This window comes from Eschscholzia californica, unplaced genomic scaffold (genome assembly GCF_041429995.1).
Source record: "Eschscholzia californica isolate CP2 unplaced genomic scaffold, dmEscCali1.0.p SCAF_4, whole genome shotgun sequence".
NCBI classification, from domain to species: Eukaryota; Viridiplantae; Streptophyta; class Magnoliopsida; order Ranunculales; family Papaveraceae; genus Eschscholzia; species Eschscholzia californica.
The window spans coordinates 7,102,622-7,240,627 of NW_028238461.1; the positions used below are offsets into that span (position 1 = coordinate 7,102,622).

At 36.8% G+C, this 138,006-nt stretch overlaps 18 protein-coding genes, 2 long non-coding RNA genes and 1 pseudogene across 36 annotated transcripts; 13 read left to right on the forward strand and 8 right to left on the reverse strand.

Annotated features, from left to right (window-relative positions):
- The first annotated feature begins 5,453 nt into the window (after positions 1-5,453).
- On the forward strand, positions 5,454-7,808 carry LOC147542142 (putative O-methyltransferase 3 pseudogene; annotated as a pseudogene). Its single transcript, XR_015223518.1, has 3 exons — positions 5,454-5,473; positions 6,767-6,906; positions 7,187-7,808. The product of XR_015223518.1 is annotated as a putative O-methyltransferase 3 pseudogene (transcript).
- Positions 7,809-9,253: 1,445 nt separating this feature from the next.
- Positions 9,254-10,840, forward strand: LOC147542143 (uncharacterized). The gene is made up of 3 exons (XM_086635286.1): positions 9,254-9,600; positions 9,744-10,767; positions 10,823-10,840. The coding sequence occupies exons 1-3, from the start codon at positions 9,254-9,256 to the stop codon at positions 10,838-10,840; spliced, it is 1,389 nt and encodes a 462-aa protein (XP_086491412.1).
- Positions 10,841-17,358: 6,518 nt separating this feature from the next.
- On the forward strand, positions 17,359-18,780 carry LOC147542144 (putative O-methyltransferase 3). Its single transcript, XM_086638586.1, has 2 exons — positions 17,359-17,921; positions 18,211-18,780. The coding sequence occupies exons 1-2, from the start codon at positions 17,412-17,414 to the stop codon at positions 18,253-18,255; spliced, it is 555 nt and encodes a 184-aa protein (XP_086494712.1). The 5' UTR covers positions 17,359-17,411; the 3' UTR covers positions 18,256-18,780.
- Positions 18,781-22,118: 3,338 nt separating this feature from the next.
- On the reverse strand, positions 22,119-24,770 carry LOC147542145 (uncharacterized). 6 transcript variants are annotated; one of them, XR_015224375.1, is made up of 6 exons: positions 24,629-24,770; positions 24,204-24,321; positions 23,580-24,115; positions 23,255-23,522; positions 22,665-22,835; positions 22,119-22,565 (listed from the first exon to the last, which is right to left on the reverse strand). It is a non-coding gene; the product is annotated as an uncharacterized LOC147542145 (long non-coding RNA). The 6 variants fall into 6 exon arrangements; XR_015224373.1 differs by lacking the exon at positions 23,255-23,522 and having other exon boundaries at positions 24,021-24,115; XR_015224371.1 differs by having other exon boundaries at positions 22,665-23,522.
- An 11,917-nt stretch (positions 24,771-36,687) lies between these two features.
- LOC147542146 (trans-resveratrol di-O-methyltransferase-like) lies at positions 36,688-38,421 on the forward strand. The gene is made up of 2 exons (XM_086638585.1): positions 36,688-37,625; positions 37,976-38,421. Exons 1-2 carry the CDS (start codon positions 36,810-36,812, stop codon positions 38,291-38,293), a joined length of 1,134 nt encoding a protein of 377 aa, XP_086494711.1. The 5' UTR covers positions 36,688-36,809; the 3' UTR covers positions 38,294-38,421.
- A 3,565-nt stretch (positions 38,422-41,986) lies between these two features.
- On the reverse strand, positions 41,987-43,902 carry LOC147542147 (uncharacterized). Its single transcript, XM_086637363.1, has 2 exons — positions 42,759-43,902; positions 41,987-42,602 (listed from the first exon to the last, which is right to left on the reverse strand). Exons 1-2 carry the CDS (start codon positions 43,542-43,544, stop codon positions 42,135-42,137), a joined length of 1,254 nt encoding a protein of 417 aa, XP_086493489.1. The 5' UTR covers positions 43,545-43,902; the 3' UTR covers positions 41,987-42,134.
- Positions 43,903-48,294: 4,392 nt separating this feature from the next.
- On the reverse strand, positions 48,295-49,257 carry LOC147542148 (uncharacterized). Its single transcript, XR_015223577.1, has 2 exons — positions 49,199-49,257; positions 48,295-48,458 (listed from the first exon to the last, which is right to left on the reverse strand). It is a non-coding gene; the product is annotated as an uncharacterized LOC147542148 (long non-coding RNA).
- A 73-nt stretch (positions 49,258-49,330) lies between these two features.
- HPY2 (RING/U-box superfamily protein) lies at positions 49,331-56,472 on the reverse strand. Its single transcript, XM_086635960.1, has 7 exons — positions 54,064-56,472; positions 53,916-53,987; positions 53,730-53,840; positions 53,523-53,636; positions 51,690-51,829; positions 49,879-49,964; positions 49,331-49,735 (listed from the first exon to the last, which is right to left on the reverse strand). The coding sequence occupies exons 1-7, from the start codon at positions 54,157-54,159 to the stop codon at positions 49,593-49,595; spliced, it is 762 nt and encodes a 253-aa protein (XP_086492086.1). The 5' UTR covers positions 54,160-56,472; the 3' UTR covers positions 49,331-49,592.
- A 1,271-nt stretch (positions 56,473-57,743) lies between these two features.
- Positions 57,744-61,217, forward strand: LOC147542150 (prohibitin-1, mitochondrial-like). Its single transcript, XM_086635961.1, has 5 exons — positions 57,744-58,225; positions 58,567-58,683; positions 59,476-59,646; positions 60,115-60,327; positions 60,757-61,217. The coding sequence occupies exons 1-5, from the start codon at positions 58,058-58,060 to the stop codon at positions 60,952-60,954; spliced, it is 867 nt and encodes a 288-aa protein (XP_086492087.1). The 5' UTR covers positions 57,744-58,057; the 3' UTR covers positions 60,955-61,217.
- Positions 61,218-62,334: 1,117 nt separating this feature from the next.
- Positions 62,335-65,067, forward strand: LOC147542151 (uncharacterized protein At4g28440-like). Its single transcript, XM_086633504.1, has 2 exons — positions 62,335-62,969; positions 64,588-65,067. The coding sequence occupies exons 1-2, from the start codon at positions 62,723-62,725 to the stop codon at positions 64,776-64,778; spliced, it is 438 nt and encodes a 145-aa protein (XP_086489630.1). The 5' UTR covers positions 62,335-62,722; the 3' UTR covers positions 64,779-65,067.
- A 1,471-nt stretch (positions 65,068-66,538) lies between these two features.
- Positions 66,539-69,356, reverse strand: LOC147542152 (protein NUCLEAR FUSION DEFECTIVE 6, mitochondrial-like). 4 transcript variants are annotated; one of them, XM_086633506.1, is made up of 4 exons: positions 69,125-69,356; positions 68,895-69,013; positions 67,924-67,956; positions 66,539-66,876 (listed from the first exon to the last, which is right to left on the reverse strand). In XM_086633506.1, the coding sequence occupies exons 1-3, from the start codon at positions 69,268-69,270 to the stop codon at positions 67,937-67,939; spliced, it is 285 nt and encodes a 94-aa protein (XP_086489632.1). In that variant the 5' UTR covers positions 69,271-69,356; the 3' UTR covers positions 66,539-66,876; positions 67,924-67,936. The 4 variants fall into 4 exon arrangements, with proteins under 4 accessions (XP_086489632.1, XP_086489634.1, XP_086489631.1 ...); XM_086633507.1 differs by lacking the exon at positions 66,539-66,876 and adding an exon at positions 67,109-67,469 and having other exon boundaries at positions 69,125-69,355; XM_086633508.1 differs by lacking the exon at positions 67,924-67,956 and having other exon boundaries at positions 69,125-69,355.
- A 133-nt stretch (positions 69,357-69,489) lies between these two features.
- Positions 69,490-72,827, forward strand: CBP20 (CAP-binding protein 20). Its single transcript, XM_086633523.1, has 8 exons — positions 69,490-69,658; positions 70,198-70,421; positions 70,546-70,684; positions 70,762-70,795; positions 71,186-71,296; positions 71,995-72,075; positions 72,355-72,461; positions 72,545-72,827. The coding sequence occupies exons 1-8, from the start codon at positions 69,641-69,643 to the stop codon at positions 72,617-72,619; spliced, it is 789 nt and encodes a 262-aa protein (XP_086489649.1). The 5' UTR covers positions 69,490-69,640; the 3' UTR covers positions 72,620-72,827.
- A 263-nt stretch (positions 72,828-73,090) lies between these two features.
- LOC147542154 (nicotianamine aminotransferase 1-like) lies at positions 73,091-76,611 on the reverse strand. The gene is made up of 7 exons (XM_086633521.1): positions 76,190-76,611; positions 75,330-75,669; positions 75,025-75,243; positions 74,877-74,936; positions 74,389-74,544; positions 73,925-74,018; positions 73,091-73,333 (listed from the first exon to the last, which is right to left on the reverse strand). The coding sequence occupies exons 1-7, from the start codon at positions 76,462-76,464 to the stop codon at positions 73,221-73,223; spliced, it is 1,257 nt and encodes a 418-aa protein (XP_086489647.1). The 5' UTR covers positions 76,465-76,611; the 3' UTR covers positions 73,091-73,220.
- Positions 76,612-78,399: 1,788 nt separating this feature from the next.
- LOC147542155 (putative aminotransferase TAT2) lies at positions 78,400-82,471 on the reverse strand. Its single transcript, XM_086637286.1, has 7 exons — positions 82,010-82,471; positions 80,942-81,281; positions 80,607-80,825; positions 80,447-80,506; positions 79,707-79,862; positions 79,531-79,624; positions 78,400-78,699 (listed from the first exon to the last, which is right to left on the reverse strand). The coding sequence occupies exons 1-7, from the start codon at positions 82,279-82,281 to the stop codon at positions 78,578-78,580; spliced, it is 1,263 nt and encodes a 420-aa protein (XP_086493412.1). The 5' UTR covers positions 82,282-82,471; the 3' UTR covers positions 78,400-78,577.
- A 693-nt stretch (positions 82,472-83,164) lies between these two features.
- On the forward strand, positions 83,165-87,187 carry LOC147542156 (Yippee family putative zinc-binding protein). Its single transcript, XM_086673365.1, has 5 exons — positions 83,165-83,609; positions 85,822-85,865; positions 86,301-86,409; positions 86,674-86,729; positions 86,844-87,187. The coding sequence occupies exons 1-5, from the start codon at positions 83,514-83,516 to the stop codon at positions 86,920-86,922; spliced, it is 384 nt and encodes a 127-aa protein (XP_086529491.1). The 5' UTR covers positions 83,165-83,513; the 3' UTR covers positions 86,923-87,187.
- Positions 87,188-88,586: 1,399 nt separating this feature from the next.
- LOC147542157 (serine/threonine-protein kinase sid1-like) lies at positions 88,587-99,560 on the reverse strand. The gene is made up of 21 exons (XM_086673364.1): positions 99,116-99,560; positions 98,478-98,746; positions 96,154-96,210; positions 95,304-95,331; positions 95,100-95,222; positions 94,649-94,760; positions 94,487-94,524; positions 94,294-94,347; positions 93,225-93,293; positions 93,019-93,135; positions 92,830-92,898; positions 92,312-92,391; positions 92,080-92,205; positions 91,721-92,003; positions 91,525-91,608; positions 91,236-91,403; positions 91,057-91,151; positions 90,800-90,938; positions 89,260-89,387; positions 88,971-89,150; positions 88,587-88,871 (listed from the first exon to the last, which is right to left on the reverse strand). The coding sequence occupies exons 2-21, from the start codon at positions 98,570-98,572 to the stop codon at positions 88,832-88,834; spliced, it is 2,085 nt and encodes a 694-aa protein (XP_086529490.1). The 5' UTR covers positions 98,573-98,746; positions 99,116-99,560; the 3' UTR covers positions 88,587-88,831.
- Positions 99,561-102,659: 3,099 nt separating this feature from the next.
- Positions 102,660-114,375, forward strand: LOC147542158 (protein FRIGIDA-ESSENTIAL 1-like). Of its 8 annotated transcripts, none has more exons than XR_015239722.1 (8): positions 102,660-103,256; positions 107,497-107,649; positions 107,755-107,995; positions 108,144-108,370; positions 108,447-108,889; positions 108,971-109,546; positions 109,643-109,736; positions 113,817-114,375. XR_015239722.1 is itself a non-coding variant. In XM_086673221.1 (7 exons), the coding sequence occupies exons 1-7, from the start codon at positions 103,103-103,105 to the stop codon at positions 109,679-109,681; spliced, it is 1,833 nt and encodes a 610-aa protein (XP_086529347.1). In that variant the 5' UTR covers positions 102,660-103,102; the 3' UTR covers positions 109,682-110,350. The 8 variants fall into 8 exon arrangements, 4 of the variants coding, with proteins under 4 accessions (XP_086529347.1, XP_086529346.1, XP_086529348.1 ...); XR_015239724.1 differs by having other exon boundaries at positions 102,759-103,256; positions 107,593-107,649; XR_015239721.1 differs by having other exon boundaries at positions 108,447-109,546.
- Positions 114,376-114,883: 508 nt separating this feature from the next.
- On the forward strand, positions 114,884-115,908 carry LOC147542159 (uncharacterized). The gene is made up of 3 exons (XM_086673225.1): positions 114,884-115,185; positions 115,429-115,517; positions 115,632-115,908. The coding sequence occupies exons 1-3, from the start codon at positions 115,062-115,064 to the stop codon at positions 115,887-115,889; spliced, it is 471 nt and encodes a 156-aa protein (XP_086529351.1). The 5' UTR covers positions 114,884-115,061; the 3' UTR covers positions 115,890-115,908.
- Positions 115,909-115,913: 5 nt separating this feature from the next.
- Positions 115,914-120,036, forward strand: LOC147542160 (protein TPX2-like). The gene is made up of 18 exons (XM_086673224.1): positions 115,914-115,980; positions 116,084-116,142; positions 116,249-116,477; positions 116,583-116,679; positions 116,777-116,983; positions 117,093-117,269; positions 117,351-117,413; positions 117,492-117,575; positions 117,670-117,746; positions 117,841-117,919; positions 118,006-118,137; positions 118,242-118,325; positions 118,656-118,778; positions 118,860-119,026; positions 119,112-119,220; positions 119,328-119,387; positions 119,502-119,596; positions 119,701-120,036. Exons 3-18 carry the CDS (start codon positions 116,437-116,439, stop codon positions 119,816-119,818), a joined length of 1,713 nt encoding a protein of 570 aa, XP_086529350.1. The 5' UTR covers positions 115,914-115,980; positions 116,084-116,142; positions 116,249-116,436; the 3' UTR covers positions 119,819-120,036.
- A 4,162-nt stretch (positions 120,037-124,198) lies between these two features.
- DYL1 (dormancy-associated protein-like 1) lies at positions 124,199-125,974 on the forward strand. Its single transcript, XM_086673366.1, has 3 exons — positions 124,199-124,509; positions 124,593-124,809; positions 125,593-125,974. Exons 1-3 carry the CDS (start codon positions 124,413-124,415, stop codon positions 125,630-125,632), a joined length of 354 nt encoding a protein of 117 aa, XP_086529492.1. The 5' UTR covers positions 124,199-124,412; the 3' UTR covers positions 125,633-125,974.
- Positions 125,975-128,320: 2,346 nt separating this feature from the next.
- On the forward strand, positions 128,321-133,085 carry LOC147542162 (uncharacterized). The gene is made up of 7 exons (XM_086637567.1): positions 128,321-128,840; positions 128,947-129,001; positions 130,050-130,108; positions 131,814-131,895; positions 131,996-132,116; positions 132,208-132,249; positions 132,347-133,085. Exons 1-7 carry the CDS (start codon positions 128,666-128,668, stop codon positions 132,839-132,841), a joined length of 1,029 nt encoding a protein of 342 aa, XP_086493693.1. The 5' UTR covers positions 128,321-128,665; the 3' UTR covers positions 132,842-133,085.
- The last annotated feature ends 4,921 nt before the right edge of the window (positions 133,086-138,006 follow it).

Consider the following 138,006-nt stretch of genomic DNA (forward strand, 5'->3'; position numbering starts at 1 on the left):
GCGAAGGGGGCAAAGGTATCAGTGTAGTCAAGACCTTCGACCTGAATATAGCCTTTGGCAACGAGTCGTGCTTTGTAACGTTCGATTGAACCATTAGCGTTGAATTTGATTTTGTAAATCCATTTGCACCCAATGGGTTTCTTTCCAGCTGGAAGAGGAGTCAAGGTCCAAGTATTGTTAGATTCAAAGGCCTTGATTTCTGCGGACATGGCCTCCCTCCAATGAGGGGAAGTCATAGCCTCTTTGAAGGAAGTGGGTTCTTCATGTGAAAGGACCGATGTGAGGAAAATCCTGTGGTCTTTAGAAAAGGGTGCGACTGAGAGATAATCCGTGAGGGGATAAGGGGTATTCGACCGAGAATTAGAATATGGCAGGGAGATATTGTTACAATCGTAATCTGCCAGATGAGGTGGAGGCCGTCGATCACGTGTCGGACGCCGATTAGGAGGAGGGGCGCCCATAGAGATCGATGAGGACACTTCTGTCGAAGGAGGCGGGACGGTTTCGGGCTGCTGGTCGGTGAGATCAGCACCCTGTGGAAGATCACCCGAAGAGGGGGGTGCCGATAGAGACTGGAGACGGGCCTGTGTAGGCGTGCCCGTAGAGAGGTGTGCCAGAAGTGGCCGAGAAGATCCCTGACCAAGCGTACCAGGGGGTGCCTGCAGAGGGCGAACCGAAGTGTGGTCAGGGGTTGTGGTAGGCGAACCCGAGGACGGGGGTGCCTGTATAGTAGGAGCAACAAGTTGACTAGAAGTTGGAGTCAATGAGTCAGACCTGGTTGCCGATAGAGAGGGAGTCGGCTGAAGCCGATTGTTGGGATCGTTTAGGCCCGTGTTCGGCTTAACAGTGGGTGCCTATAAGTCATAGACGGCGGAAGGCGGAAAGGTGAATGTCCCGTCATCCAATATGGATAAAAACGGTCGTGATGGCCGAGAGGGTTGTTGATCAAGCTTCTCGAATGGAAATCGATTTTCTTGAAAAGTAACATGACGAGATGTGTAAATCTTATGAGAATTGAGGTCATAGATTCTATAACCTTTTTGAGCGTAAGGATAACCAATGAATATGCCGGGAGAAGCGCGGGCATCCATTTTCTGACGTATGTTGGTATTGTGAGCGTAACATAGATAACCAAAGACCTGAAGGTTGTCAAGAGAAGGGGGGGGGAGCCCATGAGTATCTCATGAGGTGATTGCCCTTGAAGGACGGGTGTTGGAATTTTATTGATTAAGTATACCGCTGTCAGAACACATTCTCCCCAAAATTTGAGTGGAAGATTGGCTTGAAAGCGGAGTGCCCTAGCCACATCAAGGATGTGACGGTGTTTTCGTTCTACCACCCCGTTTTGTTGAGGGGTGTAGATACAACTTCTTTGATGAATAATACCCTTATTATTAAGAAAATTTTGAATTTCATTGGAAAGAAATTCGGAGCCGTTATCGGATCGTAACGTTTGTAAAGACGGAAATAAGAGATTGTTATTACCGGAACGCATGTTTGTAATGTTAGATTGGAATTGAGTAATGGTGTAATTCACAAATTTAGAAAGAAGTTTGAAAGTTTCTGATTTGGAATGCATAAGATAAAGCCAAGTACACCGTGAAAAGTCGTCTACTAATGTGAGAAAATAGCGACAACCGGATGTTAATGGTATATTGAATGGTCCCCATATATCGACGTGTATTAATTTTAAAATACGAGAAGATTTAGATGCACTAGAAGGAAAAGAAAGACGTGGTTGTTTAGAGAGAGGACATATATCACACGGAACTTTATTGATTAAACCATTCTTAATACATGGATATTTAGAAGAAATAAAAGACAAACGTTCTAAAGACGGGTGGCCAAGTCGCCAATGCCATAAATCAAAACTACTAGAACTACTAGAAAGAAAAGATGAAAAAATCCTAGGTTCCGTGCGAAAGTGATAGAGACCGTCATGAAGATCACCAAGTCCAATCGTCCTTGTCGTTGTTGGGTCCTGAAAGACACAAGATGATTTGTTAAAATAAACACCACAATCAAGATATTTAGTGGTTTCAGAAACCGAAATAAGATTAAACTTAAAAGTCGGTATATGTAAGACATTAAGAAGATGAAAATCTTTAGAAAATGGAACGGAACCAATGTGAATAACTTGTGAACGTGAACCATCCGGTAAACGGACGTAATAATTTGATGGTGCCTTTGTATAAGACGAAAAAGATGAAAGGGAGGCGCATATATCTTCGCGGCTCCCGAATCGATTATCCATGGAAGAATATAAGAAGACTTACCCGTGAAGTTGACCGTTGGATTGGTGCCTATATGGAGGGTGCTTGCAGTAGCTTGGTTATTCTCAAATAACCGAACCAAGTGATGGTATTGGTCTTGAGTCATTGTGGTGGCTGAAGGCACCCCCAGCTGTGTCGGGTCAGAGACCGAACCAGTCAAGACAGAGCCGGCGGGCTGGGTCTGTCGGGCACGTGGAGGATAGCCATGCAATTTGTAGCATGTATCCTTCACGTGCCCATGTTGGTGGCAATGTTCACAATAGGGCCGAGCCCGTTTCGGTCGTTGACGGTCTTGCCGGTCGGTCCTATCAAGACGTCCTCCCGACGGTTGTCCGGCGGCTAAGGCGGCGGCGTCGGTGGTGACCATATCCGAGTGGGTGAGATTTTGTTGGATCTCCTCCTGTTTAACCATACTGTGAATTTTAAGAACAGACGGGAAGGGATCCATAAGAAGTATCTGACTTCGGATATGAGCGAAGCGATCATGGAGTCCTTGAAGAAACTCCATGGCCCGATCCTGATTAGATCGATCAATTAAAGCTTTACCGTGACCACATTGACATGGTTCGATAGCAAGAAGAGATTGGAGCTCATCTTGGTGAGACTTAAGATTAGTGAAGTAAGTAGAGACGTCTAATCCGTCTTGTTTCATTGAAGAGATTGCACGTTTGAGTTGAAAAAATTTTGGTGCATTCGTTTGATGGAATCTATCATAAAGATTTGTCCAAATTTCAGCAGCAGATTCATCATATAAGATGGATTGACGAAGATCAGGAGAAACTGGTTGACTAACCAACTGGATACGAGATCATTACATCTCTCCCATGCATGTAAATCAACTGGGGTTGTCGGTTTAGAGATTGAACCATCGACAAACCCGAACTTATCTTTGGCTCTTAAAGCCATCTTCATCCCTCTTGCCCAGGAGGCATAGTTATCTCCGGAAAGAAAAGGCGTAATCAGTATAGTAGTAGGAGAGTCACTATGATGAATATCATAGGTTGCAGAAGAATGTGGAGGAGTGGTTGGATTGTAATCGGAACCGGATTCAGTAGGTGCAGACATGATGATTAAAGAGAAAGATCGAAATCGTAAAAAAAAAACGAGAGGCTCTTATACCATGTGAGAATTATCGTTCAGATAATTCAAGTATTAGTCGAATGATAGAAATATATTTCACAATAGTAAAGAAGAGAGAGAGGTAGAGATTAATATTTCTCTTGTGTATTGACAACAATGAGGGTTACAGGTATTTATAGACTAATGAAATACAATTAGGGTAAATCTAGGATAAAGATTACAAGTATATGATGTTTATCTAAATATAATACGGAGTCTTCTGGAACATAGAGACCGGTGGGACCGGTCTCTCTCTTGGCCGACCGGGTTATATGGATCGGGTGGCCGATCCATATACATAACCCTAATAAATACCTCATTATAATGATTTGAACATAACTTAAGTGAAGATGATAACATCAAAATCATAAACTAGCATTAACTATTGGATTAGAAGACAACAATGCACATGTAGAGAGAGAAAGTGTCATATCAGGTTTGAAGATGAAAAGAATGATGAGGCATCATCATCATCATCATCTTTAGAACAACAAGTTGTGGTTCCCTTTGATCTCATAGTTTCTCTACCAAAAATTAAAAGTAAATAAATCTTTAAGGTGGAGAATCATATGTCAAACCTCTTAGAATTGGTAGAAAAATAGGTGAAGTCCTTCAAATGCCCAAAGTTTTAATGAGAGAGACTGAAGGAGGCACTTTTATTAGATTCATAAACTAGAGAGAGAAGTCATGTTCCTGTTTGGGAAATCTGGGTATGAGTATATTTCCATATGATCTGGACCGTTGGAATCTTCAACGGTCCATATCATATTTTAGATGAAGGACCTGAAGCAAAACACGGTATACTTGAAGACTCAACTGTCAATTCTCTATAATTTCAGAACATCACGTGAATTCAAGTCCTCCGGCCACGTGTCGCACTCCGATTGGGTCTCTTTTGACCTCGCTTTTCAGAGTCCCTCCATACAGCATTTCTCTATACAAAAACATCGATCTAGGATTTTTGGTATTTCTTCGGAGAAAATAGACCAAGAAAGGGTGGAGATCAGTTTCTTTTTACACAGACTTAACCTATCACGGTTGAGAACAACCCCACCAGAGGCAACCCACGAGAAGGTGTGCACCATTTATTTTAACTAAAAAGTGGATCCCACCACTTATTGCTAGTCCCAATTCTTTCCTTCTTTAATTTGCACAGGGATGCGTGAACCCTTGATTTGTGTGTTTGGAAGCAAGTTGGAAAAAAGAAAAAAGGGAAATGCTAAATGTACGAAAAAGATTCTTGACAAAATGTCATTTGAACGGTCCCGATTAAAGTCAAACTTTGAAAAGCTTTGATCAATTTTTGTCTTTTAGTGAAAAAGAGTCATTAAGTCACAAATTTTGTAAAGGATCTTGTATATGTAGCACTCCCGAAGAAAAAAATATGGAGAATTTTTTTCTCAAAACTTATACCCTTTTAACTCTAAAAAGAAAAAAAAACTTTTACCCTGAAAATCATTTACTAGAATATTTTATGTATTTTTTTCTATTTAATTCGTTAAGAAAAAATATCTTATTTTTATGTGTTTCTACTTTCCAATGTTTATTAGTATTAGAGAAAAATATTTGTCTTCACAACTTGTCACACTACTTTCTTTTTACACTACTTTTTTTTTTTTTTTTTTGGTCTAACACAAAAAAAAAAAACAAAAAAAAAACAAATCAAATTATTCATAATTTTTATCTATAAAAGTATCCTAAAATAATATATCTTAAAACATCACATCGTGGAATATTTTTGAAGAATAAAATATCACATCGTGAAAGATTTTTGTTTAAGACACAACAAAGGCCTTGAGAATAAAGAATAAACAGGGAATAAATTCTCTAGGAAATCCATGCTTTTTTTTATTTATATATTCTCGAGAATATATTCTATTTTAGTCCAAAAATTCACTTGATCAAACATTACTCCCTAATCTTCATTCCCTTTATCACCTTCACCACAACTTCCCACCACCACCATTCCGGTTGAGGGAATAGTTTTTTTTATTCCCCAAAGTCGTGGCCAGAAAAAATAGCATTCAGATTCTAGCACTACCCTGTAATCCCTATACAACAATGCCACCACAACAAAATCGGTATGCCTATCTTCATACCCTCCAACTACATATCATGCTTGAGTAAAGCTTCACTAAGAGGTGGACCATTAATAATTATGAACGTGAAAAAAAAAACGCCAGTAAAACATTTACTACTGGCTCACGAGAAACGGTTGAATTAAAAACAAAATAGTTGAGAGAGAGAGAGTGTAAGGAATTTGATAAAGAGCACCAAATAATAGCAAACTATATTGAAGCATTAATGACTACCTAATAAACTACTTGCCTTTAATACGAAAAAGAAAGGGAATTAAGAGATGGGAAGAAAAGATCAACTTGTAACTGTAGTATGAAATTTTAGAGAGAGAGAGAGAATGGGATTGTCAGGACTGAGGACGAGATTTAGATGTTGCAAAAAATAGAGATGCATCGGTTGGAAGAGAAAGAGATAAAGACTCTACATAAAAAAAAGTAGAGAAAAACTAGAGATATGTCCTAAGGGAGTAAAAGAAAATAGAACTTTCACCTTTAGAAGAAACTCTTTTCCTAGTGGGAGGTGGGTAAGATATTCCCACTTTTTGAGGAAAAAAGGGAAAAAGAAATCACGTAATTGCTTATTTCCTTTTCCATAAATTACTGACCAAACACTTGAAAAAATTTCATTATAGAGAAAAATTTTCTACTTTCACCGAACAAAAAGTATACTCAACCCGCTTCTTGAGATTCCCACTTGAACCGCATGTGAGAGAAACTAGGGTTTCTCTCTCCTTTCACATGTTCAGTCACATGGAGAGAAACTTATTTATCTGAAATGCGGTTCAAGTGGAAGTCCCAAGAGGCGAGTTGTCTAGCCTTGTTGTTTCCCCGAGAAAAAACGTGTATCAAACACAAGTTGATGGAGGCCATCATCATGGGCCTCACGACCGAGTCCATTAGGGTTAGATTTGAGAGTTTCAGGTTTAGAAGTTTCTATGTTTGAGTATCTTTGATATTTAAGAATCCTAGTTTGAGTCTGTCTAGAAGTTTCTCAGTTCCTATAAAAGGAAGTCAGGTATGTCCTTGTTATTCAGATCATATAATATTATGAATCAAGTTTATTGTTAATCCATAAAACCATGCCCCTAAAACTTTAGTATTTTGAAGAGTTTCCTCCACATTGAATCTCAAATGAGTGGAATATAGCAATTAATCCATACATTAAGTATACTAGGGAGACGTATTTCTTTTTTCAAAACTGAATTTGAAATATAAATTAGTTTGTATAATTTTAGTTGTTAGGCTCTCTATATCTACATATGAAGCTTGACTCTTGGAACTTACTCTCACTTGCAGTTACACAAGTGAACAACAAAGAGCTCATACTCATATATGGAAGTATGTTTTCAGTTCTGTACATTCAGAGACACTCAGATGTGCTGTTTTATTAGGCATACCAGACATAATTCACAGCCATGGAAAACCCATGCCTCTCTCTAGCTGAAGGAAAGTAAGATTCAACTCATTCACTTTCATTAACAAACGATTTACAAGACTTCTTAGTTATATAGCTAACCATTCTAGAGAGAGAGAGAGAGTGAGAGTAATAGTTCGTTATCACTAATTACAATATTAACTAACACTAACAATATTAACTAACTTCATAACAGCCATTATAGTAGGCGCACGAGTGAAGTACACGAGTGATGGAGGGAGTGCCTTTAGCATTCGTTCTTTCTTCCTTCTGAATCTTCTTCTTCCTTGCATCCTCTTACACTAGCCTTGTTGCTGCACTCTCTCTACCACCAGCAAAGACTGATTACGTCCATCGTCTAATGCGCTTCTTGATTCACGGTGGCTTCTTTCTTACGCAAAAACTTGACGAAAATCAAAAACAAGAAGAAGGGTTTGTGCTGACATCATCTTCAAGGCTCTTGCTTAAAGACAATACTACCAACATGTCATCTGTTGTTCTAACCGTCGTGGATCCTATATTTATGACGGCTTTGCATTTCTTAAATACTTGCTATGAAGAGAAGAGTACCGGATCCTCGGCATTCATGGCTGCTTATGGTATGCATCTCTGGGAGTTCTTGGAGCAGAAGAAACCTGAACTTGGTAAGGCATTTAATGAAGCCATGGCTAATGACTCTTCCTTGGTTGATGTTGGAGGAGGCATAGGCTCTGCTGCTAAGGCTATTTCTGCAGCATTTCCACACATAAAATGCTCTGTTCTTGACCTCCCAAATGTGATTGCTGATTTGCCAAAGGACAACAACAACATAGAATTCATTGGGGGTGACATGTTTGTGTCCATCTCTTGCGCCAATTCCGTTTTCATGAAGGTATGTCAACATCTGCATACACATATAACCTAGCTAGGTATTATCACTTCCCCTGCAGGAATAGCCTTAGTTCTTGCATGGAGAACTGGATTAGATGCTAAACACTTAGCACCCATATTATCACAGAAAATAGTCATAGGTTTTGTGACTTCAACATGGAGTTCCTTCAGCAGATAAGAGACCCACAGCAACTCAGAAATAGCCAAGGAGAGAGCCTTATACTCAGCCTCTGTAGAAGACTTTGAAACCACACTCTGCTTCTTAGAGGACCATCAAATGAGTGTAGACCCTAGAAAGAGACAGTAACCACTAGTAGATCTCCTAGAGTCAGGACAACTCCCCCAATCAGAGTCTGAAAAACCAGATAAGAATGAAGTATCTCCTGAAACAATTGAGATGCCAGCACCAAGAGTTCCTTTTAGATATCTAAGTACCTTCTTGAGTAGTATAAGATGAGTGGTGGTAGGCTCCTGCATGAATTGAGCTAGGTAATTCACAGCAAAGGTAATATCAGGCCTTGTCATAGTCACATATTGAAGGCCCCCAACCATACTGATGCAGGGGCACCCGGCGTGGAGGCTTTTTCCATGACTAAACCGGGCCATGGGCCATCCGACCATGGAGAGTAGCTTTAGGAAGTCCCAATTTTAGTATGATTATTAGAGAATTTAGGTTTAGGAAATTATGTTATTTTAGTATTTCAAATAATTGGAAAGGTCCAGATTTGAGTCTAGTTATTTAGGAAGTTGCAGTATTTTATTTATTTAGGAAAGTCTAATTCAAGTCTATCTAGGTTAGTCCAGAATCATGTAAAAGGATATCTAGTTTGTCCATTATTCCCATGTTGAAGAGAAAACCCAATCAAGTTTAATCGAGTTTACAGTTATTTAGAGTTATTTAATCGTTATTTTATCGTTCTTCGTATTAGTTTGTTTTATTCTTAAATTCCGCTGCGTTCTACATCATGTGGTATTCAGAGCCACCAAAGTTTTTGGCTAATGATTCTGGAATTTTTTTTCCAGACCAGTTACATCAGTATCAATCGTATTATATTCGTCAAGATGATTATATTCAATCAAATTATACTCATCAAGAGATAACGAATCAATGCTCATGTTCTTCATGTTTATATGTGAATAACGACCCGTACAATTATCATTGGAATCCGGGAGAAATCGAACGAGAAACCCCTCCACAACCGTATTCATCATCACCGTCACCACCCCCACCATTGTCTTATACAGCTTCACATCCATATTCTTCTTCTACACCACCTCTACCTTCATACACTTATTATTCACCACAATCACCACCACCACCGCAACCTTCGTACTCTTATTTTACATCGGCACCGTATTCACCACCTCTTATACAACCGTATTCACCTCCACCACCAACACAATCATCTTCTCTTTCCTATTCACCACCACAACAACCACAACCGACTTCTTTCGAAACGGTTCACTCGCTAATATCTGATTTAGCTAAGATTAAACATATGTGTGATGACCTCAGAAAAATAATACGTCAACCATCTTCCTCGCATACTTTGCCGTTCCATCAGGAAAAAGAAAAAGAAGAGTATGAAGACGCTGAAGAAGATGCTCACGACGACGGTAAAGTTGAAGCAGAAGAAGAACAAGAAGAAAAAGAAGCATACGAAGAATTTATGATTAGTGATTTGATTGATACGACTACTAGGGCGGACGATATGAATCGATGTGCTAATCTATTAACTAAAGTAGAGGAAAAGGATGAGTTCAACGGTATGAATGTTGATAAATCAGATTCAGATAACATCAAAGAAGAACGTGAAAAAATTTACGTAATGACGGAGGAAAAAAAGTAAGTAATCAAGACCCTAGCTTCTTCCATACAATTGTTGGGTGTGAAAACCTAATTCGACCACCATTGCCATCTATCCAAACCAGTTACATTACTCTAACAGTTTCCAATTTAAAAAAAATTGGTGTTGAAATTAAAGGTAGTACAAAGAATGAGTCTTCCACTTATCATTCTACCGGAAAACCATTGGTTGATTTTTTCTTCCATATTGTTTTTGATTCATGGCCGAAGAGTATGATGCAATGGCAAAAATTGGTGTGGCATCATAAACCATTACCTTCTCTGAAGTGCATTTGTCCGTTGAGTGGAAATACCGGCAAATCGGATAAAGAAGGGATTTATGCTGCTTCTTTAGGACTTTACCAAAACCACCCTAAAACCCTAGCTTTCCATGTCAAAACTTTTGCTAAAGGTTATTTCCAAGACTTGCCTCAGATTCTGTACAACATTCTTGAAGGTCTGCCAGTTCGAAAAATTGATAAAGATGACGGATTAAACAGGGAAAAACGTGGAAGATATCAAATTTATCTTGATAGTGTGAAACGAAAAGAGAAGAAACTTGTTGCTGGAGCAACATTACTACACCAAAGTATGGCATCATTATACAAACATGATGATTTCAGAGGAGGTTGTGAAGTCGTCGAACTTCCATGGCGCATAAGGTTCGATGATTTATTCAAAGACGGCAAATTGCAGGAGTACATCGCAGGTTATGATGTGTCAGGGATTCTCTCAGAAACTCCAATGGATGTTTGTGTCGCTTTCGGGTTACTACTACCTGATATGAATAAAGTTCCATGTAAAGGGAAGGTTATCACATTTTATAGTAACCCTCCACTACACCTAATCGATGGCAACAATTTTTGTTCGAGGACGAATTTCAGGAGATATATAGACTGGGGGTGTTCAACAGATCTTGAAATGGTTTTAAATTGGATTTTGGATATTGTTGTTAAGAGACCACATCAGGTTGTACGGATGATAAGGGCGATAATTGTGTTTCACGATATGAATGAAGCTTTGAGGAATGATTTGGAAACCTACTATCAAGTCATCGAGCAGAAATATCGAAAGAGGGGTTCCATTTATGTGCCGAAAATAATTTTCTGGAACCTTAGGGACTCTAGAGAATCTCCATTACGGAGTAACGCAGCAACCATTGCACTAGTTAGTGGTTTTTCAAAGAATCTATCGCGATTGTTTTTGCGGGGTGATATACAAGATGACGGGAGAGGCTTAAGTCTATTAGAAGTGGTATATTTCCCACAATTAACGTTGCGAGCCTCATTACAGTACGAGAATGAGAATGAGGTTGGCACTTTCTCGCAAATTGGTCTCCTCCACATTCCGTGCAAAATTCGTTCGAAGTGGGAGTTACGAATCGCCATGGCAAGGTTTATCGTATACGAGTACATCACATGGTTTTCTTCATCAAACGGTTCGGGACGAACCTCTTGGGAGAAGGGGATGCTGATGCAGGGGCACCCGGCGTGGAGGCTTTTTCCATGACTAAACCGGGCCATGGCCATCCGGCCATGGAGAGTAGCTTTAGGAAGTCCCAATTTTAGTATGATTATTAGAGAATTTAGGTTTAGGAAATTATGTTATTTTAGTATTTCAAATAATTGGAAAGGTCCAGATTTGAGTCTAGTTATTTAGGAAGTTGCAGTATTTTATTTATTTAGGAAAGTCTAATTCAAGTCTATCTAGGAAAGTCCAGAATCCTGTAAAAGGATATCTAGTTTGTCCATTATTCCCATGTTGAAGAGAAAACCCAATCAAGTTTAATCGAGTTTACAGTTATTTAGAGTTATTTAATCGTTATTTTATCGTTCTTCGTATTAGTTTGTTTTATTCTTAAATTCCGCTGCGTTCTACATCATGATGTAGATTGTTGCGGAAGCATAAAAGTAATGGAATCCACCATTGTTAATAAACTAAACTAACGAAATAAAACTGATAAAATAACGATAAACAATAAACTTGATTAATAATAAACTTGGTTGATAATATTCTCTGATCTGAATAACAAGGACAGACTTGACTTCCTTTTATAGGAACTTAGAAACTTCTAGATAGACTCAAATTAGGATTCCTAAATATCAAAGATACTCAAATATAGAAACTTCTAAACCTAGACTTAATAGGAAATACTAAAACATGGAAACTCCTAAACTCTAACCGTAATGGACTCGGCCACGAGGCCCTCTAACTAGTTCGGTCGTGAGGCCCATCTTGATGGTCTCCATCATACTCCCCGACCGAGAACGAACTTGCCCTCAAGTGAGACTCAACAATGCAATCCTTAATTCCCACTTCGAGCGAACGGTGCATTGGGGTCGAAGGACACCCACTTGGACGAAATCACTAGCTTCAATCTCATAGTGCAAAGAATCTTGCAAAAATAAATATAGGAAAGAAACTTCTAACAAATTGCAACATCTCCCGTCATCTTTTAATTTGATGAAGAAGACCACAAACACCACATAATATTTTATGGAAAAATCAACCTTGAATTTCTTCACTTGAACGATCTTCCCACGTTCATCTTCGTGTTGCTTATAAACCAAACTCGAATATGGCTTAATCAAATCTAAACTAGAATGAGCTGACCTTTTCAAGCTAAAAGAGGATAATTCACTTTGTTCTTCTTGTTCCTCCGTCATTGAGAAAATTTTATTTTTTTTTGTCAAGAACTTCTTCAATACCATCGAACACGGTGACCGAAGTAACATTCGAGAACTGTCTACTGGATTCAATCTTTGTCTCCACATATGAAAAATATTCATCTAAAGGAAGAAAAACATACCTAAAGATGCTTTTCAATGTAGTCCAATCGTCGACGAATTTTTTTCCTTGATCAATGAGTCTCCATTGCATCTCGTTGAATTTTTCATAGACTCTTTTAGACAAGTGTTGTTCGATGACAAAAACCTTATCTTCGTCATGGACTTCTTGGTTTATAAACCAATCTTCCATCTGTTGAATCCAAAAATCTATATGATATTAATAAACAAACATAGGAATTTTGGAATCGACATTAATTTTGTTTTGATCTTTTCGATCAACATAGAGTTGTTGTGCATCTCTTAAAGGATCCCAACCTAAACGCGGAAGATTATTCCAACATTCAAGATGAGAAGTATTTAACAAAAATTATCTGTTCCCAGATTCTTAAAGCTCTGAATACCAGCTGATGTAGATTGTTGCGGAAGCGTAAAAGTAATGGAATCCACCATTGTTAATAAACTAAACTAACGAAATAAAACTGATAAAATAACGATAAACAATAAACTTGATTAATAATAAACTTGGTTGATAATATTCTCTGATCTGAATAACAAGGACAGACTTGACTTCCTTTTATAGGAACTTAGAAACTTCTAGATAGACTCAAATTAGGATTCCTAAATATCAAAGATACTCAAATATAGAAACTTCTAAACCTAGACTTAGTAGGAAATACTAAAACATGGGAACTCCTAAACTCTAACCCTAATGGACTCGGCCACGAGGCCCTCTAACTAGTTCGGTCGTGAGGCCCATCTTGATGGTCTCCATCACATACTCCTATAGAAAAGAGGGTTATCAATCTGTTCTCCATCAAATTTAGAAACTCTTTTGCCATGAGACACTGGAATTAAGCTTGGCTTACTGTCCAGTAACTCAGACTTATGAAGAAGCTCAGTAATGTACTTTGTTTGAGTCAATTCCAGAGAGGAGCCTTGATACTTAACCTCTATACCCAAAAAGTAATGAAGCACACCTAGTTGTTTCATAGCAAACTCATGTCCTAAATCAGTGACCAATTTCTTCATCAAAGACTCACTTGAACCAGTGAGAATAATATCATCAACATAGAGAAGGAAAATAAGAATTTGGCCATCCAAGTAGAACACAAACATAGATGTGTCTGAGGTGCTTCTCTTGAAACCCCATTGTTGTAAATAGGTTGCTATTCTTGTAAACCAGGCTCTTGGAGCCTGTTTAAGTCCATATAGAGACTTATGAAGAAGACAGACATAATCAGGAAATTGAGAATTCTCAAAACCAGCAGGTTGTTTCATATAGACAGCTTCACTCAAGTCCCCATGGAGGAAGGCATTGGACACATCAAGTTGTTGGATAGACCATTGACGGGTCACTGCCAATGTAAGAGCTACTCTAATGGTCTGTATCTTCACCACAGGACTAAATGTTTCTTGGTAATCTATACCTTCTTGCTGGGAGTACCCTTGAGCAACTAATCTTGCCTTGTACCTTTCAAGAGAACCATCAGAGTTGTACTTGACTTTAAAAACCCACTTGCACCCAAGGACATTCATAGATGGTAATCTGGGTGTCAATGTCCATGTTTTATTCTGAATTAGAGCTTTATATTCAGATTTCATTGCTTGAACCCAATTTGGGTCTTGAGCAGCTACCTTATAAGATTTTGGTTCAGGTACAGAAGAGATGGCAGCAATATATGGTGAATGAATAGCATGAGGAACAGTGAAATGTGAAACATGATCAGGAATACCTTTGGGCTTAACTATCCCACTTTTCAATCCAGTTTGCATAGGGTGTTGATTAGTGAGAATAGGAGGAGTAACTTCTGGTGGAATAGGTTCTAAATTGGAATGTGGTGAGATAGAAGGAGTGGGTAATGAGGTTGAGGAAGACTCTATTTGTGAATGTGGTGAGATAGGGAGCATAGATGATGAGGTTGAGGGAGGCATATTGATGGACAGCTCCTGATCAGATTGTGGATAGCTAGTATGATATGAGGGTATGGAAGTTAATGGACTTTGAGTCAGTATAGGTAACTGTAAAATTTGATATGGGGTAGGCTGTTCATGGCTATGTGAAGGAATGTGTGTGCTGGTTTCAGCAAAAGGGAAGCAAGACTCATCAAAAATAACATGCCTAGATACATATTCTTTATGAGAGGACATATCTAAGCATTTATACCCCTTGTGAGTTGTACTATAACCTATGAACACACACCTAACAGACCTAGGTGATAGTTTATCATTTTTCACATCTCCCAAATATGGATAACATAGTGATCCAAAAACTTTAAGCATTGAGTAATCTGGACATTTATTAAACATAACTTCATAAGGTGTTAGATAAGAAAGTACCTTAGTGGGAGTTCTGTTTATGATATAGGTGGCTGTGTCATAGGCATGAAACCAGAAATCCTTAGGCATTGAGGCCTGAAAGAGCAATGAGTTACCCACTGGTGTAATTTATCTATTCTTTCTCTCTGCAGCCCCATTTTGCTCAGGTGTATAGGGGCAGGAGCTTCTAAATAGTATCCCACATTTGTTTAAGTGAGCTCTGAAGTCTCCTTTTGACAGTTCAGGAGCCCCATCACTTTGAAAAACCTTAATGGATGTTGAGATGAGCTTTTCATAGTGCCTCTGGAAGGTTTGAAAATAGCTCAAACTTTCTGACCTTAGCTTAAGAGGGTAAATCCAGAAAAACTTGCTAAAGTCATCCATGAATAGTATATAGTATCTTATCCCTGATTTTGTTGTTACAGGGGATGGTCCCCATATATCACAGTATACCAATTGAAGAGGACCAGAAGATATACTTGATGAAGAGGCAAAAGGTAACTTATGACTCTTGCTTAGTTGACAAGAGTTGCATAGAGATATGAAATCCCTAGAGCTTAGTTTGATCCTGTTTTCTTTTTCTAAGTTCAAAATGATGTCTTTAGAAGGATGTCCTAGCCTATTGTGCCAAGTTTGAGCAGATGCTTTTACAGAATAAGCTTCCTCAGTATCATCTAGAGATTTTTCATATGGATTGAGTGTAAGATCAATGCTATATAGATTATTCACCATGGGTCCATCAGCAAGAACCTCTTTGGACCATAAGTCTCTGACCATAAAGCCCCATGGTAGAAACTCAACACTACAAAAATTCTCTTTTGTGAATTTAGAAATGGAGAGCAAGTTTCTTTGAATAGTTGGTACATGGAGTACCTTTTTGAGCTGAAAAGTAGCTGAGCCAGAGCTAACAGTTGCCTCTCCTGTGCTAGATATAGGTAAAGACTTACCATCACCTATCAAAACCCCATTTGTGCCTTTATATGGTTCACTAACAGTGAGATTTCCTTTTGTATAGGTCATGTGGCTGCTAGCCCCTGTGTCAGCAATCCATTTCCTATCTTTCTCATTTTGACAAGATAAATGTGCTTCATGTGAGACCTCTTGATTTTCATCATAATGAACAAAATGTGCTTGCTCTTCTCCTTCATCTTGTTGTTCAAAAGACCCATCTTCATCCTCATCTTCTTCTTCTTCTATTTCTTGCAAATGTAAGTTTGCAAAATTTCTTTGAGGTACTTTGTTTGAGGATGTTGATTCAGGAAAATCTCTAAATCTCATTCTACACTGCCTAGCTGTATGACCCCATTTGTAACAAATACCACAAGGTATGGTAGTATAATCAAAGAATGTGTTTCTTGATTGAGATGGTATTTGTCTTTGATTTTGTCTAAATTGATTTCTCTGTTGAGACCCTTCTGAATTTTGGGTCTGGTTTGGGAATCTAGTGTTAAAGAAAGGTTTTATTTGATTCTTTGATTGGTATTTTTTCACAAAATAAGATTCATTTTCTTCATTTGATTCTTGTTCTTTCAGCCAAACTTCATGATGAGTCAATCTACTTCTAAGTTCTCCAAAACTCAAAACTACATCTCTATTCTGAATTGTAATAACAAATTGGGAGTATTCTTTACCCAATCCTTGTAAAGCTATTCTAGTTAATTCAACATCACTAACTCGATCATTTACTGCTACAAGGGAATCAGCCAAAGTTTTAATCATACTCAAATATTCAGAAATAGAAGATGTACCTTTCTTGATAGTTTGTAGTTTATGCCTTAGTGATGACTTCTTAGCTTCGAATTCCTGAAGATAAATTTGTTCAAGATATCTCCATATATCTCTTGTTGTTTTTAACCCTAGAATGTCTGATGCTATAGATTGGTTAATTGTAGCTTTGATGCAGGCTTTAACAAAACTGTCATTCTTCCTCCATTGAATATAGGCAGGATTTACAGTATCTCTTCCTTCGATTTGAATCAATTGTGGAGGTTCTTCATAGGATCCATCAATATAGCACATGAGATCATTGCCAATTAGGGCATTCTCGATTTGATCTTTCCAACTGAGAAAATTGGAGCCATCTAATCTTGTAGAAATTAGATTGGTTATGTTAGCATTGTAAGATATCTGACCTGAATTAGGGTTCATAGTATGAATTGGGGGATTATTGATAATTTCTGGATTTTCCATGAGATGAGATTATTTCTCTGATTCGATGATGCAGAAGAAGATCTCGTAGTTGTGTTTTAGAAGATTGAATACTCTGATTCTTTGATGACGGAAGTTTCAACTCCTTTTGATCTATTTAGGTCTCGTCCCAATTAGGTTTTCTTGGATCGATTTTGATCTAAACCATTAGGGCTCTGGTACCATGAAGGAAAGTAAGATTCAACTCATTCACTTTCATTAACAAACGATTTACAAGACTTCTCAGTTATATAGCTAACCATTCTAGAGAGAGAGAGAGAGTGAGAGTAATAGTTCGTTATCACTAATTACAATATTAACTAACACTAACAATATTAACTAACTTCATAACAGCCATTATAGTAGGCGCACGAGTGAAGTACACGAGTGATGGAGGGAGTGCCTTTAGCATTCGTTCTTTCTTCCTTCTGAATCTTCTTCTTCCTTGCATCCTCTTACACTAGCCTTGTTGCTGCACTCTCTCTACCACCAGCAAAGACTGATTACGTCTATCGTCTAATGCGCTTCTTGATTCACGGTGGCTTCTTTCTTACGCAAAAACTTGACGAAAATCAAAAACAAGAAGAAGGGTTTGTGCTGACATCATCTTCAAGGCTCTTGCTTAAAGACAATACTACCAACATGTCATCTGTTGTTCTAACCGTCGTGGATCCTATATTTATGACGGCTTTGCATTTCTTAAATACTTGCTATGAAGAGAAGAGTACCGGATCCTCGGCATTCATGGCTGCTTATGGTATGCATCTCTGGGAGTTCTTGGAGCAGAAGAAACCTGAACTTGGCAAGGCATTTAATGAAGCCATGGCTAATGACTCTTCCTTGGTTGATGTTGGAGGAGGCATAGGCTCTGCTGCTAAGGCTATTTCTGCAGCATTTCCACACATAAAATGCTCTGTTCTTGACCTCCCAAATGTGATTGCTGATTTGCCAAAGGACAACAACAACATAGAATTCATTGGGGGTGACATGTTTGTGTCCATCTCTTGCGCCAATTCCGTTTTCATGAAGGTATGTCAACATCTGCATACACATATAACCTAGCTAGGTATTACCACTTCCCCTGCAGGCTGGGACAATCCTGTAGGGATGATAATAATAACAACCCCATGCTCAAAATGGATCTCCTAAAATTAATTGACAATGAGGGAGGAGGTCTTATCTAGTAGTATTATTTTCCACTTTTCGAGAGACTTTTGTTTTGTCTATGTGGGACTATATTATGCTTACCTATATATATATATATATATATATATATATATATATATATATATATATATGTGTGACTACAAATATGCAGTTCATTATGCATGAGTGCATGACTGGAGTGATGAAAACTGTGTAAAGATACTGAAGAACTGCAGAGAAGCCATTCCATCTAGAGAAGAGGGAGGAAAGTTGATAATAGTAGATGCTGTGATGGAGCCTGAGAAGAAAAAAGAAAATGTCCATGAAACTGAAACTGAAACCCAACTGCTCTTTGACATGATGATGCTGACTCTAGTTGATGGCAAAGAAAGAACAGAGAAAGAATGGAAGAAGCTCTTTTCTGAATCTGGCTTTAGTGACTATAAAATTACTCCTCTTTTAGGGTTTCGTTCCTTGATCGAGGTTTATCCTTAGCCGTCTGTGCCAACATCAGTGTGTTTGTGTGTTCATTTGATTATGATTTTGTGCTCTTTGGGTTTTGGTTTGTCCAGTGACAAAAAATTGGCTAATAAACTACAATTGTTTTTAACAAATGTGGTATTTTGTCCTGAAGTTCTATTGTTGACTGTTGTGTTTTGTGATTTCTGTTGTGTACACAAGATAAATAATGTTATATCCATTAACTATTTTTAACATCTTATTAATTCTTAATGTTTGCAAACATTCATTAACTGCTTTGTTTAAGTTGTGCTTATATTAAAAAAATAATGTATGACGTGTAACGACCTAACCTCCTTCTTTGTTTGCAAACGAGAACCCTTTATCATGAGATCCTCCTTTCATTTCGAAGTTCTTTGAGATTTTTGGGTTTTACTGATTCTGCATGAGGCAGTTGCCACATTACTCGTCATTGTACCACAGACTACTTCACAATGCTTGGTGCGTGTCCGTTGTCTTGGAAATCCAAGAAACATCCAACCGTTGTCGATCTTCTGCTGAACCAGAATATTATGCTCCTGCATTTCTAACAACCGAGCTCCAATGGTTGAAACACCTTTTGCTAGACCTTCGATTTCAATTATAAAACTTTTCAGGTTTTCTGCGACCATAAATAAGCGACTGTGCTCTTTAAATAGGCTTGTTCTGCTGAACCAGAATAGCATGCATTTATAATGTTTGGTTAGATGCCTCTCTCCCCAACAATTGTATTATCCCGATAAGTAATTCAGGCTTTCTAACGCCTTCTTTGATTTCCTCGAGTCCTCTTAAAATAGGCTTGTTTGCCCTTTTGTTTTGCCATGGCGATCATCTTCTCCTTGTTTGAGTCTCCTGGTTTTTAAGAATTCTGCTTTTTCTGACTCTTATTTTCATACTTTTGGAGCACTTTGGATCATTTTTTTTATTATAATGTCGAGTGAATCAGTCTTCTTCAAGAAGGAGAGAGACCAAAAAAAAGGATGGAAATCAGTTATACAAAAACATCGATCTAGGATTTTTGGTCTTTCTCCGGAGAAAATAGACCTGGAAAGGGTGGAGATCAGTTTCTTTTTACACGGACTTAACCTATCACGGTTGGGAACAACCCCACCACCGGCAACCCACGTCAAGGTGTGCACCATTTATTTGAACTAAAAAGTGGGTCCCACCACTTATTGCTAGTCCCCATTTTTTCCTACTTTAATTTGCACTGGGATGAGTGAGTCCTTGATTTGTGTGTTTGGTAGCAAGTTGGAAAAAAGAAAAAAGGGAAATGCTAAATGTACGTAAAAGATTCTTGACAAAATGCCAATTGAACGGTCCCGATCAAAGTCAAATTTTGAAAAGCTTAGATCAATTTTTGTCTTTTGGTGAAAAAGGGTCATTAAGTCACAAATTTTGTCAAGGATCTTGTACATGTAGCACTCCCGAAGAAAAAATATGGAGAAATTTTATCTCAAAACTTGTACCCTTTTAACTCTAAAAAGAAAAAAAACTTTTACCCTGAAAAACATTTACTAGAATATTTTATGTATTATTTTTTATTTAATTTGTTAAGAAAAAATATCTTATTTTTATGTGTCTCTACTTTCCAATGTTTATTAGTATCAGAGAAAAATATTTGTCTTCACAATTTGTCACACTACTTTCTTTTTACACTACTTTCCTTTTTTTTTTGTTCTCACACAAAAAAAAAAACAAATCATGTTATTCATAATTTTTATCTGTAAAAGTATCCTAAAACAATATATCTTAAAACATCACATCGTGGAATATTTTTGAAGGATAAAATATCACATCGTGAAAGATCTTTGTTTAAGAAATAACAAAGGCCTTGAGAATAAAGAATAATCAGGGAATAAATTCACTAGGGAATCCATGTTTTTTTTTATATATTCTCAAGAATATATTCTATTTTAGTCCAAAAATTCAGTTGATCAAACATTACTCCTTAATCTTCATTCTCTTTATCACCTTCACCACAACTTCCCACCACCACCATTCCGGTTGAGGGAATAAATTTTTTATTCTCCAAAACCGTGGCCACAGAAAATAGCATTCAGATTCTAGCACTACCCTGCAATCCCTATACGACCATGCTACCACAGCAAAATCGGTATGTCTAACTTCTTACCATCTAACTACATATCATGCTTGAATAGAGCTTCACTAAGAGGTGGACCATTAATAATTATGAACGTGAAAAAAAAACACCAGTGAAACATTTACTATTGGCTCACGAGAAATGGTTGAATTAAAAACAAAATAGTTGAGAGAGAGAGAGGGAGTGAGGAATTTGATAAGAGAAGAGCACCAGATGCAAACTATATTGAAGCATTAATGACTACCTAATAAACTACTTGCCTCTAATACGAGAAAGAAAGGGAATTAAGAGATGGGACGAAAAGATCAACTTGTAACTTTAATATGAAATTTGAGAGAGAGAGAGAGAATGGGATTGTCAGGACTAAGGAGGAGATTTAGATGTTGCAAAAAAGAGAGATGCATCGGTTGGAAGAGAGAGACATAGAGACTCTACATAAAAAAAAAAAGTAGAGAAAAACTATAGATATGTCCCGAGGGAGTAAAAGAAAATAGAACTTTCACCTTTAGAAGAAACTCTTTCCCTAGTGGGAGGTGGGTAAGATATTCCCACTTTTTGAGTAAAAAAGGGAAAAAGAAGTCACGTAATTGCTTATTTCCTTTTCCATAAATTACCGACCAAACACTTGAAAAAATTTCATTATAGAGAAATTAAAATTTTCTACTTTCCCCGAACAAAAAGTATACTCAACCCGCCTCTTGAGATTCCCACTTGAACCGCATGTGAGAGAAACTAGGGTTTCTCTCTCCTCTCACATGTTCAGACACATGGAGAGAGAAACTTATTTATCTGAAATGCGGTTCAAGTGGAAGTCCCAAGAGGCGAGTTGTCTAGCCTTGTTGTTTCCCGGAGAGAAACGTGTATCAAACACAAGTGGAAGTGAAATCCATGATTATTGAATTTGAGTTATTAAAAGTATAAATAATAATTAGGTTTTGACTAAAAGGGGTAATTTTTAGAAAGGTCAAAATAAAATTGAAAATGAGTATAAAAACACAAAACCTTTGAAAACTATTATTAAGGTCAAAAAATGTGCAAATACTAAAATACTCCTTTTTGTCATTTTGTGTAACTAAATTCTTTTATTTTTCTTTAAATTTTAAATCGATATAACTTTTGTTTGAGAGGTCGGATTTTTATAAAAATTATATATTTAGAAATTATTTTTCATTAGCTTTCTAACAAGATCCACTTTCAATACTTTTTTTTCAAAAAAAAAACCCCCCAACAAAACGACATTTTTTTCTTTTACATGTTTTCGCAAACGTATTTGCAACAGTCTGTTATGCAGACGTGTTTGCAACAGTCTGTTCTACAAAATGTGTTAATTTAGACAGACGAGTTTGATTCGGCGTCTAACTTAAGAACATAACAAACACTAACTTGGATTTGCTTCTCTCACTTAACAGAGAGCCTCTATGATAAGAAAAAAACATTAAAAAAACACAGCAAGAATAAGGCAGTAACTCAAACAAAAATGAGAAATTTCACTTGGTAATTTGATAGAAACTATTTTATACAAAGTTAAAACGGATAAGCGTCGGTCCATAATGTAAACAAAAAGAGAACTTCAGTCTAACCCGAACACTAAAGGCTTTCCATATGGTGAAATTTTTTGTACATTCATGTTCATGCTATTTACCATTCTTCCTGTCTTATATTCCTTTACCTGTTCACGAAACCTTTGTGGAAACTTGTACAATCACTTGTCCAGTTCATTCGGGAATCAGGTTCATATTCATTATATGAGCTTCCGCTTTTGCATCATTCTAGCTATATGCTATATTTACTTCTTCTAACAAAAAATGTACAGTTTTTTCCAAACATAACTGTGCAAGCATCAAAATCAGCTTCAGTTAGTTGTACAAGGACTTTCTACAGCAGCTAAGATGACAGATAGGAAGACTGAAGAACAATCCTTCTTTCTGCAAGCAACAAAAATTTCAATTGAAATCAAAATTCCTGAAGATGAAAGGAGAGCGACATGAAAAATTAAGGTAAAAGAAAAACGAAACAACACCCACAGCTTGAACAAGCTTCTCTTCACAGGCAACTATATGTTTGCCGTAAGTGTACTTCTTCAGCACGTCCAAGTGCACTTTTATTCGAGATAGGATCCTTTCACGTTGTTCATCATCACAGGTCTCCAATACCTTCTGTACTACGTAGTTCCCAAACCAATCCTTCATCATGGCCTGGTCCGATCCACACAATATAGGTATCGAACAACAATTAGTAAATCTCTTTAACAAGAGCTAAGAGAAGGCAAGCAACCACTAAACTCAACCCTATACCTAAACCACTCCAAGATTTCATCTTTGTCTTCAAATCAACATTCACTAACTACATAAAAGTAAACCCAAAGTCTACTTGATGAACTACTCTGAAAGAACACCTAAAACACTTATTATCTTTGTCAAAATCAAATGTAATCTCCTATTTGCTTGAAAAATGATGAAATCCAAGAGCAACCCAGTGTCGTAAACAACCCAATTAACTCAACTTTTGGTCTAAAAAGTCAGTTTCTAAAACAAAGAGTTTCGAGTTTATCGGGTTTTAGAGGACTTAACTTACTATTTGCAGAGATTAGCTAGTGGAAGAAGGAGTTACTTACATTTTACCACACTAAAAATGAAGTCCTGCTGTGGAAGAGTCTTCACAAAATCTAATTGTTCATTAGATGCATACCGACCTAACCAAGTTCTTAAACAACTTCAAGATCATGCAGATGTTTTGAGTTTTTTTATTGGTTGAAACACAGGTCTGGGTTTAAGCATGATGGCCATACTTAGACCACAATGGTAAGGCATTCTCGAGCGTGCAAGTTTCTAAAATGATTAAACCACAACCTTTTCATTAAACATCAAAATCTTCTAAATAGCCTCCATTTTTCTCATTTTTCAAGAATAAACTAAAGTTTGCTCGAATCTGAGGAAAACCCAGTTCTATAATTCAATTCATAACTACTTAGATAGATCTCTTTCGAAACTAACTCATTGCTTTGACAAGGAATTTTGGTTTATTCTGAAATATGTGATCCAATCTTTGGCTCGGCAAGTCCTAAACTGAAATATGGGACGTAGGAACGCTATAGGATACAAATTCGGCTTCGTCAATATTTTAATTAGGGCCCAGATGAGTCAGCCAAATTCGAAAGTCTTAACTCACCAAAACCAGTGACGGCTTTCCCTCGTAAGACTTAATAATATTCAAACCATTCTTCGGGCTTGACAATTGTGTATTATCATCTGGCTTTATATATGAAAAGTAGCATGTGAGGTAAACATCACAGATCTCACAACAAAAAGATACCCAAACTTCATCATATATTCTATGTTGGTAATGATATTCAGAACACAGATAAATGTTAGGGATGTTACCCATCAGCACAAAAACTACAAATCCAACCCGACGACTTCATCAAATTTCAGCTGATCATAATCTGCTACCCACCAGTTAGGGTTGCTGTTTTTCACTGTAGTTCATTAAAGAAACAAGTCAGACAATTTAAGTTATGTAAGTCTCTAATCAGATAAACAACAGATAGGAATATATTGGCTTACCCTGGGAAAATAGATGAATCAGCTCAAATCTGAACAAGCCAGCAACGATTTCTTTGGCGAAAAATGAAACAACACACTCAAAACTTGTTATAACACCGAGTTCTACAAACTCTTGCAGCTACAAAACCATGAACATATAAATATTTCCACAAGAAAGTCAGTTATAGTTTTATTCTACAAATATTGGCTTAATTAGGTTAGATAAGATTAAACTACTGATTCACAAACTACATGATCCAGATTTCCAATTAATCAGTCCAATTTTAATTTCATTAATACAGAAATTTTTTTGGACGTAGACGAGATCGTCAATTTCATATCTAGGTTTCCTAAACATGATGATTGACCTAAATTACAGAAAAAAAAATCAGGGAAAAAAAACAAGGAGATAGATCGAGGAAAACGACGATCGGAATAAGAAGTACCTTGAGAATCGATTGATGATGATTTGGATCTGATATAATTAGTTTCAGTGTTTCAAGATCATCTACCATTTCCTTCAATTCGAGCTCCGTCGCCATTCGTTCTCTCTCTAAAACCCTTTCTCTCTCTCTTCGATGATGAAATCTTTTGGCGGAAAGAGAGTAGTATATAAGGGTATTTTGGGAACAAAGAAAAATAAAAAATGACCTGATTGATAAATACTCATATTATTTTAAACTCTATGCATCTCTACCAATAGTATTTTGACAACTCTTAGTTATAAATAAAAAGTGCAGACTTTTATAGTTATTAAGATAAGTTTTTCTACCTAAATAGTCATTTTTCCTATATTGTATTTCCTTGCTATACATAAATGTTGTTGTGTATTCAATCTCATTGTTTCTTTCTCTCTCTATACATCTCGACCAACTTTCTCTCTTCTCTTCATCCAGAACTACTAGGTTCTGGATATTCACAAAACCTGAACTGAATTTGTAATTTTTGTGTGAATAAGAATAAAAAACCATATCGAAAAGGAGAAGAAGTGTACCAATTTTGGGAGATATCTCGAGAAAGTTTTGGTAATTTTGCGTGGAGAGAAAAGTAGAGAGTGAAAATCCGCGAGGTAGTAGTTGTTATAGGGAGATCGTAATTAACCGATTTTGGTATAATTATTGACACCAATAGTACCCTTCTATTTTGAGTCGATTTACATAAAGAAAATTTTATATAAATCGTTGATGTAATCTTTATCAAACTCCCGATAAGAAAAACGACCAGACTAAATTTTCAATAATCGTCTAAGTTGTTTTACACCGTATTATATAAGATTGTTTCCAATAAAGAATATGATTAACAATCATGTATATTGAATATGGCTATAAATTTGCAGTTTGTTATACATGATTGGAAGGACGATGACTGCATAAAGATATTGAAAAACTGCAGAAAAGCCATCCCATCTAGAGAAGAGGGCGGAAAGGTGATTATAGTAGACGTTGTGATGGAACATGAGAAGAAAAAAGAGAATGCGAAAGAAACTGAAATTGAAACCCAACTTCTTTTTGACATAATGATGATGGCTATGGTTAATGGTAAAGAAAGAACTGAGAAAGAATGGAAGGAGCTCTTCTCTGAATCGGGTTTTAGTGACTACAAGATAACTCCACTTTCAGGGTTTCGTTCCCTAATTGAGGTATATCCGTAATAATTAATGTGTGTCTCTATTAATATGTATGTGTAATGTTATACCTAAAAGTTTATGTGTTCTTGTGGTTTTGGTTTTCCCTGGTGCTAAAACATTGGCTAGATGATCTGGTATGCCGTTTTCTAATTTATGTCACATAGAATAGGGAAATTTGGTAAAAACTCCATAATTTTTTTTTATTTTGGTTAAAAATGATCACTTAATTTTTCCTAATTCTCAGTTGTGGAAACTAGGGTTTCCTAGGGTTTCCTGGTAAGAGAATAAAGAGGAGATTAGGGCAACACTTGAGTTTATATTTGGTCAACATGAATTGGTCATATGTCAACAGGTATTGACCAAGCTCAGTCAACAGGACCGGCCCAAAGTGACTTCTCCAAGACTTGTCTAAAGGCAGCTTCTATTCCTGTCTAAAGGCCACCATCACCTGAAATAGAAACAAGAAAGATTGTTAACAAACTTTATTGTTTCAATTCAGTTTTCTGTTATTAGTTTTTGTTAGTTGTATAACTGTTTTTCACCCTTTCTTCTCTAATCCTTTTCTATATAAAGAGAATTGTAAAGACAAGACAATTATTGAATAAAATAGAGTTGAGAGCTTCTTCTTACATGGTATCAGATAGGTTTTAAAGATCCATAGCTAGGTTTTCTGCTCATCAACTCAAGAACAATCAGTCCACAATCTCGCAAAACAAACAACAAAGATCAAAATTCAGTTAAAATGGATCAATACTCAAAGATTATATCAAGTTTATACAACAAAGATCAAAATTAGATAATAAAGATCAAATTCAAGCTACAAACTAAGTGATTGGAATCACTTACTCCTTTTTCAGACTCATCTTCCAGCTTTCTCCTGGTTCTTTGATCATCTCTTCATTTTTCTTATCATGGCAGCTACTATTCAAGGTAATCTTCCACCTATATCTTCTGTAACTAGCTTTATCACAGAAAAGCTAGATGATAGTAACTTTTTAATGTGGAAAGACCAAGTTGAAACATTACTTGGAACATATGAATTGATAGGGTTTGTTAATGGTACCATAGAAGAACCCCCACAGCTTAAGATCATTCATGGTGTAGAACAAGTAAACCCAGATTTTTTAATTTGGAGAACAAAAGAAAGTTTTGTAAGATCATACATCAAAAGCACTTTGTCAAAATCTGTATACTTTGACACTTATGGATTAAAGACTGCAAAAGAGATATGGGATTACTTAGATCTTACAAATAATGAGGGTCTAGAATCAAAAAAAGATCAACTTAGAAGGAAAATACAGAATATTAAGAAGGGTAATGCTTCTATTTCTGAATATCTTAGAGAATTAAAACTTCTTGCTGATTCTCTAACAGCAGTTCATGATAAAATCAGTGAGTCTGAACTTGTAAGGATAGCATTACATGGGTTAAGTTCTGAATATGATCAGTTTATCATAGCTATTAGGGCAAATAATGAGCAACTAACATTAGCCCATTTAAAGTCAAGGTTGATTCAACATGAGCAGTGGCTAATTCAAAAAGAAACTGACCAAGAAGCTTACTATGTTAAGAGATATAATTCAAGACAACCCACAAGACAGCAAAATAAACCTTCTCCATCTTATTATAAAAATCAAGCTTATGCTAAAAGAGAGGGTTCTCCTCCTAAGGGAAATTCTTCCATGAATAATCAATTAAAAGGTCAAAAGGCTGAGGATTTTGATTTCTCCTCAGTCCCTTGTGGTCTCTGTAAAAGATGGGGACATACACCAAATGTGTGCTATTTCAGGTATAAGCCAAACAGAAACTACCCAAGTTATCATACTGAAGCATACAATCCTCAAGAAGATATAGTTGAATGCAATAATGATGAAAATGCAGAAATGAAATCTTATCCTTATGAAGAAGAGGGTATGCTGGAGTGTAATAATGCTGTTATCACACATTATAGCAGTGATGGTGATGATTTTCAGGAATGCTATACAGCTATTATGACAACAGATTTACATGATGAAATATTTTATGATTGTGAAACACATGATGAAGAATGCTATGTTTCTACAGACTCCTCAATCAAGGATAAATCTTGGTTGGCTGACACAGGAGCCAGCAGTCATATGACTCACAGTGAAGATAATCTTACTCTTATTCATCCCTATACTGGGTCAGATGCAGTTATGGTGGGCAGTGGCAAATTTTTGCCTATCTCTAGCACTGGTATGTCAAAATTGTCTACTTCTACTCATGATTTTGACCTAAATAAGGTTTTATGTGTTCCTCACCTAAAAAGAAATCTGTTGTCTATATCAAAGTTTACCAAAGACAATTCCTGCTCAGTTGAGTTTCTACCATGGGGCTATACTATTAAAGATATTCACTCTAAACAAATTCTAGCAGAGGGACCAGTCAAAAACAATTTATATCCAATAGAAGTTCACAATGTGGTGTTACAACATAGAGTAAATTCAGCCCTTTTATCTCAGACAGCATCACAGTATCATATATGGCATGCTAGATTAGGACATGCTCACAGTGGTGTTATAAAACAACTTCAAGAAGAACACAAAATTGAGTTATCTACTAAAATTGATAAGACTTTTTGTAAGTCTTGTGAACTAGGTAAAAGCAAGTGTTTGCCTTTTGAAAATTCTTCTACCACTACAAATACACCATTATATTTGGTCCATTGTGATATTTGGGGACCAGCCCCTGTTAACACTCCAAATGGTGCAAGATATTATATACTTTTTCTTGATGACTTCAGCAAATATAGTTGGATTTATGCAATGAAACTCAGGTCTGACAGCATAAAATGCTTCAGTCACTTCAAAGCCACAAATGAAAACCTTCTCAAGGAAAAGATTGTATATTTCCAGTCAGATGGGGCACCAGAACTCAAGAATGGTGAATTCAGAAAATTCTTGGACAAATGTGGTATTCTTTTCAGGTGTTCATGTCCTTATACTCCACAACAAAATGGAAAGGCTGAGAGGAAACATAGACATATCACAGAACTAGGTAATACTCTCTCCTTTCATTGCTCTTTACCAAAGCAATTATGGTTTGATGCCTTTTCTACTGCAGTCTATATCATAAATAGACTTCCCACAAAAACTCTACAAGGCAATACTCCATATGAGACACTTTTTCATCATTCTCCTAAGTATTCATCTCTGAAAATATTTGGATGTGCCTGTTATCCACATCTAGGAGAACTTAGAAAGGACAAACTTAGTCCAAAAAGTGTTCAATGTGTGTTTCTAGGTTATAGCAATGAACACAAGGGTTATAGATGCTATGACCCTTTAACAAAAAGACTTTATATGTCTAGACATGTTACCTTTGAAGAAGACAATTTTCCTTATGTCAACCTCAACAACAATATGTCTAGTGGTGATCAGATAATAAAGCCACACATTTCATTACCACTGCCTCCTATTGATAAACCTTTACCTAGGGCTACTGAATTAGGGACACCTAATATATCTATTAGTTCACCAGCTAATTCAGTCTCTAGATGTCTGGCTTCACATGATGAGGGCATTACTAGTACATCAACTAGCACACCAGCAGCATCAATAGTACCATTACACTCTACACAGCCTAATCAGGTTACAACAAGAGGCAGGAATGGAATTATCAAAAGTAAACAGCTACCTACTGATTTTGTGGCTCATTATACATCCCCTCACACATTAGATGTTGCTTATTTGTTTATTTTACAATTACCCTCTGAACCATCAAGTTATAAGGAAGCAGCTAAGCATACTGCATTGGTTCAAGCCATGAATGAGGAGTATCAAGCTCTCATTGATAATCAAACATGGTCTTTAGTTCCTTATCAACATAATATGAATGTACTTGGGTGCAAGTGGGTATTCAAAATAAAGCAAAAGAGTGATGGAACTATTGAGAGATACAAAGCAAGACTTGTAGCAAAGGGGTTTCATCAACAAGAGGGGGTTGACTATGATGAAACTTTCAGTCCAGTGGTCAAAGCAAATACTATCAGGCTGATTCTTACTATAGCTATCACAAAAGATTGGCAAATAAAACAACTTGATGTCTCTAATGCTTTCTTGCATGGAGTTTTAGATGAAGATGTATTCATGATTCAACCACCTGGTTTTGTTAAACCAGGAACAGAGAAGCTTGTCTGTCATCTCCATAAGGCTCTATATGACCTAAAACAGGCCCCAAGAGCATGGTTCAACAAATTTGCATCTTTTCTTCTGACTTATGGGTTTCAAAAGAGTAAGTCAGATCATTCAATGTTTACATATCATCAGGCATCAACAACAATGATATTACTACTTTATGTTGATGATATCATTTTGACTGGAAGCTCAATCTCTCATATTACTACTCTTATCAGTGACTTAAGCAAGAACTTCAAAATGAAGGATTTGGGGCCATTGTCTTATTTTTTGGGGATTGAAGTATCTACTGATGCAACCAAAGGGAAATTACTTCTAACACAGAATAAGTATACCCTACAACTTCTTCAGAAATCAAATTTACTTGATTCAAAGCCATCAAAATTACCAGTTTCTAGTGGAAAAAGAGTTTCACTTACAGAGGGTGATGAGCTCTCAAACCCCACTGAATACAGAAGCCTTGTGGGAGCCTTGCAATATCTTACTCTCACCCGACCAGATGTGTCTTTTGCAGTAAATTACACGGCTCAGTTCATGCACAAACCCACAACAGTACATTTAGTAGTAGTTAAAAAGATCCTAAGATACTTAAAAGGTTCAATGGGGTCTGGAATTACTTTATCCAGAGGAGATCTTACTACATTTACTGCCTATTCAGATTCAGACTGGGCTGGATGCCCTGACTCGAGAAAATCAACAGGGGGATATTGTATTTTCTTAGGGTCGAGTCTTATTTCATGGAGTTCGAAAAAGCAAGCAACAGTGGCGAAATCATCTACAGAGGCCGAATACAAATCTTTATCTAACACAGCTACAGAGGTGGTGTGGTTATCATACCTTATGGATGAGCTTCGACTTCCTCTAAATCGACCTTTCCATCTGTTTTGTGACAACATCAGCGCAAAATACCTTGCTTCAAACCCTATTTTCCATGCCCGAACGAAGCACATTGAAGTCGACTTTCATTATGTTAGGGATTTAGTTGCAAATGGATCGGTATTGGTTAATCACATCCCAACAAAAGATCAGCTTGCAGATATCTTTACGAAAGGATTATCATAAGATTTATTTCAAAAGTTTCGAGACAAACTGATGGTGTTTCGTCTCTCCTCACCGTCGGTTTGAGGGGGGCTGTGGAAACTAGGGTTTCCTAGGGTTTCCTGGTAAGAGAATAAAGAGGAGATTAGGGCAACACTTGAGTTTATATTTGGTCAACATGAATTGGTCATATGTCAACAGGTATTGACCAAGCTCAGTCAACAGGACCGGCCCAAAGTGACTTCTCCAAGACTTGTCTAAAGGCAGCTTCTATTCCTGTCTAAAGGCCACCATCACCTGAAATAGAAACAAGAAAGATTGTTAACAAACTTTATTGTTTCAATTCAGTTTTCTGTTATTAGTTTTTGTTAGTTGTATAACTGTTTTTCACCCTTTCTTCTCTAATCCTTTTCTATATAAAGAGAATTGTAAAGACAAGACAATTATTGAATAAAATAGAGTTGAGAGCTTCTTCTTACATCAGTTCTCTAAGTATTTTCGTAATTTACAACTGTTTACAAGAGGGTTACAATGGTTTGCAAGAGGTTTACAACTGCTTGCAAGAAGTCTGGCTCAGGCGCACTCAAGGTTCCTACATGTGCCACCCAAGTAAATCGGTTGACGTCTTGATTGGTCAAGCCGGCTGACCAATATTAGGCTCAGCAAGACGAAGTAACGCCTTCACTGCCAGATCCGATCAGCTGGGCAAGCGAGAAGGCGACAATGCCTTGGAACTCCATGTCACTATCCACTCTCTTCTTTGCTTCTTGTAACTCCATGATTAGCTAAATCTGACCTCTGGATTTATGCAATGCGTAGGAACATCCACGGTACGAGTCGAGACTAGATTTGGATCGATTGATTCGATCGAACCATTCGTAGTCATAGGTTTTCCATAATCGTTCTCACCCAATCCTCACTGGACACTTCTCCAAGCCCTTAGTTTAGCTTAGTTGTTCTTTATTTGTTTCCTTTAAAGCTTAGGCTTCTAGGTTTAGTTCTTTAATTTGATTTAATGGATAAATAACATCTAATCTCTAAACAAAGCAAGTTATTGTTGTGATGGACCTTGGTCTTGTCGAGTACTACTTGATTTCTTCGCTTGGACTTAGAGTATTTGTTAGAGTGTCCCATTGGAGATGCTCTTACCAGGCTCAAGTGCGTAATAGAGTGTTCAAGTCTTTTGTCATCTCGCCTTCTTTTTTAGCTATCATTGAATTCAAGATTTCAATAGTTTCACTCTTCATATTTTAATTTCTTTCTTCCTAAGCGTTGACGACAATCATTTAGGAGGAGCTGACCTTTCTATTTGAATGTAAGACGATGATCAACTAACTGAACGTTCTCTAGGTTACTCACGTTCTTCATATTCTATCTCTAGCTAGACGCCTTTTAAAATCTCATGTCTTTCTCTTTCTTTAGAACATATCGGAACAAAACCTATTGCCACATACGTAAACCAATCATGACCATCTCAATCAACCTATCCATGAGAATCTTTCTCTGATCCAGAGAAAAGATGGAAGACGAGAGGAAAACCGTTGAAGATATTTTGGTGAAAGACACTTCAAAATATTAAATGACAGTTCTTCTCAATTTAGAAACCGTTGCCAAGTAGCTTTGTGGAGTGCACAGGATCGATCACGGTACTCCTTCTGTTTGCCTAATCCTGACAATTTTGTGAACACATGTTGACAAGATTTTGCAAACATGACTTTGCAAAAACGAAAATAATTTTAGGTGTTCGCAAACATTTGTTTATTACTTTCACAGAAACGTGACTCTGCAAAAAACAAGAATAATTTTACAAATTCTTGCAAACATTCGTTCGTATGATTTGCAAATGGTGAATGTAAAACTTGCCAACGCAAGTTTGCAAAAATCCGAAAAATATGATTTTATAAAAAAATAATTAATTTTCAATTCTCTTGGAAACATTTGTTTTTAAGATTCGCTAATACTGTTTGATTAGAAAAGGAAATATATTTCTCAATGTTCTTGCAAACTTCTTTTCTACAATTTGGAAATAGTATTTGTAAAGTTTGCAAACACCAGTTTTGAGATATATTAAAAAAATAATGACAAGAAAAGAGTGCTAATGTATGTTATATCTAAGAAATTTAAAAGAAAAGAATGATATATGGTATATGTACAAACTAATATATAAATGGTATATGTACAAACTAATATATAAATGGTATATGTACAGATCTTTATTTTTTCCAAAATTGATGAGGCAAAATTGTCAAACTTTCTAGCAAAAGTTCAAATTTCTCAACAAAAATCAAGTTAAAAATCTTCATTATGACAAGAAAATGGTGATATATGGTGTATGTACAAACTAAGATATATTAAAAATGACTTTTTTGGTAGATTCGAACTGTTTGAGCCAGACAAAGCTGAACTCGCCTAACTCAGACCGAACATGGGTGATATATTTATTACGTTTAGGAAGCTTGACCAACAGTTTTGTCGGGCACTTTCTTGACGTGATATTATACCGTTTTTGCATAACCAAAAGAAAAATGCGGAGCCAACAACTGGTAGCCCAGTTGTTAAGTGCATATACTCCGCAATGTGGAGGTCCCAAGTTCGATTTAATGGAAATGCAAATCCAGAAATATTAAACTTCGGTACTAATAAAGTGGTTTTATGGGCTTTAGGCCATTTAATTTCGTCAGGTTTAGGCCATTTCGTTTCGTCGGACTTTAGGCCAGTAGTATTTGGCCGTTATCGTGCTTATCACATCGTATCGATGTATATATGCCTTTATAATGACCATTGTAGTGAATATTCAAAAAGAAAAAGAGAAAAAAGGGGAACAAATTCAATATCAGATGTTGCACTTGATCCATATATATGCAGTGGTGATGCTATAAAAACTTAGTTTGTAAGTTTAACAATAGTTTTTCGGTTTCGTAATAAGAAATTCAAATTCCAAATAATTTAACTTTGGGCACGTCTACACAACACATTTTGTTTTGAATTTGTTACATATATCAAATTATTATAGTTTCTCGATGCATAGGAACAAGTTACCATTGAACTGTATTTCTTTCATAAACCAATTATGATATGTTCATATCCAAAAAACTCGTATTGTTGTTGCTGATGACAAAAAATGGTCTTCCTTATATCAGTATGAAACCAGGACTTGATGCATGACAGCGTCCGTTATGATCGAATATTTTGTTATGTTGAATGAGATTCCTGCTTCCTGCTCCTTGCTCCTGCCTGCTCCTCAGGCCGGGTACGCCCGGCTCGGATTTCGGGCACTAACGGTCCAGGCGGATTGGGTCGGATCTCGGATTCCCGGACCGTTTTCCCACCCCTAGTGGCATGTGCCCCCATAGGCCTCAATGTGCCCTAAGCACGAGGAGGGATTTTTTAGCATATAACATTTTTTTTAGGTGGCCAATATACGGACAACCAATTTTGTTATATGGACAACTATTTTATGTGGACAATTATAAAATTTAAAATATTTACATGGACAACTATGTTTAAGGGGACATCACCGTATTATCTTACGCTCAAGTCCTCAAAGAATTAGAACTTTTATTCTAACTCATCTTTTTCATAAACCCTAGACTTTAGTCTTCTTGTTCTACTACTTCTTCATCACCTACAAATTTGTGCATCGAGAAATTTTAGAAAGACATTTTTGATCATTACACCAAAAAAAATCAAAGAAATTGTTGAAGAATTTTTCTCACACATGAGTTGTTAGACAAAGCTAATCCAATCTGTGACAGATTGGGTCTTCTTCATTAACCTTAAAACTCTTTGAAATCAAAAAATGTCTAAAGATTCGATTTTTGGCATTAAATAACAATCGTCAGGCTAAGACATATGAGGCTATGAACAGTAGCAATCACAACTACAGTTCGTGGTTTTTTTTTTATGAAACACTAGATTGATCTGCTCATTGGGAGGTTTTTCCGAAACAGTAGTAGTTAACTGCTACTATTTCGGGTGTTTTCCTCGAAACAGGGGTACAAAAGATCACTACCTGCACGTCATGGGGGTACTGGATAGAGGCAAAGTCCCATTTCGGTTTGCTTGAGAAGACATTCCTTCATCAGTAAGGGTAGGTGTAACTGTTTTACCTAGAGTAATAATGTGAATTTCATCACTTAAAGTAATAATGTCTTCACAATACTTAGTCTGACACAACCAAGGGAACAGATGTTCCATCAAGTGGGGTTCAATTCCTTCTTCTCCATCTAGTTTTGTCCTCTCTCTCCACTTTTTACATTATTCTCCACATCCCGCTTCATTTGTGAACTAAGATGTAAACTTCAAAAACTGAAAAAAAAAAAAAAAAAAAAAAAAAAAAAAAAAAAAAGATGAAAAAGATTTGTCCTTTACCAAAGAAGAAGATGAATGATAATTATGTTTTTTAATTTTAATTATTGTTTTTCTTAATGGTCCTTTGAATAATTAATGTTAATATTTAAGACAGCATGGAGTTGTCCCCTTAATGAATCCAAGTCAATTAAGTCAAACATAATTGACTTGCGTCTGGGCCCAAAAATAGTTGTCCATATATAAAAATTGGTTGTCCATATATTGGCCACCTTTTTTTATTGGCTAAGATTACATCTCCTAAACTTATTTCCAATGGTTTAGATTATATTTTTCAAATTTGTCTTCAAACTCTTTTCACCTACTAAGATTACAACTCTCAAACTTATCTCCAATGGTTGAGATTCTACGTCTCAAATTATCTTCATCTTCAATGGCTAAGATTACACCTCCCAAACTTATGACTAAGGGTTGAGATTATGCATTTGATAGAACTGTCTTTCTCTGGCAAGCACGTGTTATAGCCTCGTGAATCTATTAAGGAAGGAGGGCATCTTTTTGTGAATATACTCTCTTCGTCAATGGTTGATCACACCTTCTAAACTTATCTCGAAAGATTGAGACTACAACTCCCAGACGTACTCCAAGAGTTGAGATTATACCTCTCAAACTTATCTGTAGGGGTTGAAACTATAGAACTATTTGTGCCCTCCGGACACAAATTATACCTTTGTGTGTGTGTCTACATACTGTATAGGTATCTTTTTTGGAGCATACCCTTCCCTTCAATTACTAAGACTACACCTCCCAAATTTATCTCTAATCATCTTCCAAATTTATCTCTGAATAGTGAGATTATACCTCCCGAACTTATCTTCAATAGCTAAGATTACACCAACTAAACTTATATATTATACAAAACCACAAAAGACTAGACACATAACATGTGCATGAGCTACCTAAAGTCATTTTAGTACCCATAATGATAGACAGTTTCTTTGTAAAGTCGTTTTAGTTCCCTTAATGAGAAGATGGTTTCTTTGTAAAGTCATTTTAGTTCCCGTAGTGATAAGATGGTTTCTTTAGTTCCCCTAATGATAAGATGGTTTCTTTGTAAAGTCATTTTAGTTCCCCTAATGATAAGATGGTTTCTCTATAAAGTCCTTTGTGTTCTCGATAAGATGGTTTCTTTATAAAGTCATTTTTGTTCCCGAGAAGATGGTTTCTGTCTCTCTCACATTCTTGGTTTTTATATCAAGAAAGAGTTGGGTAAAATTATTTGGCGATTGACCTCCTAAAGTGTGACCTCCTAAAGTTGGGTAAAATTGTTTGTTGGACGACTATATACTATTGTTCTTTTAGAAGATTGTATATAATAAAATAATTACTAATTTCTTGAACCATTGTATATGTGTGTGTGTGTGTGTGTATACGTTTATGCAACTTACACAAATACACTCGTACATCAAGTGACAACAGAGAAAAAATAATCTTGAAATGGATTCTGCTAAAAATCGTATTGAAGAAGTGATTGAGGATAATCATGATCAGTTAATGCAAGCTCATACTCATATATGGAAGTATGTTTTCAGTTCTGTACATTCAGGGACCCTCAGGTGTGCTGTTCTGTTAGGCATACCAGACATAATTCATAGCCATGGAAAGCCCATGCCTCTCTCTAGCCTTGTTGCTGCTCTGTCTCTACCACCAAAGAAGACTGATTACGTCCATCGTCTAATGCGCTTCTTGATTCACGCTGGCTTCTTTCTTACGCAAAAACTTGACGAAAATCAAAAACAAGAAGAAGAAGAAGGGTTTGTGCTGACACCATCTTCAAGGCTCTTGCTTAAAGACAATATTGCCAGCATGTCATCTGCTGTGCTCGCTTGTGCAGATCCTTTCTTCGTGAAACCTTTGCATTTCTTAACCGCTGTCTTTGATGAGAGGAGCGTTGGACCCTCAGCCTTCATAGCTGCTCATGGTATGCACCAGTGGGAGTGCTTGGAGAAGGAGCAGCCTCAACTTAGGAAGATATTCGATCAAGCCATGGCTAATGACTCTTACTTGGTGATGGATGTAATATTCGAAGAGGGTAAGGCAGTTTTTGATGATTTGAAATCTTTGGTTGATGTTGGAGGTGGTGTAGGCTCTGCAGCTAAGGCAATCTCTGAAACATTTCCACACGTAAAATGCTCTGTTCTTGACCTCCCAAATGTGGTTTCTAATTTGCCCAAGGACAACAACAACAACATAGAATTCATTGGTGGTGACATGTTTGTGTCCATCCCTTGCGCCAATTCAGTTTTCATGAAGGTATATTTGCATACATGGGCGCAAAAACACACCACATACACACACACACATATATATATGGCATATATTTCTCCTGGTGTTTTTCCTCATACGGTTTCACGTGTCTTTTTCTCGGTGACATTGAGAACATGCGGGTTGCCGCCTGGTGTCACGGCCTAGCTAAGCTGCCTAATTAGGTCTGTGATGACAGGTGTCCAACTCAAAACCATTTGACAATTTGACTGGAAATGCCCTAGATATTAGTCGTTGCATGACTATCGGGTCTTATTGTCCCTCTGGAACTTTTTCCACATGTGTTGTTGTCTTGAATAAAGAATAAGATTAACTTCATCTTCCCTATAAATTTGCAGTTTATTATGCACAATTGGAGTGATTCTGATTGTGTAAAGATACTAAAGAACTGCCGAGACGCTATTCCACGTAGAGAAGAGGGAGGAAAAGTCATAATAGTTGACGTTGTGATTATAGAACAAGAGAAGGCAAACGAACAGGAGAATGAAACTGTAACTGAAACCCAACTAATTCTTGACATAATGATGATGACTCTACTTGATGGTAAAGAAAGAACTGAGAAGGAATGGAAGAAGCTTTTCTCTCAATCGGGTTATAGTGACTATAAAATAACTCCTCTTTCGGGGTTTCGCTCTTTGATTGAGGTTTATCCTTAGTTGTATGTGCCCATAATTGTGTGTATTTGTGTTTCTATACCTATGCTTTTATGTGGTTTTATTTGTCAAAGTACATATATTGGCTAATAATTTATTTTTCTCTATAAATAAATGTTGTATGTCATCAAGTTCTATTTTTAAGTGTTGCTTCTGTTAAGTGTCTGGTCATCCAACTCAAAATCAATTGGCAATGAGTGGAGATTACCTGGACATCATATTCTTGGTTGCTAGATCGGTTTTCTCCCATGTGGAACTATTCTCACATGCTCCCTCACGTGTGGCGTTCTACAGCCTAAGACGTGTTTTTAGGTGACGTGGAACACGTGTGGCTTTTAAACCTACCACATGTCGGCTTAGCTCTAATATCATGTTAAGTTTGTGGTCATCCAACTCAAAATCAATTGACAATGAGTCGGGAGGACTTAGACATCATATTCCTGGTTGCTAGATCGTCTTTCCCCATATGAGACTAGTGTCACAACTTATACTTCCTGTCATAATCAACTTATGTTTCTTAAACACATCTTACGAACTCTTACTCTTTAGTATTTCACATAACTTGTTTGAGAAAATATCAAATTTGTTTCTTCGTTGAGTTCTTTATTGAGTAGGAATAGCTCGTTCCTCTTTTACAAAATAATGAGTTTTGATATTGAACTCAAATTATATCCACCCATTACGAGTAAGTTCGATTTAACTCCAAATCCTGTTTTAGGCAAAAGAAACTATTGCTCAGCCTAATTTTGAAATTCTACATTAAAAGTTTATATTTGGCTCAGAATTTTCAATATATATCGAGTTATACTTATACATCTTCATTATGACCACAAGAGAGTAATATATGTGTCGAGCCAAATAATGGTAAACTTTGACCAATTCAAGCAGTCAACAGAACGACCAAGAAGCAAATAGGCCGGCCCCGATTCGAGTCATTGTGGAGGTGAATCTGAAAGAGTTTTGCCACGTAATCCTAGAACTAGGAGGTCGATATGAGTTTCCGAGGCGTCTTAAGCTTGCCTTAATTTAACTAAACCAGGTTAAGCCTAGTAAAAGCTCTGCTCTGGATCTTTAAAATAGTAAAGGATGTCTGAGGGAGAGGGCTGACACTTCAAACTCCCGTCTTGCCGAACAACCTGGGAAGATGGAAGCGTGCCTAGATGTCTCAACCTAAGCCCTTACCTAAATTGAGGTTTGGGGCAGAGAAATCAACTAAACAAGCACGGTTTACCCGATCTTCAAGCAAAGCCTAAACAGAGCTAAGGGACGTGGAAGGCCAATGCATGCCAAAAGTCTATTTTCTATACACGGTTTGCGAATCAACAGAGGATCTGTTAGTGTACGAAGATAATCAATCATGAAAAATTATCATCCTAACACTCCCATCAACACGTTACATCTCACCACCTCCTAGAGCAGTTAGATACCTGAAAAGAGTTCAAAAGACTTGTTGAATATTGTCTAGGACGAGGGAAACATTGAAAAGTTCAGGGACGAGATGGTTTGAATCCCTCGCCAGAACGTATAACTCGCTCAGAGAGAGAGGGAGAAAAGGGAAAGTTTGCTAATCAAAGAAAGAGAAAAATATTCAAATAAGAATTAGAAAATAAATAAAACAAAACAATTCACAGAAATATCACAAGGGAAAAATTAGTATATTTGACAGAAATTTGAGGGGCAAAATAATAGCCGCACACTTATGCGGGCAAAACAAACTTTTGGACATATTTGAGGGCCAAAATGGCCAATTTGTCACAAGACTGAGGATCCGAACGAGATTAACATTTTTTGTTGGAACTTGAATTTTGATTGCAGTGTCGTCTCTCAGATAAAACTGTTCCTGAATAATAAGTAGGTTCTAAAGAATGCCTCCAAATTTTTTACCACAATAATTATGGTAAGTGTGTAAGATTTAAGCACATTGTTGTAATATCTTCAAGTAAATAAAGCCTGTTATACTTTTACTGTGGCTTTTGAGAAGAACATCCGCTTTGGACTAAATTAAGCCTATTATACTTCAGTAGTGGTCCATTAACAGGGAAGTTCGAATTTCGGAGGTTTAGAAGAGAAGAGTTGTTGATTGGCCAGACTCAAGAGACAGGGTAACTGCTATATCTTACCAACCAGATGGATAGATACTAATCTTATTGATGAAGTCTGTCATCTACCTAAATTATCATCTTTTCTCAAATTTTCCTAGTCCGTCTTGGTCGTGTCTCAATGGTGTTTATGTGGTAGTGGTACTCACTTCCTCTGTCTGGGTTCAGCAGAGTAATAGTAGTAAAGGTGCGTCTACACGACACCCTGCCTTTTTACCCAGGCACCTTCTCTCTTGGCTCTCCCACAGACCAGGCAAGTTGGAGGGCACTTGGACTGAGCCCAATCCTTGCTGGGCTTGAACAACACGGATTCAGGCCAGTCTGAGGTCCACGAAGAGTGCCAAGAGTGAAGGCGGGCCTGAGCATCAAGGCGAGTCGCCGTTAGGGGCACCCTAGGATCCCCAGAGTCATGGTTAACATCAGGCGATTCCTGAAGTCCGAATTCTTGATTGGATGAATGTCATTCGTAAATACTAAGGTAGGACATTCTCTTTTTTTTTTTCTTTATGTGATATTTCCATCATTATCGTGTAGAAGTTTATCATTAAGACAACTATCAAAGTCATTCACTCTAAACAAGAGACATGGCGTCTTAATAGGAGAGGAGTCTCGTGTTTAGGTGCTTGTGAGCATGTGTTCTTCGAATCTGTTGCAATACCATGGTCAGGAACTTCTTTTATCGCCTGAGCCCATTACAGAAAGTGATGATCATTATCAGAACCAACAACAACAACTCAAGGAACACCAATATGAGTAAAATACACAAGATGTTTTGTATAATTATCCATGCCCAACTGAATTGTATCTACTATATTTAAATCTTCACAACATGTGTCGTCCCTAATAGATGGGTGAAACGCGTTTGGGATCCTAAAATCTCAAGCACGGCACAAAACGTCATATAGTCCGATGGCCAAGATTCCCTAGCTTATTTGATTGAAAATTAAGCGGCAGCAGCTGTTTCCCAAACCGCAACTCCAAGCCCTCTTGACTTGGTACATTGAGCCCAACCGACTTTTTTAATTTCTTTTTTGATTAGGCTTCTCAAGTCGTCATTTCTTTCGACCAAGTAAATTGCCTGCAATTCCTAAACATACCACGGTCTGTTGGACCTTGAAATTCAATGTATTAAGTCCCACTCGGCTTCTACATTGTATATACCGAAAGAGAAATTCTTTAGGCACTCCCATTTTCACTCTACTCTCGTCGGATGTTTACAAGTGACATCGGGCCCAGGATCGCCAATGTACAACCCCATTTCTTATCATATATATCCATGACATTATTAAACTTATGAAAGTACAAGAACAAAAACAAAGTTAGAAGTTTTTTGCCTCAAAATCGAAAAATAAAAGAGATGACTTTAGAGCCAAGAATTTGTTCGTTTAATATCTTTTGTTTTGTGAATCCGTTCACTCTAGCCCTGCACAGAGCTGACTTTAGGTTCATGAAAACACTATTTAACAATGGAGTAATACATATGATGACAGGCATATAGACAAGTTTACCTTATACGTTCTCATTATCCCAATGGCAAGATCCGATCTTAATAAACTTCGATAATGACAATATCATGTATTTGGTAAAACGAAAAGAATTCAAACAAGCCATTCATTATTTCATCCATTAATAAATTCTTGTACAGAGAGCCCAAAATTTTATGTACACAAAATTAAACTTTTTCTTATCGACCAAATTTTGATCAAAATTATTTTGTTAAAGGCATGGATAAAATTCTCTTGATTTCAACACTCGGTTCTTACGTTAGATGCAACAGCTCTAGCCCAAAACTTCAACTGTGTTTTCATGTCTCCTCCTGATCTTTTTTCTACCCAATGTGGGACTATGGGTGCTGCTGGTTGTACTAGCCATGCCTCTGATAGATAAGGTCCTCTTGATCTGTTTTCATCTTCATTGTCTATCAATGTTGCCTTCTTTTCTTGTAATCCAGGAATTATACTAGCCAAACTTTTGTTAATTTCTTCTTTATCGAATACGAATCCTAAATCTTTGAAACCTTGAACTTCTTCTACTTCGAGATCGATTTTAGTTGAAGTACTCTTCTTGTAACTTAGACTTCTTCTAATTACTTCTTTACTTGGGCAGGGTAGTATTGTTTTTACATCTTTGATCGAGTTTTCTTGTTTTGTTTCTTTTCTTGTTCGTTGTCTCGGTATTCTTGGATTTCTTGTTGGTGTTTGTAGTCCTTCAACCTAAATAAGAGAACATAGATAACATTAAAGATTAGATCTCATTCAATGAATCAAGAATGTTTAAATGGGTAAAAACTCTGTTAGAACTACGATCTAATGCATTCAATATTTTAGAACAACTTAAAAAAGATGATGAATTTAGTCAAAATTTGGTACCTTATTGGGAGTATCTGATGGAGGCAAGAGGTCTGAGGAGCTAAGAGAGGCTTGACGGGTAAGTTTGCTTGTTATTCGAAGATATTCTTTCTCTTCTCTTGATGGTGGTAATGAGGGAGTTCGAAGCAAATTATGAGGCAAGACGGACGAGTTCACCTTCGGAAAATCAATGGGATTTGAACAAGTCTTCGATGTATCATGGTATGACATATCGGATGAGCGTTTATAAGCATGATATGGCACCTCAAGAACGCGATGTTGAGGTACAATTTTGGAAGACTTGAGTGAATGTTGCCGTGCTAATTTGCTCGATGATTTTCTCTCAAGGACTTCATCATTTTGAACCATTTTTCGCCTCTCTATAAATGGTGGCAAGGACGGAGCTCGAAGCAAATTATGACTAATAAAGCAAGACTCCATTGAAGAACTCTTAGGCTTGGAAGAAGTAGTATCTTTAGCACCCTCCATTTCTTGAATAATATTCGATGAGCTAAGTGACCCTTGAAGGCAAACTTTGCTCGTCGATTTCCGAACTAATTTCTTCTCATCTTGAACAACATTCTCAATTCCTATCAATGGTGGTAGTAAAGAAGATTTATTTGGATCTTGATTATTGATATTCATCTTTTGAATCTTATTCCATAGATCTGTTGTAGATAAGTATACCTTTGGTTCTTTAGAAAACAAGTTCTTAAAGAACCAAAACTCATCCAAAAGTTCATCTAAAGCTTCTTGTTGAAAAGTAAAAGATGACTTATTAGAAACAAAACCAGAAGAAAACTCCATAACTATTGATCTCTTCAATCATCCATACTATAAGCAAAAGACATAAAGGGTTTTATTCTAGTGTGGGTCTACTTGAAAGAAGCCATGTGAATACTGGTTGGTGAAGCTTGATTACAACAGCTCTGTATATACAAATAGATGGAGAGAGAGACTGAGAGAGAGAGAGAGAGAGAGAGAGAGAGAAGGTATTTTTATAAAAAACAGCTAAGGAATAAGAAGGTGATATGGTTGTAAGTGTGAAATATATTGGTCATGACAGCAAAGAAACCATGTGCTTGTTTTTTTGTTTATGAAGCAAAATGAAAGAGGAGAAGAGGGGATGAAACAGCTATACTTGGATGTATTAACAATTGTGAATAATAACAAAATAATGGTTTTGTCAGGGTTAGTTCCACCTTAAATTGCCATTGAAATCCTATCCAATTATATAAGTTAGATTATTTAATGTTTAGATTCTATTATTATTACTTATTTTATTTATTTACTTATCAAGGATGGAGCAACCTAGATCTACCATCTAAAGGATTCCCCATCTTGGAATTTTGAATTGGTGCAGATTACCCCCATCAATGGAGAATAATAACCATATGATTACCATATTTACTCTAGAAAGGAAAAGATATTATTATTATTACCTTTGTTTCCCACCAAATCTAAATTTACAAAGTAATTTTAAGTTTGTCTAATTCTTGATTTGGATTCTATATTTGAGATTGGGGAGTGATTCTTTTTTTTTTGAATTTTTAAGTTCATAGTCCAAAAATCACCACCTAAACCCACATTTAGTCCACTCTGACATTAATATAGGATTTTAAGCCAAAATAATATTTATAAAGGAAATCTGGTCCGAATTGACTTATCTCCATAGAAAACACCAATCTCTAGGATTTATATTTTATCATAATACCCTCTATACCTTTATATAAGATAAAATCCTATATTAATACCAATCCAAAAAATTCTCTTTCCATTTTTATTTGATTTTCTCTCTCGAATCTTCTCTTCCCACAACAGAAACTCTCTTACTTTCTCTCTCTAAAGTTAGAAACTCTATTCCATAACCCTAACCGAAAATCATCTTCATCTTGTTCTTCTTCATCTTCATCAAAAAAAACTCAGCATCTTGTATCTTCTTTCAACGAACCCTAACCGAGTAGAGAAGACGATCGTGCCACCATCTTCACCGTTTTTCTTCCTCATCTTCATCATAAATTAATTTTTCCATCTTTCCCTCTCTAAACAGGAAACCATCTATAAACCGTTTTATATGTTTGAAGGTCTCCGGCAGGAAAATTTTCTGGTCAGCGACCTTGGTCGGAGAAGAGAGAGGTGAGGTGGTGAGAGAGAGAGATTTTTTTTTAGTATGAATGTCGCCGGAATTTTTGGTCGGTCAGCGATCTATCAGAGAAGATGGTTATGTGGCGTGATAGATGACGTGGCAGAGAGAGGTTATGAGATGGAGTAGAGAGAGTAACGGACATTTAACAGTAACGAAAAAAATGGGGCCTTCTCGGTATTTTCGATAAAGTAGGGGGCTTCGCGGGAAGCTAGTCACAAAGTAGGGGGCCTCTAGGGAAATAACCCTAAATTTTAATTTCTTTTGTGACACTCCCACAATAATGAGCATTACTCTTTTAATTGTTGTTTTCCTCTCTAAATACTTTCTTGCTTACCATCAATTAACAAAATAATTAGCCACTTTAATTCTTCACAAATTCAGACAGATCAACAATCACAATCATCATTTGTCCTTGCCCAACAAAAGAACCTTGTGAAAAAGTAAACATGGAAAAGTATATCCACACGGACAACTGGAGACATTTTATACCAATTAAAATTCGACAACAGTCTTTAATTCTTTATGATAAATACCCCTAACCCTCACTCTATTACAAGCATTTACTTACTAATTTCACAAAAGACATGGATCTATTTTCAGGTTGAAATTCTAACAATAGATGTTAAATTTGTAACAAAAAAAAACAATTTACTTTAAATAAGTTATTACACTCATGAAATTGTTTAAATATTTATTCATTATTGTTCATCCATGTATGATGTATCTAACAATAATATTCGGATCAATCCCAATAGAAATTTGGCTATCCTTTTAACTTGATTTTGTGGATATGATCATACGAATAGCTTAAAAAAATAGGAATCTAACATGTCCCAGCTAGTGAATGAATAATTAAAGAAGAAAAAGATTGTCACCCCACAAAATCTAATGCGGGTGAATTAATTATTTTTTGAAGGGGTGAAATATATCATAAAGTTCCAAAGGCGCCTATACAATTTCTTTTGGCACACAATTACAAATAAAGACCATTTTAGGGTGCCAACGGCAATAACTGTGGGCGCCTATATATCCATGCTAAGTTCAATTGATTTGTTGAAAGGTAGGTCTGTCAGATAGTCAGAGAAAGAAACTATGTGAGGAGGAAGATAAAACAATCCCCATGAATCATATCTTCATCCTTGTAACTTGGATTGACCTAACTATCAAAATGCATGGAATTGGAGAAGTGTAAGTTTGAAATGTTGTATGATTTTGATGGGTAGGGTCTGATGTGGATGATTGGTCTTGGTAGAATGCCAACCCTTTTATGCTGGGATTTTTTCTCCTAATCATGGCCATACAGCTTCATGTTATAAAGTAGTGACATGTTTCTTTCAAAAAAAAAAAAATGTAGTGACATGTACCAATTGGGTGTGTACAAGTTTCCACCTTTTGACCTCTGCATTGTGAGGTGATTGAGTTTGTCCTGAGTTACGTAATTACCCAAAATTTAGTTTTTTTTTATGAAAGACCCAATATTTAGTTGAAGACTAGATTTTAAACTTTTTTAACTGAAAAGTCAGATTAAATTTTTATTCGATTAAAAATTCAAAATTTGTAATTTCTAGTTAAAATTTTAAATATTCTTATTTTGTTTGGTTAAAAATTAATATTTTTTGTAAAGTTGTTTTAACGTGTTGTAAAGCACAACAAAGAATTACGAAGTTGTCGCAAGACGTTACAAAACTATTGCACCCAATTAAAAAAGTACATGAAGAGCTGAAGACTAAAAAGATTGACTCGCCCTTTTTCACTGGAACCAAAAATTTATAGGGAATTTTGACCAACAATGTTTGTGCTTTAGAGAATAAAAAAATCTTTTGGGTACACAATTTTATAGGGTGGAAGAGCCAAAATTTTCTAAACACATCCTTCTTCTTTCTTATGTGGCCGACAAACGATTGTCGACCAACTCTATGCCTGCGACAATCGGTGAACTCTTCTCATCTTCATCTCTTTTTCTCACTCGCCTCTTTCTCTTTTTCCCTCTAAATTCCAGCGAAGGGGAAGGCTCGTTCGCCAGACAAGGTAGGGTTCCTTCGTATGGATACAGGAAGAAAGTTGTCTGGATCTGGGACATCCAAATCCAAATGCAGCAACCTCGTCTGGTTTTCCAATTGGTTTTCGAGACGAGGTTCCGCGCGGAGGGTCCTTCCCCTTCGCTGGAGCTTAGAGGAGAGAAGAAATAGAAGCAAAGAGACGGAAAAGGGAAAAGAAAGAAGAAAGAAAGAGAAACTCCTAAGGAATCCGTGCTGACCTCCAATATCAGTGCTCAGGTGGCAGGTTCCGTCAGATCCGCCACCTGGGAACTAGGATACAGGTCGGCCCATCTATCTCGGTCCATCTATTGACTTTTTGACTTGATAGAGGTGTGGTAGAATTCCATGCAGAATCACTTATTCTTTGTGAAGTAGCCAATTTTGGAATATATCGGCAATATATCACATATTCTTGCATATAAGCTAGAGACGGATAAACAATAACCATATCGATGACATATTGCAAGATTGACCACATAACTACTCCAAAATTGTAAGCTAAATAGAACATGAGACAAAAAATAAAGCATGGGGACCCATATCTTCTCACTGTCTTTATCCTCAAGAACTTATCCAAGTATTTCTTATCACATGGAAGGAGAATTGGATAAGTATATATATCTTCAATTCAAGGAACCTAAAAGGTTATGGAAGTAGACACTGAACTACCAACTAGACATGACTCATCACCAAGCATATACAATCAAAACTTATGTCTTCATCTCTCCATTTAAAGAGGGATAAGGTTGAAATTCATGTTATTTTCTTCATGGTTATGTGTAACAATATTGGTAGTCACCAAAATAAAAACGAGGAGTTCTACTGAACTCGTTAACTTCTTTCGGTACCACGTGAAATGTCAGTGTATTTGTACTTATGCTAGCTTTTGAGATACATGTGGTACCAAAAGAAGCTAAGGAGTTTTGCTGACACTGCTCAAGTAAAATTCAGTAATGCAGGAGGACAAAGCTTGTCGAATGGAATTTGTAACAGAGTGGTGATGCTGCTAAGAACTCCCGTAAAAGTTCTTACGATTCATATAAAACTTACCTCTAAAAAAGTCTTACTGTCGAAATGTTTTCAAACTTCATAAGACAATGCGCATGATTCGCAAAAAGATGCTCTTGAAAGACCTATCGAAATGTTAAAACATGCTTACTGTATTCAGTACCTACAAACAAACATTATGGATAATGGACTTCTAATATCTAAACATATCTATACATAATCATGGCAGTAATATTTTGACAAGCAGCATTCAGTATAATGCTGCTTTATTCCCCTTCAGCAAAGTTTTAAAAGTCGATTTTTGGTGAATATATTTTGGTTAGGTTTGAGATGGAAATATTTTGTGGAGATATTTCGCTCAGACTGCAAAAAGTTACATATTCATATATATGATAGAAGTTTCTTTTGACATGATTATTAAACAATACATAAGCAGAAAAACATCTTACCTTACTTAAGATAGAGGATCAACTACATAGTTTCTTTTCGAACAAGAACCCAATAAACTGATATTGCCTTGCGATGTTTCTGCAATTTCAGTCTATTGCTTAGAGAATAGAGATAGTTCGTTGTTTTGGTCTTCAGGTTAGAAATATATACAAACGAAAAATGCAAGTGAAATTTCAATTTGGGTGATAGGAAATAGAAATACTTAGATTATTTTGGTAGAAATATTTTGAAATTCAGTACCTCAGTAAGAGTATTTATAACTCAGTGTTCCTGAAAGGTGTCATCACTCATCAGATCTATCAATTTGACAAGATTTGAGGTTTACTCAAAAATATTAGAACTCTGCTTGGCCTCATGTAAGCTTTTGAGGGTATTCACATCCACAGTTCATCGTTCGGGTGTCTAATTTAAGTGTTTGCAGATGCACCATTTCACGTGAACTTGAAAAAATAGGGTGTGCCTCTTGGCAAACATGCCGCGCATCTTGGCAAACATGCCGCGACATACCTATATATACTCACACACCAATTTCAACTAACTCGTTATATTCGAACTACAAATAAACTCAAATGTCTGGACTTGAATGACGACAAGAGAGCGTGACTATGATTGGAAGTGTTTGTAATATTTCATGATATATATACCAAGCGGAGCCTAAATGTCAACAGGGGGAGCTCATACTTGGTCGGTAATCAAACGTCACTCTTAATTGTTCTTCATATGAAAAGGAATTGAATCATTTGGATCATTAGGGGAATCCAGTTCGTAAAATAGATGTATCCATCAAAAAGAAGCAGTGGAGCCAACAGATCACTTACTCCTTCATTGTAAGATTGCTTCAGGCTTATGACAGCACTTTATTAGACCAGGTAAGGTCAGCTGGCGTCAACCTTCATCCCTCGAAGACGCAGTCGAGCAATGGCCGATAGCTAGGAGAGAAGGTAAAGAAATTTGGAAAGATGCAATTCATTATAACTAAAATTACTGAACAGAAATTACACAACTAGACCCATAACCACATCAAGAACCTTCTGCAACATGAAAGAAAGCAAATATAAACAAACCCAAACAGCAAATATCCATAACAAAACTGCAACTATCTCTTCTGCTGACATTCATACAGACTGTTCCACAGTATTGGTGAGAGAGAAGCAGGGTATTTTGTCCGAGTATGAGCCAGGATTATCAAAAAATATTTTCAGATTCGGCAGTTTAATTGTCTTCGTCAAGCGCTGTGAAATCTTCAACCACAGAAGGTCTTGCAGTTTTGTTATTCATTGAGCGCATTTCATCAATTTCAATAGGTAATAAGGGGTCACATATCACTCTTCCAGCCTGCAGTACCTTGGGGCAACCTATATAGGATACAGACAAAAGATCAATGAAAAAGACCGGGAATGACTAACTGGAGTATTCTGATCAGTCCACATAATACATGATTAAGATCAACAACGAAAAAGGAAGCGTTGGAACTGCAAAGGAAACCCGGATTGATTACCTGCTACAGGACATTTGGAGGCAGAAGTTTTGGATTGCATGTAATGTTTCACAGCCTGCATGTCATATATATGCCTGCAGTCCATACTGCACCAGAAGAAATGACAGGTGGTTAAAACATGAATTTCTATATGTACATTGTGTTCGTTCTTGCTCACAATTGTCTGAGGATCATAAAAATATGACTCTAGGTCGACATCTTCTGTGTATATAGTAATATAAGTTGACTCTAGGACCAATACCTCATAGAATGTCATTAATTTGACACTTTAGCAGAAAAAGTATCATGGTCACAAACTAGGTTTTTAGGATCCATAAGTCCCAAAGGCCAGTTACCCTACCGACATCAGAAGTCCCTAAGCAAGCTAAGTCTCTAACTAGAGAAAGGACGAAACACTGAAGAACAGACGATTCAAAAAATGTCAATGCTGATAAGAAGCCATACTAGACAATTCGGCAGTGACCTGTTACACCAGTGAACAAAAAGGACAGAAATAGCAAGCATGGCTAACTGAACTGCTATTTAAACCCTTGTAATTATTAATGAAAGATTGTTAACAAGAGTCGTGTACGACCATAAACTACACTTCAGGTTTACAAATTTTGTGAATAATATGAATCCCGTGATGAACTTAGAAGATAAGACAATGAGAAGCATATAATAGTTCAACAGAAAACACATACAAATGTATCCCAATTTATTTATTTATTTAGGTTGACATGTCCGCTATTTTTACAATATTTCTGATATCAAAATATGCACACAGCCGTCCCTTTCTAGATGCGCGTCGATCTAGAACATGCTTCTCCTTCATCCATTAAAAAGACACCAACAGAAGACCTAAGCTCGAAAAACATAAAGGGTGACTAGGCGGCCAACTGGGAACCAGCGAATAGGCAGGATGTCATTGGGACCAGAGAATAGTATATACATACATAAACATATTTCATGCATTAATACACACAAAATTTCTATTTATATGTCAAATTAGTTCATTAAGAGCTAAAATCAATCCATAAATTCTGTATAAACTACATATTAGCAATTATATACATCATAGATTCATTCTTTAACTCCTACCCAAAAAAATAAGAACTTCGAGTTTTTAAGGAACACAGAAATTTGAAGAAAAGAAGAACAAAATGTGAAGAAGAAAAACCAAGAGAGAGGGTCAGACTAGAAAAAAACGAGTTCGAGTTAAAGAGAGTGTGGAAAAACAAGTTAAAGAGAGATTAGTGGGAGAAACTTCCTAACAATGGAGGTTAAAACTCAAATGGAGAAGAAAAGCTTGAAGTCTTGAAGAAAATAAGTGAAGAAGGAGAAGAAGAAAGCTTGAATTCGTCTGAAGCAAATAGGAAGTTGTCTTCTTTAGATTGAGTCCAAATAAAAACACCGCAGCTTACCCGAGCCGACTAAGTCGGCGCCTAGCAGACTCGGGACTAGGCGGTTGTAGGGTGCCGATTTAGCCGGTATTCAAAAATGCGTAGCTCTTGACTCACTAGGCGACCGGCTGCTTCACGCCTAACAATTTTTTGGTGCCTAGGCGATTTGTAAAGCTTAGTAGGAGATCGTTTTGCTAATTTAGCTAATGAGGAAGCAACTATTTTTGTACCCTAAAATATAATACCCTGGTGAATAGTGGTGAACGAACCCAATTTAGTTCTTGTGTCCTTATGAACTAATATACCCAATGCGGAAATCGTCAATGCAGCCAAAGCACCAGTTAAGAGATGCTATATTTAAGCAGGTACTGATATCTACACATACTCAGATCAATTCAGAAATTTTAAAAAACAAAATACATATGATACCTTCGTACTGGCTCTTCTAGTTCAAAAACTGGTTTTCCACTTAATGGACAAGTGAGGTTCAAAAGGAGGTTTTGAGTGCTCGTCATTACGATGTCCTCTTCCTCATCACCTGGCATTGGTTGACCTGCATGGTGAACATTCTGTAGGAAAGTTTGAGAATCCTAGCATATACTTACCTTAGGAAAGAGAAATAGCTAAGAGACGAAAATAAACAAGAGAAGTTGCTTCAGTAAGTGAACATAAAAGATGTCTTTGCATAACGTAGTTTATTTTATTTTAACCTTTTCCCAGGTTATTCCTTCATTCCAAGCATCTGACAGACTTAACCCCTAAAGAACAATTATTTGGCAAATCAAGGTATGCATACGGGTTTATGTTATTGTTCAGAACCGATTAACAAACTTACATTGCCTACTGACATCTATTTTCTGTGTTCTTCATCCATATACATTTCATTTGTTTTTATATTAATCCTTTTATATGAATGCAAAATCTGAGTCAAGCATCTTATATAAGTAAATTACAGGTTTTAAACTCTCTGTCCAGCATCTTGATGCTTTACGGGTTCCACCCAAAGAACACAAGATCATCAGAGCAAAAGAATTCGGTTATTAATTACCACACACAATGGAAACCAAGCAAGTGGGTGCACTCATTTTGTGTATCAATAAGATGCATAACAAGAGAGAAGACAAACATTTCGCCGTGATTGTACACGCATTTTCTGAAGCAATGATTTGGTGTTGCAAAGCAACTTATCAAGAAGGAAAACTTCAAACAGTGGAAGAATCTCGAAAAGAAGAGATTTTTTCATAACAAACAAATGGTAGGAATTCAGAGTTCTAGTTTCTACCAGTCTTTTTGCAAGCAATGCAATTTCTGCAAATTATCAGGGGACTTGTCCCATGATGAATACTACATCGTTTAAGATGCCAATGTTTATAATTGGACTAGTGTATCATATATAATCTAAATATTTGAGTATGGATCCCCACTTGCATTTAATGGCCTCAAACAAAACTAACCACTCATTGGTACCGAGTTCAATTTGGGACATTTACATGATAATATTAATAACATACAAAAATCCATGAATTATTATGAGAAAAATCATAGACTATTAAAGAAAAGAATGTTAAAACATAATTCTGTAAATGCTTTGTGGATGAGGCACCTTCATCAACAAAAGTTACAAAACCGATTGGAAGCAAAGATATCTGAATTTATTTGTATACTTCATTAAATCAATATAAATTCAAAAATTAAAACTTGTCTAATGTTTTTCTTAATCCAACTCAAAACCAATTAGCAATGAGTGGAGAGGACCAAGAAATTATGGTCTTGGTTATAAACTTATAAGAGTACCCTTTGTCCAAATTGTACCCGCACGTGTTGCATTTTTTGAGCCTAGCATGTGTCTCTGGCGTGGAGCAAGTGTAAGCATGGGGCCTATCGCATGTAGGGTTGTGGGTATATTTCAAAAAAAATGTAGGGTTGTGGGTCTACCGTTGGTACCATATTAAGTTTTGGGACATCCAACTCAAAACAAATTGGCAATAAGTAAAGAGGACCTAGATATCATGCTCTTGGTTCATTTGTCCATGTGGATTATTCTCACAGGAACTCTAATGTGGATGCACTTGCGGCACATCACAACCCAAACCCTGGATTCACATTTCTTAGATCCTATTCTCTAGAAAACAAAAAATAAGAGTTCCAAACTTAAGCATTACTGAATTTTCTTTTTTACAAGAGCTGAAATGTAATGACAATGGCTCCCGCTGGCCAACTAGAAATCAAAACTTCAGTTCAAAACCAAGGTTAAGAGATTACCCAAACAGCTTCCTTGAATTGCCTCAGCAATGGATTCTTTTGTGGAACAGAAGGTGGTACAGAAGCCTTCATCTTTGTAACCTCCTTCTCAAACAACTTCTTAAAATCTGTTAGCTATTTCACATAACCAAATGGGGGTAGGGAAAAGATTGTTAGAACAAAAGAAGAAGAAGATATATAGAGAGAGAAAGATATAGAGAGAGAGACCCCATCTGTAGGCTGATATGTATCTCCAACAGATTGAAGTGCAGATGAAAAATGTGTGCAGTCATCATACGTCGCCAATAACTCAATAGCTGCGTCTTCAAGTTCCTTAACCTAAAATATCACCAAAATGCGTAAGAATTCAGCAAAAACTATCTCAAACAAACAGAATTTGATTAGTATGATTACCAATTCGGGTCGGTTTTCTTTCTCCAAATCAACCCCTACTCCCTTCATCATAGACAAAGTTTTTCGAATCTCCTATAAGAAACAGGTCAACAACCTTTAGAACATAATTAGGGCAAAATTAGGGTTTTTAGGTGCGAAAGGAACTTACACTGATGAGTGATTGATTATCAGAGTAGAGTGTTGTAGCAGCGGTTTTGATTCTCGAAACACCACCTTCGCCATGACGAGAAGAAGTTGATGCCATTAGGGTTTTGAGTTCTTCCCCGTCTTCGTTAGGGCGAGAATGTTGTCAAGTCTAAGCAGATGATAGGATTCGAAGGATTTTCTCCCGCGGAAATGGACTGATCAAGAAATATTCCAATACTAGTGGGATTGGCCCGTTGGATGCAGCCAGAGACCAGAAGAGTGCCTGACAAGGGAACTATCAAACATTGTACTGTATTCCAATTCGTGCTCAAGCCTTGTTGCCCAATTGATTGATAGTATGGACATAAACACCAAAATTCTAGAGGTCTCAAATCTGATTCTCAGAAGAGGTGGAATCCATAGTTAAATGTATAAGTAATAGTAATAAAAAATTGTCGGGTTTTAGGTTTTGTGTTGTTGGGCTTTAGGCCTCTTTAATTATTAGTTTCACTTAGACGGTTATCGTGTTCATCACTACTTGATGATGTATCAATGTTTCTAATGACTAACGTAGAGCATAGTCGATTTGTTAAAAAAAATCATGCTCAAGCCAAATGTCAAATTACGGAAATGCAATTGCCACAAATAACATTCCGGAAATGACACGTTTCATAATGCATTTCGTCTTGCGCATGAACACATTGTTTTCGTCGTTTGAGTAAGGCGTACCAACCCGAAAGCCTTGGGTGTCTGATATGCTTTGTGGACGAGGGGCGCGAGGCATAATTGTAAAATTTTATGTTTATAAGATACTTTGTCTTTCGTTATTTTAAGAAGTCTTTCGTGGATACGTTTGGGAAAAGAACACGAATACCCGTTACCCGAATGGGTTCGTATGAGTGTGTGAGGTATCATGGATACCCGCTACCCATCCATTCGTAGCTCGTCAGACATGTTTGATTTTCCAGACGAAGGTTTCGGCGAAGGGACCATTCTCTTCACCAGAATTTAGAGAGAGAAAGGAGAGGAGTGAGAGAGAAACATAAGAGAGAGAGAGAGAGAGAGAGAGAGAGAGAGAGAGAGATAAAGGGAGAAAGGGATGAAGAGAAAGAGGGGATGAGAGTCGGCCGGAATTAGAGTCGCCGACGTTAATGGTGGATGTCGTCGGAGTTCTAGTTGAGGTAGAGGAGAAGAAGAAAGAATAAAACATTAAAAGGGTGATGTTTGGAGGAAACAAAAAAAGTTTGTTTCCACCCCAAAACTTATTGCCCCGGAAACTTTGTTTATTTCCCCAAAATACTAACCTAGCGAAACTAAGAAAATCGGAGTCAACTATTGTTGAAAACCTTTACAAAGAGAGGTAATTTTTAATCAAACTGAAAACTTCAATTCGATAGGTTTTTTGAATCCTTCAAACTTGTTAGATTGTAGTTGAATTGGTCTTAAAAATAGTAGTCTGACAAACCATCATCCTTATCCGGCAAACTTCATGGTTGATCCATCCACTTATTAACCTCATTTTTCACTAATAATTTTTGAGTTAATTTCTATATGGCCCCTACTTTGTGACCAGCTTCCTTTATGGCCCCCTATTTTTTGTAAATTCAAATATGACCCACTTTTTTGATGTAAGTGTCCTAACTACTTCCTTTAAATATTTTTTCAAAATAGAATTAAAAATAAAACAAGAATTCCACCTCATTTTCCTCTCCCACCACACATCCCAAGGGACTTACGGTCACGTGGGTTTTTTCTCTTTTGTCACAGATTAAGTCCAAAGACGTCGTCGGTGCCCGTAAAAATATACTTCGATCAATTTTGATGATGTTGTTTTACTTTGATTTAAGAGATTTTCAGCAAAATTGAAGTGTTTAGATTAGTTGATAATAGGAGAGAGAAAAGAAAGGAAGAAGAGAGAGACTTTTTTTTTATGTTTGAAGGTCGCCGACCAGAAAATTGGTCGGCGGGCGACCTTCGTCGGTGAATACGATGAGGTGGCGGAAGGATGAGGTGGCAGAAATAGGTGATGAGATGGAGGAGAGAGATGTGATGACTAGTTAACGGAGAATTAACGGTAATTGAAAAAAGGGGTCATCTGGGTATTTATGATAAAGTAGGGGAATAGGAAAGAAGTTGGTCATAAAGTTGGGCGAAAACATGAAATTGGGTTGGAGGCCCAATTTTCTCTTTTTTTAGTCAAAAAGACAAATTATTTTTTTCTTCTTCTAGGCACCATGAAAACTTTAGAATTAGGCTTCAAGGGCAATTTTAGAAGCCCCCTCATTTTTTATACCTTAGATAACTTTTATATCTAGGGAAATTATCAAGAACCCTAAGATTTAGAATTCTCCAAACTTTCTGTAGAAAAAAAAAAGAGTGAAAGTGGGAGCTAGTCGATATTTGTATTTAGGGTTTCTATCGATTTTTTTTTCTATCAAATCATCAATTTAGTTTAGGTTTAGCTTTTTGAATCTCTATATTTGGTGTTTGAAGTTGATTTTATGGTTTTCAATTAGTTTATGGGAATGAATTCTAGAGACAAAAAGTACAAATTTATCAATCATGGGACGATTTTGCTACGGTTTATAAATTGTTTTCTTCGTCATTGGACTTATAGACAATAATGGAAGGAGAATTTGTTGTTATTTCGATGAATAATCTTACGTCTTAGTAACTATTTTTCTAGGGTTTATGTGAGTTTGCGAAGCTTTGCAATCTGGTTTGCAGAACTTTCCCGTTTGCATTACTTTATAATCTCGTTGCCTTGGAATGACTTTGCAAAGTTTTGCACACACTTTGCAATCTGGTTTGCAGAGCTTTGCAAACTGGTTTGCACTACTTTGCAATCTAGCTTGCAGAGCTTTGTAATCTGATTTGCACTGCTTTGCAATAAGGTTAGTTTTGTCTTTTCCCTATATTAGATAATTTACAAAAATGTCACAGGGAGCATAAGCCTCTAAAAAATTGATGAATCATTTTTAACCAAAAGTCAAACTTTTTAGAGAATTTTGACCAAATTCCCAAAATAACCTATATTTTTAAATCTAATGTATGTGTGATTTATTATTATAAGGTTAATTGTTGTTGGAATATTTGAGTCCTTATTATTGTTTACCTTATTAAATAGAGAAAGCTGTTCTTGCAGCGGTTTGTAGGGGACGAAGTGGGTAATTCATAATGGCTATGACCTTAGTTACTTGGGCGTCATCACCATTGGAAGCTGAGGCAAAAGCGGCGAAGTTGGCGGTAATATTGGCGTCTTCTATTCCTGAATACGACTGTATACTGGAGGGAGATGCTTTATCAATTGCCAAAGCATGCTTAGAAAACCCGGATGATGATCCTTGGAGAGTTAGATCAATATTGGCAGAGATCAAAAGGAAAGCTCAAATCCTTAGAAATTGTTCGTCTTTATTTTGTCTGAGGACGGCGAACCAGGTTGCTCACTTGTTAACGAAACATGTTTTTAATTTGAACTTATTTAAAAATGAGGAGATCATTACAACTCCTAACTGCATTATAAGCCAGTTGGCGGCAGATTTAACCAATATTCTTTTGAGCTCGAATAGCGAATAAATATAGGCAATTACCTACGTTCATCAAAAAAAAAAAAAAAAAAAAAACTATGTTTAATTGCATCCAGTCCGACAGTCCCATAAATTTTGTTTATATATTGTGTGGGGTGTGGTGTCTATTGTGTTTGTGTATATAGTGGCCACCTCGTTATTTTAGTCCAACTAAACGGTGAAAAAAAAAATAATTTCTCGCGGGAAACTGCCAAACAATGGAAATTTTCCATTGTAAGTGGAGATGCTTTCTTGCATTGTAAGTCAATTTGGGGAAGATTGTAGCCCAAGCAAACAGTGGCAAAAGGGTTCTCCTGGTAAAAATTGATTTTCTCCCCTCACCGAAACCCTTAATAAGTACTCCCCTAGACCCGCGTCTTCTTAAACCCCCCCTACCTGCGTCTTCTTAAACCCTGCGTTTATCTTTCTCTCTTAATCTCGAATTGAAAGATGAATTTCAAGAATGTTAAAATACCAAAAGTACCTGGAGGTAGTCCTCTGGTGAAGTTAGGAGTTTTGAGTGGAATCTGTCTTTATGGAGCTTTTAACAGTCTCTACACTGTTGAAGGAGGTCATCGTGCCATCGTTTTCAACCGTGTTGTTGGTGTTAAAGACAAGGTTACTCTTTCATTCTCCTCTCTCTCTCTCTAATTTTCTTCAACTTCCATAATTTCTAGTTGAAATTACTACATCAATAAATTTGTGGGTATCTTGTACTTGTGATATTATTTAGTGAACATTCTTCAAGAAAATTTAGGTTTACAATAGTCCATACTTTATGGGGTTCTTTTGGATGTTGGTATTATGGCAGTTTAACTTAACTTTCATGCCTCTGTTAATATATTTTTTTTATGTATTTTGTATGTAATATACTTAATCAATAGTGTGAAACTATATCTCTTTCTCTAGTCTCCCCTTTTGCATTATTACCTAGTAAAATAGTTTATGGTCATTTTCAGGTTTATCCCGAAGGAACGCATCTAATGTTGCCATGGTTTGAGAGACCAATCATCTATGATGTTCGTGCACGACCCGAGAAATTTGTTAGCTCTTCAGGAAGCCGGGATCTTCAAACGGTAAAGTGTACACTGACTTTCTCTAAGTGCTTATGTATTACAAGTAGACAAAGATTATGTTTGAACTTGCGTCCAATAAATATTATATTACTGCTAATTATCTTAGGTTAATATGCAATTAGGATTTAAAGTTTCTATAAAAGAAGTCCAAAAAATTTAAAGTTGTTGTTACGTTGAGTCAAGTCGGTCTGGATCGGCCGAGGTAGATGAGTAACTCGGCCAAACCCTAACTCGGTGTTTCGGCCGAGTCTTGTCTCGGGAGAGGTCCGAGCCGAGACACGAGATTCTCGCCATCTCGGCCGAGACAGACTACACATAGTATATCCACCAACTCGGGAAGATCTTGGCTTCGTCCATCTGCGATAAAACTTTAGCACAACTGACATTGTCAATAAAACAAGTAAATTAACACTATTATTCTCCGGTCAATTGTGTGAATAAATAAGGTCAGCCACTGTTGTATAATTTTAATTATTTGCGTCAGTTTCCTAACAACTGTAACTCACTAGGACTCTATAAATCTATTGATAGATGTGAAAACAATATTAAAAAATTATGTTTAGAAAATTATATCTTACAATTTACGATTGATTTTTGAAAATGGAGATCGATTACGATATGATTTACGATTTGACAACATTGAAGAAAAAGCTTTTGGACAGTGCCTACTTAGTTAAAGAGCATATTTAATAGGCTTTTAGGTACAAGTTTAGTATTTGTCTTGCTTTAATGTGCTTTTTTGGTTTTACTTTCTGCTTTCTTATTGCTGATGCAAGAGTACCTACTAAACAGGTCGATATTGGGCTTCGAGTTCTCACGCGGCCTGTGGCAGATCAATTACCTAGTATATATCGAACTCTTGGTGAGGACTATAACGACAGAGTTCTGCCTTCTATTGTCCAAGAAACTTTAAAAGCTGTTGTAGCCCAATACAACGCAAGCCAGCTTATAACTCAGAGAGAGGTACGCACTATGCATTTCTAGTTTCTTCACAATCCAAAATCGTGAATATATATATATATATATATATATGCAGTTTCAACTTTCCATAGTAACCGTGTACGATCATGAACTCATACTTTTTTGCTCGATGAGTGGGTTAGAATTTCTTATTTTTCTCCATCTTTTGAAGTTCTTCCTGCATAAGCATCTCCCCGTCAAAATTGTTGTCTTTGTTCAAAAATAGTCTCTACATCTAGAGTGATTGGAGGCTTTTGAGTCGTCGAAGCAGTGTGAATTTCTCATTTTGTGTAAAAAGAAGTATAACTTTTTTTGTTGAGAAATCGACTACGATACGATCTACGTTAGTCGTTACAAGTATAACTTTTAGAAGTTGAATATTTTGTCAGAGAAGTAAATTAACGTCAAAGTAAATGGTCTTGTAATCTGAAGTGTGAGTCGACTTACTATCTATCTTCATTATTCTTGTAGGCTGTGAGCAGGGAAATCCGGAAGATATTGACAGAAAGAGCGGCAAATTTCAATCTTGCCCTGGATGATGTATCAATCACAAGCCTGAGTTTTGGCAGAGAATTTACAGTTGCTATTGAAGCAAAGCAGATTGCAGCGCAAGAGGCCGAAAGGGCTAAGTTTGTTGTTGAGAAAGCAGAGCAAGACAAGAAAAGCGCTGTTATCAGAGCACAGGTAAGCAGTTGGCCGATATTCATATTTCACACCTTGGGTTGTGATATGCGTTTTAGCGTTCAACTCTTATAGCAAAGCCAACACTTCTCTTTTGTTTTATAACCCAAAGTACCCATAACGGAAACCTAGTAAATAAGTTGGTTCCTGTTCTGGTTCCATTTGTGATCTAAGTTGCCAAAACCTGAACCAGTTATAAATTTATATTGATATTGCCTGGTTCATGTTATCCCGTATTCGGACTCCCTGCTGCCTGACTTGGTTTGCGATCACCTCGAGAGAGAGAGACAGAGAAAGGGTTATCTTCTTTCTCTCTTTCTCTATCTAAACCTCCTACCCTAGTTGGTTTTCATTCGTACCTAATTGTACTTCCACTTACCGGTGTTTTATATGCAACTCAGAACTCACCCATTGTCTGTCTTGGATTGACAGGGAGAAGCAAAGAGTGCACAGTTAATCGGTGAGGCTATTGCAAATAATCCAGCCTTCATAACATTAAGAAAGATCGAAGCTGCAAGGGAGATAGCTACTACCATCTCGCGTTCTGCCAACAAAGTATACTTGAGTTCTGATGACTTATTGCTGAATCTTCAAAAGATGAATTTGGATCCAGCCAAAGGAAATAAATGACCTCAAAGTAAGAGACCTTTTCATACTGCAAGAGATGATTTTGAAGGGTGAAATTTTTCGATAAAACCTTTTGGTTGGAGGAGTGATAAGAGTGATTTTAGTAGAAGCACTATTAGACACCTTTTACTTTTTTTCTATCATATTTGTTATTTCACACTAACATATTTAGGGACACTTTGAAATGTCTTTGTGAATATGAAATCGGAAAAAATGATTCTAAATTATAATTTATTTTATATTTAAATAGATTGACATTTTGAAAATGATCTGAGTTTGTTTTGTGGATATAGTAGTAGTTACTCACATTATAAACTTAACAAAAAAAAAGTTACTCACATTATAGTTTAACTCTCCAATATTTGGTTAAATAGAAATCCTCCAATTTTTGTTTTCGCTAATGGAAATCTTTAAAGATGTTTTGTTTATTTATGTGGTACGATAATTTGCAAAGAATCTTAATTTTGAAGATCAATAAAAACTTGATTTGTATTGGTTCTAAATTTGCAAAGAAATGAAGTGGCTTCTTGACAAATCTCTATTTAACTCCTGCCACATAATCTTTGAGATCCAAATGGAGTTTTTTTTTGTTCTCTATGCTGCGATACTTTCTTTTTAAGCTTTGAACTATTAGTTCTGCAATGTCAGTTTGACCCTCTTAACGAAGACGTGTGCCTCGACTAAAGGCTAAATGTTAACTAAAACACTACTCCTTATTCTTATAACCTTACCCTTAAAACTCGAAGATGAAAGATCTGATTTGACCCTTGATCTCTGACCTTGAAACTTTGAATTAAGAATCTCTATTATAGCCTGTCGAAGTTGTTATGCTTTGCTAGTTGACCAACCTGCACAACTAAATTCTATGATAAAAAGATATTAAAAGTTAGTGGAGATTGGCTCAACTTTCTTTTTTTTTGATTTGCTGGTACACGTGTAGATAAGATAAAATATTGTTTTGTCTACAAAACAATTTTTTTTTTTTTTTTTATATATTCATAATATCATTGGGTTGGACACTTGCTAAACTAACATGATTTTTCTCGATGTCTAGTTATCGCTTCAGCAATTCACTTCTTAAGTTATCAGGTCTTTTTGGGTAGTCTGGTTATGACCTTATAGTTCCGTCGCCAGACTAGTAGGCTTTTGGTGCCCTGATTATGGGCGTGACACTTCCACCATCAGACTAGTAGAGTTTTTCTCGTCCAATATTTGTATAGATGAAAACAAATCTAGCAGGGCTTTTTTTTTTGTACCTTGATTATGACATGACAATTCCATCATCGGATTATCATGTCTTTTCTCGTTTAATCTCTAGATAGTTGAACAAATATGTACTGACAACATCGTTAATCTGAATGTTGCATGGGATAATTTTTTTTTGTTATAAACTCCAAGTAATCTATCCATTTGAATTTTTCCATTTTAAGTGTTGCTTTGGAGATGCTCCAAAACTCCCATCAGAAGAAATATTAAATCTACACGTTTTTCGGTTGCGCCAATTAATTATGGTATTTAACGGTGTAGCCCACAAAGCGGAGTATACGAGGTCAATAATAGATAGTTGCGGCAATAAACCATTTCTTCTCCCCAAAACCCGCAGTCGAAGGGAGGGAGGATTCAACCTGGGGAGGAGGAGACGAGCGAGATAGGTAATTAGAAATCTAAAACCAAACTAGATCGTCCGTCCTCTTTCACTTTCGAAGGGTTTTAGGGTTAGGGTTTTTTTTTTTGAGAAAAAGAAGCTAAACTACTATACTACTATTCAGTAATGGCGGATCAAACAGTATCAAAACCAGAAATGAGGAAGCCCGTGTTTAAGAAAGTTGAGCAGTTAAAACCAGGATCAAATGGTCATAATATCATTGTTAAGGTAGTTAGTGCTACTTTGGTGTTGCAGAAGGCTCGTCCTTCTTCTTCTTCCCAAAATCAGCATCAGTCTCGTCCAACTACCATTGCTGAATGTCTTATTGGTGATGAAACTGGTACCATTCTCTTTACTGCTCGCAATGAACAAGGTATAATCAATCTCCCTCTCTCTCTCTCATTTGAAAACCCTAAAATGAATAAAAAACCCCCAATAATGATATGATATTGCTTTTATAGAAAACCCTAATTTTGGTTACTAGGCTTTTCACATTTGTCTGGTTAAAGCTAATATCACACCTGTTATCGTCGTAAATCTTCATCACCATTTTGTACAAAACTGTAGTTCTAAACTCTTCTATTCTAATGATATTCCATATGTTTATTTGAGAAAAATCGAGATCCAAACTTGGTCTCTAAACCCTCTGTTCTCTGTTTGATATGTAATCTTCATCATTTTGACCTAAAAAGCAAGATACATTGAGTTTTAGGTCATTGAGTTAAATTTTATTGTTCGGAATATACGGGTAAACTATTTGGTGTATTCATTTTTAACATAGCTGCCGTCGGTATTTCGATAATCCGATGAATGCCATGTATGCTTTAAAAAAAATTCTTTCTGGAAAGGGTTTCTTAGACATGGCAAGGTGTAGCCTCGAGACAATTAGGTCACCTAATATCAACTTCAGAGAAACTAAGATGAAAACTATGTACAGTAACTACTATAACACTAAAATAGGCGTAAAACATAAGCAAGTGAAGTGAGATATCAAGAAAAATAAGTTGGTAGCCAGCAAGCAAAAACCAGGTACCAAGTGTTTAGACTATATATCATAGGAAATACATTAAAAACTTAAATCAAAAGATACAAAGCAAATTTTTGGTATTTACATGTGCAAATGTTTATGTCTTACTCGCCTTAAGGTGTACATTACTATATTGTGTTTCATACTCCTTGATCTCCGTCAAATAGGCGTGTCCTTTAAGGTGTAGAAGCACTCTTCCGCCTTGAAGTGTATGCTTCAAGGTGTGCCTTGACCACCTATGAAAGTTTAGCAGCTCGCCTTACATTATGTCATTTCGAAGTCATCCAATGACAAGCACACAAGGAGGTCCGATTAGAACAAAGAACAGTCATACTCTTGAACTGCCGTAAGCTCTTTCCACGTGACTATCAAGAGTTCAAATAGTTTAATTGAAGTAACACCCTTCTTACCAGCCATATTGTCTTTGATTTGGGCACTACCCAGTTCCACTAGCCTAATTTCTCGTGCTACAAGACTTCAAGGTTTTTCCTTAGCATGTGCCTGCCCTAGACCACCCCAGTCTTCTCTACTTCAATAATGTAGGTGCCAAACCCACCCAAAATGCCTAGCCAATGTCTTATTTGATAACCCAGGTCTGGAAGGTTTTTCCTAAGGAATGTTGGACCAAGTGCCTTGCGCACAGAACTTCCGTCTCACATCAATAATGAAAATGTTGTTTTGACCCCCAATAATAAACAGAAAGCAGTCCTAGGAAGGTTAAACAACGAAGACTCTACACGATCGAATTCATATCTTGGTGTATTATAAGCTTAAATCAATGCTTGTTTCACTTTTATAGAATTGTTTGTTTAACGTGTAAAGGTTAACGCTGTTCATCAAATGTTATACTTTTCCTTTTATAGTTACTCAATGTTGTTCTGAAGGTCATCCTCCACCAATAAAAGGTCCTTTTTTTCATGTATTAGTTGTTTGATCTTGTTGTCACATGATTGTCTTTTGGCAGTTGAGTTGATGAAGCCAGATACAACAGTGATTATACGGAATGCAAAGATAGATATGTTCAAGGGATCCATGAGGCTTGCAGTTGATAAATGGGGCCGTGTTGAAGTTACTGAACCTGCTGAATTTGCAGTGAAAGAAGATAACAACCTCTCTCTCATCGAATATGAACTGGTAAATGTCGCAGCGGAGTAATGCCATCACCTCTTGCCTGACCTAGGAAAAAAGAAACAGGACTTTACAATCTTAACTTGCTAATGGCTTAGTTTATTTATTGCTTACTTGTTATAGGGTTTTGGTGTCGGTATACTAATATTGTTGAAGCTACTGATGTTTTTTTCCTCCAAATGTGATGAACTAGGGTTAGTTTTAGTAACATATTATGTTGTTGGTTGGATGTGAAAATGATCATCGATGGTGATTCTACATTTTGCTCCTAATTTATTGACCCAACTTCAGAAAGTAATAACATCTAATTACCACATCCTGTTCTTCCAATTATGTCAATCCTGTACATATAGATTCTTCTTCATTTCCTGCACATTTTTGCAAATTCTTATGCTACGTTTGATTATCGATAACTAGGTGCTAAGATTACCTGAACAGAGCTATAGGTTTTTCTCTTCACCCTTCCCTATAGCAAGTCCGCGACCAAAGTATCCGTTGCTTAATTCTGATTTTGGGGCTAGACACGCCCATGCCATTGATAGACCAGATGATACATTGTCCCGGCACACCATACCTCATGCAGCTGCTAGACCAGATGATACATTGTCCCAGCACACCAGACCTCATGCAGCTGCGCTGTGTGGAATCACTATTCTGGGGGAGTCTTCGAAAATGACCAGGTCTGATTTCGGGATTTCTATAGATGGATTTGAGCTAGAGGGCAGAGTACAGTTTTAAGGGGGAAGAGGTTAGAATAAAGGGAATTCTATCAATATTAGCTGGAGTAGGCAGCACCCAATGCTTCTTATCGTTTCGTATGGCGAAACCGTGAAAATCAACTTCTGATCTAGTTCAAAGCCAATTTGAAGTCCAAATGAGAATATACAAAGGGACTAATTTACGAAAACAAATCAATAACCAATTTATAGAGATTTGGCCCCGTAGACACGAGTTTTTGGCTGTGTTTTTCCATTGTATGAATCTAAATTGTCTTAGATCCAAATAGGTCTTAAATCAAAGGAGTCCAGAAAAACAAACAGTCTGTAATCAATATAAGTCAGCCATTTCAGATCCATTGAGAGCCAATTCTGAATTGAAAAAAAAAGGTGGGTGTTTTGGGGAAGAAAGAGAAGTTTATGGGGAAAATGGTTGGAAACCCAAAAAACACTCCCCTCAAGTCGCCGGCATGAAACTGCCGGTCGGAAATGACCGGCGACGTGTTTTTCTCTCCTCTCTATCTGACTCTCTCTCATCTATCTGCCTCTGTCATCTATCTGCCTCTCTCTCTCTCTCTATCTCTCTTCTTTCCCTCTCCCCTCTTTTCTTCTCTTTCTTTGTTACGATTCCGGCGAAGGGAAACCCTTCACCGGACTCTTTTGTCTTGATCTAGAAGAACCAGACCCAAACTAGTATTTAGCGAAGGGAGATCCCCTTAGCCAGAATTTTCATGAGATAATGAGAGAGAGAGGATAAGAGGAGAGAGAGAAGAAAGAAGAGAGAAGAAAAGAGAGAGAAGAAAGGAGAGAAGAAAAGAGAGAAAATAAAGGAGAGAGAAGAAAAGAGAGAGAAGAAAGAAGAGAACTCTGGTGATAGTGATCGCCCGCATTAATGGTGGAAGTCACCGAAATACGATGGAGGTGAGTTCTATTTGCGGTGAGAGGAAAAGAAAGAATAAAAAAAAATTTGGTTCCACTTAAAATTTATTACCTCGGAAACTTTTCTTATCTCCCCAAAACACTGCCCAAAAACAAAGACCACCTTCAACAAAAGCAATCAGGAAAGAACTATGAAGAAAACAAGGGCAAGGAAATTGCATTAATGCTTACGAAGTATATTTAGTTATTCTAAAATAAGCCTTTATAAGTGATCTCAGGTGGAGGAAATAAGTTCAGATTACGCACCAAAAATTCTGCACAAACTAGGCCATAGATAACTTTTCTCGGATAATATGGAATAGGAATGAACTCATTCTCAAATGTTCCGAAAATCTTTCAACTCTTAGTGTCCAACAAATAAATAAAAGAAGTATGCCGTCTGCAGGAGCTCACTCAATAAGCCTTTTGGAATGCAAGAAACAACCACCAAATCATTGATCCTACTCAAAGAAACTCGGAAAATCATCCATCTACAATACAAGTATGAAAAAAAGGTAGAAGTATATTAATAACTCTCAAAGAAGACAATAGCATTTTCCTGCTGCAAATCAAATGGAAATGGAAGTGAAAGTAAGGTAACAATTGAAACAATGAAAAGAAGAAACTATCTCGCCCCTAAACTAACAAAAAGACCAGATATTTTTGCTCGAATAGACAGGGCATTCATCGTAATTCACAAATAATCATATTACGCTGGTTAAATACCATAAATAATCACTATTTTAATCAATACAAAAGCAATGGCAAACGAGTACAGACTATTGTGTTCAATTGCAATAAAACATTAGTAATACAAAATTTCCATCTAATGTATATTAATCGTATCTGTCGCTTTAATACCAAAAACAAAAACAACTGGAAACATAGAAGTGAAATTCGAAATGCTGATAACTAAGAAAACTATCTTTATCGGTGTCTGGATCTGGCGGAAAACAAACTTAGCTGCATCTAACTTATCCAATACTTCTAAATTATCAGCCGATCACTCACTTAGACTGTGGGAGTTGTGTAGATAGACTCCGCTTGATTCCACGGAATATTCATCACACATCATCGTTGCAAGCTGATTGAATATAGAAGATCAGTACTACACTAATTTAATAACCACTAATAAGTACTAATTTAATAACCACTAATACAATGTAATATGATAAGAATACCTAATATGAGTTTAACTTAAATATTCAGAAAGACTCATTCTGTCCATCACATTCACTAATTATCTCAACGAAACCTCGTAGCGGAAGGAACTAACAAACATTTACACGAACATTAAAGATCTATAAGCTGCAATAGTCGAGAATTATTTCAAAATGACTAACGAAAACCTCATTTGATTATTCTATTTCACATCATCGAAATTTAAAGATCGTTAAGTCTCTTTAAAATTGTTACTGGAAGAGTACTTATCGTCCATCTATTCAAAATAAAAAGGTACGAGTTTCTCAGCTAATCCGTTGAAAAGATTATGTCTACTACGTTAAAAGATAAAGAAAACTAAATCCAAGCAGTTCCACCTTCTTTTGCTCTTCATCTAGTCTTGTCTTGGCCTACAAGAGGAAACAGAGTAGGGACTCTTCTATCAAAACCCCAAAAAGAGAAGCGAAAAAAATAAAAGAAAGAAAGAGGACAACAAAATCAGAGATTGACCTACACCGAGAAAACTAATAATATGTAAACTGATTATAACATGTGGTGGCTATTCATTTCCGAATAATTTAGATACATAGACAATAGTGTCTAAGAAGTTATTTTTTGTTCTGTCAAATATAGAGCACTTTTATTCATCAAGCCTAAAGGCGGGTTTGAAAAAAGTTCTCTCCTCTCCTATCGAAATGACATTAGCAACTTTTTAAAATTTTCAGAGATCGATAACTCTATTTCTGATATCTGGAAAATGGGTAGAACGGTAGAAGTAGAATATTTGTTTTCTTTGGAATTAGAAGTAGATACATTACTTCACCACGTAACATGAATGCCTCTAACTGGCTCAGAGGAAGTATTAATGCATAAGAAACTACATTCGACCACATAAATTAAAATCTTGAATGAATCTTTTCTCTTTGAGAAACAAATAAACACAGCAAAAATAAAAATCTGCCCTAAAAGAATATTGCATAAATTAAGACTTGCTTGCTCCAATGCTTTTCAGAAATGGCAACGAGGAACGATAGTGGTCACGGGCATACGACTACGAGTCGGTCTAGGTAAACATTACAATGTGCTCGTAAGCATTCTTGGATCAAATAATTCACAAACCCGCAAACATTTCCGACAAAGTTCTTCCTAGATTTGAAACTTGGAAATAAAAGAAAGAATTCGAGCCTTCGAGGAACTTTTGTTTAGACTTAATCCAATTAGCTAAAATAAGCTAACCCTAGCCTAGGGGGATCTTAACTAAGAACATGATAATGAAACTTACTACTAGTTCACCAGACACTTTAAATTGAATTCAAGAAACAAAATTGAAATTATCAAAAGGGTTTACCTTCAGGGAGCCAACCATAACGGTGAGAAACAGATAACATTGAAGTTAACAATGCAGATGAAGTAGCAGAATGAAATGGCAATAACGATTCAACACAGCAACTCATCTCAACAGGAGACCTTCAAACAAAAAAAAAAAAGTACAAAACTTTAACCACAAATTCAAATCAAATCAAATCATCATCACTGATGAATTCAACAAAACCTAGAGAGAGAGAGAGATTAGTGAACCTGAAAATGCGATTAGAGAGAGGTTTCTGGTTGGACATACGAAACGGAGAACGAGCTGCCTTAGTTTCAGAGGCGATTCTTGAAGCTGAGTTACGAAGTGAGTTGGATCGGAGGACGGACCTGGCGAATGAAGCAGCTATAGCCATGGCTTGCTTTTCTCACTCTTCTTCCTCTCTGGTGCTCTTCTTCGCAGAGAAAACGTACGCTTCGTCGTAAAACCCTAGACCCCCCTAATAATACTTGATTTTTTAACTTTATAAACCCACACTTCACGTGGGTATACAAGACCTAACATATGAATGTTCGATAATCTCAGTAGTCATAAACCCGACGGCGTTAAATACAGGGAAAACCACGTGATTGTCAAATTAGTGAAGGGTATTCCAGTCAAATGAGTTTTTTTCAAGTTTTAAGGAACTCGAAAACGAACATGAAGAGAAGAGGAAACCCTTTCTTCTTCTGCTAAAACTCTCTCGCCCTCCTCGTTGGTTCAAAATTGGTGGATAAAGCGTGAAAATGGCTTCCTTATTCAGGGTCCGTTTCTCTCTCTCTCTCTCTCTAACTTTATGTCTCTTTCTCTCTCTACTTTACAACGCTTCACTAATCTAATCAAACCTAGCTTCTGCATTTGAAACATCTAGTTTCTGTTGTTTATATCATACTTGTTTTGTTACTTTGTTTGCTTGAATGACTTCAGATCGCAGTTGTTGAAATGTTATTCGATTATTTATAAATAGTGACTGTGTTTTGTTAGGGTTTTTTTTTCCCTAATCAATTGTTTTCAGTTTGGTTTATTGATAAAATTAGGTTATAAAATTATAAAACTAGAGCCTGTGCAATTAGGTAATTGTTAAATTACAGTTCCATATATTATAGAAAAGGTGAAATGACAATAAGTCATAATAAATAGAAGCTTTAGAAGTTTTGCTGGATTTTAAATAGTGTTTTTAGGTCGGCCATTGCCTGCCACATAATTTGCATTTTACTTGGTTTGCTTAATACTTCATTTTCTGCATTGCTACTAGTTTCTTTGGAATTCCCCTTGTTTCTTTAACAAGTCTATTCAATTTTAGGATCCAAACAAGCTTTCAGCATATCGAGATAGAAGATTTCCTGGTACACAAGAAGATTTTGAACATGCACTTCAAACCTCAACAACCATCTACATTGGGAATATGTCCTTCTACACAACAGAAGAGCAGATTTACGAGTTGTTTTCTCGTGCTGGAGAGATCAAGAAAATAATCATGGGTTTGGATAAGAACGGCAAAACTCCTTGTGGTTTTTGCTTTATCTTGTAATTATTCTGATTTCTATCTAATATTTAATTTCTTCTTGTTCTTTAGTAGATTTTTTCATTAGATATCGGATCAATGACTCCCTTTGTAGTGATGTAGATGCATGTTTTTTGTGAGAATCAGATACTATTCTAGAGATGATGCTGGGGATGCAGTGAAGTATATAAGTGGAACAATTCTTGATGATCGTCCAATTCGTGTGGATTTTGATTGGGGTTTTCAAGAAGGAAGGCAATGGGGCCGAGGTCGAAGTGGTGGTCAGGTGAGCTGATATGGATTAGTAGGCATTTATTTCATGAGTTCTAATACGGTGACTGAAGATTTTATGTTTCTGCGCAGGTACGAGACGAATATCGAACAGACTATGATCCAGATATCCTTTTATACAATGTTTATTTATTCTTATGCCGCTTTAGCCCAGACAAGTGTTGTCAACTTGTCACATACATATGAACCTTTTCTTTTACACTTTTTTTGTCATTCAAAACCTATCTTTAACTTTGTTTGGTGCTTAAACTTGGAAGATGTCGTCTAGAATTAAGATAATGACTCCTGTTAACTGTTTTGTTGGTTCTCGTCTCTCCTTTTCATTTCCAATGCCATTTGTATTTCATGTGTTTATTGTGACTTTGTGAGGTATATGTCAGGGTCAGGGATCTAGCCTAGGTCCACTTCCAGTTTTTTTTCTTTCAAATAACTGTAACTATTATTTTCGCTTGGATTTCATGCTTTTCTTTATCACTTTTCCTTGACCATATTGCACGTCGAGGTGGTTACGGGAAATTGGTTCAGAGAGAGCTAGAAGAACAGAGGCAGCTGGTGGATTATGGTACAGGGTCTTTGGGGTCCTTCCACCCAGTAATGCAACCCCACTGTAAGTTCTAATGGTATTCTGTCTACCTGTTTACGATTCTTTCATTCCTTCTGTAGAAAGAGTAGTCTGATGGTCTGTAGATCTTAGTAAGTCTTTTGACTTGCGGGAGGATATGATATACATTGCTTGATTACAAAAACTATGGATGTTTGAATCTTATAGATCATGCATCTATATTTGCTCATATCAGAGAATATTTCCCAAAATTCTCTACATGTAGCACTTCCATTCCAGATCCTCAGATAGTCCTTTACATGTTGGTACTTCTCCTCATTTGTTTTGAGAAAGAACAAGATTGTATTAGACCCTTGGGAATTAAAACAATGTGGGATATAAAAGGGGCAGATTTGGGACGGGTTTCCCAAACATGTCCCTATGCAAACGGGTTTTCCCATATCCGGGTACTGAAGTACCATACCCGCCCTAACTAAAAATAGCTTGATCATTTCCGCCCTGTTTAATGTGAAAAGAACCTGGTCGGGTCTTGTTGGATTTGCCCTCACCAAAAACTACTAGTGTTTTGTTTTAAAAAAATTCTTTGAAATAAAATTGATACCTTTCATGTAGATTGTAAGTTCGGTTTTTGTGTATTTCTTTTGTAATTGTTATACATGCTGACACCGTAAGGAGTTATATGGCTTGTTGACATTTGTTGAGAAGTTTCTATGTAAGTGTTCACATATTTCAACTTTCTACAGATGGTGGTGGTGGTGGTGGTGGTGGTGGTAGACATGGCGGAGACCATGGGCATGGGGGTTCGCATAGACATGGTGGCAGAGGTAATTTCCTTACTCATACTGAATAAAGCTAAGTAGTTGAGCTCGGAGCTCGGTCCTGGCTTAGTTGGTGCGAGGCCAGAGCCTAGTCGAATGACCGAAGTCCATTAGACTCAGTTCGGGCCACATTCTGAGTTCAAATAACTCCTAATCGTATGAGGAATTTGTTGCTGTTTACTGCTACTTGTGTCGTAAAATTGTTGATTTATGATATTATGTAACATATTATTGTTGGGCATATTATTGGATGTCCCTAATTAAGATTCTTAACTGTTTGAACAGATTATCATCGTAAGAGATACCGAGAGGATGATCGTCGTGGACCTGGGAACGCGAAGAGATTCGCTGATCATGAATCTCGAAGAACTTCCGATCATGAATCTAGACCGGTATTGCATTACTTATCCAGTGTGCTTAAAAAAATTGCTACCAAATTCCCACTCAAAATTTAACCTTCTTTTGATTTCTGCAGGAAAAGAATCCACGTTTCCGTGAGAGCGGTGATTCTGACGAGGAAGATGACGATGACAGGAAAAGGCGACACTAAATGATTTAAACTGGTGTTGTATGTTTAGTTCTAAGATTCCCAAAACTAAATTGTCAGGTAGATTATCTTTTGGAAGTTCCAGAACTGAGTTCATTTGAATGTAAACCCTAAGCTATGATCATTAGTCTTATTAGATGTAAAGTAGATCTTGCAAGAACTTGCACAATATTGAACATGAATCCAAACCTTTTGTTTTTTTAAACCAAAACTAACATGATATTTGGTCTTCAGCTTAATATTCTATTTCGGATATTCTATCTTTTATTTCTTTTGTTATAGATTAATCAATCGCCATTTTATGATAATTTTCTAGTAACATTTGGCTTTAGGACGTGTTAGTATGACTTTTACAACATATATTGATTTTAAACCATTAAGGGAAGTTTTAAAGATGCCTGTAAGTGTTGAAGCCACCTTTACTCACAAAACTCTTACTTACCTAGTATAAAATATATTGTATGAGAACAAACATTAGATTCTTAAGCTCACAAATTTATATTCATTATCCCGAAAACACCAACGAGATCGATAAAAGAAGCACAGAAGAATTGAGTAGTCCACAATCGGTTGTTGGATTGTTGGTCATCCGTTTCGATTATTATTACTCGGCGTGCCTTTGACAAAATGACTTTAACCGCTCCATGGCATCTTTAAGCAAAGATGGATCAACGGCAAAGGTTATTCGGAGCCAATTTTCAGCACCCACTACTCTTCCTGCGAAAAATTCGAGGGAGTATGAATTAAACTCTTTCATCTCTAATAAGAGAAGCTTAAAAACGGCTTTTTGTTTGAATGGAAATGCTTAGAACAATTGATGCAACTTTGAACGGGAAAATGGTAAGAACTGCAACTGCCAACTAATATAATGGAAGGCAATCTTGGCCAAGAGTATGTCATGAGACTTGCTTTTATCTATGTAGGACTATTCTTACACGTCGCTCTCTAGATGTTTCGTTTTGGTAGGTGATATGGAGCATGGTGTCATCATTGGGTTTATTATGTGTCGGCCTAGCTCTACTATAATATTAAATTTGTGGACATCAACTCAAAACTAGTTGGGCACTAGATAGTATATTGTGGGTCATCAGACTTCTTTTTTCATATCCCAAAGATGAACCATCTTTAAGATGGAAAAGTGAATTATAACCACTAAAAGATGAAGACCCAGTTTCTTGTGGTACTAGGTTAAAAGAATAGTTGTTTCATTTTCAGAAGCTTGGGTAGTTAAGATGAACATTTGACCATACCATGAGTCTGTCTAATAACCCTAAAAAGGGTCATGATTATTTGGATTAGAACTCTAACCTGGTAGAACAATCACAGATTCTTCTTTGGCTAACTTGACACAGAAGTCCATGTCATCGTTAATGTCTTCCATAACCGATGTATTCAGCTTCACCTGTAGGAAAAAGATAAAGAAGGTTTGTGAGCTTACAACTCAAAATCAATTGGTTGCGAGTGGACTGACCCTCGATACTTCGATAATTAGTTCCCGTGCATCGGCCTATGTGGGACAATTCTCAACAAGCTTACTGGTCATGTGAGCGAACTTAAGCCTAACCAGAGCAACCGTGAGAATAAAGCGTGAGTCTAGCTAGCTCTAGTGTCATATTGTGTTTTGTGGGCTTCATAGAAAAGTTAATACTTTAGTGAAGTGACCCTTTATTTTTTTAGGGTTAGTACGTTTTTCCATGTGGGACTATATTTAACAGAAAAGCGTTTCTAGAAACTTACACAAACACCATAAGAAAAATTTTCTATTAACTTACCATTACGAACATGGTTCCCTCTGGTTTGCTAGGACAAGTAAGGCAACCGATCTCCTTTAATTCATTGTAACAGATATTTGCAGTTTCGCGCAGCAAGTTTATAATCTTATTGAAGAAATCCTCTTTTGTATTCTCAAGGATACGAGGAATTGCTGCCTGAAACAGTCAAGAATTCTCTTAATACTTTAAACCAAATCAAACAACCTAAGTTTTTTATAATGCTCAATGTTTATACCCTGAAGTGACCTGAACAAGCCAAACTCATAACCTAATTGATTAATGGTGACCTCCATTTCTTTTGGAAACCTCACAAGGATGAAGAAATTTGTTCCGAAAACAAATGTCTCGAGGCAATGTCCCCCATATTACAAAACTAGCTGGAGACTTGAAGAAACTGAATTATACTTGGTGCCCACACTACCTAGCCTGGCAAGCCCTACCACTGTGTCACTGTGTGGGTAATACAACCAACAAATAGAGATACGAACCTGAATCACGCTCGCTGGGTTGGCCGACATATCAAGGCATTGCTTAATGCAATCAACAATCTGAATTTGTTTCAAAAACAGTATAGGTTATAAAGAGAAAACCAAAAAAAAAAAAAAAACAAACATCAGCGAAAGGAGGGTAAAGAACCTCAGTTTTTCGTAGAACAGAATTTGGGTCAGTTATAGCAAGCCAACCAAGTCTCCAGCCCGGAACCAGCCATCTCTTTGATATAGAGCCAATAGTAAGAACAGGAACTATTGATCCAAATACGCCCATTGGCACGAATGGGTTGCTCCCAAATGTAAGATGCCCATAAACTTCATCAGAAATTACAAGAATTCCAAGCCTTTTTGCTGTCTCAGCCACCTAAGTTCAAATATTATAACAAAGTACAATCAGCTCGAACGCTTCCAACCCATTTTTTCTCTCCTAATATATTCATATATCTTTACCTTCTTCTGATGTTGATAACTCAAAACATTCCCACATGGATTTCCGGGGTTTATAATTACAATTGCAACAGTATTTTTGTCAGCAAGAGCTTCAACTGCATCAAGATCAACCTCCCAACCTTTGTCAGGGAGAAGATTGAAATGTCTAACTTCGAGCTTGTTAAAAGATGCAGAGATTTCATAACATGGGTACCATGGTTTTGGAAGCAAAATATTTGCACCAGGGTAAGAAAGGACAGACATTGCAACTTCAATTGCTTGCCTGCACCCGCTTGTGATAAAAACATCGTCCGGTGATAACTTATATGGAAGATCACGAGAGAGATATTCAGCTATAGATCTGTTAAAAGAAAAGTTTTATTAAAAACTAAAGAAGAAGAACAACTAAACTCATTAAGATGAAGATCACGATGTGCACCCCCAACCACACGGGGCTGCTGGTAACCAAGATAACATGTCCACTTGGTGTTGACCCGAGACTCCACGAGGAACTACTAAAGCTAAAAGTGAAATGCTTCTTTCACCTATGGTTTTCATAGTACTCCTGCAAAGATGTTGACGTGGTATTTCTTCGACTACATACTTTTATCAACTATTCTTTTAAAACTCTTATGGCTTTAAGGATCTCCAAGGTTGTAGGTGTTTTTCGCTAGTATACAACTAGCAATAATTGATAAAATTATTCTTTCTGTAAACACAAAGATAGACTTGACTCAATAAATTTTCCTGTAAAACAGAGACAAGCAAAAGTTGCTACTATTTATCCATGTAAACAAGTCTTGGTGTGGCAGAACAAGTAGATGGTCTAACAAGAAAAGCAGAGAAATATATATATAGAGAGAGAGAGAAAGAGAGTAAACCTTCTGGCTGGAAGGATGCCAACAAGAGAAACATAAGAATTGAACTTAGCGGATCGAACTGAATCGACAACTGCTTCTTCAGCTATTTCAGTGGTTCTGAAGCAAGGGAAAACAGAGGGATCTCCTTTACCCAAACAGATAGTTAGTCTCTCATCTGCTTCATTGATTGAATCGAATAGTACATCAAGAATCATTCTGATTGAAACTGCAGGAACCCTTTTGAACTTCTCATTCACTCTAACACTCCATTTTCCTTCTCCCTCCTCATTCCCCATCTCTCTCTCTCTCTCTCTGTGAGTCCCAAACTTTAGGAGATTTTAAGTTCTTCAACTGAAGACTAGCTCCCTTTTGTTATACATTGGTATGGACCACCCTTCTGGGCTGTTAGTGATATGGTCCGCTTTGACACAGCTGGACTTCACGGTTTAAAAGGTCTTACTAGAGAAGAGTGTTTAACCTCTTAAGAGGAGCATCACACTCACACTCACCACTCAGGATTGCTTTACAACTGTTTTTTACTTTATTTTTGTTTTTTAGAAAGATTTCCATACCGACCCACATTAATTGCAATATTCACACCACACCCTTATTTTTGTTAAAACTGTTCATATAGATCATTTTTTGAAGTAGGGGGCTAGAACTTAACAGAGATATTAATTACTCAATTTATCTTCGTTAAACTAAAAAAGCGAAAAATATAGGGGGCAAAAATGGAAATAGAAGAAGAAAAAGAAAAGGTGGTACTGGAAAGTTTTTGTCCAACTTTTCAGCCAATGCATCGAAAACTAAACAAGAGACTACTTCGACATTTATAAAAACTTAGGGGCCACGGAGAAAATCAGTCATACTTAGGAGGTCAATCCAGAAATAACCTTTTTTTTTTTTAGTACAATGATCATTACAAAGGCATTGGTATATCGATACGATGTGATAAATACGGAAACTACTTTTATTTATACCCAAGTTTAATATTCCTGGATTTGCACTTCCATGGAAACGAACCTAAGATCTCCGCATTGCGGAGAAGATGCACTAACCAATAACTAGGCTACCCAGCTGTTGACAAATAGGTATTGTTGGAAAACAATAAAAACTCTCATATTCTATTTTAAGAATAAGATTCTAAAAATGAGTTAAGAGCATCTTCAATGCAAAACTCAAAAAGAACCCAACCTATGTGTCAATGCTCAATTGAGTTTCTCTTCCCTAGATGTCAATGTTGAGATCCTCAATTCAAAAGATTTCAATGCAACACTCTAAAAAGTTAAAAATAACGTAGGTGACAGTTCCTAAATGGTTAGATTTGCTTTTAATATTGAGCGGCCAATTGAGATCTTCAAAAGAAATCTCAAATATTGAGTTTCTTCTTGAGATATCTCAACATTAATTGATGTCACATCATCTGGAGATCCAAATTGAGGGTTGCATTGGAGAGAGTTTGTAACAAAAAAAAAAAAAAAAAACTAAGTATCACATTAAATTTTTCAATATGAGTGTTTCGTTGAAGATGCTCTAACCAAAAAGAAAATTAAGATGCACAAATATAGACGTAGAGTTAGAGAATATAATAAGACAACAACTCCGGCGAATAAAGACTAATCTCTTTTGGAGAATAATAGATATTTTCTTTATTCAACCCTATGAGATTTGAGGCTTCGCAATGGAATCTCTCTAACATGTGTAAAACAAAACTAAGAACAAACAAATCAATAAAGTAATACGTAAATCTGAAAGTGAGACACTCTGGGTGTCATGGACAATTGATTTATTACCACCTATTTTGTTTTCTACCTTTTTTTTTTTTTTGAAAGTGATTTTCTACCCTAATCTTCCAACTCTATTTCCCCTATTTATTATTACCAAGTAATAGACAATGTTAATGTGTGCAAAAATCCACAAATGAGGACAAAACCCATGTTTATAATGTATTATACACAATAGGAATACTTGTTTTTTCTTGGAAGTTCAAATTTATTAATATATAAAATCTTTCAGACCTATGACATTTTACCATATATCCAAACCTCCCCCCACTACAAAAACATATAGCTCTATTGACGGTTTTATATCGTCACTAATAGAAAATCCGTCGGGAATGTTATTACTGATGACTTAAAAACGTGACTGCAAGTGATGTAGGTAATACTTTTAGCGACGAAAGTTGTGCCGGTTTTAGCAACCTGTCGTTGATATATAGAAGATTAGAGACATTTAAAATAAACCGTCGTTAACATTTAACCATTCCTACGAAATTTCCCATATTTAATTGTTACAAAAAAAGGAATGTAGTGCTATTTATTTCCAACAGTTAGTAATCCGTCTCTAATAAACATCACCAACGGTACTGTACCGTTGTTAATGTTTTTACTTTTTATTCAATAGTACCCCCTATTTTGTGGACTTGGCATGCCTCTCACAAAAAGATTTTAATCGTTCCATGGCATCTTTAAGAGAAGAGGGATCGATGGCAAAGGTTATCCGGAGCCAATTTTCAGCACCCACTACTCTTCCTGCAAAAATAACAAGAAATATGAATCGAACTCTCTGATTAAACAAGATCGAAAATCCACCCGAGTTGAAAATCAATAGTTTAACAATCAAGAGTTATGTGTACAAAGACATATAAATAGCATAAAGATCAAGGATTCAGAGTAGGAATTGGGTAAAAGAAGACTATGACCCGGTTCGCATTGGCAATCGTTGGTTCAAAATATCAAAGATGTAAAAGAAAAATAAGTACCAATACAAGTTAATACATGCCATTTTGCAGAAAGATGTACTTCAAAATTTTGTAAGCAACGCCTACAAAATGGTGGTAGTCTATAATCGTGCTATTGAAGCACAACTTCTATCGATTGATAACCTTCAAACAAGTTAGGAAACCATTTTGGAAATTTCAAACTCTTCACAACTCATAGAACGATTTAGTACTAATGCTTGCCACAAGCTAATTATTAAATCTAGAAAATGAATAGATCGGAATCCAAGAATTCAAAGAAACATAAGGCTTTAAACCTATGTAACATGGATCTTAGTTTGTTACTAATCCAGTCACTCCTGTCAAAGTAACTCAGATACTCGTGGCTGATACTTGCAGTCATTCTGGTGAGTAACTTGAGATTTTCTATGTACAACTTATGTGAACAAATATGGGTGGGTAAGGCATCTAAGTCCTGTTGCTGAAGCATCATATTAATTAACCTTGTACTAAAGGACCTAAATACGGAAAAGATATACGTGAGCGTGAACGTGAGCCTGGCATAATAAGGTTTAAAATAATATGGGTGTTGTAGGGTTTTGCTAAAATAGGGTTTCATATTATGGAAGATTTAAACCCTTACCTGGCATAATAAGCACTGATTCCTCTTTTGCCAACTTGACACAAAAGTCCGTGTCATCAAGAATGTCTTCCATAACCGATACATTCAGCTTCACCTGTAATTAAAAAAACATTTTAAAAGAAAAGCTTTTCCAAGAACATATAAGTATTATAAAACGAGAGTTTGCTATTTGGTACCATTATAAACATCGATCCATCTGGTTTCTGTGGACACGTAAAGAAACCCATCTCCTTTATTTCAGTATAGCAGATATCTGCAGTTTGGCATAGCAAGTCTCTAATCCTACTAAAGAAACTATCTTCTGTGTTCTCAAGGATATGAGGAACTGCTGCCTGAACCAACAATAATTCTATTAATACATTGAAATAATGCTGAAGTTTAATGTCTCGACACTAAAAACAGAAAACTGTTTGTATTGTCGTCTCCGACAACGATACAAGGTGGCACTGGCAGTCAATGAAAATAGACCAAAAGGGACTAAAGATAGATATTTATAATTTTTTGTCCTGATCATTGGGTCCTTCAATTTTTTTAATTACAATTCCATATATCGACCGTTGTCACCTTATGGTCCTAATTGAGCAATTGGGCTCCAAACTTGGTTCAGACTCAATCAGGGTCGAAGTGCACCTGAAGGGAGACACTCTAAATTGTATTTGTACATGTATGTTCGTTTTGATTTTTGAATCTCTTACCCTAATAATACAATAGGTGAAGCAAATAAGAATATGTTTTTTTCTGGAATTTAATACTCGAACAACCGATAATCAGAACTAAGCATGTTTATCACAAGGCTTTGCTGGTTCAGTACGCACGCAAGTAACAATGAGGCAAGATCACGTTCTATTTTCATTTTCTAATGGAATCAAGAATGTCAGTAGGGATTCAATCAGTCTAACCAAATAGTGATACCAACCTGAATCACGCTCGAAGGGTTAGAGGACATATCAAGGCATTGCTTAATGCAATCAACAATCTGAGAAGAAAATGAAAAAAGAGTCAGTATTGATTGAATTTAGACAAGTTTGTGAAAGAACATGAATATTATATAGTAGTAACAAAGAAGGTAAAACAACCTCCGTTTTCTTTAGAACACCATTTGGATCAGTTATAGCAAGCCAACCAAGTCGCCAACCGGGCAGTAACCATCTTTTCGATAAAGATCCAAGAGTAAGAACTGGAGCTATTGATCCAAATATGCCCATTGGCACAAATGGTTTGTTCCCGAACGTGAGATGACCATAAACCTCATCAGCAATTACAATAATTCCTAGCCTTCTTGCAGTCTCAGCCACCTTACTTGCAGTAAAATATAACATTAATTAAACCCAGATGAGTCAAATTCAGACCATCAAAAGAAAACAAACACCAAGGTTCATGTTTGAGTAACTCATATATTACTACTGCTTACCTTTTTCAAGTGCTGATAACTCCAGACGTTTCCGCAAGGATTTCCAGGGTTTATGATAGCAATGGCAACAGTATTTTCATCGGCAAGAGCTTCAACGGCACTAAGATCAATTTCCCAACCCTTATCAGGTAGAAGATCAAAATGCCTAACTTCAAGATTGCAAAATGAGGCAGAGCTTTCATAACGTGGGTACCCTGGTCTCGGAACCAATATATTTGCACCTGGGTACGCAAGAACAGACATTGCAACTTCAATTGCTTGTCGGCAACCGCTTGTAATAAAAACATCGTCTGGTGATAATTTGTATGGAAGATCCCGAGAGAGATACTCAGCTACAGATCTGATTAAAAGGGGTTTTGAAATTCATCACAATTATACAAAAAAAACATCTGAAGAGGTTGAAAAGAAGACCTTATACTTTATAAACGGAAACGAAAAACGACATGGAAGAAGATAGCAGTGAGATGTTTTGCTCAATGTTTGAATAACACTTTAATCTTACAACACAAGTGCTAAGTTTGTCGAAACTCGACTATTATAATTTTGTTACCATAGTATTTTTTTTTCTCGCATTCGAGACTATTATTGTACGACTCTTGACGTGTGGAGTTCTTTGTGCTTATAATACATATCATTCCTCTAGGTGAATATGTGGTCGTTGAACCTATTGGCAAAATCTTGTATGTTTGTGGTGTCGATGCTTGGGTTAGGCGAAATGTGTGTTTTTGTTAAGTTCGTGGTCATCTGACTCAAAACCAATTGACAATGAGTGGAGTGCCTAGAAGACATTATATATATTGGTGGTGGCCAGATAGCTCATCTCCGATGTGGGACTATTCTTTCTCAAAGTCTTCGTCAATATTGAATCTTTATTGGATGGTCTTTTAGAGTTTCCTCTAGGAACAAATCTAGTACCCGTTACAACTTGGATTTGGGTGTCTAAAGAAAAGACCATATTGATACACTAAAGTTTGGTAGTTACAAGTGGTATCAAAGTTGAAGACTGCTAGCATCCAAAGACAGGGGATGCAATAGTAAAACAGAGAAGTAGAGAGAGATAGAGTGAACCTTCTGGCAGGAAGGATGCCAACAAGTGAAACATAAGAATTGAATTTAGCAGATTGAACAGAATCAATAAGTGCTACCTCAGCAGCTTGAGTGGTTCTAAAGCATGGGAAAACAGATGGATCTCCTTGACCCAAAGATATAATTTCCCTCTTATCTCCTTCATTAATTGATTGTTTCAGTACTTCAAGAGTCCCTCTTATTGAAATTTCAGGACCCATTTTGTACTTTTCATTCACTCTTATTCTCCATTTCCCCTCTACCTCATTCCCCATCTCTCTCGCTCTCTCTCCTACTAGAGTCTAGAGAGGAATCACAATTTTTAAGAGTTCACCAACAATGAATGGATCTCAAACTTTGTTTTAATGGATGTTAAACGTTACAAGTGACATTACCCACAATTGAACAAATGTAATTAGACACGTGGTGTTATTCATTCTTACCTACCTACTGTTCATTGACCCACTATTTGAGCTTCCACTTCAAATAAAAAATAGTTGCTATTTACATATCACATTATAGATTAAATTTTTTAAGGATCATATTGAAAATGTTATGTAATTAAAAAAAACATTGTTGTCTTCTTCATCTCCAAACACGTCTACCCGTCACAAGCACCATTGAAGCTTACACCACTACTTATGACTTGATGTTCATTTTTATTACATCATTGTATAAAGTTAACGTCGATGATGCTTCAACAGTTGATGATGCTTCAACAACGAAGGAGTTCGATATCGCAAAGTGTCATTGATGCGGATATTTGACATTCATGAATCGAAGTTAAATATAGGTAGCTTGAGAAAAGATTATTATAGTTGTCAACACTCTCCTTAACCAGTTGAATTTCTTATAAATGAAGTAGAATGGGACAATTTCAAAAAAAGTAAATAATAGATTATGACAAAAAGATTAAAAAGTGTTCACACATTCTTTTAAAATTGTGGTGTCCTTTGATATTGAGGTGCTGCTAAACACTCAACTCAATAGACCGTTCTATTAATATTAGGGCTATTTTTCAAAAGATCTACAAGCACTTGTCTTTTCTAAGAAACAATCGTTTGACGGATATACATGTGGAATTCGAACATCAAAATATCAAATAGAAGAGAGCATTTAAAACTTAAGTGCATAGAAAATGTTCTGGTCAATGATCATGGACCCCAGTCAAATTAAAAGCCGTCTGTTTGTAGCACAAAAGTCGGGTGCTTTTAGGTGGTAAGGGTGGCAAGGGAAACGATGGCAAGAGTGGCCTAGTATGGGTCACGTGTGGTGTGGTGTGGTGTGGTGTGGGTGGTCCATGTCTGAGAACTTATCTCGGATAAACATCTTCTCCTCTAGTTTCATAAAGGTGGTCACTTAGCTAGATTTTTCTCGAAGCTGTATTTTGACATGTTTGCCTTTTAGAGAGAGAGAGTGAGAGAGAGAGAGTGGACTTGGGAATAACAAAAGGTTGAGTGAAATCTAGAGAGAGAGAGAGAGAAAAGGTTGGTTAGAAGATAGAGAAATGGGGAGAATATTTCTGGTAGAGCTGGATGGAAGAGTTTACAAATGCAAATTCTGTCTAAGCCACTTAGCCCTTGCCGACGACCTTGTATCCCGGGTTTGTTTCTCTCTCTCTCTCTCTCTCTAGATTCCCTTTTAAAAATGAGTTTGTTTCTCTCTCTCTCTAAAATTAGATACCCATTTAAAGGGTATCTAATTCTTTAGCTGAATTGAATCTCCCCATATCAAGATTCAATGAATTTCCATAATTTGACATTCTTATCCAAATTGCCCAAAACTTTGAAGAAGAAATTATGGATCTTTGTTTAATTTAGGGTCAAAACTTTAGATTATAAATTTGGTGTGTGGTTGATGTTAATGTTTTGTATAGGTTATGGGTGTTCTAAATTGTCTATCTAGGGTTTAACCTAGCAGTTAGGCTCTCTAGGATTTTGTAGATATGGTTTACTAAATTAGGGGTATTTTGAATCTTGATAATTTTAGCAAATATAGTATAATTTTATTCTTTTAGAACTTACAATGCTAAAGTAGCTATATTGCTAAATCAGACCTCATGTTGTTTTAGACCAGAGCTAGGCTACTTTCATACAAGGAATGAAATTTCGCGAAATTTAAAATCACACTTACAACTATTTCGTGCATAGTTTCCATCGACATGAGGGGGATTTTGATCGAGACTTATAAATTTCGGTATTTCCACCGACACGATGGAATTTTCGACCGACGTGATGGAAATCTAGCACAAAATCTAGAGAAACTGAAACTAAACACATATTTCCTTCATCTTCATTTTCTTCTCGATTTCTCTTAGATCTCTATTGATTTTATGTTATGTTTTTAATGTTTTTTAAATCTATTTGATTGATTTATCCCCTGACTTTACTATCTAAATTGATTTTAGCTCATTAACACCACTGGTATAACTGTGTAATTGGCGATACCTTCTCAAATTAGTGGAGTATGTTAACTAGTAACTATTATCAGTAGGAATTTGATCATTTGGAGCTATTGTCAAGAAGTTATTCAATTTACCCCCGGATATAACTGTGTAATTGTTAATACCCCCTCAAACTGATAGAATATGTTAATCCGTTATATACATCATTTTTATGCTAATATGCTTCATTATGTTTTAATATCTTGTTAATCGTATTTCTATCATTTCCATGGATTTGTGAACTTTCCACACCAACCGAAATATTTCCATTTCCAGACTGACCGAAATTTCCATTGAACCCGATTTTTTTTTTTTTTGAGACAAACCATATATTAAACAACAAAGGATTACAACAAGTCACTCAAAGTTTAGCAACATACATAAAAGTTAAGTTGAGGACCAGATCGTAAACTAATTAACCACAGAGGGGTTTCAACCAAGTTTAGTTAACCTAGGGGGTTAACGCGCAGCCAATAAATGGGCTACTTGATTCAAATTTCTGTTGCAATGTGTGATTGTGACGTGGAGCCACGTAGCCCGAACACATAGTGCATCCAGATCCTTCAGTAGACGCCACGGGACTTCTTGATCACCGTCGGATATAAATTGGGTGATAACCTTGAATCTCCTTCAAGTATAAATTCCAGCAAACCCATCTCTTCAGCTATTTGGAACCCCAGTTTGAAGGCGATCATTTCGCTATGTAAGTGGACTATTAAACTGTTCGAGTCTCTGGCCACTACCGCCGCTGCTGCTCGACTCTCTCTGAAAGCACCATCGACATTTATTTTCAGTTTTCCTTCTGCTGGTGCCAACCACTCCTCATCCTGCAAGTTGATCGAAGTTATTTGGTTAGTAATTGAGGGACAGACATACCTTAGTTCTTGCTTTCATAGTCCAAATTACTACTCAATGTTTGGAAATTCCAAAAAACCCCAGACTGAGCCATAGCCTAGGCAGCTCATCTGTCACCACACTATATATATATATGTGCAAAGGTTGGGGTGTACCTAGTGTACATTACAGTCCGCCTTCATATTGTACTGTCTGATGTTGGATATTTTTTCTGTTTCGTTTGATTAAGAGATTAAATTTTAAAATTACAATAGGCAGATATATAATGTTATTTTGTTTCTTGTTTTGGCTGGCCTATAACTTATGGTTGTCCACCACCTCTTGGTGCAGTGGTTGGACACTCACTCCGAAAACCCGAAGGTCACGGGTTTGATTCTCATTGGAGGTAGATATAATGACATGTATGGTAGTTTTTAATGAGCCAAATGATGTATGATTATCTGTTGTACTTACGTAATTCAGTTGTTTAAAAAAAAAACTTATGGTTCTAACTAAATTTTTATGTTTCTCGAACCAGTCATTCAATTGCCGGCGAGGGAAGGCTTACCTTTTCAATACTGCGTAAGTAATTTCCATAAAGTTTATCAAATTGATGCAATTTTTTTTGAACAATCAAATTGATGCAATTTAGAATATATCCTAGATGGTTTTTCATTCTTACGGGTTACTTTGTTTAGCTTTTCTTCCAAATCAGTCAACTTTTAGTTTTTTCATTGAAGGGAAAAAAGAATTGGTGATTATTCAGTTGCTAGTTCGAACAGAAAGCAAAAGTAAAAGAACGGAATATTGTTTCTCTTCGAGTAATATCTAAATTTCGACACTTGACCCATAAATAGTTCGAACGTCGTTTTTCCATAATCGAAATTCGGTTTACTGGCATTCATTGGTCAAACTTTTCAGTTTTAATTTCTCTTTTGAATCATTTTGAATCATCTAACTTTAATAGTGAGAATCTATTTATATGTATTTACTTCCTTCTCGCCTTCTTTGTTGTAGTGTGAATGTCTCGGTTGGGGCGCATGAGGAGAGAATGATGCTATCTGGGATGCATACAGTTGCAGACATATTCTGTTGTTGCTGTGGACAAATTGTCGGATGGAAATATGTAAGCTTTCACACTCTATATACCTTTTCACCTTATCTGAAATTAAGAAATCCATTCTTATATTCCATAAAAAAATAATCCGTAATTTACATTAAACTTCCTCGTCCTTTTTTTCCTCGTTTTAATAACTCAGATATGTAATCTGACAACTTGACTCTTTTCGTTTTATGTTACTGACTTGAATCAGTTTAGATTCAACCTTAAAATGAAGTTTAAATGCCTTATTTGAGCCGATAACTTATTCTCCTTCTCGTTCCATTTTAGGAGTCTGCACATGATAAAAGCCAAAAGTATAAAGAAGGGAAGTTTGTTTTAGAGAGGTACCACCGTTTTCGATCAAAATAGTTTCAACTGATCCTCATGTTCTTGCATTTCTTTTAGCATATCATTGGATTGATTTTACTCTATACATGTTCTTTTGTCACGAATAACAGGGGAAGAATAGTTGACGGGGTCGATGCAGAATTCTATCTCGATACTCGCTCTGGTATAAGTGATGCTGAAGATGCTTAAACTATGATGGTAGTGGTTTTGTTTAATAAGTTAGAACATCTGTCTGTAATATAAATCTTTCTTATTTGTATAACCAAGTAGATCAAAAAGAGAAACTTGTAAATTAGGTCTCTTATGTTTGTCTGTATGTTGTATGAACTGGTTGAGTTTCTGAAACTAGAACTTCTTATAGTAGTTTCTTGTTCTTTTAGAGGTCATAAGGTTATTTGACAGCAGAGAAATAATTCCACCAAACAAATATTACTTCTGCTTAGAAGATTTCCAATATTTTATCTTATGGTTGTCACAGTTAATTTTCACAGAAATTATCATAATATATATGCCAAAGTGTGACTTCTAAAATCCTGGTAGGGCCTTAAGAGGAATTCCTTCCAGAATTTGTTGAGTAATGTTTATAGGAAATTGGTTCGAAAATCTAATTTTAATTTTTTTTTAAGCTTAAAAGTACGTCATATTTTGTACTTTGGGTAGACATTCAAAATTTGTATTTCGTTCCGTTAAAAACTTAATATCTTTTGAAATTTTTTCGCCAAGTTGTCGTAAAATTTTTTGCAAGTTGCTGCAAATTTGTTGTGACAAAGTTGCTGTGAACATTTTGCTAATTGTTGCAAATTAGTTAGGGAACAGGAGACTAAAAAAAATTAAGTGATCAGCGAAACAAAAAATTGTAAAGAGTTTTGACCAAATTTTCCTACATTTAAAATAGATATTAATCAAAACTTAAAATCTTGAACAATATCTTATTTTAGGAAGCAACGGTGTTGTCAATTTTCTGACGTGACAAAACTTCATCTTCTTCCTCATCTCTCCCATCTCCGACCTCAAATTTCGGCCACCTTCAGCCACCAGAACCACCTTTTTTTCCTCCTTCCTCACTATCCTCCCCTCCACTCTCTCTCCCACTATATATTGCCGCGAAGGGGAAGGTCCCCCTCTAGGAAACAGTTGAAGAGAGGGAGGAAGAGAGAGAGAGAGAGAAGAAAGGGGGGAGAGATAGATAAGAGAGAGATGCTGGAGGTCAGCGGAGGTGGTTGAAAGAGGAGAGAAAATATCTGAAGAAGGAAGTTTACCAACGGCCCTTGCAGACGTGTAAAAGAAATATCGGCGAAGATTGTAAGAAACAAGAGCTTGCCTGAAAATTTTCACCCTAAATTTCGTAACTTTTTTCTTATTTGTCGAAAGCAGTGGCCAACTAAAAACATCATTTTGTAGAAAAGTGAATGAGAATTTGCAAAATAGTGATGGAAGATTATAAAACTCATTGTTCATGTAATATTGTGGAGATTGGTATGTAGGGTGTATCTATGGTGGAAGAGGTTGTGGTCTTTATAGAAATTTTGGTGGTGGAGATATGAGAAACGATTTTGATGGTTACAATGGATCAAGGTGATAAAGTTAACATAAATGGAGGTGGTGAGATGGCTGGGATATGGTGATGGCAGCCAATGGTGGTGTCAATGATTGATGGATATTTCTATGAAACTCTTCCATTTCCATGGTATTAGCCTCAAATTTGGATAAGCAAAATAGTTCGGGGTGGATTTCTGCATCAAAATGTAGCCTGAAAGCCTTCGGCCAGGAGCAACATGAAAGCCTTCGACCCAGATTCCTAGTTCCAGAAATGCGTAACACCAAATGAAATCCGAAAAAAATTTAGGAACATATTTTCTGGTACAAATTGCTCAATATAGCAGGAAACGCTTTAAGCCTTCCCAAAGGAGAAAAAAACACAATCAGATACAATCCCCCACAAATTATGCAGCAATGGTGCTGTTAAAGATCGCTAAAAGATTCCACACAAGAATTTTTTGATAACGTTATGTACAACTACTAAATAAATCGATTTACATGGGAAAAAAAATCACACGAAAACAAGTGCCAAAACCGACAACTGGGATTGATATTCCTATTAAACTGGATTGAGATCTCGGGAAACTAGGCCCTGCCATCTGCATTAGTTAGAAGGTTCAAATTCTTAGTACCTTGGGTTTATGAAAAAATGGAGTAGATATCGAGTAGAAGACTACAGCGAGTTGAATAGAACGAACCTTGTGATAAGGAACCTTGCTAGTGGACTTAAATTTGCTGATATATCGGGAGTTTGGGCAGTATCTTTCTCCACTGTTTCTTTATTTCTACTTCCAGTTTCCCCCTGTACCGATTCAATGCTCTTTGAAAATATAGTCGTTGCCAATTCTTGAAGCTCCTCCATTGACGATTCTTTTGAGCTGAAAAAGGTTTCTCAACTAGAGTGAGTAATCTAATTTAGAGTGCAAATTTTGTTCCACTTAGTTGTTATCTACTAAATTGAACTGAAATAAAGAAGAAATTGTGGACCTTCCGAGTTGCTTAAGCATCCTGCTAACAAACAATTCACATGAACCAGGGTTCATACGCTCCAGATCCAACAGTGAGTTTACAACAGCACGTACAGCTGCTGATCCTTCTGATTCTTCCCCGATAGCCTATACAGAATTTAAGACAAGTCAGTGCTGAAACTTTGCAGATGAAGATTGTATGTGAAATACAACATAAAAGAGTAAAAGGAGAGATAAGAATATGTCAAATATTCTGAAAAATACTAGTTCTGAACATGTAATAGGAATCTAGGATTCAGGAGACCATTTTGGAAATGGTATGACAAAGGGTAACAACTTGCAAGTGTAGCAACTCAGAGTTATTGGAAACTCTATTACGCTTTATGAGGAACGGAAGTTTCAGGTAGAAGGCACTTAGTCCCACATTGCTTAGAAAGACTTGGGTTATAATATAACACCTCGTCTTACATATTGGCTAGGCCTTTAGTGTGGGTTTGCTCTCTAGATTGTCCAGGTGGAGAAGCCTGTGGTGGTCCAGGGCAGGCCAATGCCAAAGAAAAACCTTGTACCATGTGGACCTAAACAAGCGGACCTGGGCGGTTCACACATCAAGGAAAACATAGTTGGTAATACGGTATTGAGATGATTTGTTACATCATCCCCTTGAATTCAATTGTTCCAGTCCCAAATCTTATCTTTGGGTATTTGAGCGATCCAATACCCAAATTTTGGTGTACGGAGATCTTCAGCCTTAATTTTCTCAAAAGTCAAGTTCTTTAAAGTAACTAGAAAAAAGGTTTACTACAGGAATTCTACTTCATTAGTTACAATCTTTAAGATTGTAAGTTCTTACTCTTCATGGGTTTATTTATTGTCATACATCATATAAAATCCAGTGTCTAGGGAAGAGTCTAAAATCTCCCACGAAGAAACTAGCATACAGGGTAGGTGTACCGCTAGTGCAATACATAACGAACATGGTATCACATGAAGTCCAACACGTGCACGGCTTATCATTACCCATACCATATACCCGAGCAAGCCGCGCCCAGGTAGCAGTGATCCAACTCCAGTTCCGAAGTTAGATTCATTATATCATACTGGAGTAAACCCTAAAAGGGGCACTAAAGATTGGTGATAACTGTCTGAAGTGTTTATCATGCCTCACGGGTCAATGTTCCAGGACAGTGATAAGAGTGTTAACTTTCATCAGTACGGAAAGTGTACTTCTGTCGGGACCCATCAGTGTAATCTAAACGGAGGGAAACACATAGATAAGGTTCCTTATTGAATTTGTTCCATTGTTTAAAGTTGACCATGTGCACCTTCTCTAACAGCGGGTCCACAAAAAAAAAATCAACCAGACAGCCATTTTGTGGAAAAACAAAACAATCTAACCAGAGGGACAATGTAGGTGGTCCAAAAAAACTGCGAAGATGCATCAGTCCCTGTAGTAGAAGGCATATACCATCATGTGCAAAAGAAAAAGAACTAATATAGAAAATGACGGACGTTAACTAAAACTGAAAATTCATGTAGAAGAACGTGAATGGATTCACCTCTTTCAATGAAGGAATAAGCAAATTTGATAATGCAGGAGACGATGGCGATCCAGCAAAAGTTCCACCGTCTTCATCACCACTTGCTTGACCAGATCTAGGAAGTACTTTTGGTGCATCAAAGTATTCACGTGGATTCCTGCGGCAGTATACTTTCATTCAGATTTGTTTCCCACTAATATCTCTGGCTTTTCTAAGAAACAAATGTAGAATGACTGGAATTTGCAACAATTTGATGAACAAGGAGTAACCAAAACCTGTTTCTGTTTTCCTGTCCATCTTTGTTGAACTTGCTTGCAGACTTTTCTCGAGCATTTCCTTTCCTTAATGCTGCTTGCATCGCTGCCTTTGCCTACATAAGATGCAAACCACGTAAATGAATCGACATAAACTAGTGGATGCTATGTATCCCATACTAAAATAAAGTAATAACAACCTCCGCAAGATTTGTTGAACTGTCCTCAATTGAGGCACTAGATGATTTTTCTTGTATTCCCAGTCTGGATTTTGGAGTTCGAGGAGCATCGGATTCATCCGGTTGGCCACGAAGAACAATAGTACCACTCGATGAGGCATCCCCAAAATTAGAGTTTCTGTTGCCACTCTGCAGAAAAAACACATTTCAAATCTCACCAGATGAAAGTACGAAAAATTGTCACAAAACAAGGTAGTATTCGTAAGCATCCCTGTTTCCATAATTTCAAAACTGAACGTTACAATCATACCCAATTACTCTGGTCGCTAAATACAGATGTCTTCACTCCTTTGGGAGTTCGTACAACAACAGTTCCGGAGCCACTCAGTTCGTCCTGTATATTGAACACTTCGAGCACTCTCAGAAAGTAAACTCATACAGAACGTATCAACAAACAAAATGGTTTATAACTTCATATACATGTTTGTATGATAAGTGAATCTTACATTATCAAGGGAATTATCTTGTTTGTCAATGTCATTTTGATATCTAGAATCTTTCCCAAGGGAAACTTCTGGTAATGATTCATGAAAGGCAGTTCCAGATGCAACTGATGACTGGCTCCCTCTGTCAAGATATTTTCTTGGGGGAGGAGTATTTGGGACTTCTGATTTCTTCTCTCTCATTCCAGCAGCTTGTGGTGGTTTTACAGCACTTCGGACAGTTCCTGTACCTGCCGATCCACCCATACTGAAGTCCCAGCTCGCGTTTCTCATGGATTTTGCTTGACTAGAAGACAAGAACAAGTTAATAGAAACATTTGCAAGAACACAGACAGTAATAGATAAACAATAACATAATGCACCTGACTCGAACAGTGTCTCCATCTCTGAAATCTTTGACTTTAACAGTGTCAGTTCCTTCTGCAAAAGGGCTAATACCATTTCTTTGGGTTTCTGCATCTTCCTTTAGCTGGTATTTTGGGCGATCCCTGGAGATTATAAAGAACAGAAACATAAAACCACCTGTCTTCTACGGTATAGGAAAATTCTGTACAACAGTACCAGCTGTAAGAGGAAAATAACAATATTCTGTACCTTATTCTTTCTAACAGCTTGGGACTTTTCCTTGCATTCCTGATAAACCGATGCTTTAAAAGTTCCTTAGCACTCGGTCTCTAAAATTTAGTATTGAAACAAGAGGATTAGAATTACTTCAAAACATTTAGCCCAGTAATGAATGAACGGGACACAAAGATCTTATCAAGTGCGTGAATGTGCAAGGAAAGATACAATCTGTACTGACGAAGTGACTTCCCTAACATTCGGCTGAAAAATCGGTTATTTATCTATTTCTTTTTCATAATATAAATATTATATGGAAGAACTTTTCCTACCACTCTGAAGTTCCATATGAAATATAAAAGGGGAGAACAGAATAGGGGGCGGGGGAGGGTCAGTGGAGTTCCCCATGCTTTAGGAATAAAAAAAAACGTCCAAGGGGAATTTTAGAATAAAGAACTAAACACCGCATGTAGCAGCACAGTACCCTTGAGAGTAACATAAAGAACTTTTAGCAAAATAAGGAAAGGAACTTCACGAATACAAATGAATACCTCAGCAGGCACTTTTTTTAAACACAAGGAAACAAATTCTTTCATAGGACGAGAGAAATGCTCTTCCAACTGCATAACATACACAAAAAATAGAAATCCTTTAACATAAGAAAATATATGCAATCTGGCAACAAATATATCAATGTTCTGCATCAAATTATCAAGTAATAACATCAATTACAAGTAAACCTGAGGCGGGTTTTCTCGAGGTATGATAAAAAGGACTCTCATTGGATGTAGATCTGCAAGAGGAGGCTCTCCTTTCGCCATCTCAATTGCGGTGATCCCGAGCGACCAGATATCTGCCTGCGCCAACCAAAAGCTGAAATTGTGAAACAAGGGACTAATGGTTCAGCAAGCAAAAGAAAAATAGAAGAATTCCCCAAAATGGTTACCTTTTCATTATACCCATCTAGGTTTTGAATAACCTCTGGAGCCATCCAGAATGGTGTTCCCACAAATGTCTGCTAGAGGTTGACATATTAGAACAATTTGCAGAGCATATAAAAATAAGCTACTCAAAATCTCATCATAGGTAATAACAGATAATACATACGCAACTCATGTTACGGTTATAATTTCAAGCATGCTTTTAAACAAGCATAACTTCAAGAAAATTGATGGTCATCTAGTAAGCCACCCATATGGATGTGAGATTGCGAAAGGATGATCTTGAACAAGTACATGAATTGAAAGAAAAAAGACCCAAAATCAGTGTCACACTGCCCCTGTGGAGTACAAGATACTGTACGTAATTGAACACATATTGTTTAAATATGACGTGTAGCCCTTATCAGTGAAAGTCAGGAAAGATAGGTAAGAAGTTCCAGTACATTTAGATATAGTCAAAACATTAGAAGAGAACAAGCAGCAAAAAATGATGACTGAGTTTCCAAAGACTCGTACTAATGGTGACTCTCCTTTAACTGCTATGGTTTACTGAATCACAGAACACACTCTGACCAAATAACAAAATCTTGAGAAGAGATCTCACTAAATCAAGAAAAAAAAATTCCTGCACGGCTTACGCTCTGAGACAAGTCAAAGGGAAAAAAAACTTAGGGAGATCAGGCAAGTCAAACATTAATATCAAGAAAGGGATTTAGAAGCTGTAAGATAAAATGGTATAATGCTAAGGAGGACTGAGAAAACCAAAAGGACAGTGCAAAACACAAACTACTGACAATCCACCAAGAAAATGCATGCTCAATCGAACATTTCTGAGATAATGACGACCACACCTTTTTAAAGAATTTTTTTATTAGAGAAGTTAACACCATAGACAATTGAGTTTTAGTCGTAAAACCAACAACACATGATCATAAGTCATAACATTATGAACGTCGCTAAATTATTTAATAACTTTATAAATAAAATAACTTATAAGTGAGAAGACAGACTAGCAATAAATATCAGATTAAGCATGTGTACTGGAACAGGGTAAAAGAAGTAAAGGAGCATGACCTTTCTTCTAGAAATTGTTCTTGTTAACTGAGCAGAAACACCAAAATCTGCGACCTGCAGCAAATAAGAAACATAAGTGTGAAATGCACCTGACGAGAACACTTATTGCAATTGATAATAAAAGAAATTTCTCAATTAGTCTTGATCAATATTTGAGGTTTTAACTGAAAGTACAGAGGAACGACTTACGTACCTTAACATCCCCATTCTCCGAGAGTAAGATGTTTGCCGCTGCCAAAATAGTTATCACACGATTCTCAGCTATAAATTACTTTATAAGAAAAGGTACAGGCTTGCAGGTTATGGAATTGAGTACTAAATGCCTTGAAGAAGAATGCATTTAATGGATTATGACCTTTAATATCCCTGTGAATTTTTCCTTCATTGTGAAGATACTCAATTGCATGAAGCAAGTCACGTAAAATGCAAGCTATTGACATCTCATCCAGTGGTTGACCTGGTTGAATCTGCAAGAGCGCATGTAAGTTAGCAATTTGCAGAACCCATCAAACAAACGCAGTGAAGAACTGCCTAGAATACGAAGGTGTCCTTGCTTTTGCTTGTGGACAATCTTTCAATACATAAACATGAGGTCTGTTATGCAGACTCCTCTGATTTAGGGCTTAAATTGTACTTACAATCAGATTCATGTGTGTTAACTGTCAATACGTGGTGAATTACTAGAACAAAGAAGGTAGATAAACAATAATACGAATGTGTTGCAAACAACCCTACTTAACGAAAACTAAGTTAAAATTTTGTTACACTTTACAGAGTGCATAAAGCAAGTAACTAAAGTAACCTACTATGTCAGCAACAGATCCACCAGCCATGTATTCCATTACAATCCACAGTTTGGTCTGGTTCAGATAGGATCCATAATACTCAGTAATGTAAGGAGATCGACATTGGGATAAAACTGAGATTTCCTGTAGAAAAGGTAACTAACATCAGCAAAACTACCCATAATGTATTTCCAGTTAGTTGGGTTTAGAACATGACAGAAATACCTTCTGAATGTCTTCAATTTCATCCTCTCTGCAGAATCCCACAAGAAGCAAACAAGCAGAAACCATTTAAGACAAATTATGAAATAAAGCTCGAAATATGATAACCAACACAACTCCAACAGAAAAATGAATGATAGATAAGTCACAACCCAAATTTGGATTTTTAAAGCAGGATCAAGTTACAGTAATGAAAAACATTTCTATAACTGTAAGAAACTACGAATGCCATAAAAGATAAGACTACAGAAAAACTGTAGCATAAATAGGTAGCTTTTGGAATAACAACACGAAATGCATATGCTAACGGTTCGTTTTCCGCTTTAAATAAGTGAAGTATTTTTTTTTCAACACACAAATTTCAAATATCCATTCCTCTCGGTAGAAGGACCAAATTATATAACAAAAAAGCATTGCAACTAGAGATTAAATCATGAAATCTCCTTCTGAATCTTTTTCCGTGACAGGACCTATTTGTAACTGCTTCATGGACAGTTTACAGCTAGAAAGCTGCCAAATTTTAGTATCTTTTGCTCCTACTATAAATGCCCTAGAGTAACAAGAAACGGGAAATATATATTTTGGCCTTTTGGGTAATTATTGAACATGCTAAGAAAGTAAACTTTAAAATAGGAAATACAGAATACAAGGTTTGGCACTAATTGGTTAAATGGACTGATGAACCATTAGAAGGCTTAATAGGCTCAAGTATTTCGTTTCACTAATTACCCAGGTCAACACATCCACTAAGTGGCCTTTATTTACCAGGCCCCTCGGCAGAAATTCTTTGTTGGGTTGGGCCCTTGAAGGGTTATATAGATGTTTAAAAGATAAAGATCCAAGTTACACTCACGCTTCTTCTAAATCAATAACTTTAATGGCAACATCTTTGTTAAGCTCCTTATCGAACCTGTAAAGCAAGAAAAACATGAGATGTTAATCGATGTATCACTGTATCAACCATTCAACCTAGTGTCAAGTGTCAACAATATGAACCAAATACATCTTTGTTAGTGAATGCTCCTACAACCAATATAATGATTCCATATTTAGCTACTAAAGGATAAAGAAGAAGGAAAGAGGTATGATAATAACATATCCAAAGAAGAAACTACTGTGCTCTACAGGAAGTCGTGTTTTCCAGTAAATGTCAAGTATTACTTCATTTTTTCCGTCATTTTCATCCTTCGTGTTGTCCTTTAATACTTGCATTCTGTTGTTAACAACTTCTAGCAGTGAAGGTGGACCTTAATACCCATAAGCACGAGGAACAACTTTATTATGGATGTACGGCACAAAGGGCAATTCCAAGGATGCTAAAGAAACTCAAGGACATATAATATTATTAACAAAACAGTTTCCTATTGTTCTACTAAAGTGGCATCATCATTACTTTATCAAATTGTACTCCATCTCGTGGGATAAAATCAGTCTATATTGATAGTAAATGGTTCAGATCCGAACTAGATTTTCTTTTAGTAATGGAAATATACATGAGTCTGCATAAAAAAAGGAGTCTAAGTGTCAATGTCATGCTAGTGGATGGTGTGGTTGATACATGTGTTGTCTTCTTATTAGGCATGCATTACGCATATGTTAATATAAATCCCCAGATATACTCAATAAATTCAGATTATGGTTTCTGCATAAAGCACTGTCCAGATCATTTTTCTTCTAATATATCAATCTAATGATCTCATGAATGTTAAGAAAATGTTTTACTGAAAGTGTTGATTTACCTAAAGAACAATATAACAAACTTATAAAACACTACATTTATTCGTTGAGGAAAACTTACAAAGCTTTGCACTATCCGAGGAATACAAATTACACGTTGGCTTATAAACCACTACATCTATCCGTGGCCGAAAACTTATAAAGCTTTGTACTAGGTCGGTAGATCCCTATGTAGACAGGAGACATGATTAAGGAGATGAAGTCCATGGGTGGTCAAGGGAGTGGTGTGAGATTCTGGATTGAGGATAGTTTCAATTGCAAAACTGCAATTCATAATTTACTGTCTAGAGCAGCTAGTGCATCAATGAAATCAAACCTAGAGTGGTTAGAGTTAGGACCCACAATGAGGAGAGAAGTCACGTCCTACTATACGACCCGAGAGAGGACTCTATGAATTCATTAATGTGTAACAACATTTGAAAAGGGAACGTCCTTATATGGGAAGCATGTCGCACGAAGCTACATACGCAGGACAAACTTCAGAGGATGGGATTCACTACGGTGAAAAGGTACCCCTTTGTAGACAAGCAGAGGAGAAAGTGGACCACGTTTTATTTCGATGCGAGAATCCTTCTGCATTATGGAGACATTTTGAGGGCCTTGCTTAGTTACAAGTGAACGATGTTTGAGTCTTCGATGGATAATTTTCTATTGTGGAAAAATACTTGCATCTCAATCTAAAATGTGAGACTTTACCTTCTTTACCATAATTGGATCCTACGTAGTATGTACATGACCAACAATAGGATTTTTGGAGATTGGAGTACGGACTCACTGGAAGCTACCATTTCAGGAATCAAAAGTAATACTTATGTGTGTGCTTCTTGATATAAAGAACTAACAAGTTTGAAATGCTTTAGGTCTCTTGTTCCTGTTATTTGCTTTGGGGTATTTTTAGTAAAATTGTCTTTTCAAATTATTAAAAAAACAGAGGAGATACATGTTTGTAATGTATTCTAGAATTTTCAGGTTGCTAAAAATTAAAACTAAGAACAAAAATATATAGCTAGCTGATAAAAACAAATAAAAATGCACTTCTTTTTACTGAATCCCATATCATACAGAAAATCACAAAAAGCAACTTTGCTGCTTGCATTCGTATATGGTAAATAAGTAACCCCAACAAATGCAACATCGAAATAGGAAACCCTAAAGCAACAACAACGCAAACAGGTTGAGGAGTGCATTCATTCTAAATCTGAAGATTTGGAAGTTAGAGACAGACCATAAAACTGCAAGCTAGCTCCATATAAGTGAATATAAATACGATATAAACTCTCAAACCGGAAAAATGTACTAAATGTGATCTATCCTTGTATTTCAGACTAAGAGATAAAAAAGAAATTGGCTCCGACACTCTGAACTAATTAATGAAGTACTCGCTACCAAGTAGGCATAAACACCAAATGACTCTGCAAAAAATCAGTATTTATTACTTACCCTTTATAAACATCACCAAACGACCCTTTGCCAATCAGTTCGAGCGAATTAAATCTGGAACCAGTGGCATCAATAATTGCTTGAGCATCATCCATTTCGTCCAAAATGATACCCTCCTTGCTGCTTTAACTAATATAACACGAAATTGGGGTAGACTATGAAAAATGCAGGTCAAATTCTACAAATGTCCTATTTTCTTCCATGGCATCTTCATCATCACAACAATAAAGAATCGGCATTTGCTCAGATGCCAAAGATCGTATTCGTAGCTGTAAACGAAACAATAACACAATGTATTCAAATCAACAGCTCTTTTTCACATAGTTTGAGATCTAATAGGCTAATCTAAATACTAAAAACTAAAAAAGGAAACGTAAAATTGGTAATGTAAGTGTTACTGATAATTAAATAGGATTTCTTTTCAATAATACTGTTTAAATTTGGTAGATTCAACAGATACTGAAATGACGCCCTACCAAATAAAAACGAATAAGAAATTGAAATGAAGGAATTAGGGAAAAATCACACACAAGCTTTATCAATCAGGATTCACGCAACAAATCAAATTTGGGGATTCAAACGATTAATAAGAAGATTATTAGGTCGTTTTATGAAAATGATAGAAAGTTAAAACTTACCAGCAAACCAGATTTGAAAATTGTACTTGAAGAGATTGAGTCAAGTAGTGAGAGAAGAAACCATGGATCTCTTCGTTTCACAGTTGAGCATCAAAGATTTCACCTTTTCTATAATTTGATTTGAGGGATCGTGAAGAATAATGTTTTTAGAGAGAGAGAGAGAAATAAGACTTGGGGAAATATCAGTTGTCTTTGTCCTCTCTCTGTAAAAACTGTTGCTATTTGAGGAATGAGTTTTTGGTACTTGTCTTTTAGGTCATTTGGGTCATGACTGAAAATGGGGATGAACCCGATTTCACCTTGGGAATCTAATTAACATCTGATTTAGGTTGGTACATCTTTAGGGTTTGGATGGCTCAAATACTCATAGGTCCAAAACGGGCAAGACCATTATGTGTAATCTTTAACCCACATCTTTGTAATCTTGACATATCTTTGCATTAACAAAAAAAAAAAAATCGTGTTATAAGATGGTGCGGACCAGCCTTCTCAGCTGCTAGTGATATTTTCCGCTTTGACACACCTGAGTTTGGTAATTTTAAAGGCCTAAAAGGGTGCTTATCTTCTTAAGAGGAGAACCACACTCCGTCTCGCCACCGATGTAGGAATGTTGCCACAACAATTTGTATTTGTTCGTTCCAAAATAAAGTAAAACATATCTTTTTCTCTAGAAAAAGTTACGTCGTTTTTTTCTTTTTCTTTAAACATAATCTAGATTAATATTTTGTACCAATTTCAATTGGATTTCAAACATGAAATGTGTATTAAATCTTTTGGTCGATTTTGGTTTCGATTTGAGATCTTCGACTTAGCTTTAGTTTATTGGTCGATTCCTGGTTTGTTCGCTTTTAAGATTCCTAGTTTGTTTGACATTTTGTTTCGTTTGGTTTTGGTTTAATCTATTGATCGTTTTTTATGTTTAACCTCATCGATTTCTCTACAAAGCAAAAGTGAAATCGATTGTAGATCTAGAGATAAAAAGAAAAAACCCTGGGATAATCCAAAAGTAACTTTTTTTTTCCTCTCTCAATTTTTTTTAAGTTTCATCTTCATCAATTTATCTCTCTAATTTATTCATTGCATTAAAATCTATTCATTTGATCCTCTTTTCCAGGGAAAACCTGAGAGTGGTTCAATCCAATTGAGTAGATTTGTAATTCCTTTGGTACTTCAAATTTATAGATTTTTCTTCAAGTTATGCCATTTATTAGTTTTTGGTCTAGGAGTTAGAGTAAAGGTGTTAAAGTTAAGAAATTTCGCAAGTAACTTGCTTGATTGCGTTGGAATCGATCCCCAACTAAGAACATTTTATGCTTATTTGAGTGGACTCCACTCACTAAAATTACCCAAAAAACCCACCATTGTGTTCGTGTCGTTGGGCTTTTTTTGTTTATGGATTGACTAATCCGACAAACGAGATTACAACAAGTACTGTCATTCTTTCCCTGGTGATAACGTAGGTCGTAATATAACGGGCGATGATGATTCCGCGGGCCAACAATCATTGTGGTTGTTTCCTCCAATAGTCATTGTGATTTTCCCGTCAATAGGCACGAGCTCAAAACTATGACTATTCCTAAAATATAAATAAAAACAAAAAACATACTAAAATATAGCTTTATAATATTAGATTTTTCAGAGAGAAAGTATTCAAGAGTTAACACTACTTACTCAACATTCGAACAGTTTACGATCAGATGTACCTCTGATCAGAAGGGTAAAACTTTTGCATCCTGGTAAACACATCGCCTACACTAACGGCACGAGTACCCCTAGGGAGGTGGATCTGACAAAACTCTGCCACTCGAGCCTGATTTGGAAGGTCGGCACGAGTATTCTCGACTCCTTAAGTCTGACGCTTGACTTAGAGGCAAATAAAAGGTACATCAGTGTCAAGTTTGGTAAGAGCTCTACTTTTGGTCTCTGAACAGTGGAGCGGGGTCTGCAGAGGTCAGCTCAACACACTGAGCCCCACTCTGCCTTCTGGCAAGAAGGAAGATGGATTTGAGTTAGCTTCACACCCTGAACCCTGCTCTAGTTGAAGATCTATAGTGGAGAGAGTTCAGCTAGAGAAGACTCGATCATTCAAGCTCAGATCTGTCGGAAGAGAACAACAATGACATGGAAGGTCAGATAGAGCCAAAGATCTGCTTTTCACACACAAGTCGTTATGTGCATGAAAAATCTTAGTGTCAGAAGATACACACTCAATAAATATTATCTTCCAAATAAGCATACTCACGTAGTCATCATCAGAACCAATACCTTACCACCTCATCATCTCAGTCGTGCAACGGCACACCTCCCCAAAACCTATGTAAACATATCAAGTTTTTCCTAAAAAGGAATGTAAGACCACCTTCTTCACTCTCACTCATTGAATTATTTCCTTAAACTGTAAAAACATCCCATTAACATATGCGTTAGAGTACCTCATCTTTTTTCTTTTGTGGGCTTTTCATCTACTTGAGTTCACCAAGAGCGTGAAGAAAGTCCATCTGTGACACTGAAAGGACCGATTACTAGGAAGATACCTATAAAATTATTTTTCGAGATCATCACTTTGACATTATAAGACGGGCGAACACTTCAGCAACCCTCAGACATTCATTAAAACACGAATCTGACATTAAAAAAACTTCATTTTTTTAACAAATCAAGCTATAATTCATTTAGTCACGTGCAAGGTTTTAAAAAACGGGGACGGCGTATGCCTCGAGGCCTCGAGGCGTACGTTTTCCCTAGGTCAGAAAAAAAAGACAGAAACTTTTTTGGTTGAAAGACGAATTTGTAATTTAATAAAATCAAAAATAGGCAAAACAGTAAAACAACCTTCCATATTCTAATTAGGTTTACCAGTTTGACCGACTCTCTCTACTTTATTCTTTTGATTGCTGCTACTAAAGTCAGTCCCTCTCTCTCTACTTTTTTTTATCATATTTTATTTCTTCTTCTACTTTTTCTGCTGGTTGCTGGTACAGGTGAGTCTCTTTACTTCTTTGATCAGCTTTTGTCTCTTTTTTCTACTCTAGTTGCTATTTGATGGTAAGTTATAAGTGTTTCTCTCTCTAGTCTCTACAAATACCGTCTCTCTCCCTACAAGACTACAAGTACATATTCTGTCTATACTTTTGTAGGTGCTTCATGTTCTTCTTCTACTTATTCTGCTTCTTATTAAAACAACCGACCCTCTGTACTTCATTGTCTTTTTTTCCCTCTTCGTAAAGAAACAAGTTTGAATATTTTATAGTTTTATAGTGCCACTACCCTACTGTCATGTTGTACTATTTAAGTAGTAGAAAAATTTGTTATTATGTGTATTTACATAGTTTATATCATTGTCGTTAACAATTTCTCTTTTTCGTATTTTACGCCTCGAGGTGTGCCTCGAGGCACCGTCTCGCCTCGTGTGAGCATACCGCCTCAAGACGTAAAACCGTATTTTAAAACCTTGGTCACGTGTGTCTAAGACGCCACCATGTCTTCCGATGAAGATCTATCAACGGAAATCGGCACTATGGGAAGAAGAAAAGAATCGGGTACCTCAAATATATGGATACTTGAAAGGTCCCAAACTTAGGTGACAATAGGCTACTTCCCCTAAAATCATAGTAGCCATCAAATATATGGATACTTGAAAGGTCCCAAACTTAGGTGACAATAGGCTACTTCCCCTAAAATCATAGTAGCCAAGGGAAGTCTTCAACTCAATTGGGCAAATGGGTTCGGCTCCAGCTCAATTCGTCGTCTCCACGAACCAAGCTAATCCCTTCTTGGTTCGATAGCTTTGTTACGTCGCCTTTATACTCTCGCCAGTCGCCATTACTATAGTTTGGGGGAACCGGACGTACAACATAAAATTGCGTCTCTCTAGCGACCTAGAGAGAGAAAGTGTAAGAGAGAGAGAGAGAGAGAGAGAGAGAGAGAGTAGCGACCAACACATTCTAACGCCATCGCCACTAGTCCACCCCCTCCTAAACTGACGATATGCCCTCCGACAAGGATTCAAATTCCGAAATTGAAGAAGAAGAAGATCCTGAAGAACTTCAAGAATCTGACGATATGGACAACGATGACGGTAAGGTCGACGATGATGATGACGGCGACGATGATGGAAAAAGTGCCGCGGATGATCAAACCAGTAAGTTCTTTAGTTCAGTCTCCTATTAATTTTTTTTATATGATCAATGTGTAGCATTCTTTCTCTGGTTCTTTTTATCTCTTGTGAGTATGTCTGTTGTTAAATAGGTTGCGTTATTTAGAAAGTATTTAGAAGGGTTTTGAGATTTTATAATTGATCGAATAGAACTGTTTAATCATACAATTTGACAATTTAAATGTTTTATTTGGATCTTTTTATTAGGTTCTCAGATTATTAGGTTATAGTCCATGCTAAGATGTTAGAGCTGATTTATTTTAGGAATCAGATTGAAAATTTTCTTATTTGCATGTTCATCTTGACTCAAATCTCTCCCTTTTTCACCTTAGCTGATACATGTTACTGTGAATATCTGTGATAATATTTTGACAACTAAGAAAGAATAGTCTAGCCAATTAAGGGTATAAAAGGAGGATCTTATTCGGTGGTAATGTGATTTCGATAATGGTATCAATACCTAATTCTACTGGACCGGATTATAAATTGGATATCAAAAGCTTCAAAATCCCAAATTTCTAAGGCAGCGAGATCGGCTCGGTAACATTTTAATTAGATTTTCTTGGAAAATCACAAGGGCATAAAAGGACATCTAATATCTAATACACGAGAAACGTAAACATGCAAATGCATGTTCGCGGTGTCGTTTTTTCTATTTTAGCGCCAAATTATAAGTTTGAATGACACGTTCTGGTTTTTACTCGACTAAATGAAGGGAGATATCGTTGTGTCTTATTTGCTTCCAATATGGTAGTGAATGTGAACTCATTTATAACGTAATACCATTTTGAAAATTCCACCAAATACTTACGATCTGGGTGGTAGTTCCAGCTATGACATGCGTTTACAAAATCACAAGTGATCGAAGAGAACAACTCACAAGATGGATACAGAAAACCTTCTGATAAGATCTACTTGTTTTCTTTAGTGAATGTTTGAGTACATGAACTATAAAGATCACTGTGTTACGAGTACATTATGGTAGGCGGGGAAGAGTTGCACTATGAATATTAGACTATATCTGGCGATTGAAATGGTGATCAAGACTAGTATGCTAGAAGTGGATGGCAATGTGTTAAATTAGGAGTCTCTTATAAGGAGTTACTTATCTGGCTTTTAGGCTGATTATTGTTAATTGTATCATTGTATAAAATCCAGTTTTCAAAGTGTGTCAATGACTCGACCAAAGAGGGAATAAACTCTTGTTTGGAAAACAATCAGCTCAAGATAAATTTCTTCTCGTTATCGCTGGTTCAAGAAGAAAAATCTCGCGATAACTGAAATTGTTTTTGCCTCTCACATTAACTTGGGAATAATCAGTATCAGATACATTAATGATAAGAAGAATCAAGTTTCTGCTGCATCATCGGTTAGTGTTTTATTCCTGGAATGTCTCCAACCTTGGGATTCATTCAGCGACCAACAGATTCTCCAACAGCATTTTTTGTCCAATAACTGGCCTATCATAAGAGTGAAGATCCGACTTCAGAAAAGAATTAGCATTTGCTGGTAGGTTATCTAACATTAGTCACCAGCAAGCATATATGGCATTAACATGGATTTTTGTGGACCTTTAACAAAAAGCGAAAGAAGTTACAGTTATTGCTCTTTCGGCTCTGTATATAATTAGAAAAACGCTTGGAGAATGCAATTTCAAATTAAATGGTATAGATGGGAGTCTTCACATGCAGTCGTTGTTGGCATTCGCTAAAGATTTCCATCTGGAGATGTATTATTGGGCATAGATTGCATACTGGACTTGTTATGAGTTTATTATTTGTATTTCTGTATTCTGGATATGCTGGTTCACGATGAGTGTGTTAAGGAAAGCGAAACTTGTCGTAGTTGCACCTCCTTGGTTTTCTGACATAGGTTTCTGAGCAAAATTGATGAGCAGGGCGGGTAAAAAATGTGGATTTCCAAGGATTGGTGTATCTCCATTTAAAAAACATATATAATGAAGCTATGATCTGGCTCCAGTACGGCTCATACACGCCATTCCAACAGCTGCACACCTCATTTCCATCTACCCTTATCAATTCTTTTGTACTTTTTAGCAAAGCCTCGTCCATATATTCTTGAATAGAATAAACTCATTTCTAGAAATTGCACATGTCACTCCTCACTCAGCAGCAAAATACCCATGTTATCGTTCTTAATTCATTTCGCAACAACGAAAACTCTAACCGAAAGAATACAACCTTTGGTTATTCCAATCCATTGTTGTTTAATGTTTCACATTCAATGCACCTTCACCAATGACCAATTCCAGTTAATGCTGAACTGATTAATCCACATTCCACCACAAGTGGTTCACAACCATCAACGCTTCCTGAAATTTCATAAGTAACTTTCTCGTGTAAAGATCAGCGGCTTTTTTCTCCATAGTTATGAGGTCTTAAGAACTGGAGTTGTGTTTATGGTTTCATAATCTGCTTTCACTTCTTTTTCTTACCAATTCTTGAGGGCTTTTTGGTACTGTCTAACAGATTGCTGTAGAGTGGTTGATGCATTCACATACTCATCAAAAAAATGAGTATATACTATCACTTCTTTGGGTAATAGACGTTTCAGCAAAGAATGTATGCCACAAGTTGACCGGTATCCGTTCCCGCCTATCAAGATATACGAGGTTTAGTTACTCTAGTATGGGGATTCAAGTTTGTAGTAAGAACAATATATAACTGATATACTTTTTTCTTGCTATAGAAAGTTAGCTTTGACACACTTCTCAACAGTTCCTAGTCTATGGCCTTAGGCATACTCCTCATAGAAGAGGCTTATCACTTGTGTGGACTTTGCACCTGAGGGCCTTAGCCCCTTAGGTTTTAGCCTCGAGGATTAATGTGATCATTGTGTCTCACTGCCTTGAGGCACACTTTAGAGCCCACACATGTTTTGCCTTCTCATAAGAGTTGACGATTCATTATGGTTTCAGTAGTTATTACCAGAAATCATTGTGGTTTGGCTTGATATATATAGCACAGTTTATTTTCTAGTGTTTTGGAGTGTTTATTTCAAAGCAGAAAACTACTGTATATGTATCAATTGAAATTTTGTAATTCGTGGAATAGGCAAATCATCGGTCAGATAAACCTTGAAAGTCCGTTAAGTTCATAATTTCTGTTGGAGTCAAGAAGATCCTCAAAATTTCTATATATATATATCTATATATATGTGTGTGTGTGTGTGTGTGTGTGTGCGCGTGTGTGTGTGTGTATAAGTTCATTCACATTTTCTTTCGGCTTATTGTGGATGTTTTTATCCATTACCAATCTTTGCAGTTGGGTTAGGGATTCAATCCCAACTTGGCTACGATCGTAATATATGTGTATATTTGTAATATATGAAAGGACAAAACTCTCAGGATTACTTAGGTACGTGGGCAGGTACTGCTACGAGGTACGCTACAACTTTAAGTATGTGGCATGGTACGCTATACCTCTTCGGTAATTTAATAAAAATCTTGTAGGCAACAACTCAACTAGTTAACTTTATAGAAAAAAACTTGCGTAAACTAATGCCACAGATTTCGGTAGGCCAAATTTGGAGTATTGAATCTCTGATGTACCCAAAAAATGGTACATCAATCCGGTATGCGGTACGCAAGGGGGTAGTAGAGTATTTGGTGACACTATGTCTGTGACCAATGTATCCAGGTCGACTCCTCTAACAAGTTGAAGAATCCATGTATTTGGTGACGTTATGTCTGTGACCAATGTATCCAGTTCAAGACCACGAGGAATAAGAACTAATCTCATAGTTATAATCACCTCTTGTGGTATCTCATACCCCAGAATCCCACTGATCTTGGTTAGCAAGATCATTGTCCTGTTCTTCAAAAAAAAAGATCATTGTCCTCAGTCTGTTGGTATGGTCCATAAATTCACGTAAAGTTTGGAATCAATCAGTATCTTTCAGTCGGATTTCTTGGAACTACTCGGCTTTCAACCAACAAAACAACAGTGTTCAGTGAAGCGAGATTTGTAACGTTGCGGATACCCATGGTTTCGGTACAAATAGTAGGTGGATGCGACATGGAGTTTCAGTAAGATTCTAACTAGAATCGTCAATTTAGTTTTGTCCTCTCTCATCCTTGATTCTTTTCTTTGAAGTGGGAAACTTTCATGTGTCTATAACATAAATAGTTAGGTATATGCTAATGGAGAAGTTTCTCTTGGTTTTCCCTTTCGTGTTACCGACTTCTTGCTATTCTTCAATGTAGATTCTGATCAAAATATTAAGTCTGAGGATCGTGACGAGGGTCTTGAACCAGAAAAATCAGCACAGTTTCTAACTTCAGATACTCGTGGCACACTAGATAATGGCGACGGACACCATTCCTCTGAACTCTTGAATTCAGTGCTGACAAGCCAAGGTATGGATCTTTTAGCTGTAGATGTTGGTTTCCTAAGGTTCAGATTCTGCACAAAGGTCTCAAATCTCCTAAAAGGTAACATGTTCCCTTTTATTGCTTATGAAGGTTTTGGAGTCCAAGCAAAAAAGAGAGCTTCTCTTAGGGCTTGTGAAAATGTGGATAAACAGAAAAGAGAAGACCCTAGTGGTAATGCAGCTCAATCAAATAACAGTAAATCACTGGACAGAGATAAGTCCTTATCTAATGAGAAAGAGGTAGCTGCAGACACCTTTGTAAGAAAAGACTCTGGTGATAAGGTGTCCAATATCGTTCTAGGTTCTGAGGACATCAGGCTAAGGGCACCAAGGTATGGTGATTTCACTTAATTGTAAACATTTATTAGTTTCAATGGAGCACTTCCTACTGATCCAAATTTGTTTTCTGGAGGTGAACTTTGTTCTCCACTGTTTCATTCTAAATACTTGGACGAGTAGCTACTAACTCTTAAATTCCAGCTTAACCACTCCACAGATACGACCTAGAAGTCCATCCTCAGGTGCTGAATTTGACAAGCGAAGTAAAAAATCTGCAGTTATATGTGACTTTTTTGCTAAAGGTTGGTGCATCAAGGGGAGTTCATGTAGGTTCCTCCATAAAAAAGATAGTATTAGCGACAATAAAGAACTGTCCAACTGTGACGTTGAGTCTGTTGAAAGTTCGAAAGGTGAACAAGTGGATGCAGGTATTTCAAGATCTTTTGTGGAGTTGAATGCCCTGTTTTCACAATAAGAATTTCTAATTACCTCATTTTATGTCAGGTTTGAGACAAACCTCAAGGTCACATATTTGTTCAAAAAGTAATTTTCTCGGGGAGCATGTTGAAAACCAAATGCAACAGAAGTCTTCTCAAGAGCATAGACAGTTTCTTTTAGCAGGAAATGGTCCTAGAATGCCTTTTGCTGGGTCTACAGAACATAACCTCTTTTCTCTTGTTCCTCCGCTGCACAATAATTTGAACCCTGATCTACGTAGCCAAGAATATTCGAGAGGATATCCGTTAGTACAAAATAACTCAATTCCTGATTATAGGTTTCTGCCCAGTGGCTCTGTTTTGTCATCAAGCAGTTATGGCAACCATCCTTTCACTAACGATAACAGTATCTTTGGGAGGCATATGGCAGAAGCTGCTGCATATAATTGGGAGCCATCTGTTCCTTTTAGACCATCTTTCCGTCTTCCATCAAATTTTTACTCATCTCCAGTAAGCCTATATAACCCTCTTCTTGATAGCATTGAGTTGCCCAATGAAGCTGATAGGTCCTTGCCATCTTCCGTATGTCAGGAGGCAGTCATTCAACCTGCGTCACAACTTAATGGTGTTGCTGTAGACGAACAGCCCGCAGGTGATAAATCAGAGAAGAGCTCAAGTACTCGTGGTGTAGTTCCAGCAGATACAGATGCTGTAGACGAACAACCCCCGAGTGGTATATCGGAGAAGAGCTCTAGTATCCATGGTATAGCTGCAGATACAACTTCCGCTTCAGCTGCAGGAACTTCTACAAAAAATAAGAGTTCTATACCCAACGAAAAGAAGCCTTCGCGACCTGGTCATGTCGTAAGTACTTCAAAAGCCAAAGAAATGGGTTCCGATCATAATCTTGGGGTAAATGAGCTGAAAGATAAGAAGGAATATAAATCACTGAAAGCTTTCCGTGCTGCTCTGATAGACTATGTGAAAGAATTAGTTAAGCCATATTGGCTAGAGGGCCAGCTAAGTAAGGATGTACATAACTTGATAGTAAAGAGAGCAGTTGAGAAGGTCTTAAGCACATTCCAATCCCATCAAATTCCAAGTGGTCAGGAATCTATCGATCAATATGTTTCCTCATCCCAAACTAAACTCACAAAGCTTGTTGAGGTGAACATCTAGAGATATCTTAGAACCAATTTATTTATCTTTTACTTGGGAGTACCTTCACTTTCTCGCATGTGACAACTGCTTGTTTATTTGCAGGGTTATGTTGTTAAATATGGATCTGTACAGATGCCTTAGGACACCAAGTCGAGTAGAAAAGTTTAGATGGGGCTATCTCATAAGGCAACATAAGGTCAGATCTGACTTTCTTGTGGTATACATTGGATATATTTTCTTGCTCCGAAATCATCTTTTTCTTTTAATGGTGGTACTCAAGCATGTCTGTTGATACAAATGAATGTTTATCTATATTTATAATGGGATAACATATAACTTGGTTAAGAAGGTTGAGATGCGTTGAGAAGCCATGGATAATCAGCAACATAAGAAAAATGGCAGCATAAGAAAAATCAATGCAGTTGGAGTAACTTTCCAACTTTCAATTCTCTACTTATTTCCATGTTCTGAATTAACTTAGTGTTGACTCGTCACTAGGCTTCCTTAGTTAAACTGAGAGTCAAGTTCGTTCTCAAGTCAGGAGAGTTCGACCGAGGTGTTGTTTCTGCTTCTTTGCTGCTGCTGTTGCTGCTGTTCTGCTCATGTTGCTGCTTCTATTCTTTTTTCTTCTCTCTATTTTGATGAGAAACTCTTCGTCCTCTCGCCTTCCTTTTCTCTTCCAAAACCCTTGCCAAGTAAAAAGACACTGAAAGTATCTGTTTTTTTGGCTGTCAGAGTTACTTGTAAACTGCAGAAACTCAGGAATTACTACACTTAATTTCAACTCTGTGAGTTACTTGACGATTTCAATTCTTGGTGTTCAGCATGTTTAAATATGGTTCTCAAATGTTGATAATCTACACAATAGAGGAGGCATATTACTGGGTAAATGCATTTTGTGCAAAGAGAGTGACAAGATGGCTATACTATATGTTCCTTCAGTGTCCCTTAGCTTAGAGCATCTCCAATGCAAAACTAGTAAAAAAAACTCTAGTTGTTGCAATGTCAAGTCTCAATTGAGATTCTCTTTTGTAGATGCCACTACTGAGATCATCAAGTCAAAATACATCACGAGTGCAACACTCGAAAATTTAAAAGTTACTTCGACATTTTAGAATTAACTGAGGCCACATCACCTTACGACCTAAATTGATTTTTGCTTTGGAGAGAGTTTTGTAAAGGTCGGTGTTTTGGGGAAACAAGAATAATTTCTGGGGGAAAAGGTGGAAACTTCAAAAAACATGAACCAAAAACACCCTTAAAGTTGCCGGTCTGGGTTGGGCAGCGACTTCTTTGTCTCTTCTTTATCAGGTAAAACTAGACAACCTCTTCTGAAAAACCAGACGAGGGTTCCGGCGAAGGGGCCTCCCCTTCGTCGAAACATGAAAAAATAGAAAGAGAGGGAGAGAGAGAAAAGAGAAAGGGATGAAGAGAGAGACAGAGTTAGTGTTGTAGGGTCGTCGGAGTTAATGGCTCACAGTTGATGGTGGTGAGAATGGAAGATGGAAGAAGAAGAAACAAAAAGAATATAAAAAGTTAGTAGTCTTTGAAAGAAACAAATAATTTTTGTTTTCACTCAAAACTTTGTGTCCCAGAAAATTTTCTTATATCCCAAAACATCGGCCTTTCTAAAAAAAAACTCAAAAAGGGGAGTTGGAGTTTTTCAATTGAAGCCTTGCATTGGATCGCTCTTAGAAGATATGAAACTTTAAATAAGACTTGGGTGGGTACTCTTGGGATTCAAATAGGAATCTAAAAGAAGTTTTACTCCTCAGAAAGAAAGGAAGGGATGTTTTTAAGGTGTCCCGTCTCAAAGTAGACACTCCAATATTTTCGATTTAAAATCGATTGATTCGAGCTGATTTGGTTACCAAATTGAGTAAAGTTGGTTGTTTTCAAAGGGGGTGAGCACTTCTGCTTTTTCTTCTTCACTTCCGGTTCGTGATTGCTTAAACCCTAAAATCAAAAATCTTATTTTTTTCACTCTGTTTGATTCTCTGGTTAATAAAGCCTCTGGAGTAGAGATAATTTTGGAAGCCTCCATTTTTCTATCTCTAAATCGTCACTAAACAAGTCTAAAAATGTATAATCTCGGTGGGTTTTATTTGGATTTTTGGTTAAAATCAATTAAGGGCAATGATTGAAAAGAAGAAGTTATGTATTTTGAATTCGGTGGATCTTGAATTGAATTTTGTAGCAAATTTGGCCTTAGTGCACCCAAAATCGGGGTGCGTCTAGCCAAAGGGTTGTTTGATCCAAAGTAATTTGGTACCGTGGTTAAAACTACTGCGTCCCAAATTAACAGTTCCATTTTCAAAATGTAATTTTTTTCACAAATTTACTTTTCTAATTTTGCCGTATATTAATTTTAGCAAGTCTTTTGGATTTCAAAAGAATAGGTAACACATATATAAGACTACTTCCCATAAACGCAAATTATTCTTATCTGTCTCTAAAAGATTATCAAAATATGAATTGTTTTTATTAGGTAATAAATATACTATATACTAACACTAATACAAGAGTATAATTGGAAAAACTAGAAATTCAATATGATACGAGAAGAGGAATACATGACTCTTAATTTAGGATAGAGGGAGTATTAAATTATCAATATGGCCACCAAATCCGAAATAATACTATCGGCAATGAGGTCTTTGACTAAATGGCCATTTGGCCAGTAAATTCGTCCACACACAAGGGCGGCCTCAACTGTCTAGAACTGGTGCCCCAGTTGGAAGTGCGTTTATTACATAATACGGAGATCTCAGGTTTGATCTCGTGGAAGTGCAAATCCAGGATCCTATTGAACTTGGTATAATTAAAGTAATTTAGTTGGACTTTTAGTTCAGCTTTAGGCCCGTTTATCACGTCGTATTGATGTATCAATGCCTTCGTAATGTCTATCGTAGCCAATATTCAAAAGAAAAAGGTGACTTTAACTTTTCTCGTAATGTCTAAAATACCCCTATCTATATAGGAGGGTAGTTTAAGTGAGCAGTTTTAAAGGCGCCTTTCTCTAAGGCAAATATGAGGGGGAGTTTATGAAGGAAGAAGGCGACTTTAACACTAATGAGGACGCCTTTAAAACTTCACCTTAAAGGTTTCTTATTTCTTTCATCTTATTTCCAACCTACTTTACTACATTTCTTTTCTCTCTTTCTTAGACGAAGATCATTGAGAATCAATCGAACCTGACTCCCTTTTTCTTCCTCTTTGGTCATTGAAAAAACTAAGATGTTTGAAGATGTTAAAGTTTCGTTTTTTCTTTAGATTTAGATTTTGAAGATATATGAACGGTTTCAGACTTTCTCGTTTGTAAAGCTACTGTGTCAGTAGCAAACTCTATTTTTAGACCAGCTGTGTGTCAGTGGCAAACTGTCGTTTGTATTTACTTAAAAAGGTGAAACATGATGCATGATTTTTTTTTCTTCGAAGTAAGCGTTTCCTAAAAATGTTAAAATAAATAACATGGTAAAAATAAAGAGCTGTGTCTGTGACAAACAATTGCTTATGTTTACTTGAAAAAATACAGAACGGGTTAAAAAAAAATGCAAAGAAATAATGAAAACTAATAGTTTGATGTGAAAAAAAAAAATTTAAATAAGGTGTTGTTTGTAACACAAAAATAAGTAATTGTTTTACCTTTTTAAGTAAAAAAGTTAGTTTGGCAGCGTAATACTTCTGACTTAAGTTAGAATTTTGACATTCTTTTTGAAGTTCAAAATCTTCACTCCACAACAATACAATTTCTACCACCACCACCACTGCACCTCCACTACCGACACCGTACCTCCATCTCCGCCACCACCACCACCACTGCAACACTGCACCACTAACACTGCACAACTGCCACCACCACCGCAACACTACACCTCTGCCACCACACCACCACCACACCACCACCACACCACCCCGCCACCACTACATCAGGCCTCCACCACGACTACCACAATCACCACGTCTCCACCACCACCACACATCTCCGCCACCACCTCCACCGCAACACTGCACAACCCCCACCACCACCACCACCGCAACACTACATCTCCGCCACCACCACCGCCACCACACCCCCCACGCCACCACTACACCAAGCCTCCACCACGACTACCATAATAACCACGTCTCTACCACCACCACACACCTCCAGCGCTACAACCACCGCACTTCCACCACCACCACAACACCTCCAAACCACCATTGTACCTAATACCTATATTTTAGATCCTTTTTGTTATGTTTGTGCATTCATGGTTGTTTGTTGGTTTTTTAGGCTTCTGTGGTGTAGCTTTCTGTTCGTCAGCATTTGGTAGAGTGTGTGGATCGAGTGACAAGGTTGTTCCCTCAGTTGTAGATCTAGTATGAGACCCAGTCAACCCTGATGTGCGAGAAGGATGACATGATGCGTTCCAGAGAGAGAGAGAGCTAGAGGAAGTTCAGGAAAATATGTTGCGGAAAGCGAGGAGGTGGAGTTACATGTGCAGAGGGTCGATGGTTTTCAAGATGAGTTTCTTTAGACTGCGACGGATGCCGCGTTGCGGACTCGTTCAGATTTCGTGGCTGATTTCAGAGTTGGGAGCACAGCTGACTGGGACCTTGAGGAGGATATGGAGATGTGGTGGGTTCGCCATGATGAACTCCTGGTACAACAGGAGGCCGGAGAGATGATGATAGATGTAAGTTGCGTTAAATGTATGTTGTTGTAACTCTGACATACAAGTTTGACTTAACTTCCGCCTTATGAGGCTTGTTTTGTTGGTTAGAGTGAACTAATTAGGGTTTCTTTTGTAACTCGTCTTGTGTTGCAGCGATATAGTAGCAGTATTATGGATATAGTTTACTGTTGCACTTTGTTTGTTTTATTATGGGGGTTCGGCTAGCAGCTATTTGTTTTAGTTGGCGACCTACATACCAGTGCCTTCTTCCCTTAGTCGCCTTTGCTACTTATTGCCTTCTCAATCGAGCGATTTAGTAGCCTAATTTGTGGAAAGTGTTGACTAGCACCCTATCACCTTTCTTGAGCAAATGGCTTGATGATGGGATTTTAGGAAGGTGTCAACTAGCGACTAGTCTCTCCCCTTGGGAGTGTCGCCTATCGACTTATTGCCTTCTCTGTGAATCGGCTAAACAACCTAATTGAGAAGTGTCGGCTAACATGTTATCGACCTTTCTTGATCGAACGACTGATCTGACCATGGACCTCTAATTGGGCAGTGGCCAGTGGCCAGTGGGAAACTACATGTTACCCGCCCGGATAAATCCGAATGCCTTAAATAGCTAATTACAAAATTAGCCCGAGCCCCGCCGAAGTACTGCCCATGGCCATGGACGCCTATACCCGCCCGCCGGATCCCCACCCCTTTAAATCCCGGGTTGGTTCGTTAAACGCCCTCCTTTCCCTGCTTCATTTCAAATTTTCGACCGTTGAAACTGAAGCGTTTAGTGTCATCGGTAAAACCAGAAACATTTCTCTTCCTGATCTCTCTCTCTCTCTCATGATCTCACCGAATGTAGCACCATGATAGACGAAACCTATGAATTCTGTGCACCGAAATTCTTCGATTTCATCAATGGAGAATCTGAAGAAGACGTTCGTAGAGCTGAGCTATGGTTCGAAACCACCCTAAGCTATGGTCCCTCCCGTATGTTCTTGTTTCTTCTTTCATTTTATCTAATTAGGGTTCAGAAAAAGTAAAGGAAAGAAAAACTTCATTTCTTGAACTCCTGTGTTTTTTTAGTGTTTAGGGTTCTGAAATTCTTCCTTTAGGGCTTCAATAATTTCTACTAACTTATTTCTGATTTTAGTCTTCAAGTGTAAAATATGTTACTTGAAGAGTTTTTATTTGCAAACGAAAATTTTAGGGTTTTGATGGTTTGTCTTGCAGCTTTCATGCCAAGAATCAAGACTGAACGATCTGAACCTATTCCTATTAGTATAATAGATTTCAGTAATTCGGATGATCTGCCATCAAAGGTAGGAGTAATATCTAAAGTTTCAGTAATTCCGATAATCAATTTATCTCACATAAATTTTTTGTTTGATGATTTTGAAATGGAGAATGTTGTTCTTTCCTTATTGTAATTGCAGCTTGAAGGATCATCAAATTGCACAAATGAATCTACTACTACTACTGTTGAAAACACTTTGGCAGGAGAAGGGGAAACTTCTAATAGGATTCAGCTTGAACCTGTCATTTCAGAAGCAAGGCTGGAAGAAGAAGAAGCCGGGTCGAAAGGAGAATCGAATAAGAGTAATATGGAAGAGGTACAAGACCCAAATCCTCTCTTTATCTTTATCTCACTTGGTGTATCAAAGACCCAATCCTTTCTTTATTATGGTTCTTAGATTTTTGTAACGAACAAGTCGTTCTTCATGTTTCTGCTGCCAAGCAGCTTTGTGAAGATAAGAATTGTGTGAGCAGTGAAGATAAAGAAAGGTAGCTTTCTTTACCCTAGATTGTGTTTTTTTTCTTGACTAGTTTATACTTACGGGGTGGTAGGATTTGAAGTGATATTGAATCTAGTCCATGTTGATTGCAGTGTTTCAACTGGAAAAGTTTGTGAAAATGCTTTAGTTTCATCTGTTAATAGCTTCCAAGGTAGGGTTGTCTGAACTCTGATGTTGTGATTACATGTTTCCCTTTTAGGACTCCTCTCTAGGTTTTATTTTTATTCTTGTATGGGTCTCAAGTATTACGTTAACAGGAACAAAAGCTTGCACACCAAATCCACAGAAGGTCGTTAAGAAACAAAATTTGTTGCTTACAAACTCAAAGAAGAATCAAACAGCTAAAAGAATAGCAAGTTTGGTTAGAAATCCGTCAGTTTTGAAGCCAAAAATTCAGTCTCAATTATCCCAAGTGAAAGGGAAGAAATCAAATAACCAAACCCAAATGTCTCATGTTAAAGGTGTAAAACCTGCAAGCGCGAGAAGGTTAGTTTCAATTGATTGGCTTCGTTTATTTTTTTAGCTTTATGGTAAATGCTGATAATCACTTCTAATATCTTAATTATTGGATTTTAATTCAATTTTTTCTAGTATCAAAACTGTGAAAAATGCAACCACGGCTCCAGAATTTGCCCAAGAAAATCAAGCAATCAAGCGACAAAAGCTGGAAGAAGGAAGGCCTAGACAGGTACTTGATGGAGTTCCTAGTTTTCTTTTTTCTTCTCAAATTCACTTCTGGGTTCTTGTTTCAGCGTATGTGGGTTTAACTTGCGTTTCTATTTCAGATTTTGAACATCCATCCCCCGAACTTACCGCACAAATCCAGGCTGGGCTTAGGTAGTAGGTCCCCGTCAACCGGCAAAACCCATAAAGAGGACAGAAAGGTTCGCAAACCAGCAGCTCCTTTCATTTCAACGGCAGAATTAGTGAAGAGATTTCAGTCTAGCACAAGAGACACAGGATCCACTCGCACTTATAATTCTCTTTCACACGTAAAATAAATGAACCCTTTCTATATTGAATTGCATTTGCTTTCTTTTAATCAGAACCTGAAAAGTTAAGCTTCTATAGCTTTGTTGGTTCGCTATTATGTTTTTCCAGGATGATGATGCTCCTGTTCTTCAGAAGAAGCAAAAACTCACTCTGACAAGGCCCATGGATCCTGCACTTGAAACAGCGCAACGTATCCGTACTATTAGAGTGAAGAGCTCTGCTGAGCTTGAGGAAGAGATGATGGCAAATATCCCAAAATTTAAGGCCCGACCAATAAATAAAAAGGTCTATTCTATTTTACTTGTATTATTTACTTCTGATTCTTGGTAATCGACATTCTTTAACATAATTTTTGCTCTTATATAGATCTTTGAAGCTCCTACCTTGCCTGCATTGCCCAGAACAACCCCTAAACTACCAGAGTTTCAGGTACGATAAGTTTCTTTCTGAAAGCTTCACTGATTTCTAAATGTCTCTTCGACCGTAAATAGATTCTGATTTCTTCAGGAATTCCATTTGAAAACAATGGAGAGGGCTAATCAATATGCTGAAACTTCAACAGTTGCATCATCTACTGAATTTTTGTACCAGGTTAATCATTATGTTGTTTGCTCACCAATTCGCAACTGATTTGTCTTTCTCATAGCTTGTTGACATTAGAAAATTGTTTAATGTTTCTTAACAGAAACAGTGGGATCCAAGTAAACTAACTGAACCCAAGGCTCCTCGTCTCGAAACATCTCTACGAGCACGCCCACCAAAGTAAGTTGCATTTCAGTTTGTAGTCTTAGTCCAAATAAAATTTGTTTTAGTATTACCAACTTTATGCTTAATTTCCATCGTGTTGTTTATACAGAGTTAAAAGCACCCAAGAGCTAGAGCGGGAAATTTTGGAAAAGATTCCAAAATTCAAGGCTAGGCCTCTTAATAAGACGGTCAGTTTTCTTTCTCTAAGTTTATGATTTTGATACTGCAGGCAACATTTTATTTTACTATAATGATCAAAATTATTATTATGTAGATTTTTGAGAGTAAAGGTGCCTTGGGTATATCACGTAATTCAAAGCACAATGTGACGAAACCTCAGGAATTCCATTTTGCCACAGACAAAAGGATTCCTCCAAGGAAACCAGTTTCTGACTTATTTGACAAGGTAAAACCGAAATGGAAAAGATAAGTTGTCATTACTTCATTGTACGTGTATATTGATTTGTATTAGTTATTTGTAGGTTTATATTGAAATTTAATCTTTCACAGCTCTCCTTGATATCTGAACCTTTCCATGACAAGCGCCAATATCCAAGGATCACAACACCGGATCCATTCCATCTCCACACAGAGGTGTGTAATTTAATTAGTTTCACTGAAATATGTATTTCAGTTGAGGAACCAACAGATGTCAAACTCAAACTGTTTTTCTTGTATATGTTATGACTGAAAAGACGAAACATTTTGATGAGCAATATGATTTAACTTAAATTTTGGGGAAAGTAGCGAAATAGAAGAAGAAATGCAGCTAAATTAATCATACATTTTATTGAAATATGACTCTTCAGTTTCATTTTCATATTCGAATTATAGGTATCCATTGAACAATGAAATTCTTGGACATTTCTATAACGTAGTTCAAATGTTTCTGATTTGCTTTCTGCTAATACACTTTTTTCATAGGAGCGTGGAGCAGATAAAGAGAGAAAATTCGTCGGGGAAGTGTTACAAATACAATATGAAGAGGAGAAGAAAGCCAGGATTTCAAAGGCTACGCCATATCCATATACTACCGACTACCCCGTGGTAAAGAATTAATACTTCTTCGGTTTTGGATTAGAGAGTTTCCCATTTATGTCCCTAACATATGTATTTGCTCTTGTGAAGATACCACCAAAGCCCGATCCCAAGAAATCTACCAAGCCTGAGCCTTTTCAATTGGAGAGTCGACTTCGTCATGAAGAAGAATTACAAAAGGAAACTGAAGAAAGGCGGAGAATGGAGAAAAAAGAAGCTCAAATGAGGATCTTTAAAGCACAGCCAATTATGAGAGAGTAAGCTTCAAAAATTGACACGAATCTATAAATTTGAATGAACCAAATGAGTAATATGAACTAAGTATCTTTTTCGTAATGCTAGGGATCCTATTCCAGTTCCTGAGAAGGAAAGGAAACCTCTCACCGAGGTTCAGAAGTTTGAACTCCATGTGGATCACCGAGCTGTTCCTAGAGCTGATTTTGATAAGAAGGTAATTTTCATTTCATCCCTCTCTTCGATGTCAAGATGTTCAAAATGCATAATAGATTGGAACCTCGAAATCGTCTAATATTTATGTATTTACTTGATTTTTTGCAGATCAAGGATAAACAAATGACATATAAGAGATATAGGGAAGAGTCTGAATCTGCTAAAATGGTAAAGTGTGAATCATTCGAATGGAGAAATTGTTTTTCGTTTCAAATTACAAACTTTTTGTTTCATTCCTAATTTTTACTCTAAAGCTGGAGAGATTCTTCTTTATTGTTGCAGATGGAAGAAGAAAAAGCAATGAAGCAATTGAGACGAACAATGGTTCCACATGCAAGACCACTTCCAAAGTTTGATAATCCCTTCCTTCCACAAAAGTATGCAATTCCACTTTAATCTCCCAACCCACCATTATATGCACATATGCATTACTTTTTCTTGTGTATTAATTACTGATTGATTTGATGTCGGGAAAAAACAGATCTACAAAGGAAACCACGAAACCGAGATCACCGAGACTGCGAGTGGTTCAGAGGAAAGAGAAAAGTAGAACAACATTTGGAGTTGCTACTAGTGCTGCTGCATCGAAAATGAGATAATGTTTGGGGCATGTTTTTGTATGATTTGTTCAAGTACTCTTGAACCTCATCCTCATCATGTCACTATTATAGTTATTTTCCACTGAGTGTGAATTGTTATGTTTTTTTTTTAGATGATAGAAGAAGATATTACGAAAACTCTAAAATTGATCTGTTAATACTGCTACATAGTGATGAAACTTTACTTGTATATTGAGAGAGTAATTGTTTTTTATCAACTTCAACAAGAACAGAGGATGTACAATGTGTATGTCTATTATGTTTATCAAGTTCTCTCAAAGCAAAAGCATCAAGTTTGTAAGCGAATCACCAAAGGACCTTCGGCGAAGGTTAATAATTTTAGAACCGATGAATACAAAATGAAGTGCATCGCTTTTACAAATAGTACGCGAAAAAACATTAGATGGTTATTATTAAAAGAAGGGAAACCGTAGTTAAAACCTCCAATAAATTTGTCTCCCCCTACTTTTTCATTCAAGTGCATAATTTTCGTATCTTCTAATTAGAAGATTAATTATTTGGGAGATTTTATAGGGTCCCCTCATTTTGTTAAAAGGCCTCCCCTCAGTGATAATTTAGCAAGTAAAACGGTTCATGGGGAGGCCTTTTAGATTAGAAGATACGAAAAATGATAAATTGAGTTGGTAAGAAGATACGAAAATCTATTGAAGATTTGCCCGTAAAGAGAAAATGTGATCATACGGTCAAACCTATTTTAGTAAGTCGCGAAGGGTAGTTAAAAAAGTCGTAACAACAGAATTTAATCAACTCTTAATCATCTCACTTAAATTTGAAAGACAAAGATAAAATCAGCCCCCTCCAATATTTCTTCTCCATGTTGGCGGGGGTTTCTGCCAAACTACCGTTGCGGACTACGCTTAAATCTTTTTTAAATGTTTTTCTCTCTACTCTCTCTTCTATAAGCACCGGGCCAAATGATTGTAAGTGGGCAGGCATGTCATGGACTCGGGTCAATGATCATTGACCCAAATTCTCTATTAGCACCCGACAACTGACGTTCCGTTTTATCATCATTCAACGGAGGCATTAAGGTTAAGTCATTTGGCCCGGTGCTTTCAGATTGAGACAGTATCAATAGAGAAAAGAGTTGTTGGACCCAGGGACGGATCCAGGATTTTCACTTATGGGGTGCGGATTTATATACCTAAATAATTTTTTTTTTACAAACACAATAATTAATAAAATATTTATATTCATTAATTATATTAATACATCAACGATTACAAACGCAATTGACCTCTACGAGAGTTCATATTTTGAAATGTTCGCATAATCGACTCATTGTCAATTTCACTAAAAATTTCTTTTTCAATAAAGACTACTAAACTATCATTTAGCCACGCATCACTCATCCTGTTTCTTAAGCGTGTTTTAACTAGCTTCATTGCTGAAAAAGTTCTTTCAACAGAGGCCGTTGCAACCGGCAAAGTCAGTGCTAAAGTGATAAGCAAATAAACTAGATGATATGCTTTATCCCTCTTAGTTTCCACCAATGTTCTGGCAAGAGCTCCAATTCCATCTAAATGTGAGAAACCATCATTGTGCCTCTTATCGTAAATGTAATTATCAAGCTGAGAACTTAGTAGCATAGTGTCAAGACTACTAAAATCTGACGGATAAAATTCAGCAAGACGCATCAACTTACTTTTGTCGAAAAGAGCAAAACCTCTAGATGGACTCAAACATGCCATACAACGGAGCAACTCCGTATTCTTCTCAGTGAAACGAGCATTTAATTCTTGAAGTTGCATATCAATAACGGTATTGAAAATCTCCACTTGATAGTGATACAAGTTTGTAATTTGTTGTGCATTCCTTCTGCTTCTCCCTTGAACTATGTACGAACCATTAAGATCAACAACTTCAATATTATGTTTTTCACAAAAAGTACAAACATTCCAGACCAACGATGACCACTCATGGTCTCGTACATATTGGATTCTAGATTTTGATGACTCAACAAAATCCATTGCAGTCACAATATCTTGGTCTTTTCTTTGTAGTACTTGTGACAATTCATTTGTTATTCCCAACAAAAGCTTCATCAAATGTAAACAAAATACGAACTCAAAAGTTTGCATCTTGGATAACAAATCTATTGCTTCCCTTTTTTTATCCGCTCCAACAGAATGTGTAGCAATAACTTCAAGGACGTCCATCACAGTACTGAACATGAAAGGTTCTAACAAAGATGCCAAATTGTTATAGTGGGAACCCCAACGAGTAGCTCCAGATCGCCTAAGACTTGTTTCTTGATTTAAACCTTGTCCAGTTATAAGGTCTCCGAGTTCATTTGCTTCTATTTTTTTGTTTTTTTGTATAATGTTAAGCATACTTTGTCGCTTGCACAATCCTCCAATAACATTAATCATTTGCCCGACTAAATGGAAAAGTAAGTTCATACTCACATGATTATCCGCTAGTGATACCAAACAAAGTTGCAGCTGATGAGCAAAGCAGTGGACATAATAAGCACGTGGATTTTATATAGGTTAGTAGTTAAATTGATTATATTTTAAAAAAATAAAACTAAATTGGGGGGCAGCTAGGTTCGAACCCATGTCACATGGGTTCCCAATGCTAAAGGGCTTGCCATCTCTACCATCAGGCCATTCTCCAACTCTGTTAGAACAATGCACGGTCATTTACATATACTTAAAAGCACAGGCACTTCAGAAATAAAACTTAAAATGTAGGTACTGGGTTTCGAACTCATGACCTTCATGTCAAGGGCACTTGAATCCCGTACTTTAACCATTACGCCAGAGTCTTCTTCATGTCATCTGAACACATCGTTATATACATATGCACATATACTTACATCTATATAAAAAAAGATTACTACTACTACTATTTTTTTTCGGGAGGATCCTGGGGGTGCGGGTTGGACTTGGACCCCGTGCTAATAGAGCCGCCCGCTTATAGCCATTTACCCTGTGGTTGGGGAAGCAACGCTCATTTCAGTCTTATTTATTTATAAAGTAGTAGGTCACATATCTCTGTCAATCCCATTAACTTCAATGATCCATATGGGTCCTATTTCCATTTTTTATGAAAAGAAAAGAACAATCTTTGTATCATATAAAGACAGTTGTCAACTATCCACAAAAATATCTATCTCATTCCTCTATTCAGAGTTTTCATCCTTATCCAACACGTCATTTTTTTAACTTTAATAATTTTACATTTTCTTTTACAGTAATACATCAACAAGTCTACGTGATCCTTCTTTTTGGACTTCCACTTGAATCGTTTGAGAGAAAAACAAGAATTTCTTTCTTCGTGACTGAATATGTGAGAGGAAAAATAAATCTTTATTTCTCTCACAGTCCGTTCAAATAGGAGACCAGAGGACGGATTGAATATACTTTTTGTTTTCTAATTTTGTTCTCCTCTAACATCTCTTGTTCCGAAGGATATAAACACAAATATGTTTGCACTACACATTGATAAACCTTCACATTTTTTCTCCGCTTAATCTAACGGTTTAGCTTCATATGGCAGTCTTGAAGGATTACGAGATGTAGGATATAAACACAAATAAGTTTACAGTAAGCATTCACACGAAAATGTTTCAACCATCCAAAAATGTTTGTGGAAATCAGTTTGTAACCAGTTGGACAGTTGGATTTCACATCATTTTCTCTTTGTTGACGAGTGAGATTGCAAATTGTCCCTATGATGGGTTTCATGCCAACTTCATATTAAGTTTTTCAGTGGTTATATCACGATTGGGTACGAAAGTGATGCTCGTCAGGAAAACCTTTTTTTTCCAAAGAAAAAGAATGATAACGTAGACAACAAATGTGATTGTTTTTGTGAGATTTGGGTCGCTACATTTAGACTATTTTTCTTTACTGTAGTCAAATGTGTAATTTATATCTTGTAGAGAATGTAATATTTTTTTGTCGTACATAATTGTGAGTCGGGCTAACCTACTAACGTGTCTACCTCCCCCAACACCCTTCTCCTGTCGAAAATCACAACCTTCTCCTTTCAAAAATCACAAAATTGTTTAGAGATTGAATTTATATAATGATGGAACAAAAATCCACATTAGAAGAGATGTGAGTCATAACTTATTATAAGTGTAGTCTAACTATAAAAATAGTATCACATAGGTATGTGACATAAAGGCTTTCAACAAAAAAAAAAAATGTGACATAAAGGCCTTTCATATATTAAAAATAATTTCCTTAACAAAAAAAATATATATATATTAAAAATAATAATAATAATATCAAGACTCAAATTTTGAGTTTTTTAATATATACATGTTATAGGATGGTGCAGACCAGCCTTCTGGGTTGCTAGTGATACTATCCGCTTTAAAACACCTGGATCTCACAATTTTAAAATACCTCACTAAAGAAGGGTGCTTAACTTTTTAAGAGAAACACCGTACTCTGTCTCATCAGTGATCTGGTTTTGGTAGAGAAGAGAGTTTAACTTGTGTTATAAATATGTGACCAGTCAAATGAAGTGAATTTAACTTGTGTTATAAATATGTGACCAAATACTCTAAACTTTGCAAGAAATAGAAGAGAGAGAAGAGAAGAAAGCCATCAAAGACATGGTTTTGTTAGAGAAGCTTTGGGATGATGTTTTGGCTGGTCCTCACCCTGAAAAGGGTCTTGGCATGCTCAGGAAAGTCACTACCAAGCCTTTAGGTACAGTATATATCTTGTGATTATTTTCTCTCACTAGATTTCTCTTAGATCTTGTTATATTTGACTTTGTTGTACATGTATAGATATTGAAGGTGGGAGTAAGAACAAGTATCAGAGATCAATATCTTTGCCAACAGGGAACAGTCCGGTGACACCAACAACTCCGGTGACACCAACGTCGGCAAGGAAAGACAACGTTTGGAGGAGTGTTTTTCACCCAGGTAGCAACCTTGCTACTAGGGGTATTGGTGCTGATGTTTTCGATAAACCACAACCCAACTCCCCTACCGTGTATGACTGGTATGCTAACCTACCTAGCTACTTACTACTCCACAAACTTAGTTTTTCTTGAACATAAATTTACTACTTAATTTGATGTTTGTTTCTTCTCTTTTAAGTAGGAATCAAAAATTTATGTCAAGATCTGACTTGATTGAGTGACTATACATGACCAATTTTGAATCTATTAAATAAAAAAGATGCTAAGGAACAAGAAAATTCAAGTAGAGTCCAGGCAGAAATCATAAGGTACAAGAAAATTTCTGATCCACTGAACTGCGAATCACGACAAATCACGTAGAATTTCTGGACAGAGTCTATTTACTTTTTCTTGTACCCTGTATTACTCATGAAATAAACATCACTCAAAAGCATGCTGTCTAAAAAGGAGCATCTACAGGCGCCTCCAAAAACTACTCTTGGCCCGCTGCCCACTTTATGTTTCCGGACGGGGTAGTCTGAGGGCACTCGGATATGGCCTGGTTGGTATTGAGCTTGAACAACACGGACTCAGACTCGTCCGATGCCCTCAACCTGTCCCAATTAGAAATTGCCAAGAGAGTGAACGGGTTAAGAGGAATAAACAGGTGGCGTTTGGTCACCCTGTCTAAAATGACTACTGTCAGAATAAAATGATTTATAGAGTTAGATTAAGATAATTAATGACACAAAAACTAGCAATATTCAATAGCTAGAGAATTGCAAAATTAAGTTAGTGGCCCGTCTAAAACGTTAGATTTGAACTTTGATTTGAGGAAACTATTGATAAGATATCTAATTTTGATGATGTTGAATTTTAACTAGGCTTTACAGTGGTGAAACAAGGAGCAAACATCATCGCTGAAGTAAGTATAGGAGTTGCTAGGTGTTGTTTGTGTGTGTGTGTGTGTGGGAAGACTTGGAATTAGGGTAATGAATCTAATGATGCAACATAGCTGATCTCCAGATTGCCATGTGTGTTTTGTAAATAGCTGATCTGGAATGGGTAGTTGTACTATTTAGCAACCTTGTTTTCTTTTTTTACTTTGGTGTCCCTCGAAATGTTGTATAAGTGATGGATCTGGTCTCAAGCATGAAGAGATGTACTACTTAAGTTGTGTTTTGCTTCTGCCTAATGAAGATGGTCGCCTATAATCGATCAAATATCTAGTTACTTTCTTATAAATGAAAAGTCACTTTTCATTTCTATCGTTTCACCTGTTTGAGTCATTCATAGTGATGGAAGTTTTACCATGGGAGACGTAATGGACGTCTTAGATATCGAGAGAACCCATCTGACGATACATACCGTCACAGACGTCTTGAAACTAAATATACATACGGGCACAGGGCCATGGAACGTCCATGTAAGATATGCATGTGACAAAGACGTGGGCACAATTATCTAAAGCTAAATATTTTGTAAAAAGGATGAGTTAAGGTTCAAAGCCCACTGGGCATCAACCACTCTTCGAAACCAACTTATAAGAAAAGGGTTGCCGAAGACTTGTCCCTTTAAATTCTAGTACTGCTGAAGTTGAATAATGCTAATAGCACTCTATAATATGTACTACGATTTATGTTAGTCGTTACAAGACATTGATACATCACGAAGATGTGATAAACACGACAACTGTCTAAGTTCAACATTAATGAAAGAGGTCTAAAGTCCAACGCATGAAAGAGGTCTAAAGCCCGACAAATTTATTAAATTATTTACACCTTTAATAACCAAGTTCAATATATCATGGATTCCACTTTTTCTGGGAATCGAATCTGAGACCTCTAGAGTTTCTGAGCTTATGTCAACACTTTGAACTACTTGGGCAAGCGAGTGTTAGACTCCTCCGAGGGATATTGGTACATATGATAGTTCAACAAAGTTATAGTAGTTCACTTCATGTCCTCGTGAGAATCAATGAAAATTATAACACTTTGGGAGTACCAAAAGGAAAAAAGAAAGATGAGGTATGATTTAGTGGAGAAAGTCATCTATTACGGCTGGTTACTTATTAGGTTCTCAACATTGAGTGTTAGTAAAGTTTATGATTTGGCACATGTATAGTTCTTGTTTTTTTTTTTTTTAGTAATTTACAAGAAGATCTAACCTATGGGTATTTTCTTATTCCAATGTGAATTGTCTGAATCAAATAGAGAGAATGCACACACAACCTAAATCTTCATAGCTTTCTCTAATTATACTAATAAACCAAGATGTTGACAAGATGTTAATGTGCTAACAGATCTAACATATATTGCCCATGTATTGGGATACCTACTAACAACTAGATAACGCAACGAAAAACTTAGTAAAAGTTTAGAGCGCCAAGTAAAACTTTTGAATTCTTAATGATGATGCGAAAAGTGATTTCCAGGATATCTCTAGGAAAATCACCATCGTAACCTTTGATTCAATTGTTTTTTCACGTTGTTGATGACTTGATGGGAATCTCAAGGAACAAGGCCCATATCCCTTTTCAGGGCAAACCTGTACCGCTTATATAGGTTTGTATGGCGTGGTCAATCACCAGGTGTGATTTTGCGATGGTCATACACTGGTTTGATGATAAACCACGTGGATTAGTCGTTAATAGAACCTTTGTGATCATGATCGTATCTTTGTTGGGTCTCCCTTTATGCTCTACCGGAAGTAATTCGATACGCCCACATGACACTAAGAAGCTCGCCACCAACTTTTTATCCTTTTCTTCGCACTTAGTTTTTAAATGTTAAGTGAGGGTTCAGTTGGTTACCTCGACTTATCTGTAGGCAGCGAGATGAGCTACGCTAAAATACATAGCATTTACTTGGTCCTCTGTCAAGAATTTACTTACTTAACTTCTCATTGTCGAACTGGGATCCATGATCCATCAGTAAGGTTCTTGGTACTCCGAATCTGGTGAAGATATTCTGCTAGATGAAAGACAAGATGTTCGGGGCTTCGGTATGTGTTAGAGCCACAACTTCTACCCATTTAGTAAAGTAGTCTACTCATACCAAGAACATTGTTTCCCCTCCAAATGTTTTCCGAAAAGGTCTCACCAGATCCATGCCAAACGAGCGAAGGGGCAAGGGTTGATGATGGGAGTTAAGGTAGTTGGACGCAACCTAGGTGTGCTCGAATGCAATTGACAAGGGACACAATACTTTCACAAAATCTTCCCAAGTCTCTACAATCTTGATTATAGTTCTTCCGATCCTTCTACTATTAAACCATCCTGACAAAAGTTCAGCTGGGGCACTAGTCGGACATAGGATCATTTTTGTAATTGTATAGTATCATTTTAGCATTTTAACGTCCATCGTCAAGAACATCACTCCTTTCAAAAAGTAATGAACTACTAAAGGTATAAAAATGATTGGGGGACTCTGTGGTGTACTCTCTGCCACACTCCGTAGCTGAGCTGACTAATAAAATAATGGCTATTTTAGTCTTTTCACCGTCTGAAAATTATGAAAGGACTAAAATACCCCTTGTCCTAGTAAGGAGAGTACACCTCGAACCGTAGAGCAGGGTCCCCTATCAACATTGCCAAAGCCCAAAGGTAACCTTGGAGAAGACCGTCTCCACTCTGGAACCTAGACGCCTAATAGAGAAAAGAGAGAGAGAAGAATGAGTGCATGTGCCTTGTTGCCGCAACATTGATATAAAAATCCGGCAAGACCCGTAAACAAGCAATAGCCCCTCTCTCTCTCTCTCTCTCTCTCGTCAATTTCTCTCTCCTGCTCTTGTCAATCTCTCTCTCTCTCTAAAGAGAGACAATAAATCCACTCGACTCGAACTCTCTTTCTTTCTCTCTCTACATCTATCGCCTCACTCGCAATAGAAGCACAAGACATTCAACACTTTTTATCTCTTGATTTCTGCGTTTGTCTGTGTGAATCAAATTCTCTCCAAATGCCATTTCACAAGAAATCATCATCTCAGAATCTGAAAGATGATTATCAGATACGTAATCGACAGTATCAACACATCCAGCAGCAACAACAACAAGATAATAAACAAGAACAAGAACAAGATGATGAAGAAGAAGTAGATGAAGTAGAAGGAAATGAAGAACGAGGCGGAGAAGGTAAACACGGTTATCATAAGCTGTATTGATTTCATTTTGTGATGAAATCAGTATATCTTTCGGTTCTCAATTCAATCTTTATCGATCTTGTTGATTTCTTGCTCAGATTCTGCTGATCAAAGCCCTTCTTCTAGTGCCGACGATGATAAAGATGAGGATGAGTAAGTTCTAAGTTTTCTTCTTCATTTTCCATGCTTCATTAAGGAGTTATAATTATCTGATTACTTGATTCTCATTCGGCATTCACCAGTTGAAGAAGAGGATTTTATCTCAAATTACTGATTCCAGCCTCCATTAATTGGATCTTTTGGATCTCGGTGATCCTTTTTACGGTCCGATTCTTGTTTGTTTCAATGTGGAGATCCTAGTGCATGAATCAATGAACTATTATGAACTCGTACTTGGATTTCTGGTTTATCGATCATGACTTAGATTAAGCTACAATTTCTGCGACGATCAGTTCATTATTGTAGCGGCATGCATGTAGTTAAATTAGGTCGTTCAATGTCGCTTGAATTTCCCGTCTCTTGTGATCTTTCTTCTTTGAAGTTAGTAATTAGTTGTGGAACTGGACTGATTGACTGTGTATGTAGTTCAATCCTCTTCAACTGGAAACAAATAATTCCTTTCTTATCAGATAGTAACAATTTGTTTTAGTTTCTTCTTCTACGATCTGTTCTGTTTAATGCGTCACAGAGAATCTCAACCCAGGTAGAGGACACAGTGGAGGAATTGGGTATCAAATTGGTTTCGAATTTGATTATACATGGTAACCTGGAATTGATTACAACTGTCCAATAAATGATTGATAATTTCCCAAAATGGTCATACACAAAAAAGGGAAAGAAGAAGCAATAATTGATTGCGAGGTTTCTGAACTATTTGAGATGGGAACAAGAGGGGACTCTAGCTTCCATGGAAATGAGCTTGCAGATTATATGATTTAACAAAACTATTGTCTTTTTCTCTTTGTTGTTATTTACGTTTGAAGCTTCTCAAAGCACACAGGTATGATATTCTCAGACCTAATTTTCTGGGTTTGATAGGCTTAAGCTTCAGGTTACTAAATAATGAGTACAAACTTCGAAATTGATTTGTGTATGTTATATATTCGACCTGATTTTTTCTCTATCTTTTTGTTTATTTTGTGTCATCCATCTAGGAGTTATTGATTTGTATTATATGACTAACATATATTGTTTGTTGCAGATATTTATATTTGGACTTGGCAGAGTTTCGCAAAGAAGTAGAATGCCCAATATGTTTAGGTACACTCAGTATCTGTTTCATTTTGAAATAACATTATTTGCTTATCCGGTGTAGTTCGTAACTTACAATGTAAAGAAAATAGGTACATGGATATTTTATGGGGCACGGAAAGATTGGTGTAGGTTTGTCAAGCATATTGTTTGGGTAGAGCTAACCGATCCTTAGCATTTTAGAATTTTGATAAAATGGGTCTTGTCTCTGTGTTCTTTTGTGAGAAATGCACTGATTGGCCAAGATGATAGATTGGTCTTTGCAATGCATGATCCCCATTGTTCTCCTTTCACCGATTAGTTTATATTTTTAATGTTCGCAGTTCCTTCTCAAATCTGACCAGATGGTAGAAACAATTTGCATTTACATCATGAATTTGATTTTGTCAATTAGGAATATGCCAAATTTCTAACTAGACTTCTACTGAGCTCCCTGGTTCTTCGCATTGGTAATCTGCATAAACATAATATGGACTTATGGAGCGTATTCTCTATACCATAACCGAAGTAGTTAACTACGTCCAGTAATGTCTCTCTGTCGTTCTCCTCCTCTTTTACTCTCTATATGTATGTAACCTATTTTAAGAAATATAGTGTGTTATGCCCTTTCAATTACATGTAATACTCAGGTGAAGTGATTATCTTCATCTAACTCTCACTGGGTCTACTACTCTACTATCATCCATGCCTTGTGAGATAGTAGCGTGTTTATATGGATTTGAATCAATTTGGATGCAAAACAAGCAACATAAAAAGTGCTTTTCATGTTGAGTTGGTCAGTAAACTTCTGATATAAATTAATTGGTATTTAGTTACAGTTCAAGATTGCGTTATTTGGGTACCTTCCAATTTAGATTGCCATATTTTGGTAGGTTTCTCTGTTATATTGCTTTCATGATGATGGACAGATACTAGATGCTAATCTAGTTATTACGAGTGACTCTTTAGATACTTAGACTAACTTAGGTTTTGTGAGTATTAAACTTTAAGATGTCATTGGACTCTAATGGTTCTAATTCAATCATCAAAAGGTATCCTAGAGGAGATATTTCATTTGGTCACCTCAGACAATTGTAAAAATTTGACAAATTATATGCCAATTTGATCCTTAGATTAGGCTAAGAACCCAATTTGCGCTATGGTTATGCTGTGTATTTGTAAGAGGATTCAAGTTGAATATTTTCATCAGCCAGGTTATAGTACACGATGATAATTAATTCTTTTTTCATGGGACGTTAATGCATTTAGAGAAACATGCTCTCATGCATCTCAGGAATCCGGGATTGGGTTCTAATATGCTTATGATCTGGCCCAGATGTCGACCAGATGCTTTAAAAAGGTTAAACTCAAAACTTTTTTGATATCATGGTACCTAAGTAGATTGTCTGAGAATGCATTTCTTCTCTGAATCTGCCTCAATGTTAATGAGATTTAAGAATGCATTTCTTCTCTGCCCACAGAAATTTGATACGTTCTATATATTGGGAATAGACTCGACGTGATAGGGGACCTCATGAAAATTGTTTGCTTCTTTTAGCTGTGGGTTGAGCAATTGTTGAAATAGCAGTTTATGGTTCACCTAGCATTTTGAAGGAAACTGCATCTGCCACTAGTCTTTTTTTTTCAACTTACCAACTTTTTCTTCTTAAAGGTCCTGAATGGTTTGTAATGATAAGAGACATCAGATAACTGATTACATGTTTTTTCTTGTCAGGCATTATACGGAAGACGCGAACTGTAATGGAATGCCTTCATCGATTTTGCAGGGATTGCATTGACAAATCTATGCGACTGGGGTATTATTAAATTTTCATTATTGCCCTAATTATGTTATTCTTGTGTATCTCAATTTTTTCGACCTGTGACACTTATACCTAATAATATAACTTTGCCCAGGAACAACGAATGTCCAGCTTGCCGCACACATTGTGCAAGTCGTCGTTCTTTAAGAGACGATCCAAATTATGATGCCTTAATTGCGGCTTTGTTTCCAGATATTGACAAGTACGAAGCAGAGGTAGCAAGTCGACCCAACATATTTCTCTTCCACATTATCGCTTATTTGAAGCATTTCAAACATTTGATTCAGTTATCATATGTGGTTGTAGGAACTAGCATTCGGCGAAGAGGAAAGGACTCGTAATAAAAATGTATAGTTTTGTAATGCTTGTTGTTTACATCGTGTATTAATCATGATTTAAACGAGTCGCCATAATCCTCTTTTTCTTTTGGGCTTTTTGTTAATAGATCCAAGAATCAATTACCCAGACCTTACGTCGTCAATCTGAAGCACTCGGCAAGAAGACAACTACGACTCCTGTAACCAGGAGAAGAGGAAGAACGAGAATGAACCAAACTACCAACACTGAAGCCTCTGAAGAAAATATAGATCGAAATGGTGGAAGTAACAGTAATGGAGGAGGCAGAGGTTCATCTTCTAGTGATGAGCAATACACAGATACGAAGCAGAAGAGAGTTAAAAGAAGGACAAGAAGGAATTCTTCCCCGACTTCTTCAACACCTGCCGATAACAATTCAGAAGTCAATAACGAGAACCCATTTCTTGCATCTCCTGCTTTCCCAGGAAGCCGTGAAGTTCCTACTTGGGGTAAGGGGGGAACTAGGAGTCAAACTCGAAATCGAATGGCAAGAGGTGGAAACAGTAAGAACACTGGGAGCAACAGTGAACTCAATTCGACAAATTACCTCCAATCTGTGGATGATCAAAAACACGAGGTATAAAACAAGATATTGATCGAAAACATTCCTTCTTCAGATTTCTTCTTTCTTATTCGACATGATCCTACCCACGTTATTTTGGACCGAAATATAATTATACAAGGTCGGAACGACTGAAATTTTACTTTAGATGTGTTAATTTATGAATTTATGTTGGTAATGAATTAGTCCTAGTCAGTATGAAACTTCAGTTTAAGCTGAAGAACTCAGAAATGTTAGTGATTAAGAAATCAAAATGTTCAAGTGAGATTCTTCAGCTTAGTATATGGGATGTGGTAGTTGGCAATACTGTCAGAAGAATCAAAATACATATGATATGGATCTGGGATTCTACCACTCATTAAATTATCTCTGTCCAAACGGACCGTTGATGTGGTGGTGATTTCCAACTTCTATCTATTGAATCTAAATTGGATATCATAATTGGGATCTGAAACACGTTTACCCCACCGGAATATGCACGTGCTGGCCCTGCTCCTTTATTTACAAGGATGAATATTCAAGCGGCTGAGGTGACAATTCTGATGCTCTATATGTGAGAGAAACGTGTTTAAGAATAGGGGATTGACCAACACTCAAAATGTGGGAGTTTTTTTTTTTTTTGATGAAGAAAAAAAATGTGGGAGTTAAAATAGAGAAGGTTACAAGATATGACTAAAATGAGGGGCATGTCCTCTCTTCCTAATTTTTTTTTTTTTTCTTTTTTTGTTGAAGCTCTTTCTTCCTAGTGGGTTTTTGCAAATTACAAAAATTGCTTGTTGGTCTAATTCTTTTTTGTCAATTTGTGACCAATACACTATTTTGACTCTCATAAATGTTGGACGATTAGATTTGGCTTTCAAGAGCCAAAAGAATTTCAATCTTTTCGAAACTATTTTTGGGGTCAAAATGAAATTAATCAAAAAAAATTTAAAAAGTCAAACTCCACCTCATCCCTCTCTCTCTTCTATTTCATTACCTCACTCATCCACTTCATCCCCCTCGCCACCTCGTTGACCATTAATCTTTTTTCTTTTTAGTTTTTCCTTGATGCTCTTCTTCGTCTTCTTTCTTCTTCTTCTGTCTTCTTTTTCCTTTCTCTCTCTGCTTCGCCAACGGGGAGGATCCCATTACAGTATGATTGAAATAATTTTATTAATAATTTTATAGAATGATATAGACCAATCTTCTGGGCGGCTAGAGATAGTGTTTGTTATGGCACTTCTGGCCCTTGCGATTTTAAAATACCTTACCGGCGTGGTGGAGGTGCGGGATTGACACCGACATTGTGACACTCACTATAGGGGAGCCAATTGAAGGAATTGAAGGAGATGTCCTTCGACCAAGGTGACAATGCGAACAATTTGTCGGATAGGACAATTGATGTGGAAGATCATCAAGTCCGATTGATTTAGGGATCGTAGAGTTGTAGCTAGAGACCAACTACGATCGTCGAATTACGAAGTAATTCGCGGCTAACTTCGATCGGATCCTACAACGGGTTACACATAAGAGTGACAAATTAATCTAGGATATGACTAGTGGGAGTGAGATATAATCATGGGAGTGTCCCATAAACATATCTCGTAGGCCTAAAAAGGAATTAGGCAAAGATAGTACAAAAAGGCCAAAAACAGGGTTTTTGGGCCTAGACCGGTTCGGGTACTTCTAGGACTCGGATTGGGCTGAATTTTGGAGGGTTAGTTGCTGATATAATAAACATTATATCTGCCAATTTTCGTGGTGTTTGGGCACCTCCTCCTTAGGAAATTGAGAAAATATCAATAGTTGCTATTTTCGACTATTTCCCTAAATCTTATTCTAAAGGGTGTTTTAGGAAACCTAAAAGGAGGTGGATTCTTATTAGGGTTCTATATAAACACTCTTAGGGCAGAGAATAAGGTGTGGAATTTCTCTCTAAGCTTTCTTACTCTACCACATCAAGTAGAGAGGAGAAAGTGAGCTAATTCCCATTAACTATCTATCTAGTCAAGAAGAAAGGTGTTCTTCTTTTCAACCACCATTGGTGTGCTAGCTATACAACAAGGTGGGAGATCAAATTGTTTGCTCGTGTCCCAAGTAGAGGAGCTACACTTGAAGCTCTTGATCTTCTCATAAGCAATTGGAAAGGTTCGAGGGAAAACTAGCGAACAAGGTATTTATCTTTCTAGTTTTAATTAATGATTATCATAGGTTTATGCATGTGATCCTGGGAATACTAGTGTAGACATTAGATGTCATATTTCCGCTATAAACACTAGTAGAAGGGTGTAAAACCCAACAGTGGTATCAGAGCCTCTTGCAATTAGCCTATCTTATCTAAGTTTTGGACCAATTCCATGCTTTTCTAGATAGATTATTGTGTTTAAAAGTGTTTAAAACACAAAATTTTTGATTAATTTTGAATAAGATTCAAGTATTTGTCAAAAGATTTCAAAATTTGTTCTTGAAAAGAATTTCAAAACCTAAAATTTTGATCCAAATTGGTTTGATTAAAAGAGTTGTTTTAAGTTTTTGGAAACTTGTGAAAAACAAAATTTGGAAATTTAGAATAGTTCTAAAAAGAATTTGAAATATTTTAGAAGTGTTTCAAATTTTGGAAAAAGCAATTTAAAATTGCAACACAAAAAAAAAAAGGGAAACTATTGAGTTTTTTAGAAACTCAATAGGTCCGGCCAGGAAGCTTCCTGGCCGGACCAGTAGCCTGGAGAACGCGTCTGGTAGACGCGTCCCAGATTACTGTTGGATGCGTCTGAGGACGCGTCCAGCTGCTCCAGGTCGCGTCTTCCAGACGCGACAGTAGCTTAACCAGGACGCGTCTTCCAGACGCGACCAGTAGCTTAACCAGGACGCGTCTTCCAGACGCGTCCAATAGCTACTACCAGACGCGTCTTGAAGACGCGTCTGGGGTCCTGGGTGTCTCGGACTAAGTCCGAGACACCTAGTGCTGGTCCGGTCCAGCACCAGATGCGTCTAGGACGCGTCTGGTGCTTGGACTAGCGTCCTGGCTCCGGCCAGGACGAGATCAGGCCTATTGGCCTCGGCTCGGACATGCCGGCCCTATGGGCCGTGCCATATCCGGACCTTGTCCAAGCCCTTTTGTGGGCTTGGGCCGGGACTTGTCTAGGACTTGTCCCGGGTCTTTTCAAGGCTTTTCGGACCACGAAAAGGGACCACTATTCGAGTGGGAGTTTTATCCAAATTTTCTCCCAAAATTCAAATCCAAATATTTCCGAAATTAACCCGGGCCATTCAAGGCCCAAACGGAATTTCTCTTTAAAATCAAATTTTAAAATCAAACCAAGACACACCATTAGTCTAATCTTTTGATGTAGACTTAAGGTGCGTACATGACATACGGATGTCGACAAAAGTATCTCCCGGATATACATGCATATATAATTGATAGCCTTGAAATATATTATATGATTGCATGTGATGTGAATGCGGAAACTAGTATGGCCATAGAATTTATTTCTTATTCTTGTTTTGAGCACGGATGGGTGCATGTTTTGTAATAATTTTAATTTTAAGTTTACACGATCTGCGAATCGTTTGAGTCTTGTAATTAGAGTTTAGGGTTTATGAGTCCATTGATGAAACTCAAGGAAGAAATTCAAAGGCGAGTGGGAGAAATCAATGGAGGTTCAAAGACGGAGATCAAGACGAACTAAAAAGGCGAAACAAGAAGCAAACCAAAGGAGATTAGATCTTCTAGGTTAGGGGCCATACTAGGATCCATATGTGCTTGATTTACTTTCTCGCGCGCATTTACTTACTTATTTACGCTTTATGTCGTGGATGTTAGTTAGGCTAATTAGTTCACTAAAACGAACGCCAGACTAGCGTAAAAGTCCCTAAAAGTAATTTTGAGTACAGTGCCTATCCAAATTAAGACACTCCTTGCGCCCTTGTTCGAGGAAGGTGGGTCGGCCTTCGCAGAGTACCTCCTCTACCTTGGGACATTGCGGGTAGGCCTATAGAAGAGGCCTACATGTCTAAATGGTTCTACTCAACGAGATCAGCAAGAGAGTCTTGGATACTCGAGGCAAAAGGATGGATTTTACACTAAACATGTAATCCATCAACCGAGAATCATATGGTATGATCAGTGAAAGTATTCACTCACTTAAATCAATGGGAATTAAGGGCAGGGCCCTAGTCCGCTTAATCCTTGAGAGATGGGATCTCGAAATCGCATTATTCATCTAGGGACACGTTTTATCTTGAATAATGTGGCAAAAACTTAGGACTTTTTGCAAAAATTATCGAATGTAATACTTAGCAAAATCCTTTTTCTGTTTCATGTAGTTTTACTATGGCAAAAATCAATCTTTTCAACCTATGTTCAATCCTTGATGAGGACAAATTGAACATAGATAACTTCCTTGATTGGGAAAAGAGATTGAGAAGTGTTCTCAAATCTACAAACAAAGAAAGCGTACTGGATACCCCTATTCCAAGAATAACTGCGAACTCAAAGATTGAGGAACAAAAGCAGGCCAAAAGTATCCGGATGAAATCAATTTCAGTAACTTGCCTTATGTTGGCAACCATGGAGCCTAATCTTCAAAAGAGATTCAGGAAAATGGATGCGCACACAATCATCCGTCGATTAAGGGACATGTCCCGAAACAAATCACGGTTGAGGAAGTACGGAACTTCTAAGGCAATCCGGAGAGGCATTGGAATGTCTGAATCAAAGAAAGAACTTCAACTGATTCAGAAGAACAAAAAGAAAAAGGAAGGAACTCACAATTCCGACCAAGGTATCTATGTTATCGAAGTTAACTTAGCAAATACATTTGATTCTCAATCCTGGGTATTCGATACCGGATGTGGTGCTCATATCATTTATGATGTGCAGGGCCTTAAGGGAATCAAGTATTTATCTGGAAGGGAGCTTGTCCTACGAGTAGCAAATAGAGCAACGGTTGCTGCGAAAGCTGTAGGAACTTTCAGTCTACCTTTGGAAACTGGTCTAGTTTTAGAACTTCATAATTGCTATTATGTACCCTCTATTTCTAGAAACATTATCTCAGTCTCAGAATTAGACAAAGAGGGATATCACCTATTAATAAAAAAACCAGCGTTGTTCTTTATACAAAGGTGAAATGTTTTATACCAGTGCTAAGCTATACGACGGTCTCTATATTACGAATATTGAGAACGAAGTCTTCAACATAGAA

Excerpts from the sequence above, each read along its gene's own strand:
- LOC147542143 (XM_086635286.1), top strand. The coding sequence starts at position 9,254 with ATGTGTGATGACCTCAGAAAAATAATACGTCAACCATCTTCCTCGCAT. Across the intron at positions 9,601-9,743 it reads GTAATGACGGAGGAAAAAAA|TACAAAGAATGAGTCTTCCA; the intron begins GTAAGTAATCAA and ends AATTAAAGGTAG.
- LOC147542144 (XM_086638586.1), top strand. The coding sequence starts at position 17,412 with ATGCGCTTCTTGATTCACGGTGGCTTCTTTCTTACGCAAAAACTTGAC. Across the intron at positions 17,922-18,210 it reads CCAATTCCGTTTTCATGAAG|TTCATTATGCATGAGTGCAT; the intron begins GTATGTCAACAT and ends ACAAATATGCAG.
- LOC147542146 (XM_086638585.1), top strand. The coding sequence starts at position 36,810 with ATGGATTCTGCTAAAAATCGTATTGAAGAAGTGATTGAGGATAATCAT. Across the intron at positions 37,626-37,975 it reads CCAATTCAGTTTTCATGAAG|TTTATTATGCACAATTGGAG; the intron begins GTATATTTGCAT and ends ATAAATTTGCAG.
- LOC147542147 (XM_086637363.1), bottom strand. The coding sequence starts at position 43,544 with ATGGAGTTTTCTTCTGGTTTTGTTTCTAATAAGTCATCTTTTACTTTT. Across the intron at positions 42,603-42,758 it reads CATCAGATACTCCCAATAAG|GTTGAAGGACTACAAACACC; the intron begins GTACCAAATTTT and ends TCTCTTATTTAG.
- HPY2 (XM_086635960.1), bottom strand. The coding sequence starts at position 54,159 with ATGGCATCAACTTCTTCTCGTCATGGCGAAGGTGGTGTTTCGAGAATC. Across the intron at positions 53,988-54,063 it reads ATAATCAATCACTCATCAGT|GAGATTCGAAAAACTTTGTC; the intron begins GTAAGTTCCTTT and ends TGTTTCTTATAG. Across the intron at positions 49,736-49,878 it reads CTCCAAATGTCCTGTAGCAG|GTTGCCCCAAGGTACTGCAG; the intron begins GTAATCAATCCG and ends TATCCTATATAG.
- LOC147542150 (XM_086635961.1), top strand. The coding sequence starts at position 58,058 with ATGAATTTCAAGAATGTTAAAATACCAAAAGTACCTGGAGGTAGTCCT. Across the intron at positions 58,684-59,475 it reads GAAGCCGGGATCTTCAAACG|GTCGATATTGGGCTTCGAGT; the intron begins GTAAAGTGTACA and ends CCTACTAAACAG. Across the intron at positions 60,328-60,756 it reads GCGCTGTTATCAGAGCACAG|GGAGAAGCAAAGAGTGCACA; the intron begins GTAAGCAGTTGG and ends TTGGATTGACAG.
- LOC147542151 (XM_086633504.1), top strand. The coding sequence starts at position 62,723 with ATGGCGGATCAAACAGTATCAAAACCAGAAATGAGGAAGCCCGTGTTT. Across the intron at positions 62,970-64,587 it reads TACTGCTCGCAATGAACAAG|TTGAGTTGATGAAGCCAGAT; the intron begins GTATAATCAATC and ends GTCTTTTGGCAG.
- LOC147542152 (XM_086633506.1), bottom strand. The coding sequence starts at position 69,270 with ATGGCTATAGCTGCTTCATTCGCCAGGTCCGTCCTCCGATCCAACTCA. Across the intron at positions 69,014-69,124 it reads CTCTCTAATCGCATTTTCAG|GTCTCCTGTTGAGATGAGTT; the intron begins GTTCACTAATCT and ends TTTTGTTTGAAG. Across the intron at positions 67,957-68,894 it reads TTATGGTTGGCTCCCTGAAG|GCCAAGACAAGACTAGATGA; the intron begins GTAAACCCTTTT and ends TTCCTCTTGTAG.
- CBP20 (XM_086633523.1), top strand. Across the intron at positions 71,297-71,994 it reads CCCAGTAATGCAACCCCACT|ATGGTGGTGGTGGTGGTGGT; the intron begins GTAAGTTCTAAT and ends AACTTTCTACAG. Across the intron at positions 72,076-72,354 it reads GCATAGACATGGTGGCAGAG|ATTATCATCGTAAGAGATAC; the intron begins GTAATTTCCTTA and ends CTGTTTGAACAG.
- LOC147542154 (XM_086633521.1), bottom strand. The coding sequence starts at position 76,464 with ATGGGGAATGAGGAGGGAGAAGGAAAATGGAGTGTTAGAGTGAATGAG. Across the intron at positions 74,937-75,024 it reads CTGTTCTACGAAAAACTGAG|ATTGTTGATTGCATTAAGCA; the intron begins GTTCTTTACCCT and ends AAACAAATTCAG. Across the intron at positions 73,334-73,924 it reads ATCTGTGATTGTTCTACCAG|GAAGAGTAGTGGGTGCTGAA; the intron begins GTTAGAGTTCTA and ends AATTTTTCGCAG.
- LOC147542155 (XM_086637286.1), bottom strand. The coding sequence starts at position 82,281 with ATGGGGAATGAGGTAGAGGGGAAATGGAGAATAAGAGTGAATGAAAAG. Across the intron at positions 80,507-80,606 it reads GTGTTCTAAAGAAAACGGAG|ATTGTTGATTGCATTAAGCA; the intron begins GTTGTTTTACCT and ends TTTTCTTCTCAG. Across the intron at positions 79,625-79,706 it reads ATGGATCGATGTTTATAATG|GTGAAGCTGAATGTATCGGT; the intron begins GTACCAAATAGC and ends TTTTAATTACAG.
- LOC147542156 (XM_086673365.1), top strand. The coding sequence starts at position 83,514 with ATGGGGAGAATATTTCTGGTAGAGCTGGATGGAAGAGTTTACAAATGC. Across the intron at positions 85,866-86,300 it reads GCTTACCTTTTCAATACTGC|TGTGAATGTCTCGGTTGGGG; the intron begins GTAAGTAATTTC and ends TCTTTGTTGTAG. Across the intron at positions 86,730-86,843 it reads GGGAAGTTTGTTTTAGAGAG|GGGAAGAATAGTTGACGGGG; the intron begins GTACCACCGTTT and ends CACGAATAACAG.
- LOC147542157 (XM_086673364.1), bottom strand. The coding sequence starts at position 98,572 with ATGGATGATGCTCAAGCAATTATTGATGCCACTGGTTCCAGATTTAAT. Across the intron at positions 94,525-94,648 it reads AATTCACAGGGATATTAAAG|CGGCAAACATCTTACTCTCG; the intron begins GTCATAATCCAT and ends CTATTTTGGCAG. Across the intron at positions 89,151-89,259 it reads ATGCTTAAGCAACTCGGAAG|CTCAAAAGAATCGTCAATGG; the intron begins GTCCACAATTTC and ends AACCTTTTTCAG.
- LOC147542158 (XM_086673220.1), top strand. The coding sequence starts at position 103,103 with ATGCCCTCCGACAAGGATTCAAATTCCGAAATTGAAGAAGAAGAAGAT. Across the intron at positions 103,257-107,496 it reads TGCCGCGGATGATCAAACCA|ATTCTGATCAAAATATTAAG; the intron begins GTAAGTTCTTTA and ends TCTTCAATGTAG. Across the intron at positions 108,371-108,446 it reads AGGTGAACAAGTGGATGCAG|GTTTGAGACAAACCTCAAGG; the intron begins GTATTTCAAGAT and ends ATTTTATGTCAG.
- LOC147542159 (XM_086673225.1), top strand. The coding sequence starts at position 115,062 with ATGATAGACGAAACCTATGAATTCTGTGCACCGAAATTCTTCGATTTC. Across the intron at positions 115,186-115,428 it reads CCTAAGCTATGGTCCCTCCC|CTTTCATGCCAAGAATCAAG; the intron begins GTATGTTCTTGT and ends TTTGTCTTGCAG. Across the intron at positions 115,518-115,631 it reads CGGATGATCTGCCATCAAAG|CTTGAAGGATCATCAAATTG; the intron begins GTAGGAGTAATA and ends TTGTAATTGCAG.
- LOC147542160 (XM_086673224.1), top strand. The coding sequence starts at position 116,437 with ATGTCTCATGTTAAAGGTGTAAAACCTGCAAGCGCGAGAAG. Across the intron at positions 118,779-118,859 it reads ATACTACCGACTACCCCGTG|ATACCACCAAAGCCCGATCC; the intron begins GTAAAGAATTAA and ends GCTCTTGTGAAG. Across the intron at positions 119,388-119,501 it reads AGTCTGAATCTGCTAAAATG|ATGGAAGAAGAAAAAGCAAT; the intron begins GTAAAGTGTGAA and ends TTATTGTTGCAG.
- DYL1 (XM_086673366.1), top strand. The coding sequence starts at position 124,413 with ATGGTTTTGTTAGAGAAGCTTTGGGATGATGTTTTGGCTGGTCCTCAC. Across the intron at positions 124,510-124,592 it reads AGTCACTACCAAGCCTTTAG|ATATTGAAGGTGGGAGTAAG; the intron begins GTACAGTATATA and ends GTACATGTATAG. Across the intron at positions 124,810-125,592 it reads TCCCCTACCGTGTATGACTG|GCTTTACAGTGGTGAAACAA; the intron begins GTATGCTAACCT and ends AATTTTAACTAG.
- LOC147542162 (XM_086637567.1), top strand. The coding sequence starts at position 128,666 with ATGCCATTTCACAAGAAATCATCATCTCAGAATCTGAAAGATGATTAT. Across the intron at positions 130,109-131,813 it reads AGAATGCCCAATATGTTTAG|GCATTATACGGAAGACGCGA; the intron begins GTACACTCAGTA and ends TTTTCTTGTCAG. Across the intron at positions 132,250-132,346 it reads AAAGGACTCGTAATAAAAAT|ATCCAAGAATCAATTACCCA; the intron begins GTATAGTTTTGT and ends TTTTGTTAATAG.